General features: G+C 42.7%; 1 protein-coding gene, 1 long non-coding RNA gene and 3 pseudogenes across 23 annotated transcripts, besides 4 other annotated features; 3 read left to right on the top strand and 2 right to left on the bottom strand.

The window, feature by feature from the left end:
• Window positions 11,178-11,753: an enhancer, noted in NCBI's record as "H3K27ac-H3K4me1 hESC enhancer chr19:23343199-23343774 (GRCh37/hg19 assembly coordinates)". NCBI's record gives its function as "activates a minimal SCP1, AML or CMV promoter by ChIP-STARR-seq in primed H9 embryonic stem cells {active_cell/tissue: H9 hESC(primed)}" and the evidence as "EXISTENCE:reporter gene assay evidence [ECO:0000049][PMID:30033119]".
• ZNF730 (zinc finger protein 730) lies at window positions 24,929-96,939 on the bottom strand. 22 transcript variants are annotated; one of them, XM_047437996.1, is made up of 8 exons: window positions 96,763-96,939; window positions 76,996-77,138; window positions 76,710-76,887; window positions 76,025-76,606; window positions 73,737-73,810; window positions 37,944-38,070; window positions 36,107-36,202; window positions 24,929-26,879 (listed from the first exon to the last, which is right to left on the bottom strand). In XM_047437996.1, the coding sequence occupies exons 6-8, from the start codon at window positions 37,975-37,977 to the stop codon at window positions 25,594-25,596; spliced, it is 1,416 nt and encodes a 471-aa protein (XP_047293952.1). In that variant the 5' UTR covers window positions 37,978-38,070; window positions 73,737-73,810; window positions 76,025-76,606; window positions 76,710-76,887; window positions 76,996-77,138; window positions 96,763-96,939; the 3' UTR covers window positions 24,929-25,593. The 22 variants fall into 22 exon arrangements, 16 of the variants coding, with proteins under 16 accessions (XP_047293952.1, XP_047293953.1, XP_047293954.1 ...); XM_047437997.1 differs by having other exon boundaries at window positions 76,451-76,606; XM_047437998.1 differs by having other exon boundaries at window positions 76,482-76,606.
• Window positions 43,549-46,529, bottom strand: LOC100419307 (ribosomal protein L5 pseudogene; annotated as a pseudogene).
• Window positions 44,346-46,309, top strand: SNX6P1 (sorting nexin 6 pseudogene 1; annotated as a pseudogene).
• Window positions 48,062-48,962, top strand: BNIP3P37 (BCL2 interacting protein 3 pseudogene 37; annotated as a pseudogene).
• Window positions 77,908-78,407: an enhancer, noted in NCBI's record as "H3K4me1 hESC enhancer chr19:23276545-23277044 (GRCh37/hg19 assembly coordinates)". NCBI's record gives its function as "activates a minimal SCP1, AML or CMV promoter by ChIP-STARR-seq in naive H9 embryonic stem cells {active_cell/tissue: H9 hESC(naive)}" and the evidence as "EXISTENCE:reporter gene assay evidence [ECO:0000049][PMID:30033119]".
• Window positions 93,864-94,437: an enhancer, noted in NCBI's record as "OCT4-NANOG-H3K27ac hESC enhancer chr19:23260515-23261088 (GRCh37/hg19 assembly coordinates)". NCBI's record gives its function as "activates a minimal SCP1, AML or CMV promoter by ChIP-STARR-seq in naive H9 embryonic stem cells {active_cell/tissue: H9 hESC(naive)}" and the evidence as "EXISTENCE:reporter gene assay evidence [ECO:0000049][PMID:30033119]".
• Window positions 96,580-97,327: an enhancer, noted in NCBI's record as "NANOG-H3K27ac-H3K4me1 hESC enhancer chr19:23257625-23258372 (GRCh37/hg19 assembly coordinates)". NCBI's record gives its function as "activates a minimal SCP1, AML or CMV promoter by ChIP-STARR-seq in primed H9 embryonic stem cells {active_cell/tissue: H9 hESC(primed)}" and the evidence as "EXISTENCE:reporter gene assay evidence [ECO:0000049][PMID:30033119]".
• On the top strand, window positions 110,885-117,327 carry LINC01858 (long intergenic non-protein coding RNA 1858). The gene is made up of 8 exons (NR_110745.1): window positions 110,885-110,977; window positions 111,152-111,503; window positions 111,832-111,976; window positions 113,571-113,685; window positions 114,930-115,138; window positions 115,741-115,847; window positions 116,360-116,668; window positions 116,820-117,327. It is a non-coding gene; the product is annotated as a long intergenic non-protein coding RNA 1858 (long non-coding RNA).
• The last annotated feature ends 26,852 nt before the right edge of the window (window positions 117,328-144,179 follow it).

Here is a 144,179-nt window from a genome sequence, read left to right as displayed (position 1 = left end):
GACCTTAGTCATTAGACTGATGCCCTTTGGATTTAGGCAGTTATTGATTGAGGTGAAAAATGGCAGTACTTGTCCAAGATGGTGAAGCTCCTGCTCTATTAATCCAGACCCTGTAGTTATAAAAAGGATGAGGGGTGGCATGTTCTTTCTGGCTACTTCTTGCTGACAAGGGGACCAAGAGTTTTCAGGTCTCAGATAGACTGCAGGAGTAATGCCATCTGTAGATGTTTTGGGGTAATTGTCTGTGAAATGGCCATGATCCTGTCAGTTACAAATCTTTGAAAAATTTTAACTAGGCAGGATAAGAACATTAGTCCTAGGCATATTATTAGGAGAGGGCCCAGGAATGGGATGACCCATGCTATGATTTTGTTTCCAAACCAAGAATCTATTTGGTTGTTTTGGTATTACCTTAGCTTTTTAGTCCTTTAAGTTTTCAGCAGTGTCTCTTACTAGGCCAGATTAGTTGAGATAGAAACAACATTGCATACCTAATGAGAGGCAGAGGTGCATGTTTGGTAAGGCCCATGTGTTATTTTTTATTGGTAACCATTATTCCTGCCGTGAGGATAATAACTAAGCAAAATGCTACAGTAATTGATATTCTCTGTCCAATATTCCACCCTCAAGGCGCTACAGCATATAGTCCTACTGCAAATAGTAGAGTAAGTAAAGCAATTCCCACAAGGTGGCATAGTAAATAATTTTCATGGCCAGGTGCAATGACTCATGTCTGTAATCCCAGCACTTTGGGAGGCTGAGGTGGGTGGCTCACCTGAGGTCGGGAGTTCGAGACCAGCCTGACCAACATGGAGAAACTCCGTCTCTATTAAAAATACAAAATCAGCCGGGTGGGTGGCCCACACCTATAATCCCAGTTACTCAGGAGGCTGAGGCAGGAGAATCGCTGGAACCCGGTAGGTGGAGGTTGTGATAAGCTGAGATCATGCTATTGCACTCCAGCCTGGGCAACAAGAATGAAACTCCGTCTCAAAAAAATAATAATAATAATTTTAATTAAAAAGTTTTATTGTTGTGGTAAACTGAGGAACAGAGAGACCAATATGGAGTACAGGAGGATTGTTGTTTATTTTAGGTACGCACTGGCTCAGTGGACTCACATCCAAAAAGCTGAGCATTGAACAAAGACAGAGTGGGGTTTTTATAAGTGGCCTTACAGAAGCAAAACAAAAGCAGTTAGTCATACAGTGACAGGTCATGTAACCTATAGCATAACATAACTTGTGACCTTGCATAGCTGGTGGCCTTGTAGCTGCATTGAAAGAAAAACAAGACCTGGCTAAATATAGACATTTGTAAAACATAATAATGCTTAAGAAGCCTGGGAAAAGAGTAACAGTAAAAGAATCCGTCTTTCTTTTTCTTCCTTCAACCTTGCTCTGGAAGGGCATGGGGGGGTGTCTGGAGCCCATTCCTTTGGCCTTGGCTATTCAGACAGCATTAACTTACAACTGTCCTTGAAGTGAGCTTGCTAGGCAGAGGAAAATTTGTTCTTTTCTTTTTCCTTTTAACCCTTGCCTTGCCACATTCTGAGACTTAGCTTTTACTTTTCTAGTAGTGAATAAATGCAGTACTTATTCTTATTATTATTTTTAAATTTCTGCCTCATTAATATTTGAGGTAGGAATGACAAAAAGTATTTGGTAAGGTAGGGGTGAGACTGAGTAAGATGAGTAGTTCTCACTCAGTTACTTATTTTTTACTATTTTCAGCTTAAGATTTCCTATTTCTTTATATTGATATTTAGGACATTCCTTTGGGCTATCAGGGGTTGCTTCCTCATCTTTCCAGGCTTTGACTTATGTGTGATGTATCCAGGAGTTGATTCCTATAACAGATACTCTCTGAATTACCCTGGGTTCCATGGACTCACTAGATGTGGTGGAGAAGGATTCTGGGCACACTCAGTTATTAGTTGTCAGTACTAACAGTGAAGAGATTTCCTCCTGTGATGATATGGGGGCTCAGAGGCAGCGCCTGCTGAAACATTTAGTTTTCCATTCATAGGGCTTTAAGAAAACACAGCTTATTTTGGAAATTGTAGTCAGAAAAATTAGAATTTAATTTAAACGGTAGAAAATAATAAAAATAAAATAAATAAAATAATAAAAATAAAAAACGTTAGGCAAGACTAGAATATAACAACAGGCATGCTGTAGTTTTTGAAACAATTTTCTCTCTCCAGTTTCCCATTTTTATTAGAAGACTAATCATGGTAGGATGGGTTTGCTTTATTATAGTTATCTTAATTATTTGCATACGGTGCAGCAAGAATAATTATTTGTTACATAGGTCTTCTAAATTGGCTTTGATGGAACTTTGTTTTGTAGAAGGAATCTGAGATAAGACCTTTTTACAGCCAAGCCTAGCCACGGATTTGTACCATCAAATACTTATGAGTTGAGTGAATTTCTCTCTTCTTGAGGTTCCAAGATAACTTGGACTTCCCAGCCTGCTAGAAAGTGACATTCTTTACTTACCACAGATCAGAAACCCTGCACTGGGACTGTGTACACAAAATATGAGGCCAGTTTCCAAGGGATTTATTGGTTTCCTAAGTCAAGTTTGATTCCTTAAAAGAAAGCACAACATTCCAGTTAAAGCCTTGGTAAAATAACCAAGTTTTCCAGTTGTGTAATGTCACAAAAGAAAACAGATTCTTAGGCCAGGTGTGGTGGCTCATGCCTGTAATCCCAGCACTTTGGGAGGCTGAGGCTTGTGGATTATGAGGTCAGGAGTTTGAGAACAGCCTGGCCAAGATGGTGAAACCCCATCTGCACTAAAAATAATAAAAAAAGCCAGGCATGGTGGCAGGCACCTGTAATCCCAGCTACTTTGGAGGCTGAGGCAGGAGAATCACTTGAACCCAGGAGGCGGAGGTTGCAGTGAGCCAAGATCATGCCACTGCACTCCAGCCTGGGTGACAGAGTGAGATTCCATCTCAAAAAAGCAAAACAAAACAGATTCTTATTGCACTTATGCAAATAACTATACTGGCATAACAAGATTTTAGATTTTAAATGGTCAAGAATTTAATCATTTGGCAAAGCCATGATTTTGTCTTTGCTTCTTGTTAGTAATCTAGCCATTTCCAAAAGCATGACAATTATGCCAAGCCATTGAAAAAATGTGGTTTTGATAAATTTTATCCCATTCTAAATGTTTTCTCTAATTGTTACTTTTATCATGTTAATCTAAGAGAAACTACCTGCATAGCTGTTCATGCATTCAAGACATATTCATATTAAGGTGTTTAAAGTTCAATATTGTATGACAATATAGTAGAATCTTCTAAAATTAGCAGTTTATTATTATAAACTATCGGGAGACCTGCCCCAATAATCACGTAGGTTCTTTTCTATTTTCCTAAGCATCGGCCGGCTTGAGAAATAAAGGGACAGAGTACAAAAGAGAGAAATATTAAAGCTGGGTGTCCGGGGGAGACATCATACGTTGGTAGGATCCCTGATGCCCCACAAGCCACAAAGCCAGCAAGTTTTTATTAGGGATTTTCAAAAGGGGAGGGAGTGTGCGAAATAGGTGTGGGTGACAGACATCAAGTACTTAACAGGGTAATAGAACACAAGGCAAGTGGAGGCAGGGCGAGATCACAGGACCACAGGACCGAGGCGAAATTAAAATTGCTAATGAAGCTTTGGGCACCATTGTCATTGACAACATCTTCTCAGGAGGCAAGGTTTTGAGATCAACCGGCCTGACCAAAATTTATTAGGTGGGAATTTCCTCTTCCTAATAAGCCTGGGAGCGCTAAGGGAGACTGGAGTTTATTTCACCCCTGCAATCTCGACCATAAGAGACAGGTTCGCCCTGGGGGGCCCAGTTCAGAGACCTACCCCTGGGTGTGCATTCTCTTTCTCAGGGACGTTCCATGCTGAGAAAAAGAATTCAGCAATATTTCTCCCATTTGCTTTTGAAAGAAGAGAAATATGGCTCTGTTCTGCCCGGCTCACCGGCGTCAGAGTTTAAGGTTATCTCTCTTATTCCCTGAATAATTGCTGTTATCCTGTTCTTTTTTCAGGGTGCCCACATTTCATATTCCTCAAACACACATGCTGTACAATTTGTGTAGTTAACGCAATTATTACAGGGTCCTGAGACTATATACATCCTTCTCGGCTGACAGGATTAAGAGATTAAAGTAAAGACAGGCATAGGAAATCACAAGGGTATTGATTGGGGAAGTGATAAGTGTCCATGAAATCTTTACAATTTATGTTTAGAGATTGCAGTAAAGACAGGCATAAGAAATTACAAAAGTATTAATTTGGGGAACTAATAAATGTCCATAAAATCTTCACAATCCACGTTCTTCTGTCATGGCTTCAGCCGGTCCCTCCATTTGGCGTCCCTGACTTCCCGCAACAATAAACATCTGTATTACTACATTTATTATATAAATTCATTATGTTTTCAAGGTTTTTCAATTGTGAAAACAATAAGATATGCTTTTTCACAAGAAGTTTAATTCTAGGAGGTTACCCACTGGTCTCTATGTTATTTCTGTAATATGTAGTGTAAAACTGGGCCTCCAGAATGGCACGGATATGCTCATTTAATCAGTATAAGAATGAGTGTAGACTTCTTGGCGGACTATTGCTATCCCAGAGGCTAATCATTCACTGTGACTTAGTAAATGCTGCTCCATCATGTCAGTGAGCCCTTTCAACCAGGTTGCCTTTTTCCTCTCATCGATGTGCTCATGTTGTGGTCTCCTCTGTTTATATTAAGCTATCCCAGATGAGAGGTGATTATTTCTTGAAAAAAGAGAGCCCCCTCCCTTTTTTTTTTTAACTTGTCATGGTATCCTTTTTCTCTTCCTACTGGAAGCATCATGTGGAAGGCAGGAATTCTGACAATATACAAATAGATTTCCTGCCATGGGGTCACCATAAGCAGTTTACAAATTGGTTGACCTAGAAGTCACTTACTTCCAGGTCAGCAGGGGTATTTTTCTATGATGTGTCTTTTTCTCTTAAAAGTACCTCTCATTAAGTTTAGCCCAATCAGGGTAATCTCCCTTTTGATGAACACAGAGTCAACACATTAGTAACCTAATTTCATAAGTAATTTTCCACCACAGTGAGACACTTGTTTTTTACACTTCAGAGGTGAAGATTACACAGCAGGTGTGCAACAGACTGAAAATCCAGGTGATCGTCTTAAAATTTTGCCTACCCACCTGAATAGACATTTAAAGTAGTCTTGTAGTTTTTTTGTTATCTAAGTAAACAAAGATATCATCTACAAATAATAATTGACTACCTCACCATTTTATTCATAATAATTATTAACATCTTTTTTCTAGCTTAAATTATTTCTATTTTATGTACCATTTTATACATTTACACACACGTATAACAATGACAATTTATCCAATTATTCAATTTATGTTAGTTTTTCTGAAAAATAATTGTTAAAAGTAATTTTGTCTTATCTGTTTGAAAGATTTTTATGGTTGTACTCAAGAGTTATCTTTAAGACAAAGTTGCCTGTATTTTAATATGGGCTCTGCTATTGTGAGTGAGTCATTTCTCTCAGTGGCTCTCTTTCTTCCACTGTGAAATAATGATAATTAGTATACTTATGTTATTAAATTACTGTCAGAATTAAATTTATTAACACATATAGTGTTATGGTTAGTGCTTGGTACAAATGAGCTATTATTAACAAAATATTTATATGCTAAATTACAATGATACATGCTTTAACAAAGAAATATTTTCTCATAACACACTAGTTTTTCAACCAAGAGATAAATATATATTTATGTAAATAACAAATTAATATTAGTTATTAACTAATATACATATATTTAAATTATTTTTTAAAATTTTGGTATAGATACACGATGGAACACTAGTCAACCATAACAATGGATAAATCCCATCATTTAAAACAATATAGATAAATTTTGAAGACATCATGCTAGATGAAATAAGCCTGACACAAAAAGACAAATACTGCATGATCTTATTTATATGTAGAATCTAATAAAGTTTAACTCAAAAAAGTAGAAAATGAAATAATGGTTATGAGAGGTTAGGTGTGGTGGGAAGTAAATAGGAAGTTGTTGATCAAAGGGTACAAAATTTCAAAAAGACAGGGTAAGTAGGTTTTGAGATCTATTGCACAGCAGCATGATGATAGTAAACTATAAAGTACTATATTTTTAAAAAACTGAGTAAATTTCAAATGTATCATAAGAAATGATTGATAAGTGAGTTGACAGATATGTTATAAAACTTGACTTAATCATATTATATAATATGCATATATTAAAACCACATTTTAACCCATAAATTTATACAACTCTTATTTGCCAATCAAAAATACTATTAATACTATAAAAAATATATAAGAGAAGGCTGGGTGTGGTGGCTCACGTTTATAATCCCAGCACTTTGGGAGCCCAAGGCAGGTGGATTACCTGAGGTCAGGAGTTGGAGACCAGCCTGGCCAACATGGCAAAACCCCATCTCTTCTAAAAATGCAAAAATTAGCCTAGTGTGGTGGCAGGTGCCTATAATCCCAGCTGCTTGGGAGGCTGAGTCAGGACAATCACTTGAATCCAGGAGACAGAGGTTGCAGTGAACTGAGATTGTGCCATTGCACTTCAGCCTGGGTGATAGAGTGAAATTCCATCTCAAAAAAAAAAAAAAGAGAGAGAGGCTGGGTGCGGTGGCTCATATCTGTAATCCCAGCAGTTTGGGAGGCCAAAGTGGGCAGATCACCTGAGGTCAGGAGTTCAAGACCAGCCTAGCCAACATGGTGAAACCCTATCTCTACTAAAAATACAAAAATTAGCTGGAAGTGGTAGTGGGCGCCTGTAATCCCAGCTACTCAGGAGGCTGAGGCAGGGAGAATTGCTTGAATCTGGGAGGTGGAGGTTGCAGTGAGCTGAGGTCATGCCACTGCACTCCAGCCTGGGTGACAGAGCAAGACTATGTCTCAAAAAAAAAAAAAAAAAGAGAGAAATTTTAAGAAATTGGGCCAGAGAATAAAGTGTTTGTTCATTTTAAAATTTCAGGAGACATATACATATTTTTTTATTTCATGTGGCTTGCTCATGTAGTGATGTAAGTAAACTTTTAATATCATGAATAGTCTGAACCCACACTCAGAAATAAAGTATGCTGATTTTTAATGATCTAATACCTTAAAAAAAATCTAAAGCAACAGTTTAGAGTAAAATTCTGTCTAAATTTATAAATAAATGATTTTCTTCATTTGTTAGAGAAAAAAGTTATTTAAATATATATTTTCAAACTACATTTAAATGTATCAAATGAAAATAAATAAGAAATATATTAAACAAGTAGATAAAGAAACAATTTGCCTCATTCTCTAATGAATAAAACTGACAAACACTCACCATTTAAGTTCCTCTTTATCCATTTACTGGAGTGCTAAAGAGCAGTACTCAATGATAAATCTTTTAAAGATATTTATATCCATGCTGTATGTGAATATATGGGAATTTGCCAAGGTTAGTATTAAAAACATTCAACTACTATTATAGCCCCAGACGGACAAATTAGAAGGAACATGGGTTACAAACCAGTGGTATGGCCATCTTGTTTTCAGGCTTAACATTTGTCATGATCTAACAGAATCAACAAATAAGAGCTAATAAACTTCCTGTACACTTGTTATGTGCTGGGCATTTTTCTGACACCTTTATTTGCATTAATTGCTTTAATTTAAACAAAACGTTAGGATGTAGGCACTATTATTCTCACAGAACCACTATAGGGCCAAGCACAGACAGGCAAGAAACTATACTTAGGTCATACAGCCCATAAGTGGGAGAACTGAGATACAATCAGGCACCAAGGGAGGAGACCACCCCTCATAATGTCTTATGCCCAATTTCTGCCTCCAAAGAAAGAAGAAGTAAAAACTAAAAGGCAGAAATGAAATCTACAGGCAGACAGCCCGGCGCCAGTGGGCCTGGTTAAAGGTTGACCCCTGACCTAACCGGTTATGTTATCTATAGATTCCAGACATTGTATGGAAAAGCATTGTGAAAATCCCTGTCCTGTTCTGTTCCATTCTGATTACCAGTGGATGCAGCCCCCAGTCATGTACCCCCTGCTTGCTCAATGGATCATGACCCTCTCACGCAGACCCCCTTAGAGTTGTAAGACCTTAAAAGGGACAGGAATTGCTCACTTGGGGAGCTCGGTTGTTGGAGACTTGAGTCTTGCCAAAGCTCCTGGCTGAATAAAGCCCTTCCTTCTTCAACTCAGTGTCTGAGGGGTTTTGTCTGTGGCTCATCCTGCTACATTTCTTGGTTCCCCAACCAGGAAGCAAAGTGATTAACAGATGGTCGAGGCAGCCCTTTAGGTGGCTTAGGCCTGCCCTGTGGAGCATCCCTGTTGGAGACTGCAGCCAGCTTGAGCGACGCGGATCCTGAGAGCACTCCCAGGTAGGCAATTACTCCAGTGGAACGCCTCACCAGAGCAGTGTGTGGCATGCCCCTGTGGAGGATCAGCGCAGTGGCTGAACACCGGGAAGGAACTGGCACTTGGAGTCTGGACACCTGAAACTTGGTAAGACTAGTTTTTGGAACTTGCCCACTCCATTTGAGTGGAAGTGTGGTCTGATCACCCACAGTGTGCCTGTACCAGCACTTTGGTTTTTGTTTTTGAGTTGACTTGGATTGCTTGATACTTTGGTTTTGGTTTCGACCTGGCTTGGATTTCTGGATACTCTGATTTTGGTTTTGATTCTGGTTTTGTGTAAACTGTAAAAGTGTATGTGTGCCCTTTTTACACATTCTTTGTTTTGTGGTGTGTGTGTGGTGTGAGCGTGGTGTTTTGTCTCAAAAAAGCATGGGTCAGGCACAAAGTAAGCCCACCCCACTAGGAACTATGTTGAAAAATTTAAAGAAAGGATTTAAGGGAGATTAGAGTGTTACTATGAGAGCAGGAAAACTTAGAACTTTGTGTGAAATAGACTGGTCAGCATTAGAAGTGGGTTGGCCATCAGAAGGAAGCCTGGACAGGTCCCTTGTTTCAAAGGTATGGCACAAGGTAACCTGTAAGCCAGGGCACCCAGACCAGTTGCCGTACATAGACACTTGCTCACGGCTGGTTTTAGACCCCCACCCTACCCCCACAGTGGTTGAGAGAACAGCAGCATAAGCAGCTGGCAGAGGCAGGGAAAGACCAGGAGAGAGAAAGAGGAAGAGACAGAGAGACAAAGAGGGAGTCAAGGAAAGAGAGAGAGAGAGAAAGAGAGAGACAGAGAGAGAGAAAGAGACAGAGGCAAAAGGAAAGTCAAAGAGAAAAAGAGACAGAAAATCAAAGACAGAAAGAAAGAAAGATATACAAGTTGTTAAGAAAAACAAACAGTGTACCCTATTCCTTTAAAAGCCAAGGTAAATTTAAAACCTATAATTGATAATTAAAGGTATTCTCCATAACCCTACAACACTCCAATATCACTTTGTTGTCAGTGTAAACAAGGGCATAGCCTGAAAGCACTGAGGCCACTGACAACCTGTGTAGCCTTCCTATCAAAAATCCTTAACCTAGTAATCTGTGGATGGCCCAAATGCATTCAATCTGTAGTGGCAACTGCTTTGCTAACAGAAGAAAGTAGAAAAATAACTTTTAGAGGAAACCTCATTTTGAGCACATCTCACCAGTTCAGAAGTATCCTAAAAAAAGAAAAAAAGATGATTTAACATTAACCACTGAAAATTCCCTTAACCCAGCAGGTTCCCTAACAGGGGATCTAAATCTTAATTACCATACAAAATTCCGACCAGACCTAGGAGGAACTCCCTTCATGACAGGACGATAGATGATTCCTCCAAGGTAATTAAAAAAAAAAAAACCTATCTATACCAATTCTAAGTTCATTTGGACTAAACAAGGTCTTATTGATAGCAAAGGATAATTGAAATCCCAAACTTACAAGGTTTTCAACAAAAGTAAAATTTGCTAAAAGTTAACAGTGTAACATGTATTATAGTAACTTCTAATCTTGTGGCCTTAGATGGTCTAGTCCACAGACATAAAAGAAGTTCGCTTTGGAAAAGAATGGTTATCATCTTCGAAAAAAAAAAGTGGGGGGCAGAATTTCTGTAAAAAGAATGTTATATGGTAAATTATTGTCCTGAAATAAATTAACTGGTTGTTTAAAGAAAGAAATATTTGTAATAAGTCAGAAAGTTGAGGCATGTCAAAGAATTGTCTGCAAAAGTTGTGAAAGAGAAAAATGTTAAAAAAAATTTATGCACTCTCCCTCTCCCTCTCCTTCTCCCTCTCCCTCTCCCTTTTTCATGGTCCTCATCTCCCCTTTGCACGGTCTCCCTCTGATGCCAAGCCGAGGCTGGACTGTACTGCCGCCATCTTGGCTCACTGCAGCCTCCCTGCCTGATTCTCCTGCCTCAGCCTGCCGAGTGCCTGGGATTGCAGGCGCGCACTGCCACACCTGACTGGTCTTCATATTTTTTGGTGGAGACGGGGTTTCGCCGTGTTGACCGGGCTGGTCTCCAGCTCCTGGCTGCGAGTGGTCTGCCAGCCTCGGCCTCCCGAGGTGCCGGGATTGCAGACGGAGTCTCGCTGACTCAGTGCTGAATGGTGCCCAGGCTGGAGTGCAGTGGCGTGATCTCAGATCGCTACAACCTACACCTCCCAGCTGCCTGGCTTGGCCTCCCAAAGTGCTGAGATTGCAGCCTCTGCCCGGCCGCCACCCTGTATAGGAAGTGAGGAGCGTCTCTGCCTGGCCGCCCATGGTCTGGGATGTGAGGAGCCCCTCTGCCTGGCCGCCCAATCCGGGAAGTGAGGAGCGCTTCTTCCCGGCCACCACCCCGTTTAGGAAGTGAGGAGTGCCTCTTCCCGGCCACCACCCCGTCTAGGAAGTGAGGAGTGTCTCTGCCTGGCCACCCATCATCTGGGATGTGGGGAGCGCCTCTGCCCCGCCGCCCCGTCTGAGATGTGAAGAGAGCCTCTGCCCGGCCATGACCCTGTCTGGGAACTGAGGAGTGTCTCTGCCCTGCCGCCACCCCATCTTGAAGGTGAGGAGCGTTTCTGACCGGCCGCCCCTTCTGAGAAGTGAGGAGCCCCTCCGACCAGCAGCTGCCCCGTCTGGGAAGTGAGGAGTGACTCCGACCGGCAGCCGCCCCGTCCGGGAGGTGGGGGGCAGTCCCCGCCCGGCCAGCCACCCCACCCAGGAGGTGGGGGGCGCCTGTGCCCAGCCGCCCGGTCTGGGAAGTGGGGAGCCCCTCTGCCCGGCCGCCACCCCGTCTGGGAGGTGGGGGGCCCCTCTGCCCGGCAGCCCCATCTGGGAAGTGAGGAGCCCCTCTGCCCGGCTGCCCCGGGAGGTGGGGGGCCCCTCTGCCTGGCCGCCACCCCATCTGGGAGGTGTGCCCAACAGCTCATTGAGAAGGGCCATGATGACAATGGCGGTTTGGTTGAATGGAGAAGGGGGAAGTGTGGGGAAAAGAGGGAGAGATCGGATTGTTGTTGTGTCTGTGTAGAGGGAGGCAGACGTGGGAGACTCCATTTTGTTCTGTACTAGGAAAAATCTATAACCTTACCCCCAACCCCCTGCTCTCTGAAACATGCGCTGTGTCCACTAAGGGTTAAATGGATTAAGGGCGATGCAAGTTGTGCTTTGTTAAACAGATGCTTGAAGGCAGCATACTGGTTAAACGAGTCATCACCACTCCCTAATCTCAACTACCCAGGGACACAAACACTGTGGAAGGCGGAAGGTGGCAGGGCCCTCTGCCTAGGAAAACCAGAGACCTTTGTTCACATGTTTATCTGCTGACCTTCCCTCCACTATTGTCCTATGACCCTGCCAAATCCCCCTCTCCGAGAAACACCCAAGAATGATCAATATATACCAAAAAAAAAAAAAAAATTATGCAAGAAATGTTGTATAATTTAAAAATAATAAGGCCTCCTGAGTACTATTGAAGAAACAGTTTATGTGCAAGGTCCATAAGAAAGGTAAAATATACCTTTGGTAAAAGGATTATAAGGAGGCATAAGAATGTGGATTTTTACCTACATTAAAAGGTTAAAATTTGTTTTGAAGGTTTAAGCAAGTTTTGAAACGTTAATTGTAAAGAAAATTCTGTGTGTAAACATCAGCTAAAGTTAAAGGGGTGTCATCCAGTTTTTCTGTGAACAGGAAATTAAAGTATAAACACAATGAGTTTTTCTTAAAGCACTAACCTACTCTTCAACAAAAATTATAAAAGGTTAAAAAGAGTCTATAAAAATCTTACTTTATGGTCTGACATTAAAAATTGAATAAATATGTCTACAAAGTTTTATTAAAACTAAGTTTAACATTAATGGCACACTAATATAAAGGTGACATTTAGCTTATCTGGTATAAAAATCATGCAGGAAGCATTGTCAAATATAAAATGGTGTTTGGCTTCTTTGGTCTAAAAACTAATTAAAAAAATGGGTGCTAAAGGAAATTTCTCAGTAGAAAGGCACCAAGGACTATAAAGTCCACTGCTGATGTCCCCACATTTAAAACAAAAGGTCAATTTCTTAAAAATTATATACTTGATTTATCTTCCACTTTCCCTCAAAACTAAAACTCTTTTAGCACATGTACCACCCCTAGAATTTCTGGTAAACTAGCACCAGCCTGAAGATCACATTCTCATCAAAAGGTGAAAAAAAAAAAAAAAAGGAAACTCGAGCCAGCCTAGGAAGGACCCTACCTTGTGTTGCTAACCACCAAGACTGCTGTTCATACAGTGTAAAAATGATGGACTCATCACACCCAAGTCAAGAAAGCACCACCCCCTCCAGAGTCATGGGCCATAGTCCCAGGGGAATACCCTACCAAACTAAAGCTTAGAAAAATTTAACTCTTTCATCTGTTCTATTACTCTTTCTTCTTTCCTCACTCTATTGCTGACCATCTAGTTATTAACATAACCAAGTCAATTTTGCCTCAAACTATTGCATTTAATGTTTACCTTGTTATACCCTGTGGGGACTTGCCAAGTCAAAGACAGGTCTGTACTTCAGAAAAGTACCTCTGTCCCTCCTGACTCTCCTCAGTCTGGGCATTAGTAAATTAGGACAATTTAATCTGGGGAAATTTTGATAAAGACTCCATTGTCAACCAGGAGTCTTGCCCTCCAATGTAGAACTTTTATGCCATAGTTGGTCCAACGTTCTTTGGACCACTAAAGAGCAAGGATGGACTGCCCTAACTGATTTTTATAACTTCCTAAAATCATAGATTCATTTTACTATGTTCCTTATAGAGGATCATTTTACCAGAGGATCATCTTGTTTTAAAGACTTAAAACAAACTTTGGCAATTAAGACAGGATACCAAGATGCAAATGTCTGGTTGGAATAGATCAAATATTCCATCCGCACGTTAAACAAAAGCAATTGTTATGCTTGTGTGCATGGCAGGCCAGAGGCCCAGATTGTCCCCTTTCCACTAGGGTGGTCCTCCAGTCGACTAGGCGTGGGCTCCATTGTAGCTGTTTTCCAGGATTCTACAGCCTGAAGTAACAAGTCATGCCAAGCTCTCTCTCTGCTATATCCTGAAGTCCAGTACCCTTCGGGTCACACCCAAGGGCCATCCAGCTTCTGTCTCCCAACATTAAGTTCACTTTGTGTCTCTCATGACAGGGAGGAAACTTAGCATTCCTTGGAGACCCGAAGAGATGCAGTGAGCTTAAGAATTTTCAAGAGCTTATCAATCAGTCAGCCCTTGTTCATCCCTGAGTGGATGTGTGGTGGTATTGTGGTAGACCTTTACCGGGCATTCTGCCGAATAACTGGAGTGGCACTTATACTTTAGTCCAGTTGGCTATCCCTTTCACCCTGGCATTTCATCAACCAGAAGGAGGAAAAATAAGACATTGTAAAGCGAGAGAAGCCCCTTATGGATCTATCGACTCTCACGTTCATTAAATGCAATTGGAGTCCCACGGGGAATATCAGATCAATTTAAAGCTTAAAAACAAATAGCTGCAGCATATGAGTCAATATTTTGGTGGGTGGCAGTTAATAAAAATGTAGATTGAATAAACTACATCTATTACAGCCAATAGCAACAAGCTTTTCATGAGTTAAAAGAAAAACTCATGTTGGCCCCAGCCCTGGGGCAACCTGACATGACAAAACCCTTTATACCTTATGTGTCAGAAAGAGAAAAAAATGGCAGTTGGAGTTTTAACCCAGACTGTGGGGCCCTGGCCAAGGCCAGTGGCCTATCTCTCAAAACAACTAGATGGGGTTTCCAAAGGCTGGTCCCCATGTCTAAGGGCTCTGGCAGCAACGGCCCTGTTAGCACAAGAAGCAGATTAACTAACCCTTGGGCAAAACCTAAATATAAAGGCCCCCCCAAGCTGTGGTAACTTTAATGACTGCCAAAGGACATCATTGGTTAACAAATGTTAGATTAACCAAGTACCAAAGCTTGCTCTGTGAAAATTCCCGCATAACCATTGAAGTTTGCAACACCCTAAACCCCGCCACCTTGCTCCCGGTATCAGAGAGTGCAGTTGAACATAACTGTGTAGAGGTGTTGGACTCAGTTTATTCTAGCAGGCCCAACCTCTGAGACTATCCTTGAACATTAGTTGACTGGGAGCTGTACGTGGACGGGAGCAGCTTCTCCAACCCCTGCAAAGTGACTCTGAAGAAGACGACAAGACCTGCTCCAGTCACACCTGGAAGCTGACTGGTCCACGCATGGCCGAAGCATGAGAAAACTCATTGTAGGACTCATTTTCCTTAAAATTTGGACTTTTACAGTAAGGACTTCAACTGACCTTCCTCATACTGAGGACTGTTCCCAGTGTATACTTCAAGTCACTGAGGTAGGACAAAAGATTGCTACGGTCCTATTATTTTGTGGTTATTATAAGTGTACTGGAACTCTAAAAAGAACTTATTTGTATAATGTTATTCTATACAAGGTATGTAGCCCAGGAAATGACTAACCTGATGTGTGTTATGACCCATCTGAGACTTCCATGACCAGTTTTTTTGTTTTTTGTTTGTTTTGTTTTTGTTTTTGTTTTTGAGATGGAGTCTCGCTCTGCTGCCCAGGCTGGAGTGCAGTGGCATGATCTCGGCTCTCTGCAAGCTCCACCTCCTGGGTTCACACCATTCTCCTGCCTCAGCCTCCCGAGTAGCTGGGACTACAGGCACCCACCACCACGCCCGGCTAATTATTTCGTATTTTTAGTAGAAATGGGGTTTTACCCTGTTAGCAGGATGGTCTAGATCTCCTGACCTTGTGATCCGCCCTCCTTGGCCTCTCAAAGTGCTGGGATTACAAGTGTGAGCCACTGCACCCAGCCGACCACAGTTTTTAAAATAAGATTAAGGACTGAGGACTGGTGGGGGCTCATAAACGATACAAGTAAAGTGTTAGCCAAAACAGAAGAAAAAGGGGTGCCCAAACAAGTCACCTTGAAATATGATGCCTGTGCTGTCACTAATAGTTATGTTAGGAAGAGGATATGGTTCTCTTAATTTAAAGAAGAGGCTATATGGCAGAAAATAAGTACATTTGCCATGAATTAGGACTGTGTGGAAATGAATGTGGATACTGATCTTGTGTCATTTAGGCTACTTGGATAAAAAATGAAAAGAATCCTGTCCAGCTTCAGAAAGGATAAAGTGCCCTTCCTCTACCAGTGGTCACTGTAACCCCTTAGAACTAGTAATAACCAACCCCCTTAATCCTCACTGGAAAAAAGGGGAATGTGTAACCCTAGAAATCGACGAAGCTGAATTGGATCCTCAAATAAATATCATGGTTTGAGGAGTTTATAAATGCTCTCCTGAGCCAGTATTTCAAACCTTCTATGACGAACTGAATGTGCCAGTACCAGAAATTCCAGGAAAAACAAGAAATTTGTTTTTGCAATTAGCCAAGCATGTAGCCCAGTCTCTCAATGTCACTTCATGTTATGTATGTGGAGGAACTATAACAGGAGATCAATGGCCATGGGAAGCCCGAGAATTAGTACCCACAGACCCAGTTCCTGATAAATTCCTGGCTCAAAAGAATCACCCTGGTAACTTCTGGGTCCTAAAAGCCTCAATCATTAGACAATACTGTATAGCAAGAGTTGGGAAGGACTTCACCCATCCTGTGGGAAGACTCAGCTGCCTTGGGCAAAAACTGTATAATAGTACTACAAAAACAGCCACCTAATATAGTTCAAACCATATTAAGAAAAATCCATTTAGTAAATTCCCAAAGTTGCAAACTGTGTAGACCCACCCGGAGTCCCACCAGGACTGGACCCACTGGATTATACTGGATATGTGGGCATAGACCTTATGCCAAATTACCTGACCAGTGGGCAGGTAGTTGTGTTATTGGCACTATTAAACCATCTTTCTTCCTACTGCCCATAAAGACAGGTGAACTCCTGGGCTTCCCTGTCTATGCTTCCCGCGAAAAGAGAATCATAGCTATAGAAAATAGGAAAGATAATGAATGGCCCCCTGAGAGAATCATACAATATTATGGGCCTGCTACTTGGCCACAAGACGGCTCGTGGGGATACCAGACCTCCATTTACATGCTCAACCAAATCATATGGTTAAAAGCTGTCTTAAAAATAATCACTAATAAGACCAGCAAAGCCTTGACTATTCTGGCCTGGCAAGAAACTCGATGAGAAATGCTATCTATCAAAATAGATTGGCTCTCAACTACTTGCTAGCAGCTGAAGGAGGGGGTCAGTAGAAAATTTAACCTTACTAATTGCTGTCTTCACATAGATGATCAAGGGCAAGTAGTTGAAGACATAGAAATATGACAAAACTGGCACATGTGCCTGTGCAAGTGTGGCATGGATTTAATCCTGGGGCCATGTTTGGAAAGTGGTTGCCAGTGCTAAAAAGATTTAAAACTGTTATAATAGGAGTTATAATAGTAATGGAAACCTGCTTACTGCTCCTTTGTTTGCTACCTGTACTTCTTCAAATGATAGAAAGCTTTATCACTACCTTAGTTCATCAAAATGCTTCAGCACAAGTGTACTATATGAATCACTATCAATCTGTCTTGCAAGAAGACATGGGTAATAAGAATAAAACTGAGAACCCCCACTATTGAGTGAGATTCTCAAAGGGGGGGAATAAGGGAGGAGACCACCCCTCATATTGTTTTATGCCCAATTTCTGCCTCCAAAGAAAGAAGAAGTAAAAACTAAAAGGCAGAAATGAAATCCACAGGCAGACAGCCCAGCGCCGCACCCTGGGCCTGGTTAAAGATTGACCCATGACCTAACCAGTTATGTTAGCTATAGATTCCAGACATTGTATGGAAAAGCATTGTGAAAATCCCTGTCCTGTTCTATTCCGTTCTGATTACCAGTGCATGCAGCCCCTAGTCATGTACCCCCTGCTTGCTCAATTGATCATGACCCTCTCATGCGGATCCCCTTAGAGTTGTAAGCCCTTAAAAGGGGCACGAATTGCTCACTCAGGGAGCCCTGTTGTTGGAGATGTGAGTCTTGCCAAAGCTCCCAGACGAATAAAGCCCTTCCTTCTTTAACTCAGTGTCAGAGGGGTTTGTCTACAGCTTGTCCTGCTACAGCACCACCTAATATTGAGTTTCAGTTTTAATCTTTATGCTTAACACCATTTCATGCAATGCTTTTTATTCCTAACATTTTGGCTTTTAATTTTTTAGGGTAGTAGAAATACATAGGAATTTTAAAACTACTTCTCTTTACCCTTAGATAGTAGGTAGAACTTGATTTTTGGCGTAAAGCACTTATTACTAAGCCTAATGCACTTTGGTAAATAGATTCTAACAATGGTGTTCCTCTCATGGCTTAAAAGAGCAGACACCAATTTTACTTTTGAAATATATTTTTTATATTAAAATCTAGAATGGGCCGGGCGTGGTGGCTAACGCCTGTAATCCCAGCACTTTGGGAGGCCAAGGGGGGCAGATCACGAAGTCAGGAGTTCAAGATCAGCCTGATCAACATGGTGAAACCCCATCCTTATTAAAAATACAAAAAAAAAAAAAACTAGCTGGGTGTGGTGGCATGCGCCTGTAGTTCCAGCTACTTGGGAGGCTGAGGCAGGAGAATCACCTGAACCCAGGAGGCGGAGGTTGCAGTGAGCCGAGATTGTGCCACTGCACAACAGCCTGGGCAAAGAAAGAGAGCAAGAATGAGCCTATTATTATATAGAATATTTGTGGTCTCTATGTACATTATCATCCATTGAGTTAGTTTCTGAAAGTTCTAGAAAGAGTAATATAAGAATACTTATTTTGCTTAAATAATTTGGCTTCTCAGTTAATAAAATGAAATAGATTGAAATTACTGATCAGTCACTTAAAATGTTGGTTTTAGAAAAAAACTATTAACATTTACCTTACTTACAAACCTATGAATTTTATTCAAATCTAAACATAGTGCTAATCTTAAAAGAACTGTATGATTAGGATTATAGAAAGCCTTTTCTCCATTTACATTTAGAAACTAAATAACTGCTTTCCAGGAAGCCCAAAGCAGCAAATGTGATACACAATTATAAGCTATTAAATATTAATACTATCATCTAAATGAATCTTTTAGGTATCTGCATGTTCAAGTTATTTAACATATAATTTAGAAACTATAAATTTTTATAAACTAAATGATAAACTAAAAATATAAAGTTATCAATTTCTTTTTCTCAGTTTTGAAATGCTGTCATTATTCATAGTTGACATTATACTAAATTTCAGAGGCTGTGGCTGTTGAAACTAGAAAAGTCAGGGTTGACTCTGCTTTACTTGCAAAGTCAGACTTGAAGTCTTTTTTTATACAAACATAGCAGCACAAGGAAGATAATCAATGCTCCACATTTATTGTAAACACAGCAGTACCTTTCTAGGGAGAATATGTGTGAGCACATTAACTAGAAATTCATGGCATCTTTTGCTGAAGTACAGACTTCTATATAGCAAATAATAAAGACAAATAAAAATTTAACACTGTGATAGAATCAAAAAAGTATTCTAAAAATTCCTTCTGACCCATTATTTTGTTTTTACCAGAATGATTGTGATAGAATTGTTGCAGCAGTGTGGTCTTAATCCACACTCTCTGTTTCATCATTCTTGGGGTTTGGCCATAAGACTTTTATGCTTAAGAAAAATGTTTCATTTTCCTTATTCAGTAATTTAACATGATTTTCCACAACCTCACATTAAAAAAAAATGATTCATTCTAAAAATAAAAGTGATTAAACCACATACCACTTATCCCCAAAAAGAGTAACTAACTATATATTCTTGTCTACAGTTAATACATTAAAAAAGGATACAGTCATTTATTTCAGCTGCACACTTGGGAATAAAACACTTCTTGGGCTATAGACCAAGAGCTTTCAGAGAGGATAGCTTACAACATGTAGGAGACCTGGTATAAAAACATTTACCCCTATGCCTTAAGAGGTAAATACTTCTGTCTTACACTGCTAATTCCAACCATTAACTTGGAGCTAAAGATACATAATATGTCATTATACCACAAAACATCTTATTTCTATTTTAGATTCAGGGAGAACATGTGCAGATTTGTAGCATAGGTATACTGCATGGTGTTGAGGTTTGGATACTTAATAATCCCATCGCCCAAGTAGTGTACAACACACTGGAAAGTAGTTTGTCAATGCTTGTCTCCATTTCTTCTTCCATCTTTTTAGAATTCCCAGTGTTTATTGATTTTATCTGTGTTTCCACACGCATCCAATGTTCACCTTCCACATGTAAGTGAGAACATGTGGTATTTGTTTTACTGATCTGTGTTAATTTGCTTAATGGCCATCTGCTGCATTCATGTTGCTGCAAAGGACATTACTTCATTTCTGTGGCTGCATAGTATCGCATGGTATATAAGGACCTCATTTTCCTCATCCAATCTAAGGTTTATAGGTACCTGGTTTAATTCTATGTCTTTGCTATTGTGAATCATGCTAGAATAAACAAGTGAGTGCAGGTGGCTTTTTGGCAAAGAAAATTTATTCTTTTTGGGAATAATGGGGCTGATGGGTCAAATGGCAATTCTATTTATAGTTCTTTGAGAAATCTCCAAACTACTTTCCACAGTGGCTAAATTTTATTGCATTCCCACCAACAATTTATGAAGATAAATTTTCTTCATAATACATTTCTCCACAACTTCAAATCTGTTATTTTCTGACTTTTAATAACAGCTATTCTAACTGGTGTGAAATGGTATCACATTTTCGTTTTGATTTACATCTCTAAGATGATTAGGAGTGTTGAACATTTTTGGCATGTTTACTGGAAACACGTCTTCCTTTGAGAAGTATCTAGTCATATCATTTGTCTGTTTTTAAATTAATTTTAAAATAAATTCTATATATTTTTTGTTGTATGCAGTTTGCAAGTATTTTACTTCATAACGTAGGGTGTCTGCTTACTTTGTTTAGTTACTTTTGCTGTGCCGAAGTTCTTTAATTAGATGCCATTTTTTATTTTTATTTTAATTTTTTGAGACGGAGTCTTGCTCTGTCGCCCAGGCTGGAGTGCAGTGGTGCAATCTCAGCTCACCACAACCTCTGCCTCCCTGGTTCAAGTGATTCTCCTGCCTCAGCCTCCTGAGTAGCTGGGATTACAGGCACGAGCCACCATGCCTGGCTAATTTTTTGTATTTTTAGTAGAGACAGGATTTCACTGTGTGAGCCAGGCTGGTCTCAAACTCCTGACCTCAGGTGATCCACCTGCCTTGGCCTCCCAAAGCACTAGGATTACAAGCATGCGCCACCATACACAGCCTTTTGATTTTTATTTGCACTCACTTTTAAGGTGTTATTCACAAATTTTTACCAGAGGCCAGTGTCTAAATGAGTACTTTCTACGTGTTCTTCTAGAATTTTTGTAGCTCGAAGACTCACAGGTAAGTCTTTAATCCATCTTGAGTTATATTTTTTATGTGGGAAGAGACAGGGGTCTACTTTTTTTCTGCACGACTAACTAGTTTTCCCAGTACTACCATTTATTGAATAGGAGTTATTTCTCCTGTATTTCTGTTGACTTTGTAAAAAATAAGTTGGTTGTAAAAGTATTGCTTTATTTCAGGGCTCTCTCTTTTCCATTGGTCTATATGTGTATTTTTGTACCAGAATCATGTTACACTCGTTACAGTAGCTTGTAGTACAGTTTAAAGTCAGGTAATGGGAAGCCTTCAGGGTTTCTTTCTCTCTTTTTTTAATGTCTAAAGTTGCCTTGGCTATTTGGGTTTTCTTATTCTTCCCTATGAATTTTACTTGCTTTGTCACCCCGACTGGAGTGCAGTTGGGTGATGTCCGCTCACTGCAACCTCCACCTCCCAGGTTCAAGCATTTCCCCTTCTCAGTCTCGAATACCTGGGACTACAGGCATGCACCAACACACCCGGCTAATTTTTGTATTTTTAATAGAGACAGGGTTTCACCACGTTGGCCAGCCTGGTATTGAACTCCTGACCTCAGGTGATCTGCCCACCTTGGCCTCCCAAAGTGCTGGGATTACAGGCAAAGGCCACCATGCCCAGCCTAGAGCTTTCAGAATTATGTTTAATAGAACTACTTAGAGTGGAAATTCTTGTCTTATGTTTATTTTTATGGAGAATACATCCAGATTTTGCTTGTTCAGTATGATGTGTGCTGAAGATTTGTGATGGATGGCTTTTATTATTTTGAGGTATGTTTCATCAATGTTTAGTTTGTTGAGAATATTTTCATGAATCAATATTAAATTTTCTTGAATGTTTTTTCTGCATCTATTGTGTTAATCATATAATTTTTGGCTTATCTTTACATGGTGAAGAACACTTAATGACTTACATGTGAAAAAACATCCTTACATGGAATGAAGCTCACATGATTGTGGCAAAATAACTTTTGGATTTACTTATAAACTCAGTTGACTATTATTTCATGAATAACTTTGTTTCAATGTTTATAAAAATACTGGCTTGTAGTTTTCTTTTTTATGTCTTCACTATATTTTGGTATCAAGACGATACTGATTTTATATAACAAGTTAGGGCAGAATCCCATCTTGATATTTTGGAATACATTTAGTAGGCTTAGTACCAACTCATCATTGTATATATGGTAAAATCTGGCTGTGAGTTTATATCACACAAGGCTTTTTATTATTGATACTTTTTTATTACTTATTCAATATCATTATATATTTTATACATTTTTGCTCTGGTTAAGACTTCTGGTTCTTACTGGTTCAATCTTAGAAAGTTGTGTATAGTTAAAACTTTATCAGTTTTCTCTAAATTTTTTAGTTTGCATACATAGAGATGTTCATAATAGTCTTTGAAAACTTTTCAATTTATGTAGAATTCATTGTGATTTTACATTTTTAACATTAAATAGATGCAGAATAAAAGCTTGACAAAATTCAACATTTCCTCATGATAAATCTCTGAAAAATTTAGGTATAGGAAAAAGGCACCTCAAGCCAATAAATGTCACATATAACAAAAAATGCAGAGCTAATTACATACTAAACAAGGAAATGTAAGATTTTACTCTAAGATCTAAAACAAGTCAACAATGTGCCATTTCTTCAGTCTTACTAAACATAGTACTAAATGTCCAAGAAAGACATATTGAAGAATACAATCAAAAGCATCCAGTTGAGAAGAAAAAGTTAAATTATTCCTATATAATATTTTATCTCTATGCATAATCATAAGAAAAGCCTAAGACTTTACTAAAACCTATTAGAATAAACAAATTTATTAAACTTGCAGAATACAAAAGCAACATCCAAAAGTCAGAATTTCTATTCACTGACAACTATCTCAGAATGAATTAAAAAACAATTCCATCTCAATAACTATAACTATACTTTGAAATAAATTTAACCAAAAATTTGAAACACCTTACATTATACTCTAAAGAACATTAAAGTAAGAAATTAATACATGAATAGCCGGGCGCGGTGGCTCACGCCTGTAATCCCAGCACTTTGGGAGGCCGAGGTGGGCGGATCACGAGGTCAGGAGATCGAGACCATCCTGGCTAACACGGTGAAACCCCGTCTCTACTAAAAATACAAAAAATTAGCCGGGCGTGGTGGCGGGCGCCTGTAGTCCCAGCTACTCGGGAGGCTGAGGCAGGAGAATGGCGTGAACCCAGGAGGCGGAGCTTGCAGTGAGCCGAGATCGCGCCACTGCACTCCAGCCTGGGCGACAGAGCGAGACTCTGTCTCAAAAAAAAAAAAAAAAAAAGAAAGAAATTAATACATGAATAAAAAACATTTCTTATTCCTGAATTGGCATTAATACTGTTAAATATTTGTATTACAGAAAAAGATCTACAGATATAATTCAATCTCAATGAAAATCCCAGTGACATAATAAATATTTTTAAAAATACATCTACAATTTATATGGTAATACAAAAGACCCTGAATAGCCAAATAAAGCAAAAAAAAAAAAAAAAAAAAAAAAAAAAAAAAGTAAAGATATCATGCAACCTGACTTTGAAATATACTATAAAGCTATAGTAACAAAAACAGTATGGTACTTGAATAAAAACAGACACATAGGGCAATGGAGCAGGAAAAAAAAAAAAAGACCAGAAATATATCCATCTACTTACAGCTAACTGATTTTAAATAAAGGTGACTATTTCTTAGAGACAGGACAGTATCTTCAATAAATGGTGTTGAGAAAATGTTATAGCCACAAGTAGAGTAATAAAATCAGACTATCATCTCACGTCATATATAAAAACCAACTCATAATAAATTATTATTATTATTATTTGAGACAGAGTCTCACTCTGTCGCCCAGGCTGGACTGCAGTGGTGCCTTCTCAGCTAACTCCAACCTCTGCCTCCCAGGTTCATGTGATTCTCCTGCCTCAACCTCCTGAGTAGCTGGGATTACAGGTGGGTGTCACCATGCCCAGTTAATTTTTGTATTTTTAGCAGAGACGGGGTTTCGTCATGTTGGCAAGGCTGGTCTTGAGCTCCTGACCTAAGGTAATCTGCCTGCCTTGGCCTCCCAAAGTGCTGGGATTACAGTCTTTACAGGCTGAGGCACCGTGCCTGGCCACTCAAAATAAATCACTTAAATGTAAGGCCTGAAAACTGGAAACTACTACAAAAAATAGAGTAAAAGCCCCATAACATTGGTTGGGCAGTGACTTTTTAAATTTAACCTCGAAATCCCAGGGAAGAAAAGGAAAAACAAATGAGTCAGATTACTACAAATTAAAATGCTGTTGCACAGAATCTGACACAATCAACAAGTCAACTAAAAATTGGAACAAAATATTTGTAAATCATACATGTGTCAAGGGGTTAATATCAAAAATACATCAGAAACTTAAATGACTACACAACAAACAACAAATAACTGTTACAAATGAGCAAGAGGCATAAATATTTTTCAAGAAAATACATACATATGACCAACAGATACATTAAGAAATTATCAATGTCAATTATTATTACAGAAATGCAAGCCTTGGCATCCCAAGGTACTGGGATTACAGGTGTGAGCCACTGTGCCTGGCCTTACCTAAACTTAATTTTGGATTAAATTTTTTTTTCTATTTATTGCATCCACAAAAATATATTTTAGTATAAACTCTCTGAAGTTTCCTAAGCTGTAGTTTTTGAAAAAAATGTTTTCTCCAAATCTATTTTATTTGGAGAGTTTTTCATTAATACAAATTATCTGTCTGATGTCGAACAAAATTTGAGCAATGGCTTCAGGGTTTGCCTCTAGTACAAAATGAGTAGAATAAGATTGTGATACAAGTAAAGTTACTATAACTCTCTACATTTCAATGTTTGTCTTCAAAATAAATCATCTTCTGAAGTTTAAAGGCTTATATTTTCTGAAAAAATCTTTGGACAGTAATTGCACTTTTAATGATTTTATTAAGTATGAACTCTGATGTTGAGTTGATGTGAGCAGATATTAATAGGGTTTTCACTTTCTTTACACTTGTATATTTATTCTCAAGTATAAATGTCCTGTGCAATAAAGTGTGAGCATTGGTTAAAAGTTTTGCCACTTTGTTTACACTTGTAGAAGTTTTCTCCAGTATGAATCACCTTACCTACAATTAAATGTGACAACAATTTAATGGCTTTGTCACATTCTTCATATTTCTAGAATTTCTCACCAGCATTTCTTTGACATCTGGAAAAGTTTGAGGTGTTGTCAAAAGCACTGTTAAAACTTTCAGGTTTGTAGAGTTTCTCTCTGGTATGAATCATGTCTGTTAAGAATTAAGGATTTGTTAAAGGCTTTGTCACATTCTTCACACTTGTAGGGTTTCTCTCCAGTATGAATTATCTTATGTGTAGTAAGGTGTGAAGATTGGTTGAAGACTTTGCCACATTCTTCACATTTGTAGGTTTTTCTCCAGTATGAATTACCTTATGTTTAGTAAGATTTGAGGACTGGTTAAAAGCTTTGCCACATTCTTCACATTTGTAGGGTTTCTCTTCAGTATGAATTATCTTATGTGTAGTAAGGTATAAAGATTGTTTAAAAGCTTTGCCACAGTCTTTACAATTTTATGTATGAATTGTCTTATGCCTAGTAAGGTGTGAGAACCGCCTAAAGGCTTTACCACATTCTTTACATTTGTAGATTTTTTCCCCAGAATGAATTATCTTATGTGTAGTGAGGGTTGAGGACCGGTTAAAAGCTTTGCCACATTCTTCACATTCATAGGGTTTCTCTCCAGTATGAATTCTTTTATGTGTAGTAAGGGTTGAGGACTGGTTGAAAGCTCTGCCACATTCTTCACATTTGTAGGGTTTCTCTCCAGTATGAATTCTCTTATGTGTAGTAAGGTGTGAGATACGGCTAAAGGCTTTGCCACATTCTTCACATTTGTAAAATTTCTCTACAGTATGAATTATCTTATGTATAGTAAGAGTTGAGGATTGGTTAAAAGCTTTACCACATTCTTTATATTTGTAGGGTTTCCCTCCAGTATGAGTTATCTTATGTCTATTAAGGGTTGAGGATCGGTTAAAAGCTTTGCCACATTCTTCACATTTGTAGGGTTTTTCTCCATTATGAATTCTTTTATGTTTTGTAAGGGTTGAGGACCACTTAAAAGCTTTGCCACATTTTTCGCATTTGTATGGTTGCTCTTTAGTATGAATTTTCTTATGTTCAGTAAGGTTTGAGGACTGGTTAAAGGCTTTGCCACATTCTTCACATTTATAGGGTTTCTCTCCAGTATGAATTCTTTTATGTGTAGTAAGGTTTGTGGATTGGTTAAAAAATTTGCCACATTTCTCACATTGGTAGGGTTTTTCTCCAGTATGAATTCTCTTATGTGTAGTAAAATGTGAAAACCAGTTAAAGGCTTTGCCACATTCTTTACATTTGTAAGGTTTTTTCTCAGTAATTCTTTTATGTGTAGTACAGTTTGAGGACTCATTAAAGGCTTTGCCATATTCTTCACATTTGTAGGATTTCTCTCCAGTATGAATTTTTTTATGTTGAGCTAAGTGTGAAAGAATGCAAAATAATTTTCCACATTCTTTACATTTGAAAGGTTTCTTCGAAGTATGTCTTATCTTATGTCTGTTTGAATTTGAAAATTTATGAAAGACTTTCACATATTTGTCACACTGAAATATTTTGCTATGGGAAGTTGTCAAACACTGGTTATGTCTATTATAACCTTTTTTGTGCATCTTAAACTCATCCACATTTTTACAGCCTTTTCTTAACAGTAAATTCTCATGTCTACATTTTTTATATTGTCTCAGTATGACTTCTTGGAAATAATCTTTTATGCCTTGCTCTGGCCAAAGGTCTTGGGCAATATGAGAACATATAACTGAAAGAAATAAAAATAACAAATTACTGCATGTACTAGACTGAGTATAGTTTATAAACCTAACCTATAAAGTTATACAAACTACATAACAAGATAGCATAGCAAAATACCACAGGCCCTAATTTCTTCATAAACATATAAATGTAACAAAAATCCAAAGTACATTTGTAAAAAAGTAAGTTGAGTGTGTACAGTGCCCCAGGTGAACACAATGCAAAGAGCTATATAGAGGAAAAAAGAAAGTCTGTTACATTTTACCCAACACAGCTCTTCCTCCCCTCCATTGTAACATAGTGACTTTACAAGTAAATTACCAACTCTTGGTTTCCTTTTTAAAAGACAAGTTAAAATACTGGCACATACATCTTTATTTCTGGTTTATAGGGGCTTTTCTAGACACTGGTTTCTATCTCTTATGACAAAAAGTTCTGAAAGAAATGGTGGCATACTTTAAAATGACAATTTGAGCCTGCTGAGACAAAAAAATAAGTTTTACAGCATCAGAGAGACTGTGGTATCACAGACAGAGAACAAATGTAGCAAGTGATTACTAATTTTTTTTTTTTTTTTGAGACAAGAGTCTTGCTCTGTCACCCAGGCTGGAGTGCGGTGGTGCAATCTCAGCTCACTGAAACCTCTGCCTCCCAGGTTCAGGCGATTCTCCTGACTCAGCCTCCCAAGTAGGTGGGACTACAGGCACATGCCACCACGCCCAGCTAATTTTTTGTATTTTTAGTAGAGATGGGATTTCACCATGTTGACTAGGATGGTCTCGATCTCTTGACCTTGTGATATGTCCACCTCAGCCTCTCAAAGTGCTGGGATTACAGACATGAGCCACCACAACTGGCCTACTGATTTTTAAGAAGAAACACAAACTCCTTTAACTAAAAGCAAACACAAAATTTTAGACAAGACACATTTTAAGAACATGTGTGAGAGACTCCCAGAATGTCTAGCCAAAACGATTGCTTTTAGACTATGTCAGGACAGAACTACATTATAAAGATTGTGACAGGTAGATTTTTTTAATGTCCAAATCTCAATTAAAGATTACAATATATACAAAACAGGGCAATATAATTCCATCAAAAATATTATAAAATTTTCAGAAGGAAACCATAGAAAAGATGTACACATTAATTTTAAAAATTGATAAAAAATTGAATATTCAATGAGTGAAACAGGAACACAGACTACAGAAAATCAGAAATGAAGATAAGAACAAAAATATTGAAAAAATTAAAAAATAGAAATTATGGGGGTAAAAAATACAAGAAGAAATAATACCTGAAAAATCCCTCAGTAAGAAAAATAATGTAAACATGAAGAAGCTTAACAAACAAACTAGAATACATACAAAATATTTATAACAAATACATATATAAGCACAATTTCAAAAGTCACAGAGCATCTTGGGAGCTACAAGATAAAAGTGATGTGTCATATACAAACATAGTCTTACGATATAACCAGTGAATTGTCAACAAAAATTTTGTAGGCCGGAAAGAAACTGTGTGATGCAGTCAAAGTCCTGGGAAAAAAAATAGCTTTCAAGTGAGAGTAACACCATCAGCAAATCTGTCCTGAAAAATGAAAAAATGATGTTCCAAAATAGCCAAATTCTGAAAAAGTATATTGGCACTGCATATACTTATAAAACTTCACAAACATATAAAAGATGCTGAAAGCAGTTCCTGAAACGGAAAATAAAAGGATTCAAGAAAATACCATATAATCAAACAAAAACAAATTATGTTCTGAGAAAAATATGCACATACATAAAAAAAGGATTTTTGTAGCATTATCATAATGGTGCAGAAAACATTTTAAATTATTCTCTAAAATTTGAAAGATAAAAGCATAGCAATTATTATAAACATTTGTTAATAAATATACAACATAAAAAGATGGTAGCAACATCAATGACAAATTTCAAGGCAGATGTAATAAGGAAGAATTTTTTATTCAGTTGAAGTTAATTTTTTACCAAACCAAAAATATATTGTTTTTTTTTTTCTTTTTTGAGACGGAGTCTCGCTCTGTCCCCCAGGCTGGAGTGCAGTGGCACTATTTCGGCTCACTGCAAGCTCCGCCTCCCGGGGTTCACACCATTCTCCTGCCTCAGACTCCTGAGTAGCTGGGGCTACAGGTGCCTGCCACCACGCCCGGCTAATTTTTTGTGTTTTTAGTAGAGACAGGGTTTCACCGTGTTAGCCAGGATGGCCTCGATCTCCTGACCTCATGATCCATCTGCCTCGGCCTCCCAAAGTGCTAGGATTATAGGCGTGAGCCACCACGCCTGGCTACTCTTGTTTTTTTTAAGAGGTTTTATGTAATCCCCAAGGTACCACAAAGAAAATATCTGTATAGATACACAAAGAGAATAAGAAATTAGTAAAACCATATCAATACAAAAATCAAAAAGACACAAAGAAAGACAAAAAGAGAAAATGAGGGACAAAAATGCAAGAATCAAAATAATAAAATAACAGTAAGTCTTTCTCTTTCATAAAATTATTTAAAAATATATATAATTAACTTTCAAATTGAGAGATAAACTTTTTTTTTTTTTTTTTTTTTGAGACAGAGTCTCACTCTGTCACCCAGGCTGGAGTGCAGCGGCGCGATCTTGGCTCACTGCAAGCTCCACCTCCCAGGTTCACGCCATTCTCCCACCTCAGCCTCCCAAGTAGCTGGGACTACAGGCGCCCGCCACCATACCCGGCTAATTTTTGTTTTTGTATTTTTAGTAGAGATGGGATTTCTCCGTGTTAGCCAGGATGGTCTCAATCTCCTGACCTTGTGATCTGCCTGCCTCAGCCTCCCAAAGTACTGGGATTACAGGAGTGAGCCACCGCGCCTGGCCAAGAGACATACTTTCAATAAATAGATTTATTAAACATTTTAAAAACCAAGATCCAACTTGCCTTTCTACAAGTCACTTGAGATCTAATGATAAAAACAGACTGAAAGTGGGAAGATGGAAGTAGATGCTTCATGCAAATATTAATCAAATGAGAGCAGAAGAGGTCAAAATAATATTATGCAACTACATCTTAAGTTAAAAACTATCATGTTTTATAAAATGTACTTGAAGTCAAAACTCTAAAGAGACAAAATAGGACCTCAAAAAATTATAGATTTATTCACTGGGAACCTATGAAACATTTGTATATACACGTGTGTTTCTGTGTATGTGTGTGTGTTTGTTTCTGTGTGTGTATGTGTGAGTATATATATCTCTCACATTAGGGCTCTAAACATATAAAGCAAATATCGACAGAATAAAAGAAACACATAGAGAGCAATATAATTATTGTATACTTTAATATTGCACTTTCTGTAATAAAAATAAAACAAGACAGAATATTAGTAAGAAAACAGACAACTTGAAGGCAGTATAAAACAATTATTCCTAACAAAGGTATAGAGGGCACCCATCAATAACCTTAGGATACACACTTTTATCAATAGCTCATAGAACATTTTCCTTCATAGACAACGTCCTAGGCCAAAAAAAAAGTCTTACCAAATTTTTTAAAACTAAAATTGTATAAATTACTTTATATGACCAAAATGGAATGAGACTATAAATAATGAGAAAAAAACTAAAAAAATTCACAAATATATAAAAATTAACACACTCTTGATTGTGCTCTTGTAGAAAGGTTGAAATAGTTAATATTGTAAATGTGTCTATCCTGCTCAATGCAATCTACAGATTACAAGGTGGAGTGCAGTGGCACAATTACAGCTCATTGCAACGTCAAACTTTTAGGCTCAATTAATCCTTACCCCTTAATCTCCCAAGTAGCTGGGATAACAGGTGCACAACACCATGTCTGTTTATTTTAAAATTGTTTTTTTTTTTTTGAGACGGAGTCTCATTCTGTCACCCACGTTGGAGTGCAGTGGCGTGATCTCACCTCCCTACAACCTCTGCCTCCTGGGTTCAAGTGATTCCCCTGCCTCAGCCTCCCAAGTAGCTGGGAGTACAGGTGCCCGCCACCACACCCGGCTAATTTTTTTGTATTTTTAGTATAGACGGGGTTTCACCGTGTTAGCCAGGATGGTCTCGATTTCCTAACCTCATGATCCACCCACCTCGGCGTCCCAAAGTGTTGGGATTACAGGCGTGAGCCACCACATCTAGCCTAAATTTTTTTTTGGAAAGATGGGGTCTCCATATATTGCTTGGGCTGGTCTCAAATTTTGGGGCTCAAGCGATCCTTTTGCCTTAGCCTCCTAATATCCAGGGATTACAGATGTGAAACACCACCATGACTGGCCATGAAATGAATACTTAGTTTTTTTTTGAGACAGAATCTCGCTCTGTCACCCAGGCTAGAGTGTAGTGGCAAAATCTAGGCTCACTGCAACCTCTGCCTCCTGGGTTGAAGCGATTCTCCTGCCTCAGCCTCCCCTGTAGGTGGAACTACAGGCACTGGCCACCATGCCTGGCCAATTTTTGTATTTTTAGTAGAGATGGGGTTTCACCATATTGGTGAGGCTGGTCTTGAACTCCTGACCTTGTGATCAGCCTGCCTCGGCCTCCCAAAGTGCTGGGATTACAGACGTGAGCCACCACGCCCGGCCTTAAATAGTTTTAAGATGGTAAATTTTAGGTTATATGTTTTTACATCTTTTTTTTTTTTTTTTTAAGACCGAGTCTTGCTTTGCCCAGGCTGGAGTGCAGTGGCGCTACTTTGGCTCACTGCAACCTCTGCCTCCTGGGTTAAAGCAATTCTCCTGTCTCAGCCTCCCAAGTAGCTGGGATTACAGGTGCACGCCACTACACTCGGCTAATTTTTTGTGTTTTCAGTAGAGATGGGGTCTCACCATGTTGGCCAGGCTGGTCTCATACTCCTGACCTCAAGTGATCTGCCCACCTTGGCCTCCCAAAGTGCTGGGATTACAGTCACGAGCCACCACAACCAATCTATTTTTTAAAAAGAATAAATTAAAAGATACAAAATTATAAATTTTTTCAAATATGACCTTCAAGTCACAAAAGTGTTTTTCTCAAAGGAAATATTTATTATTAAACACAAGGTGAAAATAAAACTACTTTCATGACTACTCACTTACACAAGAAAAAAACACCATGGAAAATCTGCTGAGAAAAAAAAATATATAAGATGTGCCATAACCAAAGTAGGGGTCATATTTATAGATACACACATACACACACACACACACACATAATCTGATTGTGATAAACATATGGCTGATTTATCTCTTAATTATATCCCACATTGACTTATATGTACAAACAGAGTTGCAAACCGCCTAAAACTGTAAAACCAGCAAACACAATAAACTGATATTAGGAAACCCACACCGAAAAAACACACTGATATGGAACTGCAAAACAATAATAACAGAAATGCTTACTCATAAAATCTGGTATGCAACGTTGATGTAGCATTAAAAAGAATTTGTCAGCTGAGCACAGTGGCTCACGTCTGTAATCCCAGCACTTTGGGAGGCTGAGGTGTGTGGAGCACCTGAGGTCAGGAGTTCGAGACCAGCCTGACCAACAAGGTGAAACCCTGTCTCTACTAAAAATACAAAAATTAGCCAGGCATGGTGGCAGGTGCCTGTAGTCCCAGTTACTCGGGAGGCTGAGACAGGAGAATTGCTTGAATTCAGGAGGTGGATGTTGCAGGGAGCCGAGATCGTGCCACTGCACTCCAGCCTGGGAAACAGAGCAAGACTCCATCTCAGAAAAAAACAAAAAATAAAAACAAAAAAAGAGTTTGTCTAGATAATGCAATATTAGACTGAAACTGTACTCATGGAGGAAAGGTATTTTGAATCACTGGCATCCACTATATGGTAGTAAAATTTCAGATAAAATGCAGTATAATTATAAATAGAAGATTCTATGAAAAACTTTTGATAAACATTTAAAAGAAACTAAAAATAATTTTTAAGTTTTAAATATATGCTATTTATACACAAAATGAAACTGCTGTAATCCAAGCTTAGAAGCAAAGAATAGCTTTACAATGCTAAATAAAGAAAAAAAAATATATTTTTTGCAGAATATAGTTAGGATCTCTGATATATAAACCAAATATTTGAGAATAAATCATGTTATTTTTTAGACATAGGCTGACAAACATGGGTGAAAATCCTATAATTCCATTTTGCCTGTCTATTTCTTTTTGCCTGCCTGCCTACTAATTATCTAATTTACTTCAGACATAACATGTCAATTCTAGTATATTTCCCTAAATGTTTCAATCTAAAATTACACACAAAATTGAAATAGAAAGTAAAAATGTACAGGGAGAGTGACATCAGTAAGATGGAAAAATAAAAGGTGCCCTATTTGCTTATTTTCCTACAGCAAGAAAATCTGTCAGCAATCCCTGAAAAAAAATGCCTTTATGAGAGAAACAGGCATCATGGCTCAAACCTGTAATGACAGCTACATGGTACATTAAGGCTGAAGAATTGCTTCAGGCAAAGATTTCAAGACTAGTCTGGGTTATGTAACAAGACCCCATCTCCAAAATAAGTGCCTTTAAGAGAGCTCTGAGATTCAGGAAGGAAGTTGTGAAACTCTGCTAATGCCCAAGATTGAGGAGCATCCTTTTTAGAAGGCAGGCTTTCATTCAGGTGGCAAACAACAGGACCCCTGTTCTTGGCTACAGACCAGAAAATTATCCACCCAACTTGGTCCCACTGAGAATTTTGAACTTACTCTGAAACCATCCAAAACTCTTCCCAGCCAAAGTCTGGAAGAGGTCCTGCCTTTTCAGAGGCCTGGAGAAAGACACTCATTTATAGCCACACAGACAAGACTGCAGACCTTGGTCCTTATTGTCTTCCCCGAAGCACTTGCATGACTCAGTTCCAGCTCTTTGAGCCACAGTTCATGGTCAGCTCTACCTACATGGAAACCCACACAGAGACCTGGGGAAATCCTTTCTGGTACCCAGTGAAAGCCATTTTCTTTTTTTTTTTTTTTTTTTTTGAGACGGAGTCTCGCTCTGTCGCCCAGGCTGGAGTGCAGTGGCGGGATCTCGGCTCACTGCAAGCTCCGCCTCCCGGGTTCACGCCATTCTCCTGCCTCAGCCTCCCAAGTAGCTGGGACTACAGGCGCCCGCCACCACGCCCGGCTAATTTTTTGTATTTTTAGTAGAGACGGGGTTTCACCGTTTTAGCCGGGATGGTCTCGATCTCCTGACCTCGTGATCCGCCCGCCTCGGCCTCCCAAAGTGCTGGGATTACAGGCGTGAGCCACCGCGCCCGGCCGTGAAAGCCATTTTCATCTACATTTTGATATAAAGCCCACCATATATGCACAACCAATTGCAGAAACCTGCCCTAGTGTCTACCCTACAGAGCAAAGTCCTAAAGGATATTCACTCTGCCCAAAAATATAATGGGAATTATAACTACCCAAGCCCCTTGTAACAAGTCAACTAAAGTTGGACCCCAGTGAAGACCCAGCAGCCTTGTTACCAAGCTACAACCCCTCTCCACTATAAGCCCAGAGGGCATTCTATCACCCTGGGCACCCAACAAAAGAATATCTTTACATCTTGAAGCCAGTTTATAAAAACCTGAAGAGGTGTTTGCTTCTTAAAATTCACAGAGAACAAAGCAAAACTATATTGTGCCCATTCTCAATGCTTCTACTTAAACATAGCACTGAAGGTACGTGGCAGAAAAATTAGTCAAAATAAATTTTTAAAGTCACTGACATTGAAGACAAGTAAGAAGCTGCTGGTTCTGGAGCATTTGACTTTATATATAAAAAACCATAAACAGTACATTAAAACCTGATTAAAGTAATAATTATACTCAATACATTAGCAAATAGAAAATTAACATACAACTATACGTTATGGTTCCATACACTTAAACTATCTGATAAAATATAGAAAGAAAGTAACCTTATTTACAATAGCACTAAAATAAATTTCTGAGAACAAATTTAACCAAGGAACTAAAAAATATTTTAAATGAAAGATATATCAATTAAAAAAATTAGAGAAGACACAAATAAATTTAAAAATATTTTATGTCTATTAATGGAAAGAATAAATATTGTTGCAGTGCCTTATTTTTAATTTTTATTTTTTTGACAGAGTCTCACTCTCTTGCCCTGGATGGAGTGCAGTGGCACAGTCTTGGCTCACTGCAACCTCCATTTCCCAGATTCAAGCAATTCTCCTGTCTCAGCCTCCCAAGTAGCTGGGATTACAGGTGCCTGCCACCACGTCCGGCTAATTTTTTGTATTTTTAGTAGAGACAGGGTTTCACTATGTTGGCCAGGCTGGTCTGGAATTCCTGACCTCATGATCCACCTGCCTCAGCCTCCCAAAGTGCTGGGATTACAGGTGTGAGCCACCATGCCCAGGCTAAAATGCCTTGTTATCTAAGGTGTCTCTAGATTCAATAAACTCCCATCAGAATTCCAGTTATTTAAGGTAATAGAAAATACAATTCCAAAATTTACATGAAACTACAATAAACTTTGAATAGCCAAAGCAATCCTGAAAGAAAAAAAAAAAAGCAGGAGGACATCATACTGTATAATTTCAAACTATATTTCAAAACTATAGTAATAAAACGGCATGGAATATGCAGAAAAATTAGCAATAAATAAATGAAACAGAAACCACTATTCTCACACATTTCAGACATAATGCAAAAAGATAACTTAAAAAATAGTTTAATTTGCTGGGTGTGGTGATGCACGCCTGTAATCCTAGCTACTCAGGAGGCTGAGGCAGGAGAATCACATGAATCCGAGAGACAGAGGTTGCAGTGAGCCGAGATCGCACCACTGCACTCCAGCCCTGGTGATAGTGCAAGACTCCGTCTCAAAAAAAATAAATAAATAAAATAAAAATAGTTCAACATAGAGTTTCTCAAAATTATTCAAATATCTGTGTGTTTCCAGAAACAATGGAAAAGCAGTGAGATTGTGCAGTCTATTATATGCCATGAAATGGACTTTGGCTCTCACTGTAAAGTAAGATTACCAAAGGGAAAGAATTTTTAGAGATTTTAAAAAAGATAAAACAAAAGATGCTTCTATGTGAGAGGAAAAAAAATAAATAAAAAGCAAAATAAATAAAAAGAAACAGAAACTATTTCCTTTGTAAAACAGCTTCCCAAATTATTTTAAAAACTGGTTTTTTTTCTTTTTTTAAACTATAGATCTCTTATCAGTTTTGTGTATTGTATTTACTGTCACCTACCTGGGGGTTTGGCTACCATATCATGTGTCTTCAAATTCCAAGGCTCTTTTTCTTGCTCCAGACAGGTGATCAGGTCTGGCTTTGAGACAGCAATACCTGTTTTATGAAAAATAACATGAATCTTGCTCATATTCTCCAATTACCAACTTAGTAATGCTCTCAGTAAAGAGAATGTAATGGAATATTCTAGTAAATTAACCCCAAAATAATAATTTATAAAAATTTTCTAAATAGACCAGGCACGGTGGCTCATGCCTTTAATACCAGCACTTTGGGAGGCTGAGGCAGGCAGATCACAAGGTCAGGAGTTCAAGACCAGCCTGGCCAACATAGTGAAACCCTGTCTCTACTAAAAATACGAAAAAATTAGCTAGGTGTGGTGGCACACGCCTGTAGTCCCAGCTACTCAAGAGGCCGAGGCAGGAGAATCGCTTGAACCCAGGAGGCAGAGGTTGCAGTGAGCCGACATTGTGCCACTGCACTCCAGCCTGGGTGACAGAATGAGACTCTGTCTCCAAAAAAATAAAAAAAATAAAGAAAAGAAATTTCTAAATATTTAAAAATATTTTAATTTTATAGGTTCTTAATTTAACTACTTTGTACTAATTCAAAAATTGGTGATGGTGATTAAATTTTAAGATGTGAGCAACAATATGTTGCAACTAAATTTCTAAAATTAATCCTAATCTAGAGTGAAGGAAACAAATCAGCTCAGGAAAGTGGAAAGTTCAGGTCAAAATAAAACATCTTGAAATTCTTTTCTACATGGACAAATCCTGAGGACTTTTTTTTTTTTTTTTTTTTTTTTTTTTTTTTTTTTTTATTGATCATTCTTGGGTGTTTCTCGCAGAGGGGGATTTGGCAGGGTCATAGGACAATAGTGGAGGGAAGGTCAGTAGATAAACAAGTGAACAAAGGTCTCTGGTTTTCCTAGGCAGAGGACCCTGCGGCCTTCCACAGTGTTTGTGTCCCTGGGTACTTAAGATTAGGGAGTGGTGATGACTCTTAACGAGCATGCTGCCTTCAAGCATCTGTTTAACAAAGCACATCTTGCACCGCCCTTAATCCATTTAACCCTGAGTGGACACAGCACATGTTTCAGAGAGCACAGGGTTGGGGATAAGGTCACAGATCAACAGGATCCCAAGGCAGAAGAATTTTTCTTAGTACAGAACAAAATGAAAAGTCTCCCATGTCTACTTCTATCCACACAGACCCGGCAACCATCCGATTTCTCAATTTTTTCCCCACTCTTCCCGCCTTTCTATTCCACAAAACCGCCATTGTCATCATGGCCCATCCCCAATGAGCCGCTGGGCACACCTCCCAGACGGGGTCGTGGCCGGGCAGAGGGGCTCCTCACTTCCCAGTAGGGGCGGCCGGGCAGAAGCGCCCCTCACCTCCTGGATGGGGCGGCTGGCCGGGCGGGGGGCTGACCCCCCCCCCCACCCTCCAGGACGGGGCGGCTGGCCAGGCAGAGGGGTCCTCACTTCCCAGTAGGGGCGGCCGGGCAGAGGCGCCCCTCACCTCCCGGACGGGGCGGCCGGCCGGGCGGGGGGCTGGCCCCCCCACCTCCCTCCCGGACAGGGCGGCTGGCCGACCCCCCTCCGCCTCCCTCCCGGACTGGGCGGCTGGCCGGGCGGGGGGCTGACCCCCCCACCTCCCTCCCGGACGGGGCGGCTGGCCGGGCAGAGGGGCAGGGGACAAATCCTGAGGACTTAAAAAAAAAAAGAAAAAGAAAAAGAAAAAAACCCGGGATCTGAAAGCACAGAATTTTTACAAAAATAAATGAAATCTATAGGGTATATTAGGAATTGTATATTAAAGTTATCCTCACCCAGGAAGACCAGGTTTCTGTAGTTATCTAACATTACATTTCTATATAAATTCTGTTGTTCGGTGTCCAGACATTGCCACTCCTCCAGAGAGAATTCTATGGCCACATCTCTAAATGTCAACGCTCCCTGAAAAACACAAACAAACACACATATTTACCAAGTGCCCCTGGGCAGAATTTTAAGTTTCACTCAAGGTGAAATAAGAGTAAATATAATTGGGTCTTACTTATAGGGGTGACTGAAATTATCTAATAACCTTCAACACAGAAATATTCTCTACTCTGTGAAAATATACTCTAACTCTGAGAAAAGAGATTGGCATAAGATCCAAAATATCAGTATTTATATGATACTTTTCCAGATGATGAAGTAAGACATGAACACTAACATGTACATTTTTGAGTGGTATATTTACATCATACAGAAAGAGTTGTGTAAACTTTTCAGATGGAAAAGTCACATTGAGTTAGAAGGTACTGCTCAAATTGTAATGTCTACAATAAACTGAAGATCTTGTTAATGCAGTCTGTGTCAGAAGGTCTGGAATAAAGCCTGAGTTTCTGGATCTTGGTGCGGTGGCTCATGCCTGTAATCCCAGCACTTTGGGAGGCCGAGGCAGGCGGATCACCTGAGGTCAGGATTTCGGGACCAGCCTGACCAACACAGAGAAATCCCATCTCTACTAAAAACACAAAATTAGCTGGCCATGGTGGCGCATGCCTGTAATTCCAGCTACTCGGGAAGGCTGAGGCAGGCGAATTGCTTGAACCTGGGAAACAGAGGTTGCAGTGAGCCAAGATTGTGCCATTGTAATCCAGCCTGGGCAATAAGAGTGAAACTGTCTCAAAAAAACAAAAACAAAAAAAAAACAAAAAAAACACAAGATGACCAGTGATGCCAATATTTATGGCCCAAGAAGGCTATTTTGTCAAATATGGAGTAACTGGAAGAGCCTGTAGTCTTTTTTTTCCAGTTTTTCTGGCCTGTAACAAACATTAGAGCTTTCATTTTCCATAGGCAGATAAAGGCAAAGAAAACATAAGAAGGGCAGCTGCCAGATTAAATGTGATGGTTTCTGCACATCAGCTGCATAAAGAAACTACTAATGAAGAGAAAAATAATTAACTCCATATTGAAGAAATCTGTCAGCTTCATTAATCAAGTGAGTTACTAATATCAACTGGACTAAGGCAAATTTTTATGATGTGCTGATGCACACAGGACACAGCATCACTGTTGTAATAGTGGCCCTCCAAAAGTAAATTACAGCCTGAATTTAACTACAAAGAAACATCAGTTTTATGCAAAGTTCAAAATACAGATATTTCCCATGTTCTATAATTGTTAATAGTTAATAGTTATTTTAAATAGTCTTTCTTTAGCACCATGGAGAACAAGTATCTCCTAATAATTTTTTTCAGAACTTACTGGGTAATAAATGCCACCCTGTTTAAATAAGCATTTTCTTAATCCTTCTCTACATAGAGCTGATGGAGAACACAGACAGAACCTCAACATTACATGGTCTTTATTTTTACTAAGAACCCTGGCGTTTCCCCAATAGGAATCTTGAGCATCCACACCTTCCCATGTTCAACAGCCACAAAGGGAACATTTTTAATATTGCAGATTATAAATTCATGGTGAGAATCATGGCATATAAGAAGCCATGATGTAGAGAATGTAGAGAAGGCTCTGGTACATAGGAAAGAAATATTTCTCTGAGATCCTTGACTATTATAAGAATTTTAAAACGTAGTTACAACAAACTCATTTAAGAGGAAAAGCACAAGTAGAGAATTAAAGTTTGGCAAGTACTAAAGGCATGGCATTCTAGCAGGCAGAGTGGACACAACCCTTACTCCAAGGCATGTTTAGCTGAAAAAAAGCCATTTTTTCTCTTCTCGTCTTTCTCTGGAATTTCTTCTCAGATGAGATTTTTGAAACAAATTACATCTGCATCTGGAGAATATGCCTTAACAATGTAAGCACCACATCTTTACCTGCTACCACCACACTCATAGGTAGAAGGACCAATACAGAAAAACTCTACCCATTTCTGTCCTTTATAACAGAAGAGATTGAGGAACAATAAGCTGCTCCACAGATGTAAAAATATGTTTCTCCTTTCCTGTCCTCAGGTGCCCTCCCCTGCCACAGACACCAGCAATTTCTGCTACAGTTAAGAAAAACGTGGGCCACACTGCCCTGTTCCTATGCAACCCAAACAGAACAGGTTCTGGGACCACCCTTTAGTGCAAAGATGAGACTTAACTATCATAAATGTATCTTGAACCCTCATACTTGATTCTGGCCTCAACTTAGAGTCACATGATTCTAATTAGAAGCCTGGGCTTATAACCATTTAACTAAGCATTGCCTCTCCAGCTTTAACAGCTTATAAATCACTTGGTAATTTTGGCCCTACTCTATGAAATGTGATTCTGCAGGTTTTGAAAGGATACAGGAATGGGTGTTATAAACAAGTTTCCTATCAATGCTGATGTTTCTCCACCTGGGGTCATTATTAGCATTAGTTAGAGCAAGCAGGCACAGCACAGAGTTCATTACACTCAGCACTCTTGTGACAATACAAACACTTTTGGTACAAATAAAGACAATCAATCTCCACCTTAAAGTATTATAATCTTTGCTGGCTTTTTTAAAGTTTACAGAAGAAACAGAAAGCAACAATGTTTTTTGTTTGTTTTTTGTTTTTGTATTTAGAAAGCAACGTTTAAGTCTGCATTTAGAAAACAACATATACACATGCAGTAATGCAATGTTTATTATTCAGGTACTACAAGCTCAATAAGATGCTACAGGGCACTGTGATAGCACATTACAGGATTTAATCTTAATAACACCCTGTGTGTTGATACTAAGTGTTCAATAATTCCCAGTATTTAGAAAAATGATCCATATTTTTTTCTGTTTCTCTGTCATTGACCTTTTAAAAAAATGTGTAGAATAAAAACTAAACATAAACAGATGAGAGGAATAGAGAAATGAAGAGTTTAATATAATTTACAGAAATTTTTATTGTTTTTATATTTACTTCTTGTGGCTTGGGGAGCAACGAGTAGATCTGCAGGAATGGAAAACAAGTTGCTAAATAAAATGTCTCTGCAAGCACTGGTTTTAATAATTTTAAAAAGACCCTAAAATTCATACTTTATATTTCTCATTTATCTGCTTTTCTGTTTCAGAAAATTGTGAGCACCAGCTCTAAAAATGGAACAGGATTCATCACCCAAAACTGATCTTTTCTAATCAGTTCTGTGAGATGAGACTCCAGGGTAGGGCCAGACTTAAATAAGGCCTTCAAAAGGGGTAAATCTGAACAGAACTGGGGCAGGGAGTGGACCCTAGCTAGAATTTGGTTCTGTATGCCAATGGGGATATTTCCAGTTTTGTTTTTCCTAAGCTTACCTAAGAGAAATTTAAATCTCAGAGTTTGTGTAATTTAAACCTTTTATAGTCACTTCCCTGTCAATTTTATATCATATACTAATAAGCCATTTAAACAAATCATTTAAGGTTTCCGCGGATAATTTTATTAAAAGATGAATATGTATTTTTAGTAAGGTAAAAGAAATACAAATAATCATAACAACCCTTCTGTTCATAAATATTCCTTCAGGTGAAAACACCAAAAGTCACAACAATATAAAGAACATGGCCGAAATAAAGCCCAAGTTTTTTTTGCACACATTTATTTACCTACCATATGATGCATAATTCAACCTTTATTCAGTTGCTAGTTTTATTAGTCTGTTCTCATGCTGCTGATAAAGACATACCTGAGACTGGGAAGAGAAAGAGATTTAATGGACTTACAGTTCTACGTGGCTGAGGAGGCCTCACAATCATGGCAAAAGACAAGGAGAAGCAAGTCACATTTTACATAGATAGTGGCAGGCAAAGAGAGAGCTTGTGCAGGAAACCTCCCGTTGTTACAACCATTATATATTCTGAAGTTCATTCACTATCACGAGAACAGCGCAGGGAAGACCCACTCCCATAACTGAATCATCTCCCACCGTGTTTTTCCCATGACTTGTGAGAATTACAATTCAAGATGAGATTTGGGTGGGGACACAGCAAAACCATATCATTCCACCCCTGGCCCCTCCAAATCTAATGTCTTTACATTGCAAAACCAATCATACCTTCCCAACAGTCCCCCAAAGTCTTTTTTTTTTTTTTTTTGAGGCGGAGTCTCGCTCCAGCACCCAGGCTGGAGTGCAGTGGCACGATCTTGGCTCACTGCAAGCTCTGCCTTCCGGGTTCACGCCATTCTCCTGCCGCAGCCTCCTGAGTAGCTGGGACTACAGGTGCCCGCCACCACATCCGGCTAATTTTTTTGTATTTTTAGTAGAGATGGGGTTTCACTGTGTTAGCCAGGATGGTCTCAATCTCCTGGCCTCGTGATCCACCCGTCTCGGCCTCCCAAAGTGCTGGGATTACTAGCATGAGCCACCACGCCCGGCCCAAAGTCTTAACTCATTTCAGCATCAACTCAAAAGTCCACAATTCAATGTCTTATCTGAAACAAGGCAAGTCCCTTCTGCCTATGAGCCTGTACAATTAAAAGCAAGTTAGTTACTTCCCTGATATAATGGGGGGGGGGATACAAGCATTGGGTAAATACAGTCATTCCATAAGGGAGAAATTGGCCAAAACAAAGGGGCTACTGGCCCCATGCGAGTCCAAAATCAAGCAGGGCAGTCAAATCTTAAAGCTCCAAAATGATCTCCTTTGACTCCATGTCCCGCATTGGGTCATGCTGATGCAAAAAGTGGGTTCCCATCGTCTTGAGCAGCTCCACCCCTGTGGCTCTGCAGGGTACAGCCTCCCTCCTGGCCACCTTCATGGGCTGGTGTTGAGTGCCTGTGGCTTCTCCGGGCACATGGTGCAAGCTGTCAGTGGATCTACCATTCTGGAATCTGGAGGACAATGGCCCTCTTCTCACAGCTCCACTAGGCGGTGCCCCAGTAAGGACTCTGTGTGGGGTCTCCAACCCAACATTTTTTTCTGTACTGCCCTAGCAGATATTCTTCATGAGGCCTTCACCCCTGCTGCAAACTTCTGCCTGGCCATCCAGGGGTTCCCATATAGCTCTGAAATCTAGGTGGAGGGTGCCAAACCTCAATTCTTGACTTCCGTGAACCCACAGGCTCAACACAATATGGAAGCTGCCAAGGCTTGGGGCTTCCACCCTCTGAAACAACAGCCTGAGCTCTACCTTGGCCCCTTTTAGCCATGACTGTAGTGGCTGGAATACAGGATACCAAGTCCCTAGGCTTCACAGAGCAGGGGAGCCCTGGGCCTGACCCACAAAGCCGTCTTTTTCTTTTAGGCCTCTGGGCCTGTGATGGAAGGGGCTGCAGAGAAGACCTCTGTCATGAACTGGAAACATTTTTCCCACAGCTGGCTTAAATTTCTCCTCAAAAAATGAGGTTTTCTATTCTATTGCATTGTCAGGCTGCAAATTTTCCAAACTTTTATGCTCTGTTTCCATTTTAAAACTGAATGCCCTTAACAGAACCCAAGTAATCTCTTGAATGCTTTGCTGCTTATAAATTTAATTTTTTTAAAATTTTGCTGTCAATAAGTTTATTTTCTTCATCTAAAAAATCCTCATTGAAAATTGTTTGGATTAGCTCTCAGAAGCCCACTCCTGAGCTCTGAGGAAGCTTGCCTTCTTTTGAGCTACTCGATCTTTTGAGCAAGGGACATTTTGGGATGGTTCCACTTCTTTTTCTTGGGCTTCTTCTCATAGACTGGATTCTCTCACATAGCAGCATGAGCTTTCTTATGCATCTCCTTCAAGTCTGGAGTTACGCTTTTGTTTATGTATTGAGAGAACTGTTTCCTGTAACCATCTTCATCATCCTTCATTAAGTAGTGCATGTAATCTGCAACATTCTGGCCTATGATGTACTTCTGGTGTACTGCTGCATTAAAGTCCTTGCTTTCAGAATCATAACCAGGGAACTGTTTGGTACTGTGAGGGATAGACAAGCCTCCATCTACTGCTCTCTTCAGGGAACCAAAAACTTTATTGCCAGTGGTAGTTCTGGCAAGGCCTACATCCAAATAGCAGGTGAAGGCACTTGGCTGACCATCAGTGCTTTCCACATTGTATTCATTGCCAGTCACCTCCACTTGGCCTTCACAGATCTTGTCCATGCCATAGGTCACAGATCTTGACCTACTGAGGAGCCTGCAGGCCAGCAGCAGGCCAGTACAATACATTGCAGTGTAATTGGTTAGGCCAACCTTCACATCATATTTTGGCAGTTTACGAGCATATGCTGTGTGTAATATCACATCCTCTTCTATACGGGTATAAGCAATCTGACAATATTTGTTTGTTACACAAACTATCATCCTGTGGAGCAGCCAGGATGGAAGACCTGGACGATGGCCCTAACTTCCTCTCAGGAAGAGAACTGTGGACTTAAAGCAATAAATGTAGATCTTCAAAGTGATCCTGCTCTGCTGGTGGACATTTCTGATGCTCTTAGTGAGCGGAATAAAGTAAAATTCACCATTCACACAAAGAGTTTATTGCCAAATTTTAAACAAAATGAGTTTTCTGTTGTTCAGCAACATGAGCAATTTATCTGGCTTCATGATTCCTTTGTTAAAAATGAAGACTATGCAGGTTACATCATTCCACCAGCACCACCAAGAGCTGATTTTGATGCTTCAAGGGAAAAAGTACAGAAGCTTGGAGAAGGAGAAGGGTCAATGACAAAGGAAGAATTCACAAAGATGAAACAGGAACTGGAAGCTGAATATTTGGGAATATCCAAGAACACAGTTGTGATGCATGAAGTGTTCCTATGTCATGTGACAGCACATCCTATTTTGAGAAAATATTTAAATTTCCATGTCTTCTTGGAATATAATCAAGATTTGAGTGTGCAAGGAAAAATAAAAAGAGAAACTTGAAGATTTCTTTAAAAACATGGTTAAATCAGCAGATGGAGTAATTATTTCCGGAGTAAAGGATGTAGATAATTTCTTTGAGCATGAACAAACATTTCTTTTAGAATATCATAACCGAGATAAGGATGCATCTGCTAACTCATAGAAGGACAAGATCCCACAAAAGTGCTGCAGATTATTACAATAGAATTGGTTCTTCATTATATGCTTTAGGAACTCGGGATTCTACAGATATACGCAAGTTTTTTCTCAAAGTTTCAGAAATGTTTGATAAAACAAGAAAAATAGAAGCATGAGTGTCTGCTGATGAGGACCTCAAACTTTCTGACCCTTAAAAATATTACTTAAGAGAAACTCAAGCTGCTAAGGATCTCCTGTATTGAAGGTCTAGGTCACTACTGGATTATGAAAATGCTAATATAGCACTGGATAAAGCAAGAGCAAAAAATAAAGATGTTCTGCTGGCTAAAACTTCCCAACAATTATGTAGTCAGAAATTTGAAAAAAAAAAATCTCAGTCTGCAAAACAAGAACTTATAGATTTTAAGACAAGAAGCATTGCTGCATTCAGAAAAAAAAAAAAACTAGTGGAACTGGCAGAGTTAGAACTGAAGCATGCAAAGGGTAACCTACAGTTGCTGCCAAACTGCCTGGCAGTGCTAAACGGAGACACATAAGCCACATTCTGCCTTCCTGTTGAAAAGGGCTGCCTTCCTTCAAATTTTATTTTTGTTTTCTTAATGATGTTACGCATTTATGCTCACTGGAAACAAATAAAAAACAGCTGACAAAATGGATCTACTCTTTTTCTGAGAAGCATGGAGCAGCACCATGTACAGGCGATGCCAGTCTGTGTGGTGTAATGCCGCACTGTGTTCCCCAAGATAGTGGCCCATTATTGTGCACTCATCATACTCAGAAGTCCAAGTTTTATTCTTCTTTAAAGTAGCCTCTATAACTGCATTTATTTTATAAATAGTATTCCTTATGGATGCCAATCTTATTTACCTTTAAATAATTTCTGAAGTTTAACCTTTTCAGAATGCATTGTTCAAACAAGATAAAGATTGCCTTTATTGCCTTTAAAACAGAATTTTTTAAAATTTTGTTTTAAAAAAGCATTATATACCACCTTAGTTCATTCATGTATCCTGGTAAAGCATCTTAATCAGACTTATTTTTAACTACTGAATATTTCTTAGAAGTTTTGGTACAGATTTTATGTAATCTTTATGATTTCTGAAGAAAAGCAAATGCATTAGTATGTTTGCCTTAAACTTGTAGACTAAACCAATTATTGTAAAATAAACAGCAATAACAGTGAGAGTTTTTAACTCTGTGGTCACTGTATCACTCTTCAACATTTGGAGTAGCTATAATAAATCTACTCCTGCATTATGCTTTAAAAAACCCAACTAACAAAAAAACTATCATCCTGTATTTGGGTGTGTTGTATTTATTTTTATCCTGTATCATCAAGCATTTCCAAGAATAGTAATTAGCTTTATCCTCTTGTCCTCTAAATTTCATTTGTTATCTCTTAAAATAGGCATTATTTTTAACAACTTTAACAAAACCTATCCTGCAGAACAGAGACTGGCATCCATGGCTCAACAGAGACCTGCCTTGCTTAGAAATTTCTTCTGCCAGATAACCTAAATCATCTCTCTCAAGTTCAAAGTTTCACAAATCTCTAGGGAAGGGGCAAAATAACACCAGTCTCTTTGCTAAAACATAAGAAAAGTCACCTTTGCTCCAGTTCTCAGCAAGTTCCTCATGTCCATCTGAGACCATTTCAGCCTGGATTTTATTTTCTATATCATTATCAGCATCTTGGTCACAGCCATTCAACAAGTTTCTAGGGAGTTCCACACTTTCCCACATTTTCCTGTCTTCTGAGACCTCCAAACTGCTCCAACCTCTGCCTGTTGCCCAGTTCCAAAGTCACATGCACATTTTCAGGTATCTTTTCATCAATGCCCGGCTCTACTGGTAACAATTTTTTGTATTAGTCTGTTCTCACACTGCTGATAAAAACACACCAGAGACTGGGAAGAAAAAGAGATTTAATGGACTTACAATACCACATGGCTGGGGAGGCCTCGCAATCATGGCAGAAGGCAAGGAGAAGCAAGTCATATCTTACGTGGATGGTGGCAAGCAAAACGAGAGCTTGTGCAGGGAAACTCCCATTTTTAAAATCATCAGATCTTGTGAAACTCATTCACTATCATGAGAACAGTGCAGGAAACACCTCCCCTCATAATTTAATCACCTCCATCTGGGTTCCTACCACAACATGTAGAAACTGTGGGAGTTACAATTTAAGATGAGATTTGGGTGGTGACATAGCCAAGCCATATCACTAGTCTAGACTAAAAGTTTCTGTATGATAAGAACCATAACTGCTCTACCTATTTTTCTAATGATAATATGAAATGAAAGCAATCAGTTTATCTGTTTTAGTTTCTAGACCTCTTCCTTGTTTTTCACCCAAGTACAAGAAAACTGGGGAAACTATCATCTGAGTACCAACCAAAATTATCTCTTGTATGAGGGAGGAACAAACACAGAATGACTCATTTCTTTTACACTGAGAAAGAAGTAGCATTAACCACTCTTGTCAGCCTGATAAAATTCTGCTCTGGATATTCTCAAATGTTTCAAAGATGGCTAGGTAATTGTGAGAGGGTTCCCAGTTACCCTGGGTTGATTGCCCAATGATAAGCCAGGCAGGAGAGACTCAGGCTGATTCTAAATAAAAAATGGAACTGCTCTGGTCGAGCTCCAGAACCTGGATCACCTGTCCTGATTCTAGCTCTTCAGTAAGAGGAAGGACAACAATACTGTATTCCAGTCTTGCATTTTACTGGTAGGTATAGTTGTGGTTATGGCTCTGGATACTTTGTAGCCTTGATCTTTCACTCCTAAGATGCTTGTTTACATTTACAGATTTGGCCATCAGATTCTATTTACTCTCGGAACCTCTCACAGAATGTAGAACATGCAGCACCCTGCTTGCGTTCTCCTAGTGGCCAGTGTCCTCTCTTTACGCCTACCAACTTCCACTGAAACACAGCCCACAACACACAGCTCAAAGCTGCTGGTTCACATCTTACATGAACCCCAATGCCACAGCAGTACTCTAGTGTCACATCAGAGAGTGGAGCCTGCGCTGCAGGGAGAGGAGACTGCAGGCCTCCTGGGTAGAACTGCACCTTCACAGTAATGGGAATGGGAGCAGTATTTCACCCTCAGTTTCTATTTATAAGGGTGACATAAAAAAAAAAGTACTGCTAGATTTCCAGCATGAATCCAGATAGAGATAACTCCAAGAATATTCTCCCTGTGACAACCCACCTCATTCACAGAGACCATGGGATACTAATAGGGTTTCTGAAACAGACACCCAAAGCATTGGAGAGAAAAACAGCTCTCAATCTGAGCAAGATTATATTGAAAGAAAAAATAAGCTAAAAGCATCTTAAGAAAAAACTCAGATTAGATGTAAGACTGATCAACTTGGCCAGAAGATAGTCCCCCAAAAGGAATTTTTCTTGAAACACTCAAAATGCATGGCTACTCTCAGCATGAGAAACATGAGCATTATGAAAAAAAAAGGCATGTTCTCAGCAGAATTTTATAAGGTTTCTTTTTTTTTTTTTTTTGAGATGGAGTCTTGGAGTCTCGCTGTGTTGCCTAGGCTGGAATGCAGTGGCACGATCTCGGCTCACTGAAAGCTCCACCTCTTGGGTTCAGGCCATTCTCCTGCCTCAGCCTCCCAAGTAGCTGGGACTACAGGTGCCCGCCACCACTCCTGGCTAATTTTTTGTAGTTTTTAGTAGAGACGGGGTTTCACCATGTTAGCCAGGATGGTCTTGATCTCCCGACCTCGTGATCCACCTGCCTTGGCCTCCCAAAGTGCTGGGATTACAGGCGTGAGCCACCGTGTCTGGCCTATAAGGTTTCTTTTTCATGTCTGCTGCTCTCCCATCTCCTAACCAGTGAATTGGGGATCTATATTGGAATACATCTGACAATTTTCACCAGCACTTTTTGATGAAAAACTGGAATCTGACTTTGTTATACAGTGGAATATATTTGAGCTTGCAACATAGCTAACTGAAGAGCTATTATGGTTTTGGGTGGTCACATAGCCCATTATGTTTATTTGTCCTGTAAAAGCAGCATTCAAATTCAGTGAAATGAAAGACACTAAAACAATGCTTACCTATAATTATCCTATTGGATAAATTAATAAGCATGTCAAACTAATAACAACTGTAACAATTTTGTAGTGAATTTTCTTTGGATATTAGATATAAATATCTAAGTATAAATAATTTTAATGTACTTGTCATAATGTATGTAGAACTTTAAAAATATCTATAACCATAATTCAGTTAAAACACTTTATATTTCAAGAGTATAAATAACAATATTAAAATGACTAAAGGGATTTATTCAAATATTGTAGCCTTATATTCATACTATTATACAAAATGTTAATTTGTGTGAATGCAAGTTGTCTACAAACACTACACCTAACTATACTAATTGTTCTGAAGTAACAGAAACCAAAGTCCACCTACAGATTCCACTATTTAGTGAATAAACTGAACTGTTCTTGCCTTTGCAGTGTAAGTACTTTAGCCTGCAAATATGAGATAATTACCTTGGATAATCAGTTTTCTGTCAAAAAAGTTTACTCAGTATCTTTTTTATTCTTTATCATTCTGTGTTGCTAAATTTAATCTTATCTTTGTGCTCAACTTTTGTGTGCTCTTAAAATAAGCTTTAAACGGCCCGATGTGGTGGCTCACGCTTGTAATCCCAGCACTTTGGGAGGCCAAGGCAGGAGGATCACCTGAGGTCAGGAGTTTGAGACTAGCCTGGCCAGTATGGCAAAACTCAGTCTCTACTAAAAATATAAAAAAATTAGTCAAGGGTGGTGGCAGGAGCCTGTAATCCCAGCTACTTGAATGGCTGAGGCAGGAAAATCATTTGAACTGGGAGGTGGAGGTTGCAAGGAGCCAAGATCGTGCCATTGTATTCCAGCCTGGGCGACAAGAGTGAAACTCTGTCTAAAAAAAAAAAAAAAAAAAAAAAAAAAGCTTTAAACAAATTTGTGTCTACTTTAAAAGACTAAAAATGAAAATAAACAAAAACAAAAAAAAACCTTTGCCAAAGCAAAAACAAAGCAATGGTTCTGAGGTCCTAGATGAAGACAATTCTGAGTCAGAAAGAATAACAAAAGGTTTATATAGCTGTTACTATGATTTACATATATTTCTAAAAAGCAGAGAAAACTATCTACGTGTAATCTAAATGTTTTAAAAAAAGAGAGATGAACAAAATATCCTCCCTTACTTTCACGTAAGAGAATAAAGCCTCTTATCTTTAATTTATACTTTTTTCTACAACAGCCAAGTCTCTGGACATGTTCTTGAACACTGGACATCTGAACTTCAGTAGACACTGGATGCAGACATCTAAGCTGTAGCCTTGGGCATACGGTATGCACTTGAAAGAATGTTTATGAAAAAAAGCAGACAGAAAAAATATGTTATTAAAAATCCATGCACGCACATGAATAAAACAAGTTCTGCTGGGCATGGCAGCTCACGCCTGTAATCTCAGCACTTTGGGAGGCTGAGGCAGGTGGATCACGAGGTCAGGAGTTCAAGACCAGCCTGACCAACATGGTGAAACCTGGTCTCTACTGAAAATACAAAAATTAGCCAGGCATGGTGGCACACTCCTGTAATCCCAGCTACTCAGGAGGCTGAAGCAGCAGGAGAATCTCTTGAACCTGGGAGGCGGAGGTTGCAGTGAGCCGAGATCGTGCCACTACACTCTAGCCTGGGCAACAGAGCAAGACTCTGTCATACACACACACACACACACAAAGTTCTTAGAGAACTATGAAGAGATTTAGATTCTGACTCCTACAACACCCCATGGACACTATTAGACAGATCACTGAGGCAGAAAATTAACAAAGATATCAGAACTAAATGCTTGACCAAATAGTCCTAATAGACATCTACAACACTCTCCATCTGAAATCTACACAGTATACACTCTTCTCACCACCACGTGTCAAATACTCTAAAACTGACCACACAATCAGAAATAAAACAATTATCAGCAAATTTAATAATACCCAAATCATACCAAACACATTCTTAGGCCACAGCTTGATAAATATATAATTCAACACAAAGAAAACTACTTGAAATTATACAATTACATGGAAATTAAAGAATCTGCATGTGAATGACTTTTGAATAAATAATGAAATTAAGGTAGAAATTAAGCAGTTTTTTGAAACAAATGGGAACAAAGATACAACATACTAGAATCTCTGCAACATGGCTAAGACAGTGGTAAGAGGGAAATGTATAGCACTTTTTGATGCTCACATCAGAAAGTTAGAAAGAGGTCAATATAACAACCTAACATCATAAATAAAAGAATGAAAGAAGCAAGAGAAAACCAACTCCTAAGCTAGCAGAAGACAAGAAGATCTGAACTGATGGAGATTTAGACATGAAAAGTCATACAAATAAGAAATCTATTGAGTTAAATCTTTTGAAAAATTTAATAAGATAATAACCACTTATCTTATTATCTTATAACAAAGTTAATAAGATTAATAAACCACTAATAAGATTAGTGAAAAAAGAAGAACCAAATAAACACAATTAGAAATGACAAAAGCGACATTACCACTGACCCCACAAAAATATGAATAAGTACTGAAGTCTACTACAAACTTCTCTGTGAAAACTAGAAAATCTAAAAAAAAAAAATGGATAAATTTCTGGAAAAATCCATCTTCCCATAACTGAACAAAAACAACAAAATGAATCAGTGAATAGACCAATAACAAGCTCCAAAATTGAAATAGTAGTAAACAGCCTACCAACCAAAAGAAAGCCCAGGACCAGCCAGTTGTGCTGGCTCATGCCTGTAATCCCAGCACTTTGGGAAGCCGAGGTGGGAGGATCACCTGAGGTTAGGAGTTCGAGACCAGCCTGGCCAACATGGTGAAATACTGTCTCTACTACAAATACAAAAATTAGCCGGTCATGGTGGCACCCGCCTGTAGTCCTGGCTACTTGGGAGGCTGAGGCAGGAGAACTGCTTGAACCTGGGAGGTGGAGGTTGCAGTGAGCCGAAATCCCACCACTGCATTTCAGCCTGGGCAACAGAGCGAGGCTCTGCCTGAGAAAAAAAAAAAAAAAAAAGAAAGAAAGTGAGTCCAGGACCAGACAGATTCACAGCTGAATTCTAACAAATGTACAAAGAAAAACAAGTATTATATCTTACAAAACTATTTTAAAAAATTGAGAAGAAGGGACTCCTCCCCAACTCATTATATAAAAGCAGCATCATTCTTTTTATTTATTTATTTATTTATTTTTGAGACGGAGTCTCATTCTGTCGCCAGGCTGGAGTGCAGTGGCGCGATCTTGGCTCACTGCAACCTCTGCCTCCTAGGTTCAAGTGATTCTCCTACCTCAGCCTCCCGAGCAGCTGGGATTACAGGTGTGCACCACCACACCCAGCTACTTTTTGTATTTTTAGTAGAGACAGGGTTTCACCATGTTGGCCAAGATCATCTCCATCTCTTGACCTCCTGATCCACCCACCTCAGCCTCCCAAAGTGCTGAGATGGCGTGAGCCACTGCTCCTGGCAACAGCATCATTCTAATACCAAAATCTGGCAGAGATAAAACAAAAAAAGGAAACTTCAGGCTAATATCCTTGATGAACACTGATGTAAAAATCTTCAACAAAATACTAGCAAACCAAATCCAGCAGCACATTAAAAAGCTAATCCACTATGATCAAGTAGGTTGTATCCCTGGGATGCAAGGTTTGTTCAACATACACAAATCAATATGTTTGATTAATCAGATAAACAAACTACAGATAAAAACCACAAAATTATTTCGATACAGAAAAAGTTTTCAATAAAAGTTAATATCCTTCATGTTTAACACCCTCAACAAACTTGGCATTGAAGGCAAATAGTTCAAAATAATGAGTTATCTATGACAAACCCACAGCCAACATACTGAATGGACACAAGCTGGAAACATTCCTTCTTGAAAACTGGAGCAAGAATGCCTTCTCTCACCCCCACTATTCAACATAAAATTGGAAGTCCTGGCCAGAGCATTCAGGCAAGAGAAAGAAATAAAACACATCCAAACAGGAAGAGAGGAAATTAAAACAATCTCTGTTTGCAGATGATTCTTTTTCTTTTTATAAAATTTAGCATTAAACTCAGAAATTAAGATAACAGGATAGAGAACAGAGATATTCACTGTCACAAATTTACCCTGCAAAAATAACAACCGATGATTTCATAAATCTTGTAACTCACCCATTATCTACAACATTTGGTTGTAGAATGCTACCAAATAAAAGAATAGGTAAAATCTGCCATTTGGATACTATTTTTTCCATGAATCTCAGAGAATCCGAGGGGCAGAAATCACTTCTGTTTTTCCCTCAATACCCGCATAAGATTGGCTGACCCGCAATGTGTCTCTAAGAAAGGGAAGCTAGGTTGGGTGAAGACAATGTTAATGTCTGAAGTGGTTAGCTTTTCAAAGACACCAGGAGATTCCTCTTAGCCCCAGGGCATCCACCTGCTCTCTTGAGAGACTACACTTCATACCTCTTGTTGTCCTGTGAGAGAAAATGACCCAGAAGCTAATAATCATCAAACACTCTAGCAGACATAGCCATGGTGTGTACCCTGGTTTATTCACAGCCAGTACTGAAAACCAGGACCAGGAAAAAACTAAAGGGTGGCTGAGAATACATCATCCCATAAAAATTAAAAAAACAAAAAAAAAAAACAAAAAACAAACTTGACCCCAAAACACTTTCACAAGATCTCTGTGCCTAGGGGAGACAAAAGAAAAAGAGGCACAGAGATTTTTTTACAATACAGTGTCAGGGAATTAGTTTTGGTTTATTTTCATGGGCGATATTTACAAACAGAAAACAAATCTTTTTAAATGTCCCACCCAATGGTTTGTAAAAAAATAATTAAAATACAGTATCAAAAATGTACCCTAAAGGACAAACAGATAATAATGTGAATTAGAGAGGGAAAGTTGGCATTTGGGATAATCAGAAGAAACTGGAAATTTAGTATTTTACTGCAAGACAGAGTTAGGCTGGAGGAATGGGGGTTGAGGGGTAGACTTGAGACCCCGTTTGAGAAACATGAAAAAAAAATGCAGAAGATCAGTCTCCTGTGGAGTGTGAAAATAGTTAAGTGACAGGCAATTCGAGGTACGTGGCTGCGATGCCTGGATTCCTACTTTAAAAAAAAATGTAACTCAAATGTATTTTTTTGTAAATTACTACATTAAGGAAAACAAAATTTAGGCGTAACAAACTATAAACTGCCTATTAAGCTCTGATTACATAACCAGAAAATTTGTACGCTCAAGGTGCAAATTTAGAAACTATGTAACTGTACCTAACCGATTACTGAATTTGGGTTTTTGCATCATGCATCTTATGAAAGTCTTTCCTTCAAGCCCGTCCCATGGATAACAAGCTACACCCCATAACTGGGTGCTCTACAATTTTAGAATCATTCTTTAATTAAATTCTTTAATATTTTGGTGATGACTCCCATAAATTTTTAACAGAAGGAAAGAGGAATTGGGAACGCCACAGACCAAAGCTCTTCCCATTCATGAACCCGCAGCCCGAGTCAGGATTCTCCTCTGACGATCCTCTCTGGTTCCTGCATAATCTGGGAGAGACGCAGCGCTGCGGGTGCAGAGCTGCCCAGAGAGGGCTCCAGGGCAGGGCACAGTCACAGTGCAGGGAAGAGACAGGACGCCGGGGCCCCGGCTGTCAGCGCGGCCGCCATCGTATGGCTGAAGGGGACTGAGGCCGAGCTGGGCAAGAACTCTGGGCGCAGATTGTGAAGCTGACTGCGGGGAGGCCTGGGTCCCGCCACAGCCGCTTCCCACCGGTTCCAACCAGCCCCGTTCCCTCTCTCGGGATGTCGGACCGGCACTCTCACCATTTCTAGGCTTCCAGGGGGCCCTGGCGTCTTAGCTGTGGATCTCCCAATACCCGCAGGTCGCAGGGCCACACAGGCTGGGCTTCTACGTGCAGAGGACACAAAGCAGACAGACGAAAATTGGAGCTTCGGCGGCAGCGAGAAACAAAGGCCGCGCCAAATCCCGGAAGCCGCCCTGTCTGCTCCAGCTGCGGGCCTGATTGGACGGCCCCCCGCCCAGTGTCCCCGATTGGATAACGTTTAAGGCCCCGCCCCCTCAGGCCCTGAGTGACAGATGTGATCAGATGCTGGACTGAATGAAGAGTGACAGCGTAGGCTGCAGCCTTTTCGGGCAGGACTTCCTCCCTGAACTGAGACAGGCCCACCCCAGAGGGTACTGACTTTAACCTTTTGTGTAAGATCATATGTATTTATAAATAATACGCTATATGAATATTCACAAATCAAAAGAACATAGACCGGGCGCGGTGGCTCACGCCTGTAATCCCAGCACTTTGGGGGGCCGAGGCGGGTGGATCATCTGAGGTCAGGAGTTTGAGACCAGCCTGGCCAACAAGTGAAACCCCGTCTCTACTAAAAATACAAAAAAAAAAAAAAAAAAAAGTAGCTGGGAGTAGTGGCGCGCGCCTGTAATCCCAGCTACTCGGGAGGCTAAGGCAGGGGAATCGCTTGAACCCAGGAGGTGGAGGTTGCAATGAGCCGAGATCGTACCACTGAACTCCAGCCTGGTGACAGAGTGAGATGAAAGGAAGGAAGGAAAGGAGGAAGGGAGGAGGAGAGAAAGAGAGAGAGAAAAAGAAAGAAAGAAAAGAGAGAAAGAAAAGAAATAAGGAAAGAAAGGAAAGAAAGAAAGAAAAGAAAAGAAAAGAAAAGAAAAAGCAGAATAACCACAGGTAGATCACTATCTGGTGACCACCTTTCTTCCAGAGATCAGACACTGAACAAAGGATGATGGGGCCACAGGGGAAGAAAACTCTATGTCTTCAGATCTGTCCACAGTCTGGACCTCCAATGTTAGATATGAAGAAAACAGATTAAAGGCAAAATTATTTTGCTATTTGGCCTTGGCCCTAAGTGTCAGGATGTAGTTTTACGTTTTCTCCTGTGCGTGCGGGGACTAAGGACCAATCACATGCATACATATCTACATGTATTGCAGCGTTACTCAACATTATCTTACAACACATCTAACTTTAAATCAGGGGAAAATATTAGTACCTTTATGGAGCCCACTGTTAGAAGGTAACTAGTAATCAACCTGTCATTAAATCATGGCACCTATCTGCACTGGGTGCATGTATTAGTTAGCTATTGCAGCATAACCAACCATCCAAAACTTATTAGGTAATAATTGAGATGGTCAGCCATTTAGGCTGGGCTCACTGGGGCCATTCTTCTGGTCCCAGCTGAGCTCCTTCAGACATGTATCAACAACTGCTTCTTGACTAGGAAGCTGTGCTTCTGGGGGTAAGCTTCTGCTTCTGGGGGTGAGCTTCTGCTTCTGTCAACAGAGGCACTTTGCTTCTCTTCCCCACCCACCATGTTATGTTATCCTCCAGCTGGCTAACATGTGCTTTGTTCATGGAGAGGGCAGCATTCTGAAAGAAAAGCAGAAGCATTCAAGACCATTTGAGCCTAGGCCCCAAACTGGCACACGGTCATGTTCACAGGTTTCTACTGACCTGAGGAAATAAGGTCAGCCGTATCTAGGGTCTGGAAAACAGATTCCATATCTCAATGGGAACGGCTGTAAAAAAGCACGTGGCAAAGGATATAGGAGGGATGAAAAATTGCTGCAATTTCTGCAATTAGTATCATTCTGCCTTTTTTGCATATGTGGTTTATACAACTCTTTCACATGAAGAAACTTGTCCAAAGACCCAAAGCTACTAATTGGCTGGGCTGAACCTCAGGATAAATTCTGACTCCAAAGCTCAGGCACCTCCATAGATCAAACTATATTACTAGAGTAACTGCCACAGACCCTTGAAATTCTGGAGAGTGACACTTCTGCAAAAGAAGACAGTTTTTTTTTTTTTTAGATTTGTGCCCACATAGTACTGTTTATTATTGGAAATAATCCTGTCAAGAAATTGCAGAAGCACATGGTGGTTCACACCTGTAATCTTAGCACTTTGTGAGGCTGAGATGGGAGAATAACTTGAGCTCAGCAGTTCAAACACAGCGTGGGCGACATAGTAAAATCCTGTCTTCATGAAAAAAAATTAGCCAAGCATGATGTTGCATGCCTGTAGTCCGAGGTACTCTGTGACTAGGGCAGGAGGATGGCTTGAGTATGGAAGGTAAAAGCCGCAGTAAGCCATAATTGATTACACCACTACACTCCAGCCTGGGTGATAGAATGAGACCCCATCTCAAAAAAATTGCAGAAACATTTTGAAAGGACATAGAATAATTTGGAAAAATAGCTGAGGGATGAGTTTAGAAAATCAAAGCCCAACAACAGATTATTCATTTTTGATCAGAGAATACATTTGAAAACTTCTAAAAGAAAAACAACTTTAGGGCCGGGCATGGTGGCTCACGCCTGTAATCCCAGCACTTGGGAGGCCGAGGCGGGCGGATCATGAAGTCAGGAGATCGAGACCATCCTGGCTAACACGGTGAAACTCCGTCTCTACTAAAAATAAAAATAAATAAAAATAAATAAAATAAAAATAAAAATAAATAAAAATAAAAAAATTAGCCGGGTGTGATGGCGGGCGCCTGTATTCCCAACTACTGGGGAGGCTGAGGCAGGAGAATGGCGAGAACCCGGGAGGCGGAGCTTGCAGTGAGCCGAGATCGCTCCACTGCACTCCAGCCTGGGTGACAAAGCGAGACTCCGTCTCAAAAAAAAAAAAAAAAAAAGAAAAGAAAAAGAAAAACAACTTTAGATAAACTAAATTTAACAGAGTTTTATTGGGCAAAGAGGGATTTGCAAATTGAGTAGCCTGTGGATCCAAAGTAGGCTCTGAAATACTCCAGCACAGCAACATGATGGTGAAAGATTTATGGACAGAAGAAGCAAGGTGACATCAGAAAATAGAAGTGAAATACAGGAACAGCTAGATTGATTACAGCTTGGGATTTTCCTTATTTAAACATGGTTTGAACATTTGACATCCTTTTATTGGCCAAAACACAGTTGTTGGTACAAAAATGAGTACAGTCTATTTACACATTCAGTTAGGTTTCAGTTTACTATGTAAACAAAACAAAACAACAAAAAAACTTATTGACCAAACTTAAACATGAAAGGGGGTAGATTTAGGGTATAATTAAACAATTTCTCCTTTTTTGGTCATCTTCTAAATTTTGATAGACCAAAACTTTAGACATTGATAACACTGTCACCATCAAAAATGTACTTAGTCTCAGATTCCACTGTGAAATAGCAGAACTATGGGTTTTGTAAAGTGGAATCAAGAAATTCAGGTTATTATTTTATTATTATTTTTAAAGGTTTGAGTAGAGGGAAACCCCTTGTGTTAAGATCTGCTGTTTACAGAAGAAAAACAAAACCTACAGAATCTACCTATTTCCTTAAATTTTCAGTTTGATTTTGTCTGTTTGGACCTAGTGCACAAGCTCAGTCCAGAATGATGGCCTCTAATAATTTTGTTCAAAAAATTTTCAACAGTGCACAGTGTAACCAAAACTCAGGGCCTTAGTACCACTGTTTCCATTATTTAGGGTCTTTGTTCTTATGTCATTCCTAGGTTATGGTTTCATCATAGTTACATATGTCTTTGAGTTTCTGTCATTCCAGTTAGTGAGAGACAATTTTATATTCTACAGGTGATTGCATGAAAACATTTCTAACTTTTGAGAATACAATGCAGCAGGGAGACTACTATTTTGACTACCAGGAGGATAATACGAAGAGTTTGAAGCGTGCTTTTTAACCAGGGTCCTCATGAACCACCAACTAACATTACATAGATCAAATAATTAGCTATAGTCTACTTATTTTAACCAAACAGCCTGTTCATTAATCCCCTACAACTGCATCTCTGTAATACCCAATGTATTTCTCCATGTGCAACTACAAGAATTAGCAACTGCAGACACTTCTGTTTATACAGTAAGTAATCCAAAGAAATTATATGATTCAGCACAACTTTAGCAAAAAATTTAAAGTCTATTGTGTAACCATAGCCTTTACAGTGCAATCTGCTATAAAGCCCTATGATAGGGGATACATTTCTAACCATTGCCTCATTTACTCTAAACCAGGGGGAAAAAAGACCTATCAAAGGATGCCCATTTAGAAAAGTAATGGCACCCTGGCAATGCTCTTTAACCTATTTTGAATAAGTTCTCTTTAACTTGTGAAATAGGTTAAGAGCAGTGGACACACATTCTGTTTCTGATGAGACAACAAATGTCCCATTAAAATTTCTCACCCATATTGGCCTTCCAGTTTTTTTTTTTTTTTCTTCTATTTTTTTGAGACGAAGTCTCGCTCTGTAGCCCAGCCTGGAGGGTAGTGGCGCGATTTCAGCTCACTGCAACTTCCACCTCCCGGGTTTAAGCGATTCTCGTGCCCCAGTCTCCCACGAGTAGCTGGGATTACAGGAGTGCACCACCACGCTGACTAATTTTTGTATTTTTAGTAGAGATGGGGTTTCACTATGTTGGTCAGGCTGGTCTCAAACTCCTGACCTCATGATCTGCCCACCTCAGCCTCCCAAAGTGTTGGGATTACAGGCATTAGCCACCGTGCCTGGCCTGCCTTTCATTTTTTACCTATAAAAGATGTTATGTTTTTTCACACGTTGGCTGCAAAATTCTCTACATATAAGTATACCCAATGAGTGCACACAAAAGATGCTTTTTAAATTTCTATTGTTTGTAGAGCCATAAACAAACTTAACTAAGAGTATCATGATAGCAAATGTGTCTTGATTTTTGATCTTATTAAAAAAGCTATCTACATAAAGATATCCATCTGCTTTTTAGGAGAAATCTTTCTGGTTAGCTTTAAGATCTCCTATGGGTTTACAATTAAAGAGTCTGGAGGGGCCCTTCTAAGTTGTGAGATTATCAACCCAGCTTTCAAAGTCTTGATGTCTTGCTTCAGTGTACATGGCAGGCAGACTCAATCTCTGGGTTCTAGATAATAAAGGGTTTTACTGTCCACAGTCAGTAGACTATTAAGGCTTTCTTCACCTTAAGGCTTTCTTCATATGCTTTGTCATAATGCATTAAAGCCTTTTTGAATTTAGTAATATTAGACTTCAGTAGCAGAAGATACATGAGGTTCTCTTAGGTGCATAGGCCTTCCAATGACTATTTTTAAATGGCCAACATATTTTTTCCACTCTAAATGGATCTGATATGTCATCAATCTGCAATTACAAAAGCAATCCAGTCAATTTAGTTAGTTTTGCTCAATACTACTGTATCTATCTTTTTTTTTTTTTGAGACGGAGTCTTGTTCTATCTCCAGACTGGAGTGCAGTGGTGTGATGTCGGCTCACTGAAACCTCCGCCTCCTGGGTTCAAGCAATTCTCCTGCCTCAGCCTCCCGAGTAGCTGGGACTACAGGCATGCACCACCATGCCCGGCTAATTTTTTGTAATTTTTAGTAGAGACGGGGTTTCACTATGTTGATCAGGCTGGTCTTGAACTCCTGACCTCAAGTGTTCCACCCACCTCAGCCTCCAAAACTGCTGGGATTACAGGCATAAGCCACCATGCCCAGCCTAATATCTTGTTTAACAGTTTTACAACTTGTCTAGAGAAATAAGTATCTTTATCACTGAAGATATGAGAAAACATGTATCCTAATATCCTTTTAGTTACTGTTATAACATCAACCCTCTTGCATGAGAAAACTTTTATACAAGAAAACATGCATTAAAATGACAATTAAATAAAATTTCTGTATAAATGTTTAAATGGCTCATCAGGTAGCAGAAATGTACAAGAAGTTTTGATTGTCTTATTGGGATTATATGCTTGACAAAAAAAATTGGTCTTAACCTATTTTAGTAATTTAGAAGAGTCACCACAAACTTAATTTATATTTAATTTAGATTATTTTATCTCTTCTGTGATGAGTAATGGAATGCAGAGCTGTTAATAATGGAAGCTTTAAGAACTCAGGAATGAACAAGTAGCTGTTGGCTGTCTAGGTTCTCCAAGAGTCCACACTTAACATTAAATTTGTCCTCTTAAATACCAGGTTTCTACAATTTAGGTGCACAGCACTGAAAACTGAGGGGTTATCATAGGTAATTTGACTTAGGCCACAGAGTTCATTCAAATGGCATGTCTAAAAAACTTCAGTACTGGCTGATTTAACACAATATGTGGCAGAATATTTTTCTAATATTTAATTAATCTTTGTTTTGCTTGGGTTAGCAGTTTTATAAGAATCAATCTCTTCATTAGGATTCTCAGAGTCCTTACCCAGTCCAAACAATTAATCCCAAACTGATCAGAAACCTATACTCGACTTTACCCATACTTTCATAAACCTCCTTAAAGACACTATATTTTACAATTTTGCAAGCTTTTGGAGTTTTGAGAAACTGCATTAGAATTAGACCATTAACTGTGGAAATGACTTAAAATGGTTATAAAGAGGCCAGACACGGTGGCTCATGCCTGTAATCCCAGCACTTTGGGAGGCCAAGGCGGGTGGATCACCCAAGGTCAGAAGTTCGAGACCATCCAGCCTGATCAACATGGTGAAACCCCTTCTCTACTAAAAATACAAAAATTAGCCAGGCATGGTGGTGCATGCCTGTAATCTCAGCTACTTGGGAGGCTGAGGCAGGAGAATCGCTTGAACCTGGGAGGTGGAGGTTGCTGTGAGCCAAGATCACACCACTGCACCCTAGCCTGGGCAACAAAAGTGAAACTCCGTCTTAAAAAAAAAAATGGTTATAAAGAGGCCAGACACGGTGGCTCATGCCTGTAATCCCAGCACTTTGGGAGGCCAAGGCGGGTGGATCACCCAAGGTCAGAAGTTCGAGACCATCCAGCCTGATCAACATGGTGAAACCCCTTCTCTACTAAAAATACAAAAATTAGCCAGGCATGGTGGTGCATGCCTGTAATCTCAGCTACTTGGGAGGCTGAGGCAGGAGAATCGCTTGAACCTGGGAGGTGCAGGTTGCTGTGAGCCAAGATCACACCACTGCACCCTAGCCTGGGCAACAAAAGTGAAACTCCGTCTTAAAAAAAAAAATGGTTATAAAGAAACAAATAAAAGAAATCGATTATGTCTTCAGCCTACAATAATTTGTCATAATAACCATAATTATGACAATTAGATATACTCAGATAAATTAGATTTTTAGAAATTTCATACATTGGCTGGGCACGGTGGCTCACGCCTGTAATCTCAGCACTTTGGGAGGCCAAGGCGGGTGGATCACAAGGTCAAAATATCAAGACCATACTGGCCAACATGGTGAAACCTTGTCTTTACTAAAAATACAAAAATTAGGCTAGGCGCAGTGGCTCACACCTGTAATCCCAGCACTTGGGGAGCCTGAGGCGGGCTCAGGAATTCAAAACCAGGTCAGGTCAGGAGTTCAAAACCAGCCTGACCAACCTGGTGAAACCCCATCTCTACTAAAAATACAAAAATTAGCTGGGTGTGGCGCCTGTAATCCCAGCTACTCGGGAGGCTGAGGCAGGAGAATCACTTGAACCCTGGAGGCAGAGGCTGCAGTGAGTCGACATCTCACAACTGCACTCCAGCCTGGGTGACAGATGGAGACTCCGCCTCAAAAAAAAAAGAAAAAAAAGGAAAAAAAAAATTAGCTGGGCGTGGTGGTGTGTGCCTGTAGTCCCAGCTACTTGAGAGACTGAGGCAGGAGAATCACTTGAACCTGGGAGGCGGGGTTGCAGTGAGCCAAGATTGCACCACTGCACTCCAGCCTGGTGACAGAGCAAGACTCCGTCTCAAAAAAAAGGAAATTTCATACATTTTGAAATAAACATTAATAACATTTATTAAAATATTAAGTTGAAGATCAAACATTTTTGACAATGCTTTCCATGTAATTCAACAAAAAAAAAATTCTGTTTCTTATTCTTTTATATGCTGCATTGGCACTCTATAGCATCCAAAAGTTAGAGGTCAAAAAAGACACAATTTTTTGGCTGGGTGCTGTGGCTCATGCCTGTAATCCCATCACTTAATGAGAGGCCGAGGCAGGTAGATCACCTGAAGTTAGGAGTTCGAGACCAGCCTGGCCAACATAGCAAAACCCCGTCTCTACTAAAAATACAAAAATTAGCCGTGCATGGTGGCACACACCTGTAATCCCTGCTACTTGGAAGGCTGAGACAGGAGAATTGCTTGAACCTGGGAGGCAGAGGTTGCAGTGAGCCAAGATCGCACCACCGTGCTCCAGCCAGGGCAATAGAGTGAGACTCTGTCTCAAAAACAAAAACAAACAAACAAAAAAAAAAGACAATTTGTAAGCTAAAATTTGATTTGGAAAAGCCTGTCAAATATGTCAAAGGATTAAAATAGTTTCTTGGTATGTGTAGGCTATTTATGATTTTCAACACTTACTAAAACTACTGTACCTGAAACAATCTCTTACCTTGAATTAAAGTGACTATAGACCGAGCTGCTAAGAAGACATTTTATTCTGTTGCAGTTTAGCAAAGTATTTGAGTACATCTTGAAGCTGTCTTTTGATTTTTACAATGGCAGCGCTGCTTTTCAAAATCCCAAAGTCAGAAGCAGCCATGGGACAAATCTCAGCAGCACTCATGATAATCACACACAGTGAATCCATCCCTCATCCTAAACCAATTGTTTTCATCCCAGACTGCATGTAAAAATCACTTGGGGCAGCGTGGGGGTGGGAGGGGGTGGTGGTGTTAAAAATCCCCTAAACACAAATTGCAACACCCTAATTAAATCAGAATTGCTTGAGTTGAACCTGGGCAACAGTGTGATTTTAATCTGTATAGGTGATGACAGAGCAGCCAAGCTTAAATGCCACCGCTGTAAATTAACATTTTTAGGTGACCTAATTGTAAATTATTTCTCAAATGAATGTAAAAATGTTTGCTGCTAAGTCATGGCCTTTTAGTCTAACCAGTATTACTAAATTATTCTTCACTGAACCAACCTTGCTGTTGGTTTTGTGCCTTAATCAACCCAGTTCCATATATACTGAGTACCCACTGAGCAAGACACTGTGCTAGGTGCCTCGGCGTTGGCAATCATTGCTGTGAGGGGACATTTTCTGGAAAAAACAAACAACAACAACAAAAAAATTGCATTCTCTTAAAATAAAAAACATACCATGAACCAAACTGAGGTAAAAATAAAAAGACCTACAGTTTCACCCAAGGGGTGGGGCTTTAATACTCCTCTTGGAATATTACAATCTGTATGATCTTGTCCTGAGTGTGTTCCACCATAAACAAACCAAAAGATGCTGCCATTATTCTGAGATGAGTTAGCATTTTGTGCAAATATGTACTATGTAATTTTTTGTTGATATAAAACATTCATACAGAAATATACGTGGAAATCATTAATTCATGCAAAGCTTAATGAATTCTTACCAAGTAATACACTGCCTGTAATCCCAGCACTTTGGAAGGCCAAAAGGGACAAACTGCTTGAGCTCAAGAGTTCAAGACGAGCTTGGGCAACATGGTGAGACCCTGTCTCTACTTTAAAAAAATAACAAAAAACAGAGCTGTGGTGGTTTTTTTTTTTTTTTTTTTTTTTTTTGGTATTTTTTTTTTAAAGTAGAGACAGGATATCACCAGAGGGTCCAGGATACTTGGAAGTCTGAGGTGGGTGTCATAAGTCTTATTGAAAAAACAGGCCAGGTGTGGTGGCTCACACCTGTAATCCCAGCACTTTGGAAGGTCAAGGTGGGCAGATCAAGGGGGTTTGAGACCAGCCTGGCCAACATGGTGAAACCCCATCATTACTAAAAATACAAAAATTAGTCAGGTGAGTTGGTACACACCTGTAATTCTAGCTACTCAGGAGGCTCAAACATGAAAATCACTTGAACCTGGGAGGTGGAGGCTTCAGTGAGCCAGGAATGCACCACTGCACTACAGCCTGGGTGACAATGACTGTCTCAAAAAAAAAAAAACAAAAACATGCGCAACTCCGGTCCAGCATCACATCATTTATTCTAAAATTCTCCCTTTGATGCTAACATTTTTCAAGTTCAAAAAACAGGCAGTAATTACTATGCGTGTGTGTATATGCCAACATATAGTTTTAAAAATTGCTAATTCATATGCTTATGAAAAAACAACAAGAATACAGTTTGTGTATAGTTTTTGACTCTTGCAGTATTCAATCAAAACACTGTTTTTCAAAGTGATTTAAATTAAGACCTTTCATTCCAACCTTTTTTTTTTTTTTTTTTGAGACGCAGTTCTCGCTCTCGTGGCCCAGGCTGGAGTGCAATGGCACGATCTTGGCTCTTCATAACATACACCTCTGGGTTCAAGTGATTCTCCTGCCTCAACCTCCCGAGGAGCTGGGATTACAGGCATGTGCCACCATACCCAGCTAATTTTGTGTTTTTTGTAGAGATGGGGTTTCTCCATGTTGGTCAGGCTAGTCTCAAATTCTCGACCTCAGGTGATCCACCTGCCTCGGCCTCCCAAAATGCTGGGATTACAGGCATGAGCAACCATGCCTGGCCTCATTCCAACCCTCTTTAATAGGGTTAGGTAATACATTTCTATTAGGTTAAGCTCCTTTTAAAATTTTCTACATTGTATCTAAATATACTCCAAATCAATGTATTTTTTTTGTTTTGTGTTGTTTTGCAGAGGAAAATTTATTCTCTGTGATGTTCAGTTTCATAAGATTTGACAACTGTCTAGAGTCACATACCCATCTTCAGAGTACCACACAGAACTGTTTCATCGTCCTAACTACTACTACTTTTTGTTATTCTTTCTCCTCTTCCTCCTGCTTTTCCTTCCTCCTCCTCTTTTTTCTTCCCCTTCCTTTTCTCCTCCTCCTTCTATTTCTCCATCTCCCCTTCTCCTTCTCCTTCTGCTTTCTTCTTCTTTTTTTTAGGAAGGTCTTGTTATATTGCTCAGGCTGCTCTTAAAATCCCTGACTCAAACAACTCTCTCACCTCAGCCTCCCAACATGCTGAGATTATAGGTTTGAGCTATCAAGCCTAGCTTGATTATAATCAATCTCTATAACTTTCTTTTTCTACAATGCCATATAATTGGATCATGTAATATGTAGCCTTTTGGATCTTACTTCCTTCACTGAAGGAAATGCATGTCTGACTCATGCATACTGTGGCGTAGATCAATAATTTGTTTTTTGTTGTTGTTGACAACTAGGATGCTATTTTATGGATGCACCACAGTTTATTCAACTGCTATAAAGCAACTGGTTTATACCTAGCTTTTTGCAATTGAAAATAAAGTTAGCAATACACAGCCACAAAAAGGTTTGCATTTCAACATTAGTTTTCACTTTGCTTTAGTAATGACCTAGGAGTGGATATCCTGGTAATATGATAAATGTATATATAACATTACAATAAACCGTTAAATTGTTTTACTGTATCATTTTACATTTCTAGTTTTAGTTGCTGTAAATCCTCATCAGCACTAAGTCCTTGCAATTTTTCTTTACATGGTTGCCATTCTCATAATTGTGTGCTCTCATTGAGACATATGCTTTTTCTTTTCCTTTTTCTGCTGGAAAGCCCAATTTATATAATCCATGTAGAAAGAAATGTATAAAATATTGTAGAAAATATTGGGTTCTGGCCAGGCATGGTAGCTCACGCCTGTAATCCCAGCACTTTGGAGGCCGAAGTGGGTGGATCATGAGGTCAGGAGTTTAGGAGCAGCTGGCCAAGATGGCTAAATCCTGTCTGTACTAAAAATACAAAAATTAGCAGGGCATGGTGGCGGGCACCTGTAATCCCAGCTACCCAAGAGGCTGAGGCAGAGAATTGCTTGAACCTGGGAGGTGGAGGATGCAGTGAGCCGAGATTGTGCCACTGCACTCCAGCCTGGGTGACAGAGCGAGACTCCATCTAAAAAAAAAAAAAAAAAAGAAAAGAAAAAATCATAACAGGACTGAGTTGTTTGCAACATAGCCTTTAGTCCTATACTCGCCCTGATTATTTGCATAAGGTGAGCAAAAATGACTATCTCTACATAGGCCTTTTAGATTGGCTTCGATGGAAATCTTCCACAAGGAATAAGACCTTCTAAAGCTGAGCACAGCCATGTGTTTGTATCCTCAAATACCTGTGAGCTGGGTAATCCTTTCCTTTTAAGGTCCCAAGACAAACTTGGAGCTCCTAGGCCTGTTAAAAAGTGATATTTTTCACTGACCACAGGTCAGGAACGCTGTACAGAGACTGTGTAGACAAGGATATGAGGGCAGTTTTTTCAAGGGGCTTTTATCATCTCTGCAAGTCAAGCTTGACTCTTTAAAGGGAAGCATACCCTTTCAGTCAAAGCCTTGGTTAAAACAAACAAACAAACAGTTTCTCCAGTTGCATCCTGTTGCTAAAGAAAATGGATTCTTATTGCACTCATACAAACAACTATATTGCCATAAGTTGAGAATACTCACAGATAGTTTCCAAATTCTAGAGGAAAGAGGCAGAGAAAAACAAACATATTCCTAATTTTGTTCATAGGAGTATACTTTACTCAATTATTGAAGGCCATAAATAGTAGTTAAAAACAAGTTTCCTTGACTCTAAAAAATTAAACAAGGATCAGCAATATACCAAGCAAAAGTCAAAAAGGTTGCTTTAGTTTTCTGAGTGCAGTCCATTTACTTAACTCTTGTTTTGCTTGATATTTGTGAACATTTTAGCTCCTCATGAGTCCTGTGCATTTTTTTTTTTTTTTTTTTTGAGATGGAGTCTCTCTCTGTCGCCCAGGCTAAAGTGCAGTGGTGTGATCTCAGCTCACTGCAACCTCCGCCTCCCAGGTTCAAGCGATTCTCCTGCCTCAGCCTCCCGAGTAGCTGAGACTAGAGGTGCCAGCCACCATGCTAATTTTTTGTATTTTTAGTAGAGTCTGGGTTTCACCGTGTTAGCCAGGATGGTCTCGATCTGAACTCGTGATCCACCTGCCTTGGCCTCCCAAAGTGCTGGGATTACAGGTGTAAGCCACCACACCCGGCCCTGAATCCTGTCCTTTTTTCCTTTATTCCAATGTCACAATCTCCAAGGCTATCAGAAACCTGTATTTGAAAGCACCTGTGAAAGTTCTATAGTTTAATATAAACCATCTTTTAAAAATAATTAAGACAAGACAACACTTGTCTGTGAATAACAAAATGTCCAGGTTAGTTACAGTTAGAAACACAATTGACAAAGAAGTTTGGCTATCTCTGTGGTTTACAATAACTTAACATAACAACCTTAATTACCATTGATACCATATATTAGAATTTTAGAAATCCCAAACAATTTTGGAACATATATTAGTATTATTCACCAAAATATAACCTAAAGATGGAATAAACACCATTTTGCCAATCTCATGTACCTAAACATGTCAAATAATTCTGTTTACCTCTCTTTTAGATACTCCAGGGACCCTCTGAAGTATCCAAAAGCCAGGAATCAGGAAAGGCAATTTTGAAACTAAAGTATGATTTTGGGAAGCATGTTAAGTGTTAGAGATTTGAAACACTTGATGTTATAAAATAGAATTTCAGATTATCCTAAATTATTTATTTTGTTACAATGACTCCAAAATTTTAAAGAAGCAACAATCTGTTATAACCGTTAACAAAGTTTGCTAAAAAGCAGATTAGTGCATTACGAGTACCTTGTTGTGCTTTTATTTCAATTTTTTATTTACAGAAAAACCATGTAGTACCTTTTTGAATTTAGTCAATATAACCACACATGGAATTCTTTGCAAGATTTTTACAATCCTTCCACCATTTGTTTGAACTTTTAGCTCTATTTTGTCTAATTCAAAACCACCTTTTATTCTCTCAGGTTCAGATAGAAAAATTCTCACTTGCCTATAAACTGAATTTAGAAATGACTCATGATTTCAACTCTGGCCGGATGTTCATATATGACAGTCACAATTTCAACTGTGGATTTTTTCCATGTGTGAGATTCAGGACTTACCAGTGGACCCTGTCCATGTGTGAAGATGACAATTTTAATGTTTGCTGGGGTATGCATATGAGAAACACAATCTCACCTGTGTTCTGAACGCTGGAATGGCAATCTCTGTACAGTAAGAGATTTATATAGTATAAAAGAAAGTGGTATTTCTCTAGGACCTTCGTACAAGAAGACCCATGACCATACTCATGATTTTAAGCCTAGCTATAAGAAACAGGATCTCTCCTATTGGCTGGTTTGAGGTATGAGAGTCACCACCACACTTGTGGCCGGGCACGGTGGCTCATGCCTGTAATCCCAGAACTTTGCGAGGCTGAGGCAGGCAGATCACTTGAAGTACGGAGCTCGAGACCAGCCTGGCCAACATGCTGAAACCATGTCTCTACGGAAAATACAAAAATTAGCCGGGATTGGTGGTGTGCACCTGTAATCCCAGCTACTTGGGAGGCTGAGGCAGGAGAATCCCTAGAACCCAGGAGGTGGAGGTTGCAGTGAGCTGAGATCACACCACTGCACTCCAGCCTGGGCGACAGAGCAACTCCATCTCCAAAAATAAAAAAAATAAATAAAATAAAAAAAAAAAAAGGATCAACATCATCACACCTGTGAGCTAGACCAAGGCATTTTACAATCTTACCTGTGAATAGGGAGAGATAAGAGTCACATCACCTGGGTTTTTGGCCAGGAGTACATCACAATCTTTTCTGAAGGCAGGGACCAAACAGGAGTGTCACATCACCTGAATACTCAACCAGGAATATGTTACAGCCTTCTCCTGAAAGCAGGACACAGACAGTACAGTCACACCACATGGGGGCTGAGCCCAGCAATAGGTAACAATCCTCTCTGTGGTCAAGGCCCAGTTACCAGAGACACATCAACTAGTACCTGGGCCTAGTGATAAGTCACAATGTTTCCTGTGGACAGAGTGCAGGCAAAAACGGAGTCACATTTCCTAGGTGACTGATGCAGAGATATGTCACAAGGCCCTCTGTAGACAAGGCCCAGGGAGGAGCCTCTATTTTACAGGTGTTGGGCCTCATAATATGTCCTAACATGCAAAATAGTTAGGGCACAGGCAAAAAAGTAGTCACATAACCTGAGTGAAGGGCTTAGAAATATGTCACAATGCACCCTGTGAGCAGTACCAATGCAAGAAAAATAACTCACATCATCTGGGTGAAAGGCCCAGCGAGGCCGGGCATGGTGGCTCATACCTGTAATCCCAGGACTTTGGGAGGCTGAGGCGGGCAGAACACGAGGTCAGGAGTTCGAGACCAGCCTGACCAACATGGTGAAACCCCGTCTCTACTAAAAATACAAAAACTAGTTGGGTGTGGTGGTGCATGCCTGTACTCCCAGCTCCTCAGGAGGCTGAGGCAGAAGAATCACTTGAACCTGGGAGGCAGAGGTTGCAGTGAGCGGAGATTGCACCATCAAGGTGCAGAGTCAAGCGATATGTCACAATCTCATCTGTGGGCTGGGCCAAGGCAGCAAAGTCAAATCACTAAGGTGGGTAGCAGATGCATACAATCACACCTGCAGAAAAGTCCAGGAATTAGAGTAGAAATTCCATATATGTCCAGGTGCTAGGTATGAGTCAACACTTTCTGTACGTTGGGTCTAAGTATGTGAGTCACAATATCAATGGTTGACAGAATGTGGGCAGGAAAGCCACAATTTCTTCTGCAGGCTTGTCCTTTCAGTGAAGTCACAGACTCTTATGTGTGCTGAATCTTGCTCTGAGAGTCACCAGTCCACCTCTAGTCCAGATCCACGTGAGAGTCAATTATTCAACTTTTCACAGTCTCTGTGTCTGACATTCAGAACCTCAATATGGGAGAATGACAATCTTTACTGTTGCCTGGGTGTACATTCAAAAGACAAAATCTCACGCATGTGCTATGTTCTCTTATGATAGTTTCACTTGATGATTTATACAATATGCAAGAGTGGTAATCCTCTGTGACCTTTGTCCAAGAAGATCTTTCCTGTGGTTCCAAGCCCAGATATGAGCATCAACATCTATCCTAACTAAACTAAACTATTGGTTTAGTCCAGATAGGAGAGTCCTCACCTTTTAACAAGCTGGGTTTAGAAATGAATCACTGCCGGGCATGGTGGTTCACACCTGTAATCCCAGCACTTTGGGAGGCTGAGGTGGGCAGATCACGAGGTCAGGACTTCGAGACCAGCCTGGCCAACATGGTGAAACCCTGTCTCTACTTAAAATACAAAAATTAGCTGGGCTTGGTGGCGGGTGCCTGGAATCACAGCTACTCAGGGGGATGAGGCAGGAGAATCGCTTGAACCCAGGAGGCAGAGGTTGCAGTGAGCCAAGATTGCATCACTGCACTCCAGCCTGGGTGACAGAGCAAGATTCTGTCTCAAAAAAAAAAAAAAAAAAAAAAAAAAAAAAAAAAAAAAAAAAAGAATCACCATCCAAATTGTGGCTAGATGTTCAATGATGACAGTCACAATTCCAATTGTGAACTGCATTCATGTGTGATTCAGGACTTCACCAGTGGACTCTGTCCATGTGTGAGGGTGACAATTCTCAAGATTGGTGGGCTGTGTATAGAACACGATCTCACCTGTGTGAGGAGCCCTGTTATGACATTCTCTGTAACACACTAGGGCTTTATATATGTCAGAGAGTGAGATTTGAACAGAAAGACGACTTCCTCATTTTCCTAAGCCTACCTAGGAGCAACATTAACTCTATTGCTTTCTTCGAGGTATGACAGTCATTACATCTTTGTGCTTGGCCACGATATATGTCACAATCCTACCCATGGGTAGACAGCAAGCACAAGAGTGACATTAACTGTGTGCTGGGCCGGGGTATGTCACAATCTTCCCTGAGGGCATGGACCAGGAAGGAGAGTCACATCACTGGGCGTTCGACCTCAGTGATTGGTGAAGACATATATCGCAATGACTTCTGTAGACAGGGTCCAGGATGAAGACTTATATCATCTGGGTGTTAGCCTCAGGCATATGTCACAATAGCCTAAGTGGGAAGAACACAAGCAAGAGAGTCACATAACTTAGGCCCAACAATATGTCACAATACACCTATGCGGCAGCACCAAGAAGAGAAAACTCACATCACCTGAGTGCAAGGCCCAGTGATATGTCACAATGCCTCCTGTGGGCTATATCAAGGCAGAACAGAGTGACATTACCAAAGGTCTGGGTCCCCTAATATGTCACTGGGTACTGGGCCCAGGTGAGAGTCAAATAACTCAGACGTTGGGCAGAGGCACATGTCACAATCACACCTATAAGAAGGTCTTTTGGTGACATTAAAAATGACAAGGTCTTGAGTCAAGGAATGAGAGTCAACATCTCCTGCAAGTTGGGTCTAAGTACAAGAAGTCACAATCTCAATGGTGGAATGGATTTGTGTATGAGAGCCTCAATTTCTCTTGTAAACCCTGTGCCTTAGTGAAGTGACAGCCACAAAGGTGTGCTGAATTTTGGTTAAAGAGTCATCAACCCAACTGTGGACAGAATCCACAAACAGAGTCCATTTTCCAACATTCAACTGCCTCCCAATGTGAGATTCAGAACCTCAGAAGTGGGTTGTGTTTATTTAAGCAGATGACAATCTCTACTGTTGACTGGTTGTGAATATGAGGGTCACAATCTCACCTCTGTGCTTGGCCCTGTCAAGACACTCTCTGTACCATTTGAGGGCTTTATATGGTATGCATGAGTCACAATCTGCTCTGAGATTTTTGTGGTGCTATGGACCTATGATCTTATGCGGCTCTAAGTCTAGGTATGAGAGTCAACATTCTCCGAATGGCTGGGTCCACAGAGGACAGTCCTCACCTGCCTATGACCTGGGTTTAGAAATGAGTCACCATCTCAACTGTGGCCAGATGTTCACATATGATATCACAATTTTAACTATGGACTGCATCTGCACATGAGAATCATGAACTCCTCCGTGGGTTCTGTCCCTGTGTGATAGTGGTAATTCTAAAAATTGACAGTGTGCTTACAAGAAACATGATCTAATCTGTTTGCTTTTTCCTATGACGACACTCTCTGTACCATCTGAGGGCTTTATACAATATGCGAGAGTATTAATTCTCTATAACCTTCATACAGAGAGGAGACCCAGGATTTTACCCCTTTTTCTAAGCCTAGCTGTGAGAGACAGTATCTCTTCTATTGGCTGGTACAAAGTATTAGAGTCATCATCACACCTGTGAGCTGGGCTAAGCTATACGTTACCAACCTACTTGTTGACAGAAAGTACCCAGAACCGTCACATCACCTGGATGCTGGGCAAATGATATGTAAAATTTTCCCTGACGGCACTGATCAGGCAGGAGAGTCATATCACCTGAGTTCTCAACCAATGGTATGTTACCATTTCTTCCTAAAAATAATGCACACGTAGGAGAGACACATCACCTGGTGGCTGGACCCTGCACTATGTCACAATCTTTCCTGTAAGCAGGGGACAGGTAGAAATGGAGTCACATTTTTTATGTAATAGATGCAGATATATGTCACAAGAACCCCTGTGGACAGGGCTGAGGCAGGGCCTCCCATCGTTTAGGTGTTTGGCACAGTGAAATGTCACAATACCAAAAATGTGGTTCTCAGGCAGAGCAGAAAAGTCACATTACCTAAGTGCTGGTTCCAGTGATATGTCACAATCTTTCCTTTTGGCAGGATCTGGGAAGAAGAGGATTCACATAACCTAGGTGATGAAGAAAAATATATGTCCTAATATGCCCATGAGCAGGGCCTATGTGCTAGAGTTGCATCAGCTATATGTTGAATGCAGTGCTATGTCAAAATATACAATTTATGCAGGGCTCAGGCAGGAGAGAGTATCATAACCTAGGTGTCAGTCCCAGTGATACATTGCAATACCTTCTTTTTTTTTTTTTCTTGAGACAGAGTCTCACTCTGTCACCCAGGCTGAAGTGCAATGGAATGATCTTGGCTCACCACAACCTCCACTTCTTGGGTTCAAGTGATTCTCCTGTCTCAGCCTCCCAAGTAGCCAGGACTACAGGGGCACACTATCATACCCGGCTATTTTTTTCTTTGTATTTTTGGTAGAGACAGCGTTTTGCCATGTTGGCCAGGCTGGTCTTAGACTCCAGACCTCAGGTGACCCACCTGCCTTGACCTCCCAAAGTGCTGAAATTACAGGCATGAGCCACCACACCTGGCCCACAATACCTCCTTGACAGAGTCCAAGCGGTGGAGAAGAGTCATATCACCTATGTGCTGAGTCAAGCAATATGTCACAGAAACCATAACCTAGGGGCTGGGTAAAACTATATGACACAATCATCCCCGTGGAAAGGGCCCAGGCAAAAGAAGAGAGTCACATAATCTAGGTGCTGGTCCCAGAGATCTTTCACAATCTCTACTATGGGAAAAACCCAGGTAAGAAAGGAGAGCTTTATCAAATAGTTGATGGGCCAAGACATGTCACAATGCCCCAAGTAGGCAGGGTGTAGGCAGGAGACAAATTACATTGGTGCTGGGCACTGCAATATGTCACAATGCCTTTTGAAGGCGGGGCCAGGCCAAATAACCTTGGTGTTGGGCCCAGCAATATTTCAGTTTTCTTCCGGGCAGGATGTATGAAGACGAGAAGAGTTACATCAGCTCGGTATGAAATCAGCAATATATATCATTATCCCCCAGCAAGCAGACACCAGGCAGGTGAAAAGATTCACCTCACCTGGGTGATGGACACAGAGATATGTCACAATGTCCCCTGTGACAGCGTCCAGGCAGGAGAAGCACATGACCTTGATGTTGGCCAAGTAATGTGTCACAATGCCTTCTGAGGGCAAACAGTAGGCCAAAGAGTAACATCATTGTTACTGTTGCTGTTGGGCCCAGTGATATGTGACAATACTTTTTGTGTGAAGAAACTAGGCAGGAGAAGAAAGTCAGGAGAAGAGTTAAATCTCCTAGACTATGGATGCAGAGATATGTCAATGAGGCACTCTATGTGCTGGGCCCAGGGAGGAGCCACATATCCCATAGGCATTGGACTCAATGATATGTTACTATACCCAGAATATGCCAGAACCGGGAAAATAAAAGGGTCATATCACCTAGGTGATGAAAAAGATGTCATAACACTTTTGTGGACAGTTCCCATGCCATAAAGTCACATTTCCTAGGTGCTAAATCCAGGCATATGTCACAATACACACTGTACGCAGGGCTTAGGCAGAACAGAATAATCACAATACATAGGTGGTGAGTCCAGCAACACATCACAGCCCTGCTTGGCCAAAGCCCAATCCATAGAGCAGAGTCACATCACCTATGTACTGGGTTCAGCAATATGTCACAGTACCCCTTGTGGGGAGGGCCCATGCAAAAGGGTCACATCACCTAAATGATGGGCTCAAAATATGTCAAAATGCCTTCTGTGGGTAGGGCTCAGAAAAAAAAGAATCGCATGACCTAGGGGCTGCGCCCAGCTATATGTAACAAACACCCCAGTTGGCAGGGCCGATGCATGAGAGAAGAGTCACATCACCTAGGTGCTGGGCTCAGTGATGTGTAACAATACTTTTTTGGGAGGGCCCAGGCAGAAGAGGAGTGTCACACCACCTAGGTGATTAATAGAAAGATATCTTATAATACCCCTATGGGTGGGGGCCCATGTAGGAGAGTTGCATTACCTAGGTGCTGGAGCCAGTGATATGTGTCAATAAGCAATGTATGCAGGTCCCAGGCTGGAGAGGAGTCACCTCACCTAGGTTCTTGATAGAGTGGTATGTCACAATCCCTTTTTAGGCAGAAACCAAACAGTACAGTAGAGTTACATCACCTAGATGCTGGGCCCAGCAATGTCACGGTACCTTGAGAAGAGGGCCCAAACAAAGAGTCATTTCACCTAATTGAGGGTCTCACAGATATGACACAATGCTACCTGTAGGTAGGGCTCAGGAAGAAGTGTGGAGTCACATAATCTTGGAGCTGGGGCCAACTACATGTCAAAATCACCCCAGTGGCCCAGGTGTAAGAAGAGAGTCGTATCTTGTAGGTGCTTGGCCAAAAAGTGTCATACTCTCCACTGTGGACAGGTCCCAGGAAAAAGACAGTCACAATCTCAGTGATGGGCCAAGATATATGTCACAATGACTTCTGTGAGTGGAGGAAAATCACATCATGTGTATGCTAAACTCAGTAATAAGTCACTCTCTCTCCTGTAGGCAAAGCACAGGCAGAAGAGGACAGTCAAATCACCTCAGTGCTGGGTGCAAAGTATGTCACAATCTCTTTTTGGGCAACATCCAGGTAAGAGAGGAGAGTCACATAAAATAGTCAAAGGGCCCAGAGGTATGTCACAATGCACCTTGTAGGCAGGATCCAGGCAGGAGACTCACATCACATTGGCTCTGGGCCCAGCAATACACCACCACGGCTTCTGAGGGCAGTGCCAAAACTAAAGAATGATGTCATCTTAGTATTAGGCCCAGTGACATGTCACAATGTCCTCTGAGGGCAGAATCTAGAAAGAGGGGGAGAGTCATGTGAGCTAGGTGCTTAGCCCAGTGATATGTTACAATCTCTTCTGTGAGAAGGGGCCAGGTAGGAGAATAGAGTTGCATTACCTGTGTGATGGGTTCAGGGATACATCACAAAGTCCTCCATAGGCAGGACCTAGGCAGTAGAGCTACATCAACCAGTTGTTGGACCCAGCAATATGTCACAATGGCCCACATGGACAGGGCACACGCAGGAGAGTCACATAACGTACGTGTGAGGCCCAACGATATTACACAATGTCCCCTGTGGAAGAACCAAGGCAGAAGATTCACACCACCTGGGTACAAGACCCAGTGATATGTCACTATGTCCTCTGTGGGCAGTGTCAAGGCAGTAAGATAGTCACATTACCTCAGTGCTGGGTCCAGTGATATGTCACAATCCCTTCTGTGAGTTGGGCCCAGGCAGGAGCATCAAATCCCTCTGGTGCTGGGTAAAATCATATGTCATAATCGCACCAGCAGGATGTTCAGGGATGAGATTATGCATCTGAACTGGAAAGAGTCAACACATCAAAAATATAACCAGATGAGGCACGGTGGCTCATGCCTGTAATCCCAGCACTTTGGGAGGCCAAATCGGGAGGATAGATGGAGCCAAGGAGTTTGATACGATACTGGGGGCAACATTGTGAGACATCTCTAATGAAAAATGACAAAGTTAAAAGAGTAATATATATAACCAAAGCCTGGACAACATAGTGAGACCACATCTCTACTAAAAAAATAGATAGGCCGGGCTCCTTGGCTCACGACTGTAATCCCAGCACTCTGGGAGGCCGAGGTGGGTGGATCACCTGAGGTCAGGAGTTCGAGATCAGCCTGGTCAACATGTTGAAACCCCATTTCTACTAAAAATACAAAAGTTAGCTGGGTGTGGTGGCACACGCCTGTAATCCCAGATACTTGGGAGGCTGAGGATGGAGAATTGCTTGAACCCAGGAAGCGGTGGTTGCAGTGACTGGAGATGGTGCCCAGCCTGGGTGACAAGAGTGAAATTCCATCTCAAAATAAATAAATAAATAAATGAAAACTTATTTATTTTCTACCTACCTACCTACCACCTACCTACCTACCTATCTATAGAGTGCCCACAGATAGATAGACAGATAGACAGATAGATAGATAGATAGATAGATAGATAGATAGAGCCAGGCATGGTGGCTCACACCTGTAATTCCAGCACTTTGGGAGCCAAAGCCTGATTTAAAAAAAAAAAAGAAAAGAAAAAATCTAAAATAACAGGAACTTCAGTATGCAGGAAGGAGCATAACAGAGAGAAAAGAAAGAAAAAAAAAACAGCAATTCAATGTACTGTGGAAACAAACTTGAAGTGGGCCTAGGGAAAAAAACAAAACAAAACAAAACAGAAAGATCCCCAGAGCCGCAGCCACTTGGGAGACCAAAATGGGAGGATCGCCTCGGTAAGCCTGGGAAGATGGAGGTAGCAGTGAGCCACAATCGCACCCTCTGCTGGATCTAAGCAGTTCTGACCCCGGCGAGAGCCCTCTGGTCCACCTGAAACACTTCAAGCTGGTGGCCAAGTCCTACACTCTTGGCAAACATCTGGTGGACCTGGCAGACAGAAGGAAAAGCCAACTGGCAGAGGCACAGCGGGTCCACCCTACAGGCCAAGGGAGGCGCTCGTGGCCTGAAGCTGTTCCTCTGGTATCTAAGTTGCCAACCTTCCTTCCCACCATGCCCCTGACCCCGTCTGTTGATCAACCGTAGGTGGTGGAAAGAGGAGGAAGGGCTCAAGTGCAGGGACTGCCCCTTAGTGACCACCCTACCCCTGGGGTGGGAGAGGGCTGGGACCAAGACGGCTACCTCTGGGCCCTCAGGGCCTTACCTGGGATGGAGCCTGCTGGGCCACATCCCCAGACACCAGTGCCTCAGCCATCCACACCAGGCTCCCCCAGCCCTGTCCCAGCCCGGGGATCAAGCTGCCACCACCCCCACCCCCAAGAATGAGGGGGGGAAGCAGGAACCAGAGGGGCGGGATGCCAAGCAGGGGTACCCCCTAACCCACAGCAGGGGCACCCACCATGCAGCATGCCGTCCCTTCCGGCAATTAGAAAGCCCACAGGCAAACCCCTTCCGGGCCCTCAGAAGATGACACAGGATGGTCCCTGAGTCCCCATGGGAAGAAAGATTCACAGTTGAATTCCACCAGATGTAAAAAGAAGAGCTGGTACAGTTTCTACTGAAATTCTTTCAAAAAATTAACGACAGGCTGGGCGCAGTGGCTCATGCCTGTAATCCTAGCACTTTGGGAGGCCAAGGCGAGTGGATCACCTGAGATCAGGAGTTCGAGAACAGCCTGGCTAACAGGGCGAAGTCCTGTATCTACTAAAAATACAAAATTAGCTGGGCCTAGTGGCGTGTGCCTGTAAGAGGCTGAGGCAGAAGAATCACTTGAACCCGGGAGGCGGAGGTTACAGTGAGCTGAAATCACACCATTCCACTCCAGCCTGGGTGACAAGAGTTTTGTTTTGTCTCAAAAAAACAAAAACAAAAACAAAAAAACAATTGAGGAGAAGGGACTTCTCCCTAACTCATTCTATGAGGCCAGGACAATCTTCACACCAAAACCCAACAGAGTACAACAAAAAAAGAAAGCTTCAGGTAAGTATCTTTGATGAACAGTGATGCAAAAAATTTCAACAAAATACTGGCAAACCAAATTCAGCAGCAAATGAAAAAACTTATCCACCAGAATCAGGTAGGCTTCATCTCTGAAATGCAAGGTTGGTTGAACATACTGAAATTAAGAAATATTATTCAGGCCAGCTGTGGTGGCTCACACATGCAATCCCAGCACTTTGGGAGGCCGAGGTGGGCGGATCATCTGAAGTCAGGAGTTTGAGACCAGCCTGGCCAACATGGTGAAACCCCATCTGTTTTTTATTTTTATTTTTTTGAGATGGAGTTTTGCTCTTGCCCAGGCTGGAGTGCAATGGTGCAATCTTGGCTCACCGCAACCTCTGCCTCCTGGGTTCAAGTGATTCTCCTGTTTCAGCCTCCCAAGTAGCTGGGATTATAGGCATGCACCACCATGCCCAGCTAATTTTTTTAAGAGAGATGGGGCTTCTCCATGTTCATCAGGCTGGTCTCGAACTCCCAACCTCAGGTGATTCGCCTGCCTCGGCCTCCCAAAGTGCTGGGATTACAGGCAAGAGCCACAGCACCTGGCCACCAACCCCATTTATATTAATCTGTTTTCATGCTGTTGATAAAGACATACCTGAGACTGAGAAGAAAAAGGTTTAATTGGACTTACAGTTCCACATGGCTAGGGAGGCATCAGAATCATGGTGGGAGGCAAAAGGCCCTTCTTATATCACAGCAGCAAGAGAAAATGAGAAAGAAGCAAAACTGGAAACCCCTGATAAGCCCATCAGATCTTGAGAGAGATATTCACTATCACGAGAATAGCATGGGAAAGAACAGCCCTCATGATTCAATTACATTCCCCTGGGTCACTCCCACAAAACACGGGACTTCTGGGATACACAACTCAAGTTGAGATTTGAATGGGGACACATCCAAAGAATATCATTCTGCCCCTGGCCCCTCCAAATCTCATGTCCTCACATTTCAAATCCAATCATGCTTCCCCAACAGATCCCCAAAGTCTTAACTCATTTCAGCATTAACCCAAAAGTCCACAGTCCAAAGTCTCATCTGAGACAAGGCAAGTCCCTTCTGCCTATGAGTCTGTAAAATCAAAAGCAAGCTAGTTACTTCCTAGATACAATAGGGGTACAGGCATTGGGTAAATATAGCCATTCCAAATGAGATAAATTGGACAAAATAAAGGGGTTACAGGGACCATGCAAGTCCAAAATCCAGCGAGGCAGTCAAATTTTAAAGCTCCAAAATGATCTCCTTTGACTCCAAGTCTCAGATCCAGGTCACGCTGATGCAAAAGGTGGGTTCCCATGATCCGGAACAGCTCCACCCCTGTGGCTTTGCAGGGAACAGCTTCCCTCCCAGTTGCTTTCACTGGCTGGCATTGAGTGTCTGCAGCTTTTCCAGGTGCACAGTGCAAGCTGTGGGTGAATCTACCATTCTGGGGTCTGGCGGATGGTGGCCTTCTTCTCACAGCTCCACTAGGCTGTACCCCAGTAGGGACTGTGTGGGGGCTCTGACCCCACATTTCCCTTCCACACTGCCCTAGCAGAGGTTCTCCATGAGGGCTCCACCCCTGCAGCAAACTTCTGCCCGGATATCCACGTGTTGCCATACATTTTCTGAAATCTAGGTGGAGGTTCCTAAACCTCAATTCTTGACTTCTGTGCACCCACAGCCTCAACACCACATGGAAGCTACCAAGGCTTGAGGCTTCCACCCTCTGAAGCCACAGCCAAAGCTGTACATTGGCCCCTTTCAGCCATGGCTAGAGTAGCTGGGACACAGGACACCAAGTCCTTAGGCTGCACACAGCATGGGGACCCTGGGCCCCGGGCCACAAAACCACTTTTTCTTTTTCTTTTTTTTTTTTTTGAGACGAAGTCTTGCTCTTGTCACCCAGGATGGAGTGCAATGGCATGATCTTGGCTCACTGCAACCTCCACCGCCTCCTGGGTTCAAGTAATTCTCCTGCCTCAGCCTCCTGAGTAGCTGAAATTACAGGCACCTGCCACCATGCCTGGCTAGTTTTTGTATTTTTAGTAGAGATGGGGTTTCACCATATTGGCCAGGCTGGTCTCAAACTCCTGACTTCAGGTGATCCACCCACCTCAGCCTCCCAAAGTGCTGGGATTACAGGCATGAGCCACCATGCCTAGCAAAACCACTTTTTCTTCCTGGGCCTCTGGGCCTGTGATGGGAGGAGCTGCTGTGAAAATCTCTGACATGGCCTAGAGATGTTTTCCCCATGGTCTTGGGGATTAACATTAGGCTCCTTGCTACTTATGCAAATTTCTGTAGCCAGCTTGAATTTCTCCTCAAAAAATGGGGTTTTCTTTTCTATTGCATCATCAGGCTGCAAATTTTCTGAACTTTTATGTTCTGTTTCCCTTTTAAAACAGAGTGCTTTTAAAAGTACCCAAGTCACCTCTTGAATGCTTTTCTGCTTAGAAATTTCTTCCACCAGATACCTTAAATCATCTCTCTCAAGCTCAAAGTTCCACAAATCTCTAGGGCAGGGCAAAATGCCACCAGTCACTTTGCTAAAACATAAGGCTCACCTTTGCTTCGGTTCCAAGTTTCTCATCTCCATCTGAGACCACCTCAGCTGGGATTTTTTTTTTTTTCTTTGAGATGGAGTCTCATTTTGTTGCCAGGCTAGAGTACAGTGGTACAATCTTGGCTCACAGCAACCTCCGCCTCTCGGGTTCAAACAATTCTCCTGCCTCGGCCTCCCAAGTGGCTGGGACTACAGGCATGCGCCACCACACCCAGCTGATTTTTGTATTTTTAGTAGAGACAGGGTTTCACCATGTTGGCCAGGATAGTCTTGATCTCTTGACCTCGTGGTCTGCCCTCCTCAGCCTCTCAAAGTGCTGGGATTACAGGCATGAGCCACTGTGCCCAGCCCTCTCAGCTGGAATCTTATTGTTCATATCACTATCAGCATTTTTTTCAAAGCCATTCAATACATTTTTAGGAGGTTCCAAACTTTCCCACATTTTCCTGTCTTCTTCTGAGCCCTCCAAACTGTTCCAACCTTTGCCTGTTACTCAGTTCCAAAATCGCTTCCACATTTTCGGTTATTTTTTTTCAGCAAGGCCCCAGTCTACTGGTACCAATTTACTGTATTAGTCTGTTTTCACACTGCTGATAAAGACATAACCAGGACGGGGAAGAAAAAGCGGTTTAATTGGACTTACAATTCCACATGGCTGGGGAGGCATCAGAAACATGGCAGTAGCCAAAAGGCACTTCTTACATCACAGCAGCAAGAGAAAATGAGAAAGAAGCAAAGCAGAAACCACTAATAAACCCATCATATCTTGTGAGACTTATTCAATATCACGAGAATACTACAGGAAAAAAACAGACCCCACGATTCAATAATCTCCCCCCGGTCCCTCCCATAACACATGGGAATTCTGGGAAACACAATTCAAATTGAGATCTGAATGGAGACTCAATCAAACAATATCACTGTCTCTACTAAAAATACAAAAATTAGCAGGGCATGGAGGCGCCCACCTGTAGTCCCAGCTACTTGGGACTGAGGCAGGAGAATTGCTTGAACCTAGGAGACAAAGGTTGCCAGAAGCCGAGATCACACCACTACACTCCAGCCTGGGAGACAGAAAAAAATAAATAGGAAAAAAGAAATACGATGCATCATATAACAGAACTAAAGACAAAAACCACATAATCAGCCAGGCGCGGTGGCTCACGCCTGTAAGCCCAACACTTGGGAGGTCGAGCCAGGTGGATCGCCTGAGGTCGAGAGTTCGAGACCAGCCTGACCAACATGGAGAAACCCCCTCTCTACTAAAAATACAAAATTAGCCAGGCAAGGTGGCACATGCCTGTAATCCCAGCTACTCGAGAGGCTGAGGAAGAAGAATCACTTGAACCCGGGAGGTGGAGGTTGTGGTGAGCCGAGATCGCACCACTGCACTCCAGCCTGGGCAACAAGAGAGAAACTCCATCTCAAAAACCAACCAACCCACCAACCAACCAACAAACAAAAAGGAACAAAACCACATGATCATTTCAATAGATGCATAAAAAACTTTCAATACACTTCAACATCCATTCATGTTAAAAACTCTCAATACGCTGGGCATGGTGGCTCACACCTGTAATCCCAGCACTTTGGGAAGCTGAGGTAGGCAGATCACTTGAGGTCAGGAGTTCAAGACCAGCCTGGCCAACATGGTGAAAACCCATCTCTACTAAAAATACAAAAAATTAGCCAGGCGTGGTAGCACACGCCTGTAGTCCCAGCTACTCGGGAGGCTGAGGTGGGAGAATCTCTTGAGCCCAGTAGGTGGAGGCTGCACTGAGATCATGCCATTGCACTCCAGCCTAGGTGCTGGAGAGACAGAGTGAGACACCATCTGGAGAAAAACAAAAAACAAACAAACAAAAAAACCCCTCTCAATAAACAAGGTATTGAAAAAATATATCTCAAAATACTAAAAGACATCTATGACAAACCCACAGCCAACATTATACTGAATGGGCAAAAACTGGAAACATTCTCGTTGAAAACTAAAACTAGGCTGGGTGCGTGGCTCACACCTGTAATCCCACCACTTTGGGAGGCCAAGGCGGGCAGATCACCTGAGGTCAGGTGTTCAAGACCAGCCTGGCCAACATGGTGAAACCACATCTCTACTAAAAATACAAAAATTAGCCAGGCGTGGTGGTGGGCACCTGTAATCCCAGCTGCTCGGGAGGCTGAGGCAGGGAGAATTGCTTGAACCCGGGAGGCGGAGGTTCCAGTGAGCCAAGATCGCACCACTGCACTCCAGCCTGGGTGATAGGGTGAGACTCCCTCTCAAAAAACCAAACAAACAAAAACTAAAACTAGACAAGGATGCCCTCTTTCATCACTCCTATTCAACATAATATTGGAACTTCTGGTCCGGGTAACAAGAAAAGAGAAAGAAATAAAGGGCATCTAGGCTGAGTGTGGTGGCTCACACCTGTAATCCCAGCACTTTGGGAGGCCGAGGTGGTGGATCACCTCAGGTTGGGAGTTCGAAACCAGCCTGACCAAGATGAAGAAACCTGTCTCTACTAAAAATACAAAATTAGCCAGGCGTGGTGGCGCATGCCTGTAATCCCAGCTACTTGGGAGGCTGAGGCAGGAGAATTGCTTGAGCCTCAGAGGTGGAGGCTGCAGTGAGCCAAGATCATGCCATTGCACTCCAGCCTGAGCAACAAGAGCAAACTCCGTCTCAAAAAAAAAAAAAAAGCAAGAAAAGACAAGAAAAATAAAGGGCATTCAAATAGAAAAAGAGGAAATCAAACTATTCCTGTTTGCAGATAACATAATCTTATATCGAGAATATGCCATAATCTCAGCCCATAAGCTCCTTAAGCTGATAAACAACTTTGGCAAACTCTCAGAATACAAAATCAATGTGCAAAAATTACTAGCATTTCTTTTTTTCTTTTTTTTCTTTGAGACGGAATCTTGCTCTGTCTCCCAGGCTGGAGTGCAGTGGTGCGATCTCGACTCACTGCAACCTCTGCCTCCCGGGTTCAAGCAATTCTCCTGCTTCAGCCTTCTGAGTACCTGGGATTACAGGCACCCGCCACCATGCCTGGCTAATTTTTGTAATTTTAGTAGAGACAAGATTTCACCATGTTGGCCAGGCTGGTCTCGAACACCTGATCTCAGGTGATCCAACTGCCTGGGCCTCCCAAAGTGCTGGGATTATAGGCATGAGCCACTGCACCCAGCCAAAAATTACTAGCATTTTTTTACATTAATGACAGTCAAGCTGAGAGCCAAATCACGAACAAACTCACATTCACAGTTGCCACAAAAAAGATAAAATGCCTAGGAATACAGCTAACAAGGGAGGTGAAAGATCTCTACAAGGAGAACTACAAACCACTGCTCAAAGGTATCAGAAATGACACAAATGGAAAAACTTTCCATGCTTATGAATAATAAGAATCCATATCACTAAAATGGCCATACTGCCCAAAGCAATTTATAGATTCGATGCTTTTCCCATTAAACAAGCATTGACATTCTCACAGAATTAGAAAAAAATTATTTTAAAATTCATATGAAACTTTCCAAAAAACACCCTGAATAGGCATGACAATCCTAAACACAAATAATAGCAAAGCTGGAGGCATCACACTACCCGACTTTCAACTATACTACAGGGCTCCAGAAACTAAAACAGCATGGTACTGGTACAAGAACAGAAACAGACCAATGGAACAGAATAGAGGGCCAGAAATTAAGCTGCACACCTACAACCATCTGACCTTTGACAAAGCTGACAAAAGCAATGAGCAAAGAATTTTCTCTTCAATAAATAAACTGGCTAGCCATTTGCAGAAAATTAAAACTTGATCCTTTCCTTACACCCTATACAAAAACTAACTCAAGATGGATTACAAACTTAAATGAAAAACCCAAAACTATAAAAACCCTGAAAGACAACCTAGGTAACATGATTCAGGACATAGGCACAGGCAAAGACTTCATTACAAAGATGCCAAAGCAATCACAATAAATAAATAAATAAGTAAAATCTAATTAAACTAAAGAGCTTCTGCAAAGCAAAAGAAACTATGAACAGAGTAAACAGAACCTACGGTATGGGAGAAAATTTTTGCAAACTATGCATCCGTCAAAGGTCTAATATCCAGCAGCTAGAAGAAACAAATTTACAAGACATAAACAACTCCATTAAAAATTGGGTGGGGCCGGGCAAGGCGGCTCACGCCTGTAATCACAGCACTTTGGGAGGCCAAGGCGGGTGGATCATGAGGTCAGGAATTCCAGACCAGCCTGGCCACGACGGTGAAACCCCGTCTCTATTAAAAATACAAAAATTAGCTGGACATGGTGGCAGGCGCCTGTAATCCCAACTACTCAGGAGGCTGAAGCAGAGAATTGCTTGAACCTGGGAGGCGGAGGCTGCAGTGAGCCGAGATCGTGCCACCGCACTCCAGCCTGGGTGACAGAGCGAGACTCCATCTCAAAAAAAAAAAAAAAAAAAAAAAAAAAGAAAAAAAAATTGGGTGAAATAGGTCTGGGTGCGGTGGCTCACATCAGTAATCATCACTTTTGGAGACAAAGGCGGGTGGACCACCTGAGGTCAGCAGTTCGAGACTAGCCTGGTCAACATGGTGAAACCCTATCTCTACTAAAAATACAAAAAAATAATTAGCCAAACTTGGTGGTGGGAGCCTGTAATCCCATCTACTAGAGAGGCAGAGGCAGGAGAATCGCTTCAATCTGGGAGGTGGAAGTTGCAGCCAAGATCATGCCACCGCACTCCAGCCTCGGTGACAGAGCAAGACTCTGTCTATATTTAAAAAAAAAAAAAAAAAAAAAAAAAAAAAAAGACGGGCATGGTGGCTCATGCCTGTAATCCCAGCACTTTGGGAGGCTGAGGAGGGCGGATCATTTGAGGTCAGGAGTTCGAGAACAGCCTGACCAACATGGTGAAACCCTGTCTCTACTTAAAAAAAAAGAAAAAAAGCAAAAAAAGATGGGTAAAGGACATGATCCTTTAAAAAGAAAAAAAACAAACAAAGGTGGGTAAAGGACACGAACCTTTAAAAGGACATGAGCCTTTAAAAAGAAGACTTATGTGTGATCAAAATCATCTGAAAGAAAGCTCAACATCACCGATTAGAGAAATGCAAATCAAAACCACAATGAGATACCATCTCACCTTAGTCAGAATGGCTATTTTAAAAAAGCAAAATAATAACAGATGCTGACGAGGTTGTGGAGGAAAAGAAATGCTTATACTCTGTTGGTGGGAGTGTAAATTTGTTCAGCTAAGGTTGAAGACAGTGTGGTGATTTTTTAAAGACCTAAAGACAGAAATAACATTTGACCAGTAATTTCATTACTGGGTATATAGCTAAAAGAATATAAATTCTTCTATTATAAACACACATTCACGTGTATGTTCACTGCAGCACTATTCACCATAGCAAAGACATGAAATCAACTGAAATGTCCATTAATGATAGACTGGATAAAGAAAAATGTGGTACATATACACCATGAAATACTATGCAGCCATAAAAAAGAATGAGATCATGTCCTTTGCAGGCATGTGGACAGAGCTGGAGGCCATTATCCCTAGCAAACTAACACAGGAATAGAAAACCAAATACTGCATGTTCTCATTTATAAGTGGGAGGTAAATAATGAGAACACATGGACACACAGAGGGGAACAGCACACACTGGGGCCTTTCAGAGGGTGGAAGGTTGGAGGAGGAAAAGGATCAGGAAAAATAACTAATGGGTACTTAGGCTTAATCTTTACAACAAACCCATATGACACATGTTTACCAGTGCAACAAACGTACACTTGTACCCCTGAACTTAAGTTTTTTTAAAAGACCTATTTGTACGTTTTAAAGAAGAATCGGCCAGTATTTTCAAAGATGGTTTTGTTTCTAAAATGTAATCTGCCACTTGTCTAGGAAATACTTTTTATACATTTTTTTTAAAAGCGCAAAGCTGAAGGCATCACAATATCTGACTTCAAAATTTGCTACATGGCTATTATAACCAAAACAGCATTGTACTCACATAAAAACAAACACATAGATCAATGTGCCCAATAAGCTCAGAAACAAATCTATGCACCTAAAGCCAACTAGTTTTTAACAATGGTATTGAGAACACACTTTGGGGAAAAGACAATCTCTTCAACAAATGGCAGGGAAAATCAAATATCCATACACAGAATAATATAACCAGATCCCTACCCCTCATTATATACAAAAATCAACTCAAGATGAATTAAAGACTCAAATGTAATACCACAAACTATGAAACTATTAAACAGAAACATAGAAAAAATGTTTTAAAACATTAGACTGGGAAATAATTTTTTAAAATAAGACTTCAAAAGCATAGGAAACAAAAGCAAAAATGAGCTAATGAGATTACATCAAGCTAAAATGCTTTTGCATATAAAAGGAAACAACTATGAGGGTGAAGAGGCAATCTAAAAAATGAAGGAAAATAATGTACAAACTATACATATGACAAGGAATTAATATTCAAAATTATTTTAAAAACTGTGAAATTCTAAAATAAAACACAATCTATTAAAAATATGTAGATCTTAACAGGTATTATCAAAAAAACATATGAATGGCTAACAGGTACATAAAAAGATGCTCAACATAAACTAATCACCAGGTAAATGCAAACCCAAACTACAATAATATACAACCTAACGCTATTAGAATGGCTATACTTAAAAAAAAAAAAACAAGCACTAATGAGGATGTAATAAAGAGGAAACACATACACACTGTTGGCGGGAGTGTAAATATTTATGTCCATTATAGAAAATAGTATGGAGGTTCCTCGAATAATTAAAAATAGAGCTACTATATGACCCAGTAATGTTACTACTGGGTATGTATCTTCTTTCTTTCTTTGAGATGGAGTCTCGCTGTGTCCCTCAGGCTGGAGTGAAGTGGCACAATCTCGGCTCACTGCAACCTCCCCCTCCCCGGTTCAAGCGGTTCTCCTGCCTCAGCCTCCCGAGTAGCTGGGACTACAGGCATGTGCCACCATGCCTGGCTAATTTTTGTATTTTCAGTAGAGGCAGGTTGTCACCGTATTGGCTGGGCTGGTCTCGAACTCCTGACCTCGTGATCAGCCGGCCTCAGCCTCCCAAAGTGCTGGAATTACAGATGTGAGCCACCGGGCTCAGCCACTACTGCCTATATATCTAAAAAAAAGAAAATCCATATTTCAAAAAGATATCTGCATTCCCGTGTTTATTGCAGCACTATTTATAAAAGCTAAGATACAGAATCAATTCAAATGTATAGCAACAGATAAATGAATAAAGAAAAAAGGCCGGGTCCGGTGGCTCACACCTGTAATCCCAGCACTTTCGAAGCCTGAGGTGGGCAGATGACCTGACGTCAGGAGTTCGAGACCAGCCTGACCAACGTGCAGAAACCCCGTCCCCTAAAAACACAAAATTAGTTGGGCATGGTGGCACATGCCTGTAATCCCGGCTACTTGGGAAGCTGATGCAGGAGAATCACCTGAACCCAAGAGGCAGAGATTGCGGTGAGCCGAGATCACGCCATTGCACTCCAGCCTGGGTAACAAGAGCGAGATTTTGTCTCAAAAAAAAAATGAAAAAAGAAAATGTGGTATACATACACAATACAATACTACTTAGCTATTAAAAAAAATTATGCCAGGCGCTGTGGCTCACGCCTGTAATCCCAACACTTTGGGAGGCTGAGGCGGGTGGACTGCCTGAGCTCAGAAGTTTGCAACCAGCCTGGGCAACATGGTGAAACCCTGTCTCTACTGAAATACAAAAAATTAGCTGGGCATGGAGGCGGGCGCCTGTAATCCTAGCTACTCGGGAGGCTGAGGCAGGAGAATTGCTTGAACCTGGGAGGCAGAGGTTGCAGTGAGCCAAGATCGTACCATTGCACTCCAGCCTGGGCAACAGAGCAAGACTCCATCTCAAAAAAAAAAAAAATTCTGCTATTTGCAACAACATGGGTGGACCAAGAGGATATCATGTTAAGTGAAATGTCATACACAGAAAGACAAATACTTCATGATCTCATAATTTTACTCATACGAGGACTCTGAAAAAAAGGGTTTATAGAAGCAAAGAATACAACAGGTGTCACCAGAGACTAAAGTGGGAGGATGGGAAGAGGTTACTTAACAAATATTAAGTTACAATTAAAGAAGAAGAGTAAGTTCTGGTTTTCTATTACACAGTAGGATGACAATGATGAATAAAAAAGTGTTGCATATTACAAAATAGTTAGCAAAGTCCAGGTGTGGTGGCACATGACTGTAATTCCTACAGTGTGAAAGACTGAGACAAGAGAATTACTTGAAGTCAGAAGTTCAAGACCAGCCTGAACAACATGAGACCTCATCTCTACAAAAAATAAATAGACATGGCATGGTGGCATATTTTTGTAGCCCCAGCTACTAGGGAAGCTGAGGTGGAAAGATAGTCTGCGAGTTTGGGGTTACAGTGAGCTATCATTGCTCCACTGCACTCCAGTCTGGGTGACAGAACAAGAGTCTGTCTATAAACAAATAAATAAAAGATAAGGCTGGGTGTGTTGGCTCAAGACTGAAATCCCAGCACTTTGGGAGGCCGAGGTGGGTGAATCACTTGAACCCAGAAATTCAAGTCCAGTCTGGCCAACATGGCAAAATCCCATCTCCACTGAAAATACAAAAATTAGCCAGGTGCAGTGGCTCACACCTGTAGTCCCAGCACTTTGAGAAGCCGAGGCGGGTGGATCACCTGGGGTCAGGAATTTGAGACCAGCCTGGCCAACATGGTGAAACCCCATCTCTACTAAAACTACAAAGATCAGGTGGGCGTGGTGGCTCACGCCTGTAATCCCAGCTACTCAGAAGGCTGAGGCAGGAGAATCGCTTGAACCCGGGAGGCGGAGGTTGCAGTAAGCTAAGATAGCACCATTGCACTCCAGCCTGGGCGACTGAGAGAGACTACATCTCAAAAAAAGAAAAACAAAAAACAAAAATTAGCTGGGAGTGGTGGCAAATGCCTGTAATCCAAGCTGCTCAGGAGGTTCAGGCACGAGAATCACTTGAACCCAGGAGGCAGAGTTTGCAGCAAGCCGAGATCACACTACTGCCCTCCAGCCTCTGCAACAAAGTGAGACCCTCAAAAAAAAAAAGAAAAAAAGAGGTCTAGTATGGTGGCTCACGCCTGTAATCCCAGCACTTTGGGAGGCAGAGGCGGCTGGATCACCTGAGGTCGGGAGTTCGAGAGCAGTCTGGCCAACATGGCGAAACACTGTATCTACGAAAAATTCAAAACTTAGCCAGGAGTGGTGGCGTGCACCTGTAATCCCAGCTACTTGGGAGGCAGAGGCAGGAGAATCGCTAGAACCTGGGAGGCAGAGATTGCAGTAAACCGAGATTGTGCCACTGCACTCTAGCCTGGGCGACAGAGCAAGACTCCATCTCAAAAAAAAAAAAAAAAGAAAAGAAAAAAGAAACAAAACAGAAAAAAAGAAATGAACTAAGGCTTTAACATAAAATCTATAACTGTAAAACTCCTAGAACAATACAGAAGGGGGAAGCTTCATGACAATGGGTTTGGCAATGATTTGGGGAACACAACATCAAGAGATCAGGCAATAAAAGTAAGAGCATAGCCAGGCACAGTGGTTCACGTCTGTAATCCCAGCACTTTGGGAGGCCGAGGCAGGTGGATCACTTGAGGCCAGGAATTTGAGACCAGCCTGGGCAACATGCTGAAACCCCGTCTCTACTAAAAATAAAAAACTTAGCCAGGCATGGTGGTGCGCACCTATAATCCCAGCTACTCAGAAGGCTGAGGTAGAGAATCACTTGAAGTCGGGAGGCAAAGGTTGCAGTGAGCCGAGATCACGCCACTGCACTCCAGCCTGGGTGGCAGAGTGAGACTCTGTCTCAAAATAAAAAAAAAAAAATAAGAGTATATACATGACACTAAATCAGTGGATTCAAAATATCCCATAGTCAAGGCAAAACATGGAACAGATATTTGTACATTCATGTACATTGCAGTATGACTCACAAAAGATAATACCTGGAAGCAAATGTCCCTTTACAAATGAGTAGATTAAACGAATGCGGCACATATATACAACAGGATATTATTCAGTCTTTTGAAATAGGGTCATCTCAGCCTGACCAACATGGTGAAACTCTGTCTCTACTAAAAATACAAAAATTAGCTGGGCATGGTGGCGCGTGCCTGTAATCCCAGCTACTCAGGAGGCTGAGGCAGGAGAATTGCTTGAACCCAGGAAGCAGAGGTTGCAGTTAGCCAAGATGGCGCCACTGCACTCCAGCCTGGGAGATACAGCAAGAGTTCGACTCCAAATAAATAAATAAATAAAATAGGGACATCTTGACAAATACTACAATAATGATAAATCTTTACGATACTATGTCAAGTAAAATAAAATAGTCAAAAAAAGAGACACTGTATAATCACACTTACATAGAATACTTAGTCAAAGTCATGAAAAAAGAAAGTAAAATGGGGTTCTTCAGGAGCTAGAGAGAGGTGGAAAGGACAATTTGTTGTTTAGTGAGTATTTGCTTTTACTTTTGTAAGACAAAAATCATCTCTAACCTCCTGGAAAACAACAGGACTGCACTTAATACTTCTAAACTGTACACCTAATAATGTCTGAAATGACTATTGCATGTTTTTAACCACAATTTAAAATTTAAGAATACCTAAAAAGTTACAAAATTTTTTAAAAATTACCTTCAAATAACAAGTGTTCTTCTCACAAAATTATATATATTCAAACTATAAGTAGATTGTGAATTTAAGATTATTTCCTTGACTACTCACCAAGACAAAATAAAGCAATAGGCCGGGCGCGGTGGCTATGGCTGTAATTCCAGCACTCTGGGAGGCCAAGGCGGGCGGATCACCTGAGGTCGGGAGTTGGAGACCAGCCTGACCAACGTGGAGAAACCCTCATCTTCACTAAAAATACAAAATAAGCTGGGCGTGGTGGCGCATGCCTGTAATCCTAGCTACTGAGGGGGCTGAGGCAGGAGAATCACTTGAACCTGGGAGGCAGAGGTTGCAGTGAGCCAAGGTCGCACCGCTGCGCTCTACCCTGGGCAACAAGAGCAAAACTCTGCCTTATTGAAAACCTAGAAAAAATTGTGTCATAAACAAAGCAGGGACAACATTGATTAAAAATACATAGATAGGGCCGGGTACAGTGGCTCACGCCTGTAATCCCAGCACTTTGGGAGGCTGAGGAGGGCAGATCACCTGAGGTCAGGAGTTCGAGATCAGCCTGGCCAACGTGGTGAAATCCCCATCTCTACTAAAAATACAGAAATTAGCCAGGCATGATGGCACATGCCTGTAATCCCAGCTACTCAGGAGGCTGAGGCAGGAGAATCGCTTGAACCCAGGAGATGGACGTTGCAGTGAGCCGAGATTGTGCCACTGCACTCCAGTCTGGGCACAAGAGCAAAACTCCATTTCAAAAAAAAAAAAGATAATTGTCTTAAATTGCACAGAGTGGAAAATTATTCTTCAGACTGAAGGGGTGGCCTGCCCCTCCACACCTGTGGGTGTTTCTCGTCGGGTGGGACGAGAGACTGAGAAAAGAAAGAGACACAGAGACAAAGTATAGAGAAAGAAAAGTGGGCCCAGGGGCGGCGCTCAGCATGTGGAGGACCCGTGCCAGCACCGGTCTCTGAGTTCCCTCAGTATTTATTGATCATTATCTCTACCATCTCAAGAGAGGGGGATGTTCCAGGACAATAGGGTAATAGTGGGGAGAGGGTCAGCAGGAAAACACGTGAACAAATATCTCTGTGTCATAAACAAGGTTAGAAAAGGTGCTGTACTTTGATGTGCACATACATAAACATCTCTGGTGCATTAAAGAGTAGTGCCGCCAGCATGTCTCACCTGCAGCCTTAAGGCAGTTTTCTCCTATCTCAGTATATGGAACATACAATCGGGTTTTACACCGAGACATTCCATTGCCCAGGGAATAATATAAATCACTCTCCGGGAATAATATAAATCATTCTACTATATTCTACTATAAAGACACATGCCTGGAGACAGATGCCTTCCTCTTATCTCAACTGCAAAGAGGTCTTCCTCTTTTACTAATCCTCCTCAGGACAGACCCTTTACCCATGTCAGGCTGGGGGACGGTCAGGTCTTTCCCTTCCCATGAGGCCATATCTCAGACTATCACATGGGGAAAAACCTTGGACAATACCTGGCTTTCCTAGGCAGAGGTCCCTGCGGCCTTCAGCAGTGTATTGTGTCCCTGGGTACTTGAGATTAGAGACTGGTGATGACTTTAACAAGCATACTGCCTTTAAGCACTTGTTTAACAAAGCACATCCTGCATAGCCCTAAATCCATTAAACCTTGAGTTAACACAGCACTTGTCTCTGTGAGCACAGGGTTGGGGGTAGGGTTACAGATTAATAGCATCTCAAGGCAGAAGAATTTTTCTTAGTACAGAGCAAAATGGAGTCTCTTATGCCTACTTCTTTCTACACAGACACAGTAACAGTCTGATCTCTCTTTTCCCCACACAGACTGGGCGTGGTGCCTCACGCCTGTAACCCCAGCACTTTGGGAGGCTGAGGCGGTCAGATCACTTGACATCAGGAGTTCAAGACCAGCCTGGCCAACATGATGAAGCCCTATCTCTACTAAAAATACAAAAATTAGCCGGGTGTGTTGGCTGGCACATGCCTATAATCCCAGCTACTCGGGAGGCTAAGGCAGGAGGATTGCTTTAACCCAGGAGTTGGAGGTTGCAGTGAGCCAAGACACTGCTACTGCACTCCAGCCTGGGTGACAGAGTGAAACGCCATCTCAAAAAAAAAAAAAAAAAAAAAAAAAAAAAAAGCTCTTAGGGAATTATGGGAAAAGCTACCTAAATTTTTAAAAAACCTACACCTGTAATCCCAGCACATTGGGAGGCCAAGGCGGGCAGATCACCTGAGGTCAGGAGTTTGAGACACATTTTTACCTATGCACATTTTTTACATAGGTGTGTTATGGGGGTTTGTTGTGAAGATTATTTCATCACCCAGGTATGAAACCTAGTACCCATTAATTACTTTTTTTGTTCCTCTCCCTCCTCCTTCCAATAGACCCCAGTATGGATTGTTCCCCTCTGTGTCCATGTGTTCCCATCATTCAACTTTCACTTTAAAGTGAGAATATGTGGTATTTAGTTTTCTGTTCCTGTGTTACTTTGCTAAGGATAACAGCCTACAGCTCCATCCACATTCCTCCGAAAGACATGATCTCATTTTTTTTATAGCTGCACAATATCCCATGGTGTATATGTACCACATTTTCTTTATTGAGTCTATCATTGATAGGCATTCAGCTTGACTCCATGTCTTTGCTATTGTGAATTGTGCTGCAATGAATATACACATGCACGTGTCTTTATAGTAGAATGATTTATATTATTTTGGGTATATACCCAATAACTGGATTGCTAGGTTGAATGGTATTGCTTTCTCTAGGTCTCTGAGGAATGGCCACACTGTCGACAATAGGTGAACTGATTTAAACTCCCACCAGTGGTGCCTAAGCATTCCTTTGACCAAAAAAATCTTAATGTTCTAAGAGGTAGCTTTTTAGACAAATGGTATACCAGGAGACTGTCCTCAGGCCCAGACCACCCAGTTGCTCCTCTGAGAGGCTATACTCCCATTCCTCAGGCTGCCCTCTAAGAAATGACCCAGGGGATGATATTCATTAGACACTCCAAGAGATATGGTCACTACGGGCATCCTGGGTTGGTTAAGACAGTTCTGAAACTCATGACCAAGAAAAGACCAGAGGGCTGCTGTAAAGGGCCCTGTAATTTCTCCAAAGCAAAACTTCAACCCGAAGACGTACTAATAAGGTGTGTGTACCTAGGGAAGATAAAAGTGGGAGAGGCAGAGATAATTTTTATTTTTATTTTTTACAGTGGAGTGACAGAGGATTATTTTCTACATTTTTCTCATGTGAAATGTTTATAGACAGAAAACAAATCTTTAAAAACCTGCCACCATCCACTGCTGTGTAAAATCATGATTAACAATTAAAATACCGTGTCTCTAATGTACAATAAAGGACAAATAGTTGATAGTGTCGTAAACTGGACAGGGGAAGTTGGTCTCATATCCCACATTTGAGAATGTAGGAACAAAAGTGGAAATTTATAATTTTACTGCAAGCCTGAGTTAGGCTAAGGGAAAAAAGTGGATTAGAGCCCTGCTTGCCACACATTAGGAAGGCACAGAGGAAAACGAGTCCTCTGTGGAGTGTTAAAATAATTAAACAGCAGGAAATTAGACTAAAGTGGCTCTAGTCCCCTGTGTTCATAAATTTAAAAAATCTAAAACCCAACTCGAATGCATTTCTTATAAATTAATATATTAGGCCAGGCGCGGTGGCTCAACCCTGTAATCCCGGCACTTTGGGAGGCTTGACCCTGGGAGACGGAGCTTACAGAAACCGAGGTCACACCACTGCACTTTACCTTAGCGACAGAGCGAGACTGTCTAAAAAGAAAAGAAAAAAAAAATAACAGGAAAGCTTGGGAACCCCACGGGTCGCAGCTCCTCCCACGCACACACCTAGTCGGGATTCTACCCTGATGACCCGCCTGGCATCCCTAAGCACTCTGGGAAATACTCGGGGCTGCGGGCGCAGAGCTGCCCAGGGAGGTCCAGACAGGGCGCCCAGCAGGGACGCGGCGAGACGCTGGGGGTCCCGGCCGCGGGCCCAGCCGCCATCTTGCGGCCAGAGACGCCTGGGGCCGAGCTGCGCCAGAGAGGACTGAGGTCGGCGGACCCGGGAGCGGACTGTGGGGAGGCCGGTCCTGCAGGTTTCACAGCCCGCTCTCGCCTCAAGGGATGCCCAACCCCGCATACGCACCACTTCACAGCTTCCAGGGTGCCCTGGCATCTTGGCTGTGCGTCTCCCAGGACCTGCAGATCACAGGGCAACAGAGTCTGTGACAAAGTCGCCGGGCGGGGGTCGGTGGTTCCCAGGTAGAGGACGCGGAACAGTGAAGACCGATCCCAAGCTCTGGCGGGAGCGAGAGACAAAGACCCCGCCAAATGCCGGAAGCCACGCCCTCCTCTCCAACTGCGCGCCTGATCGGGCGGTTCCTACACCAGTGCCACTGATTGGATGGAGCTCCAGGACCCACCTCCCAATCCCACCCACCCCAGTATTAGTGCATTTTATGGACAGGGAAAGAGGCTCAAGTAGGAGGTGTCACTGACCCGGGCAATTACTGCTAATTAACAAATGAGCTGAGGCGTCGGGGGGCGGTGGCTCACGCCTGTGATCCCAGCACTTTGAGAGGCAGAGGCGGGCGGATCACCTGAGGTCAGGAGTTCGACACCCTCCTGACCAACATGGCGAAACCCCGTCTCTAGTAAAAATACAAAAACTAGCCGGGCGTGGTGGTGGGCTCCTGTAATCCCAACTGCTCGGGAGGCTGAGGCAGGAGAATCGCTTGAACCCGGGAGGCAGAAGTTGCAGTGAGCCAAGATCGCACCATTGCACTCCAGCCTGGATGACAGAGGGAGACACTGTCTCAAAAATAAATAAATAAAACAAAAATTTTCACGTAAGAGAAGTGGAGAATAAAAGAAGGATTTCACATCTAAAGCATTTGTTTCCTTTATAAAACCACAGCCCCTTTTCATTTGAATTGTCCAAAGATGTCTGACAGCACTAATACACTTACAGAATGAACCAGGAACAATGGCCTCTCAGGTGATAAGGAGGCACAACGTTACCTAAACCCAGTTTATTCTCAGCTTTACATGGTAACCCCTCTCAAGAAGTACTGTTAGCTGTGTGAACCGTATTCATTGGACAAGGCCAGAGGAAAGCGTGTTTACTGCAACACAACCAGGAGCCTGCAAATCAAACTGGGGGCGGGAAGCACGTAGGAGGCTTCCATAACCAAGACACTGGTGGCTATCCTTGGTTGTCACTTAAAACTTCAAGGTGGCCAGGCCTGGTGGCTCACGCCTGTAATTCCAGCACTTTGGGAGGCTGTGGCGGGCGGGTCTTGAGGTCTAGAAATAGAGACCATACTGGCCAACATGGTGAAACCCCATCTCTACTAAAATTACAAAAATTAGCCGGGTGTGGTGGCGTGCGCATGTAGTCCCAGCTACTAGGGAGGCTGATGCTGATGCAGGAGAATCGCTTGAAGGAGGCAGAGGTTGCAGTGAGCTGAGATCAGGCCACTGCCCTCCAGTATAGTAACAGAGCGAGACTCTGTCTCAAAAAAACAAACAAGCAAAAACAAACTTCAAGGTGAAAGGCATCTATTTTCCAGTTGGCTCAGAGGAACTGACAGATACTAGAATTCAAATGTCTTTTTCTTTTCTTTCTTTCTTTCTTTTTTTTTCTTTTTTTTTGACAGAGCGAGACTCTGTCGCTCAGGCTGGACTGCAGTGGCGCCATTGCAGCTCACTGCAACTTCCCTCTCCCAGGTTCAAGGGATTCTCCTGCCTCAGCCTCCCAAGTAGCTGGGACTATAGGCGCGTGCCACAGCGCCTGGCTAATTTTTGTATTTTTAGTAGAGCTGGGGTTTCGCTGTCATGGCCAGGCTGGTGTCGAACTCCTGACCTCAAGTGATCCACCCGTCTCTGTCTCCCAAAGTACTGGGATTACAGGCGTGAGCCACAGTGCCCAGCCTGTAATAGTTTTAAACTCCCCTTCTCATAGGGACAGGCCACCTCCACACACCCCCTCTTACTTCACAGGCTCTGTCCCTAAGGTTTACCTGGGGGACTGTCTTCCTCCCATCTCATTGGCTCTCCAAGAGAGTCCAGCTCACACTAAAACCTACCCTAAGATGGCAATTTGTAGACACTCCTCCATCCTCACAGCACAGTGGGACTTATGGAGAATGCTGCCCAATCCCCTTTCCTCAACTGACGTGAAGGGGCAGGTGGCCAGCCAGATAGATGTTCAGTGACCTAACAGGTCCAGCATGCCCAGGGTCTAGCCCCACAGCCTACCACCTCTCCCCCACCTGGTCTTCCCTCCAGCCTTTTTTCTTCTGTCACCAATGACAGGTGATGTTTACCTGTGCCACACTCTCATGAGCCTAGAAACTGGCATTGGTTGGCCGGGTACGGTGGCTCATACCTGTAATGCCAGCACTTTGGGAGGCCAAGGCGGTCAGATCACTTGAAGTCAGGAGTTCAAGGCAAGGCTGGTCAATATGATGAAACCCTGTCTCTACTAAAAATACAAATATTAACCGGACATAGTAGCACGTGCCTTTAATTCCGGCTACTCCGGAGGCTGAGGCACAAGAACTGCTCTAACCCAGGAGGCGGAGGTTGCAATGAGCTGAAATCATGCCTCTGCACTCCAGCCTGAGTGACAGAGTGATACTCTGTCTCAAAAAAAAAAAAAAAGAGAAAGAACCAACCTGGTGTGGGTAAACCCCAGCTGGGTGCCTGTAACTCCACTCTCTTGCTTCCCACTCAAGTGGCATTATAAGCATAACCTTAAATGTGATCTAATTTATGCATATTCCTCTCTTAGTAACATTTCTGACAACAGCCCTCACAATCAAATGAGCCTGGATTACAGAAAACGTGTGTGTTTAAAGCCTGAGGCAGCAGGTTTTGTGTGTATGTGTGATTCTCCTGCCTCAGCCTCCCAAGTAGCTGGGACTGCAGGCACGCACCACGATGCCCAGCAAATTTTTGCATTTTTAGTAGAGATGAGGTTTCACCATGTTGGCCAGGATGGTCCTGATCTCTTGACTTCATGAGCCACCCACCTGGACTTCCCAAAGTGCTAGGATTACAGGCATGAGCCACGATGCCCCGCCTATTATTCTTTTAGAGATGTATTTTCATCTTTCTACTTTTTTTCTTTTCTTTCTATTTTCATAATTTCTCCCTTTCTGTCTCTTTCTTACTGTCCTTCCCTTTTTCTTCCTGTGTTTCTCTCTTCCTTTCTTTTTCTCTGTTTCTTTTTAACATTTCCTCCTTGTAGAACCTGGTCCCTAACTTCCTTCATTCCCTCCTGTCTTCCTTCCTGCCTTTCTCTCAACATTCCTACCTTCCTCCCTTTTTTTCCTCCTCTCCTGCCTTCCTTCCTTCCTACTACAGGAATGTGGCATCATGCCTGGCTAACTTTTAGTAGAGGCAGGGCCTCACTATGTTGTCAGGGCTGGTCTCAACCTCCTAGGCTCAAGTGATTCTCCCACCTCAGCCTCCCAAAGTGTTGGAATTACAGGCATGAGCCACCATGCTCTGCCCTCTTTTATTTTCTTCTTTTTTCTTTGTATTCTTTTTTTCCCCTCTCTCTTTCTTCTTTCCTTTTTTCCTTCATTTCTTCCTTTTTCTTTTTGTGTCTCTCCACCTTTTTCCTTCCTTTTTCATCTTCCCTTTTTCTTTTCATTATTTTCTCTATTTTTCTTTTGATATTTCTTTCTCTTTCTTCATTTTTTTTCTCTCTCTTCTCTTTCTTTTTTTTTTTTCTGTTTTATTTCCTTCCTTCCGTTCGTCGTCTGTCCGTCTTTGTGTGGATTCTGGGACAGTCTCCTCATTCTGTATCTCCCTGTGTCCTAAACCACCCACTACCGAGTCCTGGTCATTCTTTCTCCCGCTGAGATGCATCTCCAAGCATCTGCAAACACCCACACCCACGGGTTGTCTTTGACTGGACTCTGTCGTGGTCTATGCAGAGCCACGTATCGGGGATCATTTCTGGGGTCGGGTGGATCCATTTCGCCCACGAGCTGCCCTTGCCATCTCGATCTGTCTTGTTGACGTTCGCGCTGGTTGTCGGGCTCCACTGAGGCCACCTCTCTAAGTTCTCTTGTCCTCCGGAGCTCCAGCGGCAGCTGCCGAGGGAGGGACCGTCCCCGCTGTGAGCTGGGCGGAGCTCGGGAAGGCCCGCAGCCTTCAGCTGAACTGTCTCAATGGGACCAGAGCTCTGGCGCGTCCCTTGTGAGTCGGAGGTCGGGCGCGCAGGGCTGTGGCTTGGGAGGCTGTCCCCGCGCTCCCAGCCCGAGCCGAGTGTGGGGCTGCCCCGGCTGATCCCAAGCGCACTGCAACTGCCGAGGCCCGACCCGCAGGACCCACCAGGCCTGACGCAGGGGGCCAGGGACGCCCACGCTGGTCCCGACTGTCTGAGGCGCCTGCCGAGTTTATTCCCAAGTCCCCATGGAGAGTCAGGGGCCGTCCTGAGCCATCTTCTGAGGTCCCGGGAGGGGTGGGCTCGGGAGGGGTTCGCCCGAGGGCTTTCCGAGCGCCGAAAGGGACGGCGTGCTGCGTGGTGGGTGCCTTGGGTTGGGGGGCTCCCCTGCTTGGCCTCCCACCCCTCTGGTTCCTGGCTCCTCCCCTCATTCCTGGGAGTGGGGGTGGTGGCAGCTCGATCCACCGGCTGGGATAGGGCTGGGGAAGCATGGTATGGATGGTTCAGTTGCAGGTGTCCGGGGGTGTGGCCCGGCAGGCCCCATCCCAGGTATGGCTGTGAGGGCCCGGGGGTGGCAGTCTGGGTCCCTGCCCTCTCCCACCCCGCGGGTGGGATGGTCACCGGGGGGGCAGTCCCTGCGCTTGAGCCCTTGCTCCTCTTTCCACCGCCCACATCGATCAGCAGATGGGGGTTGGGGGCGCGGTGGGAAGGAAGGTTGGCGACTTAGATGCCAGAAAAACAGCTTCAGGCCGCGAGCGCCACCCTTGGCCTGTAGGGTGGATCCGCTGGGCCTCTACCTGCTGGCTTCTCAGTCCGGCCGCCGGGTCCACCAGATGTCGGCCAAGAGTGTAGGACTTGGCCACCAGCTTGAAATATTTAAGACGGACCAGATGGCTCTCCTCGGCTGCAGAACCGCTAAGATCCAGTAGAGGGTGCGATTACTGCTCACTGCGACCTCCACCTTCCCGGGCTCACCCAGGCAATCCTTTCTTTTCGGCCTCCGAGTAGCTGAGGCTCAGGGGATCTTTCTGTTTTTGTTTTCTTTTTTTTGTTTTCCTAGCCCCACTTCAAGTTTGTTTCCACAGTACATTGAGTTGCTGTTTTTTGTTTGTTTGCTTGTTGAGACGGAGTTTTGCTCTTGTTACCCAGGCTGGAGTGCAAAGTCGCGATCTCGGCTCACTGCAACCTCCGCCTTTTGGGTTCAAGCGGTTCTCGGGCCTCAGCCTCCCGAGTAGCTGGGATTACAGGCATGTGCCACCACACTTGGCTAATTTTGTATTTTTAGCAGAGACGAGGTTTCTCCATGTTGGTCAGGCTGGTGTCGAACTCCCGACCTCAGGTGATCAGCCCGCGTTGGCCTCCCGAAGTGCTGAGATTACAGGCGTGAGCCACCGCGCCTGGCCGCTGTTTTATTTTTATTTATTTCTTTCTTTTTCTGTTTCTTTTGTCTTTCTCTTGCTCCTTCCTGCACACTGAAGTTGCTGTTGTTTTAGATTTCTTTTTTCTTCTTTTTTTTTTCTTTTTGAGTGAGGCCTTGGCCCCCAAAGTGCTGGAATTACAGGCGTGAGCCACCGTGCCTGGCTCTATCTATCTACCTATCTATCTATCATCTATCTATCTATCTATCTATCTATCTATTTTTTTTAGTAGAGACATGGTCTCAGTATGTTGTCCAGGCTGTGGTTATATATATTACTTTTTAAACTTTAATTATCATTTTTTAATAAAGATGTCTCGCCATATAGCCCCCAGGGTAGTCTTGAACTCCTGGGCTCCACGTATCCTCCCACCTTAGCCTCCCAATGTGCTGGGATTACAGGCATGAGCCGCCGTGGATGGTCTGGTCATATTTTTGATGTGTTGCTTCTTCCCACTCCAGATGCATAATCTCACCGCTGAACATTCCTGACAGTGTGATTATGACATATGACTTTACCCAGCACCAGAGTGAGTTGGTGCTCCAGCCCTGGCCCAGCCCACAGAAGAGATTGTGACATATCACTGGACCCAACACTGAGGTGATGTGATTATTCTACTGCCTTGGCACTGCACACAGGGGACATTGTGACATCACTGGGTCTTGTACCCAGGTGGTGTGAATCTTCTCTCCTGCCTTGGTTCTTCCACGGGGGGCATTGTGTCATATCGCTGGGTCCCACACATACGTTATGTGACTCTCCTGCCTGTGCCCTGTGCATGTGGGTCATTGTGACATATTGCTGGGTCCAACACCCAGGTGATATAACTCTACTGCCTAGGCCCTGCCTACAGAGGACATTGTGTCATATACCTGCACCCATCACACAGGTAATGCGGCTCTCTCTCCTGCCTGGCCCCGATCACAGAAGAGATTGTGACATATCACTGGGTGCACACCTAGCTAACATGTCTCTCCTCCTTGTCCTAGGTTCTGCTTGCAGGGGATATTGTGACATGTCAGTGAGCCTAATACTAAGGTGATATTGTGTTGGTTTGTTGGTTTGTTTGTTTTTGTATTTTTAGTAAAGATGACGTTTCTGCATGTTGGTCAGGCTGGTCTCGAACACCCGAACTTAGGTGATCCAGCCCCTCTCAGCCTACCAAAGCGCTGGGTTTACAGGTGTGAGCCACCGCACCCGGCCAGGTGACATTACTCTTTTGCCTTGGCACTGCCCTCAGAAGGCATGGTGGTATATTGCTGGGCCCAGCACCAATGTGATGTGAGTCTCCTGCCTGGACCCTGCCTACAAGGTGCATTGTGACATATCTCTGGGCCCTTTGACTATATTATGTGTCTCTCCTCTCTTAGATGTTGCCCAAAAAGAGATTGTGACATAACTTTGGGCCCAGCACCGAGGTGATGTCTCCCCTCTCCTGCCTGGGGCTTGCCCACCGAAGAGAGAGTGACTTATTGATGAGTTCAGCACACAGGTAATATGACTCTTATTCCGGCTCACAGAAGTCACTGTAACATATATCTTGGCTGATCACTGAGATTATATGACTCTCTTTTTCCTGGGACCTGTCCACAGTGGGGAATGTGACATATTGCTTGGCCCAGAACTTACATGAAGTGACTCTGTCCTTATGCCTGGGCCTTGCCCACTGGGGTGATTTTGACATGTAGCTGGGCCCAGCCTCAAGGTTATGTGACTGCACACTTCTTCCTGAGCCCTACCCACAGGGGGCATTGTGTCATATCTCTGAGACCCTCAATTAGATGATATAACTCTTTTGTTTGGACCCTCTTCTCGGGGTATTGTAACATATTGATGAGCCCAGCATCTAGGTGATGTGACTATTCTCTACTGTTTGGTCTCTACCCAAAAAGGGATTGTGTCATATCACTCTGTCAAGAACCTAGATGAGGTGACTCTCCTCTCCAGCCTGGGACCTACATACGTTGTGTATTGAGACATGTCACTGGCTTCAACACCTGGATAACACAACTCTCCTGCATGGGCCCTGCCCATAGAGGTATTATAAAATATTTTTCTATTAATCACCTAGGTGATGTGACACTCCTCTTCTGCCTGGGCCATGCCAAAAAAGTATTGTTACTTTAGTAGAGACAAGGTCTCAGTATGGTGCACTGAACCCAGCACCTAGGTGATGTGACTCTTCTCTCATGCATGGGCCCTGCCGACTAGGGTGTTTATTACATATAGCTGGACCCAGCCCCTGGGTTATGCGATTTTCTTTTTTTTCTGAGCCCTACCCACAGAGGGCATTTTGACATATTTTTGAGCCCATCATTTAGGTGATGTGACTCTCTTGCATGGGCCCTCCCCACAAAGGACAGTGTGACATATTGCTGAGCCCAGTACATAGGTGATGTGACTCTCCTCTATGGATTGGGCTTTGTCCAAGCAGGAATTGTGATGTATTGCTGGGCCCACCGCCTAGGTGATGTGACTCTCCTCTTCTGCTTAAGGCCTGCATGCTTTGTGTATTGTGACATATGCCTGGATTCAACACCAAGGTGATGTGACTTTATGACATGGGAACTGCCCACAGTATTACGACATATCTTTTTCATCACCTAGGTGATGTGACCCTTTTATTTTCCCTGTTCCTGGCACCTTTTGGGTATAGTGACATTTCACTGAGTTCAACAGCCATGGGATGGAACGCTCCTGCCTGGGCCCAGCACATAGGGGACCTTGTGACATATCTCTGCATCCGTAATCTAGGAGATTTAACTCCCCTCTTCTGCCTGCACCCTGACCACTGGGAGGGCTGTGACAAATCATTGGTCTCAGCAATCAGGTGATGTGTTTTTCCTGCTTGGGCCTTGACCACAAAGAACATTTTAACATATCACTGGGCCCAGCACCCAGATGATGTGACACTGCTGCCTGGTCTCTGCCCTCAGAGAAGTTTGTGACATATCACTGCCCCCAAACCCAGGTGATGTGACTCTACTGCTCAGTCCCTCTTCACTGGTGGGATTGTGATGCATATCTTGGCCCAGCTTACAGGTGCAATGATGACTCTCATACCTCAAAGTAACCAATAGCAGACATACTGTCTCTCATAGCCAGGATTAGGAAAATGAGTAATGTCTTGGGTCTCCTCTTTGTATGAAGATCATAAAGAATTAACACTCTCTCACATACTGTGTAAAGTTGTCAAGAGGTACAAAGAATGTCCTAACAGAACTCAGCACACAGGGGAGGTTGTGACACTCATATGCATAGCCTGCCAAGAGTAAAGACTGTCATCCTTCCACATAAACACAGCTCACTGTTGAGATTCTGAATCTCACCCAGAGGCAGACATACTTGAAAAATCAAATCACATGTGTAACTATCTTTCATAAGGGAGGTGTCTCTCAGACCAGGATCCAGCACACCTGTGAGTCTGTGACTCCACTAAGGGGACACAGTTTGCAGGAGGGATTGAGGTTCTCACACAGATCCAGACCATCATTGAGATTGTGACTCATGTTCTTAGACCCAACATCCAGGAGGTGTTATATGTCATACCTAGATCTAGAAAATGTGTTAAATTGTTAATCTCATACCTTGACCTTCATGCAGATGTGATTGTGACATACACCTCTGCCCAGCACCTGAGTGATTTGACTCTTCTGCCTGGGCCCAGTGTACAGATGGGATTGTGCCACATTGCTGGACCCAGCATTTAGGTGATGTGAGTCTTCTCTTGCCTTAGTGCTTTTCACAGAGGACATTGAGACATATCACTGGGCCTAGTACCCAGGTAATGTGACTTTCCTCTACTTCCTGGGCTTTTCCCAAGAAGGGATTGTAATATATTGCTGGGTCCAACACCTAGGGGATGTGACTCTCCTCTCCTGCCTGGTTCCTCCTGTACATTGCGTATTGTGACATGTGATTGTTTCTAACACCTTGGTGATGTGAATCTCCTGCATGGGCCCTGCTTACAGAGATGTTATAACATATCTTTTCATTCATCACCCAGGTGATATAATTCTCCTCTTTTGACTAGACCCTGCCAAAAGGGGGAATTGTGGCAAATCACTGAACCCAGCACCTAGGTGATGTGACTCTCTTGTTTTGCCTGGGCTTCGCATATTTTGGATATTGTAAAACGTTACTAGGTCCAAAACCTATGAGATTGCATGCTCCTGCCTGGGCTCTGCCCACAGGGACCTTGTGACATATATCTGCATCCATGACCTAGAATGTGTGACATTTCATATTTGCCGGTACCCTGGCCTGCACAGGAAAGATTGTGACATATCCCTGGAAGCAGACACCAGGTGATGTGGCTCTTCTGCCTCTGTCTTGTCCCCAGGGAGCATTGTAACATAGTGCTGAGCTCAGCACCCAGGTGATGTGAGTCTGTTGCCTGTGCTGTGCTTTCAGGAGAGAATTGTAACATATCCCTGGCTGAGCACCCAGGTGATGTGACACTCCTGCTTGGCTCCCTCCCTCAGGGAAGATTGTGAGATACCTTGGCTGAAATCCAGGTGATGTGACTCTCCTGCTAGCTCCCTACCTACAGGTAAAATTGTGACATATACTGTAGTCAGCTTACAAGTGCAATGATGACTCTCATACGTCAAATGAGCTATTAGAAGAAATACTGTCATAGCTCGACTTAGAAAAATGGACGACATTCTGGGTCTCCTCTTTGTATGAAGGTTATAAAGGATTGCCACCCACCTACCTATCATATAATGCCTTCAGGTGTTACAGAAAGTGTCATCACAGGGCACGGCAAACAGATGAAATTGTGTTTCTCATATGTGCACCTCACCAACCATTAGGATTATCACCGTCACACATGGAAAGAGCCCATTGCCGAGGTCTTGAATTTCCCATGCAAACACAGTCCACACTTGGAATTGTGGCTGTCATATGTGAGCCTCCAGCTACAGTTGGAATGGTGACACATTTCTAAACCCAGAACATAAGCAGATGAGGACTCTACTGTCTGGACCCAGCCAATAGGAGAGATGGCACTCATATCTGGGCTTAGGGCCACAGGTATGGTCATGGGTGTTTACAAACATGATCTCAGAGTTAATTGTCATTCTCATTCATAGTGTATAAAGCTTTGGGGTATTTTAAAGAGGGTATTAACAAGGCCCAGAACACAGGAGATTGTGATAGTTGTATGCACACCCTCCCAACAGTATACATCATCATTTTCTCAAATGAACACAGCTCACTTTTGGCCGGATGCGGTGGCTCACGCCTGTAATCCCAGGACTTTGGGAGGCCGAGGTGGGTGGATCACGAGGTCAGGAGATTGAGACCATCCTGGCTAACACAGTGAAACCCCGTCTCTACTAAAAATACAAAAAATTAGCTGGGCATGGTGGTGGACGCCTGTAGTCCCAGCTGCTCGGGAGGCTGAGGCAGGAGAATGGCATGAACCCGGGTGGCGGAGGTTGCAGTGAGCCGAGATCGTGCCACTGCACTCCAGCCTGGGCTACAGAGCGAGACTCCGTCTCAAAAAAAAAAAAAAAAAAAGGAACACAGCTCACTTTTGAGGTTCTGAATCTCACACCCATAGGCAGTCAAAGGTCGGAAACTTGACTCTCAGATGTGGATCCAGTCCACAGGTGAGTTGATGACACTCAGAGCAAGATTCAGCACACCTATGAGGCTGTGACTTCACTAATTAGACAAAGTCCACAGGAGGAGTTGAGGCGCTCAGGCACAATTTTAGTCCACCGTTGAGATTATAACTCCTGTTCTTAGACACAACATATAGAAGGGGTTAACCTCCTATACCTAAAATCATGACATGTATGGGATTGCTAGTATCATCCCTGGACCTTCCTGCAGATTTAACTGTGACATTTTCCTCTCCCCAGCACCTGAGTAATCTGACTCTCTTCCCTGGGACCAGCCCACAGATGGGATAGTGAATATTGCTGAACCCAGATCTGAGATATGACTCTATTCTTATGCATTGGTGCTGCTTGCAGAGGACATTGTGACATATCGCTGGGCCCTGCACTTAGGTGATGTGAGTCTCCTCTCCTGCCTTGGCACTGCCCATAGGGGGCATTGTGACATATCTCTGGGCCTACACCCAGGTTATATGACTGTCATGCCTGTGCCCCGACCACATAAGCAATTGTGACATATTGCTGGGTCCAACACCTGGTAATGTAATTCTACTGCCTAGGTTCTAGAACATCATGACATATCTCTTCACCCGTCACCCAGATGATGTGACTCTCATTTCCTACCTGGTCCCTGCTCACATGGGGAATTTTGACATCTCACTTGTCCCAGTGCCAAACAAATGTGACTCTTCATAAGTTCTGCTTGCGAGAGATATTAAGACATCTTGTGGAGCTTAACAACAATGTGACATTACTGTTTTGTCTTGGCCTGGACCTCAAAAGGCATTGTGACATATTGCTGGGCCCAGCAACAAGGTGACATGGGTTGTTTGTATGAACCCTGATAACAGAGAACATTGTGGCATATCTTTGGGAGCATCAACTGTTTGATGTGACTCTTTTTTTATACCAAGGCTTTGCTCATAGGAGAGATTGTGACATATCTTTTGGCCCAGAAATCAGGTGATGTGTTTCTCCTGCCTGAGCTTTGCTCACAGGGAGCATTGTGACATATCACTGGGCCTAGAACCCAAATGATGTGACTCTACTGAGTGTGCCCTGCTTTCAGGAGGAAATTGTAACGTATCTCTGACCAACCACCCAGGTGATAACACTTCTGCCTGATTCCTGTTCTCAGGGAAGATTGTGACATATCCCTGGCCCAGCACCCAGATGACGTAACTCTCCTGTGCATGCCCTATCCACACGTGAGACTGTGACATATATCTTTGTTTAGATCATAGGTGCGATGTTGACTCTCATGCCTCAAACTAGCCAATAGAAGAGATGCTGTTTCTCATAGCTAGGCTTAGGAAAATGGATAAAATCCTGGCTCTCCTCTTTAGGATGGTCAGAGAAAATTACACTCTCTCACATATTGTATAAACCCTCGGGTAATATAGTGTCATAACAGGGCCCAGCAAACAGGTGCAATTGTGTTTTTTGTATGCACGCTTTGCCAATTGTTAAGACCGTCGGCCGGGGTGGTGGCTCATGCCTGTAATCCCATCACTTTGGGAGGCCGAGGTGGGTGGATCACTTGAGGTCACGAGTTCAAGACCAGCCTGGCCAACATGGTGAAACCGTGTCTCTACTAAAATACAAAAATTACCTGGGCGTGGTGGTGAGCACCTGTAATCCCAGCTACTCCGGAGGCTGAAGCAGGAGAATTGGCTGAACCTGGGAGGTGGAGTTTGCAGTGAGCCAAGGTCTTGCCACTGCACTCCAGCCTGGGTGACGCAGCAAGACTCTGTCTCAAAAATAAAAATAAAAATAAAAATAAAAATAAAAAAGATTGTCACTCTCATCCATGGACAGAGCCCACTGGTGAGGTCTTAAATCTTACAGGTGGATGCAGTGCAGAGTTGAAATTGTGACTGTCGTATGTGAACATCAGGCAACAGCAGAGGTGGTGACTCCTTAGTAAGCCAAGCTTATAGGCAGGGGACAACTCTTATATCTGGACTGAGCCATTGCAGAGAAGTTAACTCTTATAACTGGGCATAGAGCCACAGGCACAATCATGAGTCCAAACCAGCACGAATGTCTCCCAGTCACAAAGGACTGTGACTCTTATGCATACCTTATAAAACACTTGGCTGGTACAGAGCATGTTCTAACTGGGCCCAAAGTACAGTTGAGATTTTGACACTCATATGTACACCCAGCCGACAGTAAATGTTGTCATCTTCTCACATGAACACAGCCTACTGTTGAGGTTCTGAATCTCACACAGATGCAGTTGCAAGGTGGAAAATTTACTCTCATATGTGGATCCAGTTCAAAGGTAAGTTGGTGACTTTCAGACTAAAATTTGACCCACCTGTGAGGCTGTGATTCCACTAAGGAGGCACAGTGGTAAGAGGGACTGAGTTTCTCATGCACTGATTCAGTTCATTTCAGAGACTGTGACTAGTGTACTTAGAACCAACATACAGGAGGTGTTGACTCTCATACCTAGAATCGGGATATGTACAGTATTGTTCATCTCATCCCCTGTCCTTCCTGCAGGTGTGATTTTGACATACACCTCTGCCTTGCACCTGAGTAATGTGACTCTTTAGCACCAGCACAGCCTACAGATAGGATTGTGCCACACTGCTGGACCCAGCACCTAGGTGACGTAACTCTATTCTCCTGCTTTGGTGCTACCCAAAAAGGACATTGTAACATATCTCAGAGCCTTGCTCCCAGGTAATGTGAGTCTCCTCTCCTGTCTTCCTGGTGCCCACAGAAGCAGGATATGTACAGAATTGTTGATCTCATCTGTGGACCTTCCTGCAAGCACGATTGTGCCATATGCCTCTGTATACGCAAGGGTGATTGTGCCATATGCCTCTGTATAGTTTACTCTCCTGCCTGGATTTAGCCCACAGATGAAATTGTGACATATCGCTGGACCAGAAACTAGGTGATGTGACTGTATTCTCTTGCTTCTGTGCTTTCACATGGGACATTGTGACATATCACTGGGCCTAGCACCCAGATGATGGAAGTTCTGTTTTCTGCCTTGGTACTGTCCACAGTGAGCATTGTGACATATCGCTGCTGTCCCCTACAAGTTATGTGACTCTCTTGCCTGTGCTCTGCCAACATGGGCCATTGTGACATGTTGCTGGGTCCAAAACCTAGGTGATGTAACTAATTTGTTTGGGTTCTGCCTATAGGAGTCATTGTCACATATCTCTTTGCTCATCACCCAGGTGATGTGACTTTCTTCTCCTGCCTAGTTCCTTCTCACAAAAACTAATGTGACATATTGCTGAGCCCAGTACCTAGCTGGTGTGACTCAACTCTTCTTTCTAGGTTCTGCCTGCAGAAGAGATTGTAACATGTTGCTGGGCACCTTGGGCCTGCCCTCAGAAGGCATTATGACATATTCCTGGGTCCAACACCAAGGTGATGTGCGTCTCCTGGCTGGACCCTGCCCACAGTGGGCACTGTGACATATCTCTTGGCCCATCAGATTGTTCATGTTATCCCCTTCCCTTTTTTTCCTGGTGTTTGCCCATGAGAGACATTGTGATGCATTTCTGGACCTAGCACCTAGGTGATATCTTCCTGGGACCTGTCTATATGGGTTATTGTGATACATCATGTACGTGGCCCAGTACTTACTTGATGTGACTCTCCTCTCATGCCTAGACCCTGCTCACAGGTATGATTGTGACACATAACTTGACCAAGCCCCTAGGTCATGTTACTCTCCTCTTCTTCTTGAGCCCTTCCTACAGGGAACATTGTGACACATCTCTTGGCCCCTAACCTAAGTGATGTGACTCTCCTGCCTGGGCCTTCCCCTCAAGGGGCCTTGTGACATATTGCTGGACTGAGAACCTAGGTGATGTGACTCTCCTCTACTGCTTGGGATATACCCAAGAAGAGATTTTAATATATCGTTGGGCCCCACACCTAGGTGATGTGACTCTCCTGCATGGGCTTTGCCTGCAGGGGTATGATGACATATCTTTTCTTTCATCACCCAGGTGATGCTACTCTCTACTTATGGCTGGGCCTTGACAAAAAGAGGGATTGGGACATATCCCTGGACGCTGAACCTAAGAGGTGGAGGTTGCCGTGGTGACAGAGTGAGACTTCGCCAAAACAAAACAAAAAAAACAACAACAAAAAGTAAGGCATTGTGATGTATGTGATGTATCACTGGGACTGACACCTAGGTTATGACACTCTCTTCTGCCTGGGCCCTGCATAAATTGTATGTTTTGACATATCACTGGGTTCAACATACAGCTGATGCAACTGTCTCATATAGGCCCTGCTCCTGGGCATATTAGGACATATATTTTCCTTCATCACTTAGGCTGTGTGAATCCTCTCTTCACCCTGGACCCTGCCAAAGGGAAAGATTGAGACATATCACTGGAACTAGCACTTAGGCAATGTGACTCTTCTCTTCTGCCTGCGAACCACATTTTTGGGTATTGTGACATTTAACTGGGCCAAACACCTGAAAGATGGGAGGCTCCTGCCTCAGCCCTGTCTGCAAGGGTTTTTGTGACATTTATCTGCATCCATTACATAAAAGATGTGACTCCTTTTCTACCTGCCCACAGGAAAGATTGTGACATATTGCAGGGTCCAGCCACCAGGTGATGTGTGTCTCCTCCATGTGCATTACTTTCAGGAAGAAATGGTAACCTATCACTAGTTGAGAAACCAGGTGATGTGATTCTCCTGCCTGGTCACTGCCCTCAGGGAAGGATTTTTTATATCATTGGTCCAGCACCCAGGAGATGTGATTCTCCTGGATGCTTTCTGCTAACAGGTTGGTTGGTAACATATATCTTGGCCCAGATCACAGGTGTGATGATGACTCTAAGACTTTGTACTAGCCAATTGAAGAGATACTGTCTCTCACAGCTAGGCTTAGAAAAAGGGGTAAAATCCTGGGTCTCCTCTCTATATGAAGGTTATAAATAATTACTACTCTCTCATATATTGTATAAAGCTCTTGGATGGTACAGAGGGTGATGAGGACATAGCAAACAGGTTAGATTGTGTTTCTTGTAAGCACACTCTGCCAATTTTTAGAATTACCACTCTCACACACAGACAGAACCCACTGATGAGTTCATGATTCTCACGCGCAGATGCAGTACATAGTTGAAATTGTGACTATCATATGTGAACATCTGGCCACAGTTGAGATGGTGACTCATTTCTAAACCCAGCTCATAGGCAGGTGAGGACTCTCCTCTCTGGACCCAGCCAATTGGAGAGATGTTGACGCTCATACCTAGACTTAGGGCCACATAAGATCATGGGTCCATAGGAGCACAAAAGTCTCAGAGCAGATTGCAACTCATGCATACCATATAAAGCCCTCAAGTGGTACAGAGTGTGTCCTGACAGGGACAAGCACACAGGTGAGATTGTGACACTCATATTCACACCTAGCCAACAGCAAATCATTCACTTAAATGAACGCAACCCACTTCTGAGGTTCTGAATTTCACATTTGGAGGCAATTGAATGTTGGAAAATGGACTCTCACTCATGGATACTGTCCACAGTTGGGTTGATGACTTTTTTTTTTGAGACAGAGTCTTGCTCTGTCGCCCAGGCTGGAGTGCAGTGGCCCAATCTCGGCTCACTGCAAGCTCCGCCTCCCGGGTTCATGCCATTCTCCTGCCTCAGCCTCCCAAGTAGCTGGGACTACAGGTGCCTGCTACCACGCCCAGCTAATTTTTTGTATTTTTAATAGAGGCAGGGTTTCACCGTGTTAGTCAGGATGGTCTCAATCTCCTGACCTCGTGATCTGCCCGCCTTGGCCTCCCAAAGTGCTGCAATTACAGGCGTAAGCCATCGCACCTGGCCAGGTTGGTAACTCTTTAACCAAGATTCAGCACACCTTTGTGGCTGTAACTTCACTAAGGCACAGAGTTTGCAAGAGAAATTGAGGCTCATTGGCAAATCCAGTCCACCACTGAGATTGTGATTTCTTGTACTTAAACCCAACATGTAGGAGGTGTTGACTCTCATTCCTTGATTCAAGACAATGTCATATTTTTTTCTTTTGAGATGGAGTCTTGCTCTGTTGCCCAGTCTGGAGTGCGGTGGCACAATCTCGGCTCACTGCAAACTCCACCTCCTGGGTTCAAGTGATTCTCTGCCTCAGCCTCCCAAGTAGCTGGAATTATAGGTGCATGCCACCACGCCAGGCAAATTTTTATGGATTTTTAGTAGAGATGAGGTTTCACCATCTTGGGCAGGCTGGTCTTGAACTCCTGATTTCATGATCCACCCGCCTCGGCCTCTCAAATGCTGGGATTACAGGCATGAAACACCGTGCCTAGCCCTTTCTTTTTTTTTTTTTTTTTTTTTTTGAGACGGAGTCTTGCTCTGCCACCCAACCTGGAGTGCAGTGGCACGATCTTGGCTCAGTGCAACTTCCACCTCCCAGGTTCAAGTGATTCACCTGCTTCAGCCTCCCTAGTAGCTGGGACTGCAGGCACACACCACCACATCCAGCTAATTTTTGTATTTTTGATAGAGACGGGGTTTTGCCGTGTTGGCCAGGATGGTCTCGAACTCCTAACCTCAGGTGATCCACCTGCCTCAGCCTCCCAAAGTGCTGGGATTACAAGTGTGAGCCACTGCACCTGGCTGACAATGTCATTTTTAATGTCACCACAGTACCTTCTTACAGGTCTGATTGTGACATGTGACTCTGCCCAGCATCTGAGTTATTTGACTCTCTCACCTGGGCCCAGCTCACAGTGACATATCATGGGACCCAGACCCTTGGTAATGTCACTCTATTTTGCCTTGATACAACCCACAGGGGGCATTGTGATATATCACTGGGCCATGCACCCAGGTGATGTGAGTCTCCTCTTCTTGATGCTGCCCACAGGTGTACTGTAACATATTGTTAGGCCTAGGTTATGTGACTCTCTTACTTGTGTCCTTTCCACATGGGTTATTGTGACACATGGCTGAGTCCAACACTCAGGTGATGTAACTTCATTCTGGACTCTGTCTACAGAAGTCATTGTAATATATATCTTCACCAATCACTGAGGGAATGTGCCTTTTTTTCCTCCCTTTTCTCTACTCACAGGGGGTACTTTCTGCCCACAAATGAGATTGTGGCATCTAACCCTAAGGTGATGTTACTTCTTTGCTCTGGCTGTGCCCTTAGAAAACACTGAAACATACTGCTGGGTCCAGCACCAAGATTATGTGAGTTTTCTGCCTGAACCCTGACCACAGGAAGCATTGTAACATATCTCTTGACCCATTGCAATTTCTCCTATGGGCAAAGCCCAGGTAAATGCCTTCTTTTTTCTACATGATGTGACTCTCCTCTTCTGGGGTTTGTCTACAGTGGGAATTGTGATATGACTCTTCTTTCATTCTTGGGCCCTTTTCAGTGGGGTGATTGGAACATAAAGCTGAGCCCCATATCTAGGTTATGTCTTTCCTCTTGTTTATGAGCCCTACCCACAGAAGGCATTGTGACATATCCCTAGCCTTTTACCTAGATAATATGACATTTTTGCCTAGGCCTTCTCCTCAGGGGGTATTGTGAAATATTGCTGAACTGAGAACCTAGGTGATGTGACTCTCCTCTGCTGCCTGGGCCCTGTATACGTTGTGTATTGCAACACATCTCTGTGTCCAACACTGAGGTGATGGGCCCTCCCACAGATATATTAAACACATCTTTGTATTTATTACCTGGGTGGTGTGACTCTTCCCTTCTGCTTGAGGCCTGCCAAAAGAAAAGATTGTGACAGATCACTGGGTCCAGCACCTAGGCGATATGACTCTCCTCATTTGCCTGAGATCTTCATATTTTGGATGTTGTGACATATCATTAGAACAAATACCTAGGGGTTGGAAGGTTTCTGACTGAGCCCTTCCTACAGGGGGCCTTGTGACATATTTCTGTATCCATCACCCAGGAGATGAAACTGTCTACTTCTGCATTCTGCCCACTCGGAAGATTGTGACAATCATTAGGCCCAGCAACCAGGTATTGTGTCTGTCCTCTCTGGGCCTCACCCACAGTGAGCCTTGTGACTAAATCCTGGCCCAGCATCCAGGTGATCTTACTCTTCTGCCTGTGTCCTGCTTTTAGGAGGAAATTGTAACATCCTTGGCTGAGTGCCCCGTGATGTGACTCTCCTTCCTGGTCCATGCCCTCAGGGAAGATTGTGACATACCCCTGGTCCAGCACACAGTTAATGTCACTCTTATGCTTGCTCTTTACCCACATATATTGTGGCCAAGAACAAAGATGTAATGATGACTGTCATACCTCGAAGGTGGCAATAGGAGAGATAATGTTGCCCCTAGGTAGGCTTAGGAAAATAACAAAGTCTTTTTTCTGTACAAAAGTCATAGAGAATTACCAATTTCTCACATCTATAAAGACCTAGTATGTTACAGAGAATGTCATAACAAGACCCAGCACACAGGTGAGATTATGTTTGTCCTATGCAGACCCCACTAACCTTCAGAATTGTTATCCTCACACATGGACAGAGCCCACTGGTGAGGTCCTGAATCACACGTGAATGCCGTTCACAGTTGGAATTTTCACTGTCATAAGTGAACATCTGGCCACAGTTGGGATGGTGACTCATTTCTAAACCCAGCTTGTAGGAAGGTGAGGACTCTCCTATCTGGACTCAACCAATTGGAGAGATGTTGACTGTCATATCTGGACGTAGAACCACAGGGAAGACTCTGGATCTCCTTCCTGTATGAAGGTCACAGAGGATCACCATTCTTGCATATTGTATAAAGCCTTCAGGTGACACAGAGAGTGTCATAAGAGAACACAGCACACAGGTGAGATAGTGTTTCTCAAATGTACACCCAGGCAACAGTAAAGATTGTCATTCTCCACAAAAATACATCCCACTGTTGAGGTTCTAAATATCACACATGGAGGCTGTCAAAAGTTAGAGAATTGACTCTCATATGTGGATCTGCTCCACAGGTGGGCTAGTGACTCTCAGACCAAGATTCAGCACACATGTGAGGCTGTAACTGCACTGAAAGGACAAGTCTGCAGAATAAACTGTGGCTGTCTTGCAAAAATTCTGTCAACCATTGAGACTGTGACTCACACACTTAGATCCAACATCCAAGGCTGGGCGCAGTGGCTCACGCCTGTAATCCCAGCACTTTGAAAGGCCAACGCAGGCGGATCACCGGAGGTCAGGAGTTCAAGACCATCCTGGCCAACATGGTGAAACCCCCATCTCTACTAAAAATACAAAAATTAGCCGCGCGTGGTGGCAGGCACCTGTAATCCCAGCTACTCGGGAGGCTGACACAGGAGAATCGCTTGAACCTGGGAGGCAGAGGTTGCAGTGAGCCGAGATCACACCATTGCATCCCAGCCTGGGGGACAAGAGTGAGACTTCATCTCAAAAAAACAAAAGCAAAAACAAAATAGATAAATAGATCCAACATCCAGGAGGTGTTGACTCTCATACCTAGAACCTGGACATGTATGGAATTTCTAATCTCATTCCTGGACTTTCCTGCAGGTGTGATTGTGTGCATCTGCTAAGCACCTTAGTGATTTGAGTTTCCTGCCTTGACCCAGTCCACAGATAAGATTGTGACATATCGCTTGACTCTGCACCTTGAAGATATGACTTTCTCTTCCAGCCTTGGTGCTGCCCACAGGGTGGATTATGACATACTGCTAAGCCCTGCACTCAGGTTATGTGACTCTTCTCTTTTGCCCGTGCCCTGAATATTTCACATGTTAGGACATGTTACTAGGCTGAACACCTATAAAATCAGAGGCTCCTGCCTGGGCCCTGTCTAGAGAGGGCCTTGTGACATATCTCTTCATCAATCACCTAGGAGATGTGACTCTCCATTTTTGCCTGCACTCTGCCCACAGGAAAAATTGTGAATTGTCACTAGGCCCAGGTACCAGGTGTCTCTCCTACCTGGGCCTTGACCACAGAGAGCATTGTTACCTATTGCTGGGCTCAGCACCCAGGTGATACGACTCTACTGTCAGTGTCCTGCTTTCAGGAGAAAGTCGTAACATATTCCTGGCTGAGTATTCAGTTGATGTGACACTCCTGTGTGGTCCCTGCTGTAAGAAAAGATTGAGATGTATTCCTGGCCAAAAACCCAGGTGTTGTGACTCTTGTCTCTCCATATTCACAGGTGAGATTTTAAAATAATTTGGCCCAGCTCACAGGTGTGATGATGACTCTCATACCTCATACCTCACGGGTTCAGATAGAAGAATTCTCACCGGCTATGAACTGGATTTAGAAATGATTTACCATGCTGAGTGCGGTGGCTTTCATACCTCAAACCAGTCAGTAGGAGAGATGCTGTTTCTTATTGCTAGGCTTAAAATAATGAGTAAAATGCTGGCTCTCCTTCTTTTACAAAGGTTATAGAGAATATCCACTTTCTTGCATACTATATAAATCTCTAATTGTACAGAGATTGCCATTCCAGGGTTCAGAACACAGGTGAGATTGTGTTTCTCATATGCATACCCCAGCAACTATTAAAATTGTCACCCTCACACGTGGCCAGAGCCCACTGGTGAGGTCTCGAATCTCACACACGAACACGGTCCACAGTTGAAATTGTGACTGTCATACATGAACATCCAGCCAGAGTTGGAATTATGACTTTTTTCTTTCTTTTTTTTGGGATGCAGTTTCATTCTTGTTGCCCAGGCTGGAGTGCAATGGCATTATCTTGGCTCACTGCAACCTCCATCTCCTGGGTTAAGGCGATTCTCCTGCCTCAGCCTCCGAAGTAGCTGGGATTTCAGGCGCCCACCACCATGCCCGGCTAATTTTTTGTATTTTTAGTAGAGATGGGGTTTCATCATGTTGGCCAGGCTGGTCTCAAGCTCCTGACCTCAGGTGACCCACCTGCATCAGCCTCCCAAAGTGCTGGGATTACAGGCATGAGCCACGGAGCCTGGCATGACGACTCATTTCTAAATCCAGTTCATAGGCAGGTGAGAATTCTTCTATCTGAACCCGTGAGTATTCTATCTATCTAAGCCCAGGTATGGGAGTCAACATGTCCCCCAGCCAACTGGGGACATGTTGACTCCCATACCTGGGCTTAAGGCCACAGCGAATACAGTTCACAGGAGGTATGTAGAATCTCATACATGGATCCACTTTATTGGTGAGATTGTCACTATCATACTTAGACCCAACATAGAGAATGTGGGGACTCTCATACCTGGAACTGGGACCTGTGCAGGACTGTTAATTCATCACTGGACCTTTCTGCAGATGTGATTGTGACATACACTTCTAATCAGAACCTGAGTGACTTGACTTTTCTACCTGGTCATAGCCCAAAGGTGAGATTGTGATATATCACTGGAGCCAGCCCCTAGGTGATGTGACTCTCCTCTATTTTTGGGACCCCACAAATTTTGGGTATTGTCAGATATTGCTGGATCCTGCACCCCTGTTATGTGACTCTGCCACCTGTGCCCTGTATTTTGTGCCATATTTTGGCAAAATATGTCACATTAGACATTGTTACATATTGCTGGGTCCAACACCCAGGTGATGTAACATTATCTTCCTGGGCCCTGCCAGGAGGCATCTTTGTGACATAACTGAATGCCTATCACCATGATGATGTTACTCTCTTCTCCTGCCTGGTCTCTGCTCAGAGAAATTGTGAAACATCACTGGCCTATCTAGGTGATGTAAGTCTCCTCTTTTTCTTAGGCCACACATATTTGGGTATTGTGACATAGTGCTAGGCTCAACACCTAAGGGATGGGAATCTCTTACCTGGGCACTTCCTATAGGGGGCATTGTGACATATTTCTGCACTCATCACCTAGGAGATGTGACTCTCCTCTTCTGCCTGCACGCTGCCTACAGGAAAAATTGTAGCATATTGCTGTGGTCAGCAACCAGATGATGTGTTTCTCCTGCCTGGGTCTTTATTACAGGAAAGATTGTTGAAATATGACTGGGCCCGGCATCCAGGTGATGTGATTCTCTTCTTCTGCCTGGTCTTTGCTTACAGGGAAATTGTAGCATATTGCTATGCCCAGTACCTAGCTGATGTTACTCTAATCTTTTTCTTGGTTTTGCCTGCAGAGGATACTGTGACATATTGCCCGACTCTGCACTGACATTATGTGATTCTTCTGTCTGCGGTTTGCCCACTTGGGCCATTGTGAGATATTGCTGGGTCCAACAATGAGGTGATGTAACTTTTATGCCTGCACCTGGCCTACAGGGGGCATTTTGGAATGACGTTGCATCAATCACACAGGTGATGTGACTCTTCTGTTACCTGCTGTCTGCTCACAGGAAGGATTTTGACCTTTCACAGCATATAGCTGATGTGACTCTTCTTTTATTTCTTAGTTTTTCCTGAAAAACAGACTGTGGAATATTGCTGAACCTAGCACCAAATGGATATTACTCTTTTTTTTTCTTGGTCCTGCCCATGTAAGACATTGTGACGTATTGCTGGGCCCTACACCTAGATGATGTGAGTTTTCTGCCTGGACCCACCCCACTTACTGAAAATATTTTGACACATCTCTGAGCCCATCAGCTATTTTATGTGACTCTCCTCTTTTATCTGGGCTTTGCCCATAGGTTAGATTGTAATATATCTTTGGGCCTGGGTCATGCTAACAGAAGGAAGAGTGACTTATTGCTGGGTTCAGCACACAGGGGATGTGATTCTTTTGCTTGGTCCTTGCCCAAGTGGTCATTGTGACATATCTCTGGGCCGATTACCTAGACGATAGATCTCTCTTTTTTTTTTCTGAATCTGATTACCTAATGATAGACCTCTCCTTTTTTTTTTTTTCCTGAATCTGTCCACAGTGGGAAATGTAACATATCACTTGGCTGAGGACCTATGTCATGTGACTCTTCTCTCATGCCTAGGCTCTACCCACTGTGGTGATTGTGCTATATAGGTGTGCCCAGCTCCTATGTTATCTGATTCCTATATTTTTCTGGAGCCCTACAAACAGATAACATTATGAAATATCTCTGGGCCTTTAACCTTGGTGATGTGACTTTTCTGCCTGGACTCTCCTCTCAGGGGGTATTGTGATATGTTGCTGGATGCAGCATTTAGGTGATGCGACTTTTCCTCTACTACTTGGACTTTGACCAAAAAGGGATTGTGATGTATCACTGGGCCCAGCACCTACATGACGGGATTCTTTTCTCTTGTCTGGGTTCTGCATAGATTTTGTATTGTGACATATAGCCGGGTCTGTCAGCCCAGTGATGTGAGTCTTCTACATAAGCCTTGACCACAAGAGTAGATGACCTATCTTTTCATTCATCACCTGAGTGTTGTGACTCTTCTTTAGCCTGCAACCTGCCAAAAAAAGGATTATCATGTATCACTGGACCTAGCACCTAGATGATGTAACTTTCATCTTTTGCCTGGATCTTACATATTTTGCATATTGTTACATATCACTGGGTTTGACATTAGGAAATGGGAGGCTCCTATCTGGGCGCTGCCCACAGGGGGTCTTGTGACATATTTTGGCATTTGTCACCTATGAAATGTGACTCTTCTCATCTATATGCATCATGCCCAAAGAAAACATTGTAACATATCACTAGGCCCAGCACCCAGGTGATGTGACTTGCTGCCTGCGCCCATCTTACAGGCAGAGATTTTAATACATCCCTCGCCAAGCACCTAGGTGATATGACTCTCCTGCTTGGTCCTTGCCCTTAAAAAATATTGTGACATATCTCTGAACTAGCCCCAGGTGTGACTCTCTTGCCCCCTCCCTACCCAGAGATGTAATTGTGACATATGTCTTGTCCCCACTTACAGTTGCTGTAATAATTCTCATACCTCGAACCAGATAATAAAAGAGATACACCCTCTCTTAGCTAGCCTTAGAAAAACAAACATAATCCCGAGTCTCCTCTATTTGCAAAGGTCATAGAGAGTCACCACTCTTTTTTTTTTCTTTTTTCTTTTCTTTCTTTTTTTTTTTTTTTTAAGATGGAGTCTCACACTGTCGCCCAGGCTAGCATGCAGTGGCGTCACCTCAGCTCGCTGCAACCTCCACCTCCTGGTTCAAGTGATTCTCCTGCCTCAGCCTCCTGAGTAGCCAGGATCACAGGTGCCTGCCACCACACCTGGCTAATTTTTTGTATTTTTAGTAGAGACAGAGTTTCGCCATGTTGGCCAGGCTGGTCTCAAACTCCTGAACTCATGATCTGCCTGCCTGGGCCTCCCAAAGTGCTAGGATTACAGGCATGAGCCACTGCACCTGGCCCACCACTTTTAAATATTGTAAAAAGTTCTCAGGTGGCACAGAGCATCATGACAGGCCGAAAACATAGCTGAGATCATGTTTCTTAAATGAACACCCTGCCAACCATTATGATTGTTACCTCAATATGGACAGAGCCCCCTGGTGAGGTTCTGAATCTCACATGCACATGCAGTCCACGGTTGAAATTGTGACTGTGATATGCAAACATCCAGCCAGAAAAGAAATGATGACTAATTTCTAAACCTAGTTCATAGGCAGTTGAGGACTCTCCTATATGGATCAACCAATTGGACAGAAGTTGCCTCTCATTCCTTAGCTTAGAGCCACAGGTATAATCATGGGTCCATGGTACCACAAAGGTCTCAGAGTGGATTGTGACTCTCATGCATATTGTGTAAAGTCCTCAGATTGAGTAACCTTACATGGCCCAGCACACAGGTGACATTCTGACACCCGTATGCACAACCAGCCAACAGTAAATATTACATAAACACAACCCTTTTACATAAACACAACCCACTTCTGAAGTTCTGAAGATTCTGAAGTTCTGAATCTCACACCCGGAGGCAGTGGAAAGTTGCAAAATTGACTCTCATATGTGGACCTGTTCCACAACGGGGGTTGGTGACTCACAGACCAAGATTCCGCACACCTGTGAGGCTGTAATTTATTGAGGAGAGAGAGTTTGCAGAGAGATTGAGGCTCTTATGCATGGATCCATGCACATTGAGATTGTGACTTGTGTGGTTACACCCAACATCCAAACAGTGTTGACTTTCATAACTAGAGCAGGTACATGTGAGGAATTGTTCTTCTCATACCTGGGCCTTTCTGCAGGTGTGATTGTGACACATGCTTCTCAGAAACAGAGTGATTTGACTCTCCTGCCTGGGCCCAGCACACAGATGGGATTGTGGGATTGTGACACATCGTTGAACCCAGCATGTAGATAATGTGGATCTGTACTTTTTTCTTGGTGCTGCCACAGAGGGCATTGTGACATGTCACTGGTCCCTGCACCCTGGTAATGTGTTTGTCCTTTCTGTGCCCTACCCACATGGGCTATTGTAACATATTGCTGGGTCTAACACTCAGGTGATGTGAATCTCCTTCCTAGACCTTGCCTACAGGGGGAATTTTGCCATATTCCTGGACCTATCATCTATTTGATGTTACTCTCTACTTTTACAAGAGCTTTTCTCTAGGAGACATTGTAACCTATCTGGGCCAAGCACCTATGTGATGTTTCTCTTCTCTCTTGCCTGGGCCCTGACCACAGAAAGGAGAGTGACTTATCACTGGGTTCAGCACACAGATGATGTAATTTTTCTGCCTGGTCCCTATCCACAGGGGACATTGTGACATGTCCCTGGGTCCATAAACTAGATGCTGTGCCTCTCCTTTTGTCTCTGAGACCTGTCCATAGTGGGGATTGTGACATGTCACTTGACTCAGCATCTTCATAATGTGACTTTCATCTCATACCTGGGTCCCCCCACTGGGGTGATTGTGACATTTAACTAGTCCCAATTCCTAGGTTATGTGACTCCTCTCTTCTTCATGAACCTTACCCACATGGGGCATTTTCACATATCTCTGGAGCCCTCTCTTAGATGATGTGACTCTGCTTCATGGGCTCATTTTTTCTTTTCTTCAGGGAATATTGTGCTATATTTTTTGACCTAGCAACAAGGTGATGTGACTCTCTTCTACTGCTTGGGTTCGGCCAATGGAGGAATTGTAAGGTATCACTGGGGCCAGCACCTTAGTGATGTGACTCTCCTCTCCTGCTACAGGGTTCAGGTAGAAAGGAAGAGTCACATCACTTAGGTGACAAACAAAATGATATGCCCTAATTCCCTTAGCAGGGCCCATGCAGGGGGATCACATCACCTAGACGTTGGACCCAGCCATATTTAAATTTACAAATTTTATATTGTGTATGTTGAAAATTGTGTATATTGGCCAGGCGCAGTGGCTCATGCCTGTAATCCCAGCATTTTGGGAGGCCGAGGCGGGCAGATCACCTGAGGTCAGGAGTTCGAGACCAGCCTGACCAACATGGAGAAACCCCATCTCTATTAAAAATACAAAATTAGCCAGGCTTGGTGGCACGTGCCTGTAATTCCAGCTACTCAGGAGGCTGAGGCAGGAGAATCGCTTGAACCCTGGAGGCGGAGGTTGCAGTGAGCCAAGATCATGCCATTGCACTCCAGCCTGGGCAACAAGAGCAAAAACTCCATCTCAAAAAAAAAAGGAAAAGAAAAGAAAAGAAAACTGTGTATATTGAAATATGATTGGGTTCAACACCCAGGTGATGTGACTCTCTTGCATGGGCCCTGTTAATAGGGGAATTAGGACATATCTTTTTGTTTATCACCTAAGTGATGTAACTCTCCTTTTCTACCTGAACCCTATAAAAAGGGGGGATTGTGAGATATCACTGGACCTAGCATCTAGGTGATATCACTCTCCTTTTTCACCTGGGTTCCTTGTATTTTGGGTATTATGACATATCCCTGGGTCAAACCAAATGGGTGAAAGACTCTTGCCTGGGTTCTGCCCATAGGAGGTCTTGTGACATATCTGTGCATCCATTACTTTGGAGATGTGACTCCTCTTCTATCTGCACTATGTCCACACAGAAGATTGTGACATATCTCTGGGTTCATCAACAAGGTGGTGTGTCCCTTGTGCCCAGACTTTGCCTACAGAGAGAATTCTGACATAGCTAGGCCCAGCTCACCAGAGTGGTGTGACTTTGCTGTCTGTGTCTTGCTTTCAGGAGGGAATTGTGACATAACCCTGGCCAGGCAACCAGGTGATTTGACTCTCCTGCCTGGTCCCTGCCTTGGAAAAATTGTGACATATTCTTAACCCAGCACCCACGTGACGATACTCTCCTGTTTGCTTTCTACTCACAGGTTGGATTGTGACATACACTTTAGCACAGCTCATGGTTGTGATGATGACACTTACGCCACAAAACAGCCAATAGGAGAGATACTGCCACTTGTAGCTAGACTTACAGAAATGAATAAACTCCTGAGTCTTCTGTAGTAAGAACGTCATAAAGGATGGTCATTCTTTCATATATTGTGCAATGTCTTTGCATGGTACAAAGAGCGTCATCACAGAACCAGGCACACAGGTGAGACTGTGTTTCTCTCATGCACAACCTACCACATGGAAAGTTGCAAAATTGACTCTCATATGTGAACCTGGTCCACAGGGGGGTTGGTGACTCACAGACCAAGATTCAGCACGCCTGTGAGGATATAATTTAGTGAGAGGGAGTTTGCAGAGAGATTGAGGCTCTTATGCATGGATCCATGCACATTGAGATTGTGACTTGTGTAGTTACACCCAACATCCAAACAATGTTGACTTTCATAACTTGTAGCCCTCACACATGGACAGAGCCCACTGAAGAGATCCTTAATTTCACATGTGAATGCAGTCCACAGTAAAAATTGTGACTGTCACATGTGATTATGTGACCACAGTTAAGTTAGTGTCTCATTTCTAAACCCAGCTCATAGGCAGCTGAGGACTCTTCTCTCTGGACCCAGCCAATTGGAGAGATGTTGATTCTAATACATGGGCTTAGGTCCACAGGTACAATTGAGTCCATACTACAACAAAGGTCTCAGAACAACTTGTGACTATCATGCATATTGTATAAAGCTCTCAGTTAGTACAGAGAGTTCTGTAACAGGGCCCAGTGCACAAGCGACATTGTGACACTCCTATGCACACCCAGCCAACGATAAAGATTGTCATCTTTCCACATGAACACAGCTATTGAAGTACTGAATATCACACCTGGACATAGCCAAAAGTTGGAAAATTGACTCTCATACACGGATTTTGTTGAAATGTGGGTTGGTGACTCTCAGACCAAGATTCAGCATACGTGTGCAGCTTTGACCCCACTAAGGGGACACAGTCCCCAGCAACAATTGAGGCTCTCATCAGTGTATCCAGTTAACCGTTGAGACTGTGACTCGTGTACTCAGACTGAACATAACAAAAGGTGTTGACTCACCAGGCGCGGTGGCTCACACCTGTAATCACAACACTTTGGGAGGCCAAGGCAGGTGGATCACAAGGTCAGGAGTTCGAGACCAGCCTGGCCAACATGGTGAAACCCCATCTCTACTAAAAATACAAAAATTAGCCAGGCGTGGTGGTGCGTGCCTGTAGTCCCAGCTATTCAGGAGACTGAGGCAGGAGAATCACTTAAACCCAGGAGGTGGAGGTTGCAGTGAGCCAAGATCGCGCCACTTGTACTCCAGCCTCGGTGACAGAGCAAGACCCCATCTCAAAAAAAAAAAAAAGTGTTGACTCTAATACCTAGAAATGGGACATGTGTGGGATTGTTAATTTTATCTCTACATTGTTCTGCAACTATAATTGTGACATACACCTCTGCCCAGCACCCGAGTGATTTGACTCACCTGCCTGGTTTGCAGGCCACAAATTGGATTGTGACACATTGCTGAATCCAACACCTAGGTTGTGTGATCCATATTTTTGCCTCGGTATTGCCCATAGAGGGCATTGTGACATATTGCTGGGCCCTACAACTTGATTATGTGACTCTCCTGCCTGTGCCCTGCCTTCATGGGCCATTGTGACATATTGCTATGTCCAACATCCAGGTGATGTAACTCTCCTTGCTGGGTCCTGCCTACAGGAAGCATTATGACCTATCTGTGTACCCATTACCCGGGTAACGTGACTCTCTCTTTCTACCAGGTCCCTGCTCACAGAAAGGATTGTTACCTATCACTGGGCCTGGCACCTAGCTGATATGCCTCTTCCCTTCTACCTAGGTTCTGCTCACAGTGTAGATTGTGACATACTGTTGGGCCAAACACCAAGGTGATGTTACATTTTTGCCTTGGCCCTTTCCTCATCATGCATTGTGACATATTGTCAGGCTCAGAACCTAGGTGATATGAGCCTTCTTCCTGAACTCTGCCCACAGCAGGCATAGTGACATATCTGTGAATCCATCATCTATGTGATGTGACTCTTTTACTTAGGTTTTTCCTATAGGAGAGATTGTGACATATCTCTGGGCCCAACACCTAGATTATGTGACTCTTTTTTGCTGCTATTGCCACGCTCCCATAAAAGAGAGTGACTTATCCCCGGGATCAGCACACAGGGAACGTAATACTTCTGCCTGGTTCCTGTTCAAAGGGGTTCTTGTTACATATCTCTGGGCCCATTACCTAGATGATGTGACTCCTCTTCTTCCCGGGACCTGTCCACAGTGGGGATTGTGATGTATCACTTGGTTTAGCACCTATGTGATGTGACTCTTTTCTCATGCTTTGGCCCTGCCCACTGGGTGGTTGTGATATGTAGCTCGGCCCAGCTCTTAGGTTATGTGATCTTTCTCTTCTTCCTGAGCCCTACCCACAGGGGGCATTGTGACATATCTCTGAGCCTCTCACCTAGATGATGTGACTTTTCTGCCAGGGGTCTTCCCTCAGAGGGTACTGTGACATTTCTGGACCCAGAACTTAGGTGATATGACTCTCTTCTACTGTTTGGGCTCTGCACAAAATGTGACCTTTTTTTTTTTTTAGACGGAGTCTCACTGTGTTGCCCAGGCTAGAGTGCAATGGCATGTCTCTGCTCACTGAAACCTCCGCCTCCTGGATTAAAGTGATTCTCCTGCCTCAGCCTCCTGAGTAGCTGGGATTACAGGCACACACAACCATGCCTGGCTAATTTTTGTATTTTTAGTAGAGATGGAGTTTCACCATGTTGGCCAGGGTGGTCTCGAACTCCTGACCTCAGGTGATCCTCCTGCCTCAACCTCCCAAGTGCTGGGATTACAGGGGTGAGCCACCGCACCTGGCCCCAACATGGGACTTTTTTTATTTTTAATTTTGAGACAGAGTCTCACTCTGTCACCAGGCTAGAGTGTATTGGCATGATCTTGCCTCACTGCAATCTCTGCCTCCTGGGTTCAAGCAATTCTCCTGCCTCAGCCTCCCAAGTAACTGGGATTACAGGCATGTGCCACCACACCTGGCTAATTTTGTATTTTTACTAGAGATGGGGTTTCACCATGTTGGTCATGCTGGTCTCGAACTCCTGACCTAAGGTGATCCACCCACCTCGGCCTCCCAAAGTGTAGGGATTACAGGCGTGAGCCACCGCGCCTGGCCTAATTTTTGTATTTTTAGTAGAGACGGGGTTTCACCATGTTGGCCAGGATGGTCTCAATCTCCTGACCTCATGATCTGCCTGCCTCAGCCTCCCAAAGTGCTGGGATTACAGGCGTGAGCCACCACGTCTGGCGTGACTTATTTTTGTTTTTGTTTTTTTTTGTGCCTGGTCTCTGCACACATTGTGTATTGTGAAATATGGCTGGGTCCAACACCTAGGTAGTATGAGTCTCCTGCATGGTCTCTGTTCAGAAAGGTGTTATGACATATTTTTCATCACTTAAGTGTTGTGACTCTCCTTTTTTGACTAGAATCTGCCACACAAAGAACAGTTGTGAAATATCACTGGACCGAGCACCTAGGTGATATGACTCTACCTTTTTCCTGTGTATTGGGTATTGTGATATATTGCTGGGCCCAACACCTAGGGGATGGGAAGCTCCTTTCTTGACCCCACCCACAGGGCCTTTGTGACAAATCTCTGCATCCATGACCTAAATATGTGACTCCTCTATTCTGCCTGTGCCCTGCTCACAGGGAAGATTGTGACATATTGCTAAGTGCAGTGTATCTTGTGCTGATCTCCTATCTCATCCTGTAACTATGAATGCCTAACCTGGGGATGCAGCCCAGTAGGTCTCAGCCTCATTTTACCCAGCTACTTTTTGAGATGGAGTTGCTCTGGTTTGAACACCTCTGATATTGAGATCCACTATAAAATTATGAAAAAAATCTACATGAATTATAGTGAACAAGAAATGGAAGAATTAGGATGGGCTATTTTGAAAGATGTAGGATAGTTATATTTGTGTTTATGAGTTTTCTATTAACCTCCATTTGTAACTTATGAATAGACATCTTGTTTTAGTCTGTCTAGTTTAAACAGATACACTTGATAATAAAAGGGGTCCCTGCTGTGAAAGGAAAATAAATCTCGTGACGTGAAAATTACTAAGCCACTGGAAAAGTCAATCTGAGAACTATGTCGGGCAAATCTGCCTTCCATTTTATTTCTAAATAAGATAGCTACAAAGATAAATAAAAGCTACATACCTTCTTCACAATTTGCCCACAGACATTTCTTGTGTGAACAAATGACAGACAGAACTCAAAGTCATCCCTCTGAGACTTGCCTGAGACATATGAATATCTGATTGCCTCCCCTGCCCTATTGCTAATTTATTTTACATTTTTGAGACAGAGTCTCGCTCTATCATCCAGGCTGGAGTGCAGTGGCATGATCTCACCTCACTGCAACCTCCACCTCTCAGGTTCAAGTGATTCTCCTGTCTCAGCCCCCAAGTAGCTGGGATTACAGGTGCCCGCCACCATGCCCAATTAATTTTTGTGTTTTTAGAGGAGACAGGGTTTCACCATGTTGGCCAGGCTGGTCTTGAACTCCTGACCTCAAGTGATCCACCCACCTCAGCCTCCCAAAGTGCTGGGATTACAGATGTGAGCCACTGTGCCTGGCCCCTATTGTTAATTTAGAAATGCAGATTCACTGAGCCAGACTAAATTTTGTATTCAGTGGAAGGCTGATCAAGGACTCAAAAGAATTTATCCTTTTGTCTTTTATTTACTTATGACCTGGCAGCCCCAATCTCAAGCTGACCCCCCTTAACAGGCGAAACCAATGTACATCTTATACATATTGATTGATGTCTTATGTCTTCTTTTTTTTTTTGAAACAGTCTCACTCTGTCACCCAGGCTGGAGTGCAGTGGTGTGATCTTGGCTCACTGCAGCCTCCACCTCCCGGGTTCAAGCAATTTTCCTGTCTCAGCCTCTGAGCAGCTGGGACTACAGGCATATGCCACCAAGCCCAGCTAATTTGTCTTCTTAAAATGCATAAAAGCAAGCTATATCCCGACCACCTTGGGTACATGTCACCAGGACCTCCTGAGGCTGTGTCATGGGCTCATTCTTAACTTTGGGAAAATAAGCTTTCTACATTGAGACCTGTCTCAGATAACTTTTGGTTTACACAGGCAAGACCCTGCTAGCTGGTCACTAATGCACCCCAGACTGAAGCACGACCATTGCAGGAACTCTGGTTCCTTGATAACAGTTGTTTCATTTGAATGGCACATGGGCAGGTGTGTACCTGAGACTGCAGCAGTGAGCTCCTGGGGGATACGGGATGTTGCAAGCACCAGCTTCCAGCTAGTCTAGGGAATCTAGACAGTCTAGACAATCTTCCTTGTGACTGTTTAAAGTTTTGTTGTTGTTGTTTTTGTCGTTTTTGAGACAGAGTCTCGCTCTGTTGCCCAGGCTGGAGTGCAATGGCAGGATATCGGGTCACTGCAACCTCCACCTCTCGAGTTCAAGTGATCCTCCTGCCTCAAACCCCTAGTAGCTGGGATTACAGGCACGCACCACCATACCTGGCTAATTTTTGTATTTTTAGTAGAGATGGGGTTTCGCAATGTTGGCCAGGCTGCTTTCGAGCGGCTCACACCTGTAATCCCAGCACTTTGGGAGGCCAAGGTTGGCAGATCACCTGAGGTCAGGAGTTCGAGATCAGCCTGGCCAACATGACGATATCCTGTCTCTACTAAAAAAAAAAAAAATACAAAAATTAGGCATGGTGGCAGGTGCCTGTAATCCCAGCTACAAGGGGGGCTGAGGGAGGAGAATCTCTTGAATCTTGGAGGCAGAGGTTGCAATGAACTGAGATCAAGCCACTGAACACCAGTCCGGGCAGAGTGAGACTCTGTCTCAAAAAACAAAATTCTTTACTGTAGTGCGAAGATGGGAATAAATAGCTCCTGGATGCTAACAATGGCTGTCAGTATATTCTAGGCTTGTCCAAGGTGGCCATGCAGGGGTTCTGGGTCCTTCTGTGGCTCCTCTCTCAGTGGCTGGTGAAATGGTTTTGTCTTTCTTGTGATCCAGGGTGTGTGTGTGTAAGGGGAGTTGATGGTTGATGGCAGGGTGGGGAAAGGAGGTAGGAGCCAGATTCCTGGAAGGCATCTTCAGGCATTATTTTTGTGGGTTGACAAGTCTCTAATTTGAATTTGTTTCCTCTTTATAGTTCATGTGACCTAAGCAAGGGGGTGAGAGAAGAAAAATAGCTCATGGCAGTCTCAGCTTTGTGCGTTCTGCACAATTCATCAAGCCCAGAGAGATGAGAGTCTAGGACTTCAGTCTCACTCCACACCTGTGCCCAGGGTCAATTGTTTAAAGCTATTATGTGTTGCTGGGCACAGTGGTTCATGCCTGTAATCCCAGCACTTTGGGAGGCCGAGCCGGGTGGATCATGAGGTCAAGAGATCGAGACCATCCTGGCCAACAGGGTGAAACCCCATCTCTACTAAAAATACAAAAATTAGCCAGGTGTGGTGGCAGGTGCCTGTAGTCCCAGCTACTCAGGAGGCTGAGGCAGGAGAATGGCATGAACCCGGAAGGCAGAGGTTGCAGTGAGCTGAAAAAGTGCCATTGCACTCCAGCCTGGTGACAGAGTAAGACTCCATCTCAAAAAAAAAAAAAAAAAAAAAGATGTTATGTGTTATGTGCATCTGTATAAGAGACCACCTTAGCAGGCTTACTGTGAGCAACAAGGCTGTTTATTCACTCAGGTGCGAATGAGCTGAGTCCAAAAAGGGAGTCAGCAAAGGGTGGTGTCAGTGGAAGTGGTTTTATAGGTTTGGGGTAGGTAGTGGAAAGTTACAGTTAGGGCAGTTTTTTCAGGCAGGGGAAGAATGTCACAAGGTGCATAGTCACGAGGTAGGGGGAGGTTACAAGGCACGATATCACAAAGTCGATTGATTAGTTAGGGAAGGGCAGCAACATATCACAATGGTGGAATGTTGCAAGGTTGGTTAATCAGTTAAGGCAGGAACTAGCTGTTTCTTCTTCTTTAGTGGTTCTCCTGTTGCTACAGGCTTTGTGACTCCAGGAGGCCTGTACATGTGGGTCACAGAGGTTGCAATGGCTCCACCATGGTGTAGCCTGTTCAGAGGACCTTACATTGTGTTTCTGACTGGCTGTCTCACCCATTATTTCTTTTTTCTGAAATTTGTAAAATAAAGAAAAATAGCTAATCAATAGCTTATGTATTTTAATGTAAATTTTTGGTAAACCACTTTAGAACTGCCTTCTCATTTTCATAGAAATACCTGCTTGTAATGGCTGCTAATCAGAATATATATTCAGGGCAATTTAAATCTATCCTTATGGAGGTGATCCTCAATATGCGACCCTGAATAAATTTGTTTCAAATTTGATTCTAAACTTTTTGATTATTTTAAGTTAACTAGGGGCTGGCCTGGAACATTCTCCTGGGTATAATAGCCCAACTATGAGCCACCTGCTCAGTGAAGGAAACGAATCAACATCAGGGCCCAGCATAGGTCAAACACACATGCAGTGGGAAGCTCTGTGGGGCCTGGCTCCTAATTGCAAAGACAGTCACACTGATGCCCCTGAATGTATGGCCAGCCTGCCCTTTCTGGACCCAAATCCCCCCGCCAGCTTTTTTAAGCTCACCTGACCTTTTGTTGGTCTGTTCTCTGAGGTGAAAACTCATTTTCAGGGTTGTCTCCAACAGGAGAGAAATATCAGGTTACTAAAACCTCAGGAACAGAGATTACAGATTGGTTTAAGAGTGTGCCCAGGCCGAGCATGGTGGCTCATGCCTATAATCCCAGCACTTTGGGAGAGATGGGCAGATCACTTGAGGTCAGGAGTTCAAGACCAGCCTGGCTGACATGGTGAAACCCCATCTCTACTAAAAATACAAAAAATTAGCTTGGTGTGGTGGTGGGTGCCTATAATCCCAACTACTTGGGAGGCTGAGGTGGGAGAATCACTGGAACTCGGGAGGTGGAGGTTGTAGTCAGCCGAGATCGGGCCACTGCACTCCAGCCTGGGAGACAGAGCAAGACTCCGTCTCAAAAAAGTGTGCCCTTTCCTAAGGATGGTATGCATGGAAAGACAGAAAGCAATTTCAGAAGGATACCAAAAAAACTTCCCCTAATGGGTACTTTAAGTAGTCAGGCTGGGGCAGAGGAGCTTTTTAATGATATGCCCCTTTTTTGAACAATTTATCTATTCATTTAAATGGTATAAGGTACTATTTTTACTTTTACAAAGGCAAGATAGCTCCTCTAACATCCCAGGAGATAAGGGGTTAAGCTGAAAGTTTTAACTCTGTATTACAGGATTGGTTTTTCTGGCAACCAATCCCCATTCTGAGGCTGTCCAGAAGCCCCTGGAAAGCAGTAATCTCATTAGCATGCGAAAGACATTTCTCATATCAGACATTCCAAAGATTTTAAGGGCTGCATACAAAAAAACTGAGACAGAATATAACCACATTCTCACACTGATAGGAGCCACCAGGCCTGGCTCAGCTCTGGCTCTCCCTGGGAAGCTTTGTTCTACCCACCTCATTTTAACTAGAGCTCACCCCCATTAGCCCTGTGCACACACATTCTTTATAGCAGCAGCATGTCCTGGCACTTCACATTCTCTGAAATGATCTTGAGGTTTGTTGTTTACTTCTTTATGTCTTTGCTCCTGGGAGCTGTGTCTAGTTTACCACTATGTTCCTAGTGCCAATCACAGTGCTTGGTCCATGGCAGGTGCTCAAAGAGTAGTTTTTTTGTTTTTGTTTTTGACAGAGTCTTGCTCCATCACGCAGCTGGAGTGCAGTGGCACGATCTTGGCTCACTGCAACCTCCACCTCCCGGGTTCAAGCAATTCTTCTGCCTCAGCCTCCCAAGTAGCTGAGACTACAGGCATGTGCCACCACACCCAGCTAATTTTTGTATTTTTAGTAGAGACAGGGTTTCACCATGTTGGCCAGGATGATCTTGATCTCTTGACCTTGTGATCCACCTGCCTCAGCCTCCCAAAGTGCTAGGATTATAGGCATGTGCCACCATGTCCGGCCAAGAGTAGTTTTTTTAATCAATGAATTATAGCACTTTCTATTCAAGAGAAGCAGAGAGGAGTAAGTCAGAGCACACCTTAGCTCAACCACTCCCTATATGGGTGGCCTTGGACAAGTCCCTGAATTTTTTTTCCTTCAGTCACTTGTCTGTGACATGGGGAATAATTAAACTTACAGAGTTTTTGCTGATGAGGATTTAATGAGCAAAAATATTTAAAATGCTTTGAAACACAGGCTGGCAAAGCAAGAGTGCTCCACACATTAGCTGTTTGCATTATCATGCCCCTGGTTGTTGGGCCTTATATTTACTCATCATTTAGCTCTTGAATGTTTGTTCAACTCATTGCATATAAGTAAAATACATTTTGAACTGTGTTTAGTATTTCACACTGAAGTTATTTAAAATATCCATATTCAGGCAGGGCATGGTTGCTAATGCCTGTAGTTTCAGCACTTTGGGAAGCCTAGGCAGGCGGGTTGCTTGAGCTCAGGAGTTCGAGTTCAGCCTGGGAAACACGGCGAAACCTCATTTCTACAAAAAAGTACATAAAACTAGCTGGGTGTGGTATCATACACCTGTAGTGTCAGCTAATTAAGAGGCTGGGATGGGAGAATCACCTGAGCCCAGGGAGTTGACGCTGCAGTGAGCCATGATCAAGCCACTGCACTCCAGCCTGGGTAATGGAGTGAGACCCTCTCTCAAAAAAGTAAATATAAACAGTTGATATTTATATATAATTTCTCTATGCTGCATAAATCTTATAGCACTGAGTTGTTTTTTAGATTTAGTATTTTTTAGATAATGTACATTATCTGCATTTTTCGTGATACTTTTTGTATTTAAAAAGTGTTCTCTTTATCTGTGCAAATGAATGTATTCTCTCTTATTTTCAGCTAATAACCTTATCCACATATTTTTAAAATATTTTCTTAAATTACCTGGAAGAGTTGATACAATCTTATTTTATAATTTCTGAGGGAACATATAAGTATCTGGACACTATGTAATAAAGTAACTTTCATAATACATTTAAGTGCTTCTTTTATCAGATGCTATTCATTTTAAATCCATTCTTTTTTTATACATTCTATGAATGGATAAAGAATAGATAGATGTCATATAAAATATGTGTAGGTAAATGTAGATGCGAAAACACATCTGTTGAGACAATTCCTGTTTTCAGAATCATAGAGAATGGTCACTTTTTAAACTTTTCATGTAATTAAACAACACATTTTCCATCTTTAATTGCATTGACATTCTAATACAATACATATATATACAACATATTATTTTTAATACATTTCTGGATTCCATTTATTATTTTATTAGAACTTCTGTACCTATTTTGACATGAGATTAACTTTAAAATGTATTTTGCTGTATTTGCTCAGTTTTTATTTCAAGTAATACTAAAGAAGGAATCATGAATTTTACAAGTGTAATCAAAGACAACCAAGAAATTTTTATTTTTTCCTTCAAAAGCTAAGTGTAGTGTAGCCCCCCAACAAAGTCTAAGTTAGAGAAGAATACTAACTGCCTGTTTTTCCTTCTGTGCTCAGAGAGCCTTATCTGTACTCACCAGTTTCACATTCCTTGAGGCTCAGTGAGTTTCTGCTTCACCTCCCTAGCGCAGCTGCAGTTACAAGGTTGGTAAGCATATGTTACAGAAACATGGTTTCCCAAGGATGTGGAACACATAGTATAGATAAATGTAAAAGACTGATCAACTGCCTCTGTTCTCACTTCTGTAAGTATGCTTCCTGCATCACGTAGCTCCCGGCTGCTGACTGCTTAAAAGGTGGCTGCTTTCTTTGTCTGGGGCTCACTTTCCTGGACTCTAGTCCTACTGAGCCAGGTGATCACCTTAATAAAGGCTTTCCTGAACTCTGTTCGGTCTCTCCCATCTCTGATTGTCCCACAACAATACTACATCATGGGAACACATTGCTGCCTTTCTATATTATGTTATTCATCAATTTCTAAAACCTGAAAATTATCTTATGTTGAATTTTTTATGGAAATAGAATAGTCTTCACTAAGGATATTCTATTAGTACTATAGTACTAATGCAGCTTAAAGTCAGGAAAGCTAAGCTTTTTTTTTTCTTTCTGGTCATATTATCTATACTATATGATATTTTGTTATTTTTATTTATTTGAATTTGCTTTCTTTTTTTTTGTTGTGTTTTGTTTTTTTGAGATGGAGTTTAGCTCTTGTTACCCAGACTGGAGTACAATGGTGCAATCTTGGCTCACTGAAACCTCCGCCTTCCAGGTTCAAGTGATTCTTCTGCCTCAGCCTCCAGAGTAGCTAGGATTACAGGCATGTGCCACCACACCCAGCTAATTTTTTCTTTTTTTTTTTTTCCTTTTTTTTTTGAGATGGTGTCTTGCTCTGTCCCCCAGGCTGGAGTGCAGTGGCACAATTTTGGCTTACTGCCATTTCTGCCTCCCAGGTTCAAGCAATTCTCCTGCCTCACCCTCCTGAGTAGCTGAGATTACAGGTGTGTGCCACCATGCCTGACTAATTTTGTATTTTTAGTAGAGACGGGATTTCACCATATTGGTCAGGCTGGTCTAGGAACTCCTGACCTCATGAACTGCCTGCCTTGGGCTCCCAAAGTGCTGGGATTACAGGCGTGAGCCACCGTGCCTGGCTAATGCTATTTTTATATTTTGATATAAAAATAAAACCTCTGTCTGCATGTAGTGGCTCATGCCTGTAATCCTAGCCCTGTGTGGTAGGAGTTATTAAGAAATTATTTTACGTGGATTAGAGGAAAATAGGTCCTTGGGAAGTTTTCATTTTTTAAAGTATCTCTGGAAAAGTTTCTTTTAAAGCCCCAGCTCTTAGAGCCAGGCTGGCAACTTTTGATATACAAATGCAGGCCCTTAGAAACTTGGTCCACCCAATTTGGTGATTCCCTCGTGGCCTTCTTGCCCTTGCACCAAATGTTCCTGGCAACATGGCCACCCCCACATATCTCCACGTGTGTAGAACATCCATGGCGCCCTGCCTTTGCATATTAAAAGGCTAAAGTAGGAGGGCCAGCTTTTTCACGGGCTATGTGAATGACATGCGAGACCAGCCTATGCTACATAGGGAGAGCTTATCTCTACAAAAAGAAAAATGGGAGATTAGCTGAGCATGGTGGCACATGCCTGGGGTCTCTGCTGCTCAGAGGCTGAAGTAGCAAAAGTGCTTGAGCCTAGATTGTTGAGGCTGCAATGAGCTGTGATCACGCCACTGCGCTCCACCCTGAGTGACAGAGATAGTCTCTCTCAAGAAAAAGGAAAAAAAAAAGAAAAGAAAACCACAGAGATTAAATGATAAAATATTTGCTTAATGTTTGTAAAGCTCTAATTGCATAGCAGATTTCTAGAAGTCAGTTGCCAAGGCTAATGCCTATGTATTGAGACAGCCAAGTAAAAATGAGTCCTCAGAGAATCTCAAACCGGCCTATGCACTGGGAGGATGGGGCAGAGCCTCAGGAAGTTCACACCGTCTGCAGGAGGAGTTTCCTGGCCTCTCCTGTTCCTGTATGGGGACCTGGAATTCAATCGGTGAGGTGGAGAGCTTGTTAGCAGGACCCCATCTCATTTTATTGAGTTGTTTTCTTCTTCCTTTTTGCCTAATAAATTCTGCTCCTCGCCCCTCTATGTGTCTGTGAACCTAATATTTCCTGGTAATTTTACAAGAAACTGGTTTTTTTCCTATAACATTTTTGGTTTCCAGACATGGGGCTTGAGGAAGGGTGAGTACCATACAAACTCAAAAACCTTCTTTCCTTTTATTTCTAAGCCTTTTTCTCTTCAGACCTCCTTTGAGAGTGCACCCCACCCCACCCCAATGGCTGCAGGTATGTGGAGGATGGACCAGGGAATGGCAGCTTCCCCACACCACTCCCAACTAGGGCTGGAGTCCATGGTTACAGGGTGCCCGATGCCAGGCTGGCCAGCACTCCCTGCCATGCATCCATAGAGGCTTGCCCTCCCCCAGCCAAAAGATCCCACTTTATTAGGGAGCAATGAAGTTTCTCTCTCTGGTAGAGAAGCCCATTTGCATAAGAATAAGACGTTCTTCCCCAGGCATCTTTTCTTTTTTTTCTACCTTGTCAGGGTTGACTTTTCTTTTTTTTTTTTTTGAGATAGAGTTTCACTTATGTTACCTAGGCTGGAGTGCAGTGGTGTGATCTTGGCTCACTGCAACCTCTGCTTCCCGAGTTCAAGTGATTCTCCTGCCTCAGCCTCCATGAGTAGCTGGGATACAGGCGTGCATCACCACGCCTGGCTAATTTTTGTATTTTTAGTACAGACAGACAGGGTTTTGCCATGTTGGCCAGGCTGGTCTCAAACTCCTGACCTCAGGTGAGCCACCCACCTTGGCCTCCCAAAGTGCTGGGATTACAGGCATGAGCCACGCACATAGCCAGCAGTTGACTTTTAAGCGTGTTTTCTTTTTTTTCTCTTTGGAGGACATTCTGTTGATCCAGGAATGATGAACATCACTGTTTATATCTTCTGTAGAGTTTTTATTGTAGGAAAAATTTGTGAGCTTGATCTTAAGTAGCCAATCTGGTGTGCTTTGTGTGCTGTATGGTCTGTAGCAAACTTTGCTGCAGGCCTCCATCCGGTTTTAAGTCACAACCACCACATGGTTGTCACGCACGTCTGTGTGAAGAGACCACCAAACAGGCTTTGTGTGAGCAATAAAGCGCTTTAATCACCTGGGTGCAGGTGGGCTGAGTCCGAAAAGAGAGTCAGTGAAGGGACATAGGTGTGGGGCCTCTTTATAGGATTTGGGTAGGTAGTGGAAAGTTACAGTCAAAGGGGGTTGTTCTCTGGCGGGCAGGGGCGGTGGTCACAAGGTGCTCAGTGGGGGAGCTTCTGAGCCAGGAGAAGGAATTTCACAAGGTAATGTCATCAGTTAAGGCAGGAACTGTCCATTTTCATTTCTTTTATGATTCTTCACTTGCTTCAGGCCATCTGGATGTATACGTGCAGGTCACAGGGGATATGATGGCTTAGCTTGGGCTCAGAGGCCTGACGATGATAATGTTTTGTTCTAGCCTTTGCGATTTTACAATGGTTGTCTGGGGTTTAATCCTGGCTTAGAAAATGAGTTCTTTCTGGTTTGATGTCTGTGTGACTTTTGCTTTTTGCTAATTCTTTTTTCCTTTATGAACTGCCTTCGATTCTCCTTTCTCTGAACTTCTAATAAAATTTGGAAGCCAGAAATAATGGCTGCTTGGCATGGCTAAAGTTAAGTAATAAGGGAGTTAAAAGAATTTTCTTAAAGAGCGATCAGCTTAATTAAAAGTGGACATCCAAGTTATAAGTATATTTAAAAGGCCTTGCGGATGTATCACCTGAGGTCAGGAGTTTGAGACCAGCCTGACCAATATGGTGAAACCCCATCTCTACTAAAAATACAAAAAAATTAGCCGGGTGTGGTGGCATGCACCTGTAGTCCCAGCTACTCAGGAGGCTGAGATAGGAGAACTGCTTGAATCCAGGAGGCAGAGGTTGCAGTGAGCCAAGATTGTGCCACTGCACTCCAGCCTGGGTGACACAGTGAGACTCTGTCTCAAAAAAAAAAAAAAAAAAAAAAAAGGCCTTAATGTTTTTCTTTCTTGGATGTTGTTTTGTTGGAAAAAGAATTTTTCTCAGCGGACTGAAGTATTTTTCTTGATTTTTGTCACACCTCTGAGCCCAAGCTAAGCCATCATATCCCCTGTGACCTGCATGTATATATCCAGATGGCCTGAAGCAAGTGAAGAATCACAAAAGAAGTGAAAATGGCCTGTTCCTGCCTTAACTGATGACATTACCTTGTGAAATTCCTTCTCCTGGCTCAGAACCTCCCCCATTGAGAACCTTGTGACCCCCACCCCTGACCGCCAGAGAACAACCCCCTTTGACTGTAATTTTCCACTACCTACCCAAATCCTATAAAACAGCCCCACCCCTATCTCCCTTCGCGGACTCTCTTTTTGGACTCAGCCAGCCTGTTCCCAGGTGAAATAAATAGCCTTGTTGCTCACACAAAGACTGTTTGGTGGTCTCTTTACACAGATGCACGTGACATTTGGTGCCGAAGACCCAGGATAGGAGGACTCCTTTGGGAGACCGGTCCCCTGTCCTCGCCCTCACTCCATAAGGAGATCCACCTACAACCTCGGGTCCTCAGACCAACCAGCCCAAGCAACATCTCACCAATTTCAAATTGGGTAAGCTGTCTTTTCACTCTCTTCTCCAGCCTCTCTTGCTACCCTTCAATCTCCCTGTCCTTCCAATTCCAGTTCTTTTTCCTCGCTAGTAGAGACAAAGGAGACACTTTTATCCGTGGACCCAAAACTCCAGCGCCAGTCACAGACTCGGGAAGACAGTCTTCCCTTGGTGTTTAATCACTGCTGGGATGCCTGCCTAATTATTCACCCACACTCCATTTGTGTCTGATCACCACTGGGATGCCTGCCTTGGTCATTCACCCACATTTCCTTAGTGGCAAGTCAATTGTGGGGATGCCTGCTTTGGCTGCTCACCCACATTGCAGCCCAGGGCTGCTCACTACCCACCCCTTCTCTGTGTCTCTACCCTCTCTTTTCTCTGGGCTTGCCTCCTTCACTATGGGCAACCTTCCACCCTCCATTCCCCCTTCTTCTCCCTTATCCTATGTTCTCAAAAACTTAAAACCTCTTCAATTCTCACCTGACCTAAAACCTAAGCATTTTATTTTCTTCTGCAACACTGTTTGGCCCCAATACAAACTCGATAATGGTTCTAAATAGCCAGAAAATGGTACTTTTGATTTCTCCATTTTACAAGACCTGGATGATTTTTGTTGAAAAATGGGCAAATGATCTGAGGTGCCTGATGTCCAGGCATTCTTTTACACATCGGTCCCTCCCTAGTCTCCGTTCCCAATGCAACTCATCCCAAATCCTCCTTCTTTCCCTCCCACCTGTCCCTTCAGTCCCAACCCCAAGTGTCACTGAGTCTTTTGAATCCTTTTCTACAGACCCATCTGACCTCTCCTCCCCAGACTGCTCCTTGCCAGGCCGAGTCAGGTCCTGATTCTTCCTCAGCCTCTCTTCCCCAACCCTATAATCCTTTATCACCTCCCCTGCTCACACCTGGTCTGGCTTACAGTTTTGTTTCGTGACTAGCTCTCCCCCACCTGCCCAGCAATTTCCTCTTAAAAAGGTGGCTGGAGCTAAAGGCATAGTCAAGGTTAATGCTCCTTTTTCTTTATCTGACCTCTCCCAAATCAGTTAGCGTTTAGGCTCTTTATCATCAAATATAAAAACACAGCGCAGTTCATGGCCTGTTTGGCAACAACCCTTAGACACTTTACAGCCCTAGACCCTGAAGTGTCAGAAGGCCATCTTATTCTCAATATGCATTTTATTACCCAATCTGCTCCCAACATTAAATAAAACTCCAAAAATTATATTCTGGCCCTCAAACCCCACAACAGGACTTAATTAACCTCACCTTCAAGGTGTACAATAATAGAGAAGAGTTGCAATTACTTTCCTCTGCTGTGAGAGAAACCCCAGCCACATCTCCAGCACACAAGAACTTCAAAACGCCTAAGCCACAGCAGTCAGGTGTTCCTTCAGGACCTCCTCCCCCAGGATCTTACTTCAAGTGCTGGAAATCTGGCCACTGGGCCAAGGAATGCCCACAGCCCAGGATTCCTCCTAAGCCATGTCCCATCTGTGTGGGACCCCACTGGAAATTGGACTGTCCAATTGGCCCAAGGCTCTGACTGACTCTTTCCCATATCTTCTCGGCTTAGCAGCTGAAGACTGATGCTGCTCTGATCACCTCGGAAGCCTCCTGGACCATCATAGACACTTTGAGTAACTCTTACAGTGGAGGGTAAGTCCTTCCCCTTCTTAATCAACACAGAGGCTGCCCATTCCATATTACCTTCTTTTCAAGGGCCTGTTTCCCTTGTCTCCATAACTGTTGTGGGTATTGATGGCCAGGCTTCTAAACCTCTTAAAACTCCCCAACTCTGGTGCCAACTTGGACAATATTCTTTTATGCACTCCTTTTTAGTTATCCCCACCTGCCCAGTTCCCTTATCAGGTCTAGGCATTTTAACTAAATTATTTGCTTCCCTGACTATTCCTAGGCTACAGCCACACCTCATTGCTACCCTTTTTCCCAGTTCAAAGCCTCCTTTGCCTCCTCCCCTTGTTTCTCCCCACCTTAATCCACAAGTATAGGACACCTCTACTCCTTCCTTGGCAACCGAACATGCACCCCTTACCATCCTGTTAAAACCTAACCACCCTTATGCCACTGAATGCCAATATCCCATCCCACAGCACTCTTTAAAAGGATTAAAGCCTGTTATCACTCACCTGTTACAGCATGGTCTTTTAAAGCCTATAAACTCTTCTTACAATTCCCCCATTTTACCTGTCCAAAAACTGGGCAAGTCTTACAAGTTAGTTCAGGATCTGCACCTTATCAACCAAATTGTTTTGCCTATCCACTCCGTGGAGCCAAACCCATATACTCTCCTATCCTCAATACCTCCCTCCACAACCCCTCCACAACCCGTTATTCTGTTCTGGATCTCAAACATGCTTTCTTTACTATTCCTTTGCACCCTTCATCCCAGCCTCTCTTCGCTTTCATTTGGACTGACCCTGACACCCATTGGGCTCAGCAAATTACCTGGGCTGTACTGCCACAAGGCTTCACGGACAGCCCCCATTACTTAAGTCAAGCCCAAATTTATTCCCCATCTGTTACCTATCTCGGCATAATTCTTCATGAAAACACACAAGCTCTCCCTGCTAATCATGTCTGGCTAATCTTCTGAACCCCAACCCTTTCTATAAAACAACAACTCCTTTCCTTCTTAGGCATGGTTAGGTACTTCTGCCTTTGGATACCTAGTTTTACCATCCTGACTAAACGATTATATAAACTCAGAAAAGCAAACCTAGCTTACCCCATAGATCCTAAATCCTTTCCCCACTCCCCTTTCCATTCCTTGAAAAACAGCTCCCACACTAGCTCTCCCTAACTCATCACTCCCTTTTCATTACACACAGCTGAAGTGCAGGGCTGTGTGGTCAGAGTTCTTACAGAAGAGCTGGGACTGCGCCCTGTAGCCTTTCTGTCCAAACAACTTGACCTTACTGTTTTAGCCTAGCCCTCATGTCTGTGTGCTGTGGCTGCCGCTGCTTTAATATTTTAGAGGCCCTCAAAATCACAAACTATGCTCAACTCACTCTCTACAGTTCTCATAACTTCCAAAATCTATTTTCTTCCTCACAGCTAACACATATACTTTCTGCTCCCCAGCTCCTTCAGCTATACTCACTCTTTGTTGAGCCTCCCACAATTACCATTGTTCCTGGCCCAGACTTCAATCCAGGCTCCCACATTATTCCGGATACCACACCTGACCCCCATGACTATATCTCCCTGATCCACCTGACATTCACTCCATTTCCCCATATTTCCTTCTTTCTTGTTCCTCACTCTAATCACACTTGGTTTATCAATGGCAGTTCCACCAGGCCTACTCGCCGCTCATCAGCAAAGGCAGGCTATGCTATAGTATCTTCCACATCTATCATTGAGGCTACCACTCTGCCCCCTCCACCAGCTCTCAGCAAGTCGAACTCATTGCCTTAACTTGAACCCTCACTCTCACAAATATTGATGATGTGTCAATATTCATACTGACTCTAAATATACCTTCCATATCCTGCACCACCATGTTGTTATATGGGCTGAAAAAGGTTTCCTCGCTATGCAAGGGTCCTCCATCTTTAATGCCTCTTTAATAAAAACTCTTCTCAAGGCCGCTTTACTTCCAAAGGAAGCTGGAGTCATTCACTGCAAGGGCCATCAGAAGACGTCAGATCTCATAGCTCAGGACAACGCTTATGCTGCTGAGGTAGCTAAAGAAGCAGCTAGCAT

Source organism: Homo sapiens, chromosome 19 (assembly GCF_000001405.40).
Source record: "Homo sapiens chromosome 19, GRCh38.p14 Primary Assembly".
NCBI classification, from domain to species: Eukaryota; Metazoa; Chordata; class Mammalia; order Primates; family Hominidae; genus Homo; species Homo sapiens.
The sequence above is the reverse complement of the archived record's forward strand: the minus strand, read 5'-3'. Positions and strand labels throughout refer to the sequence as shown.

What these genes read in the sequence shown, in the direction of transcription:
- ZNF730 (XM_017026114.2), bottom strand. Translation starts at nt 46,688, where the DNA reads ATGGACATGAGGAACTTGCTGAGAACTGGAGCAAAG. An exon ending in CAGAAACCTGGTCTTCCTGG is followed by an intron (nt 36,203 to 37,943) that starts GTGAGGATAACT and finishes TTCATAAAACAG; the next exon opens with GTATTGCTGTCTCAAAGCCA. An exon ending in TATGGTAGCCAAACCCCCAG is followed by an intron (nt 26,880 to 36,106) that starts GTAGGTGACAGT and finishes TATTTCTTTCAG; the next exon opens with TTATATGTTCTCATATTGCC.